The 144179-nt window shown below is 40.2% G+C and overlaps 1 protein-coding gene and 1 long non-coding RNA gene across 10 annotated transcripts; one reads left to right on the top strand and one right to left on the bottom strand.

The window, feature by feature from the left end:
• Positions 1-51548: 51548 nt before the first annotated feature.
• On the bottom strand, positions 51549-111644 carry pbx3b (pre-B-cell leukemia homeobox 3b). 9 transcript variants are annotated; one of them, XM_034872049.1, is made up of 11 exons: positions 110179-111644; positions 109456-109535; positions 64596-64837; positions 63405-63595; positions 62263-62398; positions 61196-61225; positions 56990-57155; positions 56294-56371; positions 55768-55880; positions 54856-54945; positions 51549-53286 (listed from the first exon to the last, which is right to left on the bottom strand). In XM_034872049.1, the coding sequence occupies exons 1-11, from the start codon at positions 110424-110426 to the stop codon at positions 53194-53196; spliced, it is 1467 nt and encodes a 488-aa protein (XP_034727940.1). In that variant the 5' UTR covers positions 110427-111644; the 3' UTR covers positions 51549-53193. The 9 variants fall into 9 exon arrangements, with proteins under 9 accessions (XP_034727940.1, XP_034727941.1, XP_034727942.1 ...); XM_034872050.1 differs by having other exon boundaries at positions 109456-109529; positions 110179-111643; XM_034872051.1 differs by lacking the exon at positions 61196-61225.
• On the top strand, positions 53597-56484 carry LOC117944900. The gene is made up of 2 exons (XR_004656685.1): positions 53597-53736; positions 56336-56484. It is a non-coding gene; the product is annotated as an uncharacterized LOC117944900 (long non-coding RNA).
• Positions 111645-144179: the final 32535 nt, after the last annotated feature.

The raw sequence follows: 144179 nt of genomic DNA, 5'->3' as shown, positions 1-144179 counted from the left end.
TAAAACGTTCAGTGCATCCACATGATACATCCTTCCATGCTGATGCATGCGCCCTGCACCCCTCCTCTTTTCTTCACTTGAATTTTGATGTCACCGCACAACGCAATCTTCTGAAAATAGCCATACTGAGAAACACAGAGAGAGTTGTGTGGAGCCCAAGACTAAATCATTTTTGTATCAACTCATTTGGCTTTGGCTTGAATGTAACAGGCATTCATTAATATAGAAAGTTAAACACAAAAGAATTAAGATCATTGTATGAAAAATGACACAAAACATTAAAAGGGTTGTCACTTTAAGTAAAAGTCCAAATACTACACTGCAAAAATACTGTGTCACAAGCGTTACTCAGCACTACTACTACTACTGTAACTCAAGATGGCCCTAATAGAAGCCAAACATGTCGCAGAGTTCAGGGAGGACCAACGTGGGAAAGATCTATTTCTTCCAGTTAAAACTTGATGTTACAAAACTGGCCTACTTGTTTAGCCAATAAGAAGACAAATGTATTGATACCAAACTTGACCAGACCCTTTTAACCCTGGAGGGGCTGCAGCTGTGTCAAAGCAAAAATAGGTCATTAGTTGTTGCATTTCAACATTTCATTAGATTTAGATAATTACTTTTTTCCATGAATTTATGTATTAAATTATTTCAAGTATGTGTGTGATTGATGTGGATGTGTTCTTGTATTTGAGAAGTTTTGTATTTTGCACTTGTTTGGCTTTTTCCTTTCCACTTTTCAAAAAGAAATTAAAAAAACACACAGACATATCTGTAGAAATAACTTCACAAACAATTGTGTTTTTCTTCAAGATTTTTTCTGTTTTAAGTTGAGACATGTGGCTAGGGTACTAGTTTTGTGTGTAGCCCTTCTAATATGCGTACAGTGTTTTCAAATCATTTTACAGATGATTGACTTGGACGGAAATAGAAATTCTCTATTCTAACCTCTGTAGCTCTGTGTCAATAAGGCCTAGAATCACACTGACAAAAAATTTAGAGTGTTAACTTCCCAATGACCTCAGGCACATCCCAGAGGGCAAAAGTATATGTGAGTTGTATCACTTTTTTTTGGGTAAAACATTTAGGCTAGAAAAGCATGTATTTTCAAGTGTCTCTTAAAAACGTCCAATACAGTTCTGTCAATCTGTAGTGTTTAATCACCTAATGATCTCAGCTGTACTTGTAGATCTATACGTTGTTGGGTAGTGTAATTCATAATGAAAAACATTATATTTCATGAACTATGTGTGTTTTGTTTCCAAACATCTAAATTTGTAAAGTAACTAAATCTGTCAGATGAATGTAGATGTACAATATTTCACTCTAAAATGTAGCGGAGTAGAAGTAGAAAGTAGCAGCATGAAAACCAAAGAATTTAAAAAAAGGTACAAGCCCCTCAAATTTGTACTTAAGTAGAGTGCTCGAGTAAATGCGCTTGGTTACGTTCCGTCGCTGGTGCTCTCTTTGTGATCGCATAGATTATTCTTAAATCTTTCTCTCATCAAACCATGCAAAGACTGATGAGTGCAGTTGGTCAGTACAAAAGGGACACTTTTGTTTTGCATGTCTCCACATCCTTACCCAGAGTAAGTCTCAACTTGAACTCTCTTGGCATTGAAAAGACAGAAAGCATGCAGTTAATTATGGCTAATGAAAGCTTGTTTGAGCAGTAGGGGAGGGGTGTACATTAGGGGGGAGAGAGTCAAGCGGCTTGAACCAGAGGGTTCCACGCACAATTTGTTTGAACCTGGGTCCTCCTCACTCTCTGCATGCTAATTTACCTTGGGGCTGCACCGCCTGTTTTTAAATATCGTTAATTGACTTAAGAGCTCATCAACGTGCTTCGTCTTCATTAGGTTAATGAAAAGGCCCAGTGTTTATTTTTCGTAACAGATTGTGGCAATGACATAATCTAATCGGTTACTTCCACTTCCTGAAGGATTGAGTCCTTCTGATGTGAGCTGTTGGAGCCGTTCAGATGTTCTATGTTTGTGGGTGTCTGTCTCTGACAAAGCAGAGACGAGGGAGGAATTAGAATAAACACATTTAGCCCTTGGCATGAATCTATGTTGCCCTTCTCTAATCGACAGTGTGAACTAACAAGAACATAATGGTAGTTTTGATGTGTGGGTTGTCGGTGAAGGCTGGGTGAAAAAGAGCGGACAACCTCTGAAAATGGGAAGATTGCAGATTTGTCTCTGTAATCCTAATGGGTTGAAATAAATCAACCATGGTGCGATGTCCATGACCCCATCTCCTGAACCTAAGGGGCCTTGTAGGATTCTGAACAGAAAAAACAAAATATTTCCTGCACTTCTATGGGCGAGTATGCACTCTAGCACTTTTGGGTGCAATAAAATGAGAATAAAACTGGTATAAATATTCATTTTCAGATTCTAGACAACTCATCTAAGAGCCTCTCTTCATGCTTGTGCTCTATGAATTTCAACATTATTACCAGACCAGAACATTGATAAGCAATTATTCTGCAAAGTTTAATTTGTATATCTGTGAAAGGCAACATAGAATCCCTAAAATTTTCATAAAATCAAACCCCATTTTTAAGACAATCTTTTTTAGCATCGTCAATCATTGTGTTTACTCTCACTAATTAGGACTCTACTGTATATAGTGGTAATGTCGGAGTCCAACAGTACCCTGCTGGATTAAAATTGCCTACCTGAGGACAAGGGATTGACATATGCATCCTGCTTCACTGCTGGTAAAGAAGAAGAAAGAGAAGAAGAACAAGAAGAAGACTTTTTATGATCCCTTAGGGGAAATTACATTTTTACACTCTGTTATTACACATTACACACAGGCCCAAAGTACACAAACACACGCACAAACAGGCCCTTATACATGTACCAACGGAGAGATTTCAGAGCGTTAGCTCATTGATATCAGCCTCACTGTTTACTGTTCAAGCTCCTGCAGCCGTATCAGAGCTATACAGCAGGAGTGAACATTTTCTACTGCTACTGAATATCAATTCCTGTGAGCATTAAAATTTAAAAAAAGAAAAAACCACATCAGTGACATATGTAACTACATTAAAAACTTGATGACATGAAAGATAATATCGTCACATTATTAGCATTTATCCCACTTCTGCCCTCTCTCTTTGTTATGACAAAGGATTTCAAGATTTGAATGCAATGATGTCATTTGACCATTGACTCCCTTCACGCATCACTGGGATACACATAGTGTCAGCAACCCGTAAATGGTGAACTCTGGCTGCTGCAAACATCAAAAGCCTCTGAGCTGCTGTAACACTTAGGCAAAGCGTGCTGATCCTCCTCCTGAGGACAGTATCATTTGAGGCCATCTCTAGTGGTGTGGCCCATAAAGAGTGACATGGTGGTAAAATGAATCACTCCCTCGACCCAGGACCCCCCATGCTCCCCACCCCTCGGCCCCCTACTCCCTACTGTCTGGCCCATGTGGCCATCAGAGGGCTGCAAAAGCTCATCAGTGAGAACTTGGGAATCCTCCCAGGAGCTGTTCTGGGGTCAGCTCAGCCTTGCCACGCCATAAACAGCTCCCCATCTCAGTCAGGTTCATCACTAACTGTTTCCCTCCGCACTTTTGCTCACTGTCCATCCTTGCACTCTCTTTCCATTGCGCCCAATAGCAGACGTTCCCAATAAATCATTTGACCCCTCCTCTTGCCTCTTGTCTAGGAGCCCCTGTCTGTCCCCGACTTGGCCTGAGATGATGCGTTCTGCTGAAGTCACTTAAATAAAAAGATCGCAGGGGGAGACATAATGTGTTAAAGTTATAAGATGGTCTCGGGCAGGTCACGGCCCCTTTCCCTGCTCCAGTGCTCCTGTGGAGGCTCTTTGAGTTAATGGGCTGTGGTCAGTGCATTGGTGAGCCATAAAAGCTGCCCTCTGAAACTACAGCCCTATTCAGAACAGGGGATCCTCCAAAAGCCACTAACTGGCCCATCTAGATAACAGCACATCCAGCACTATTTCCACAGTGCATCTGACACTCCAGCACCTGTAAATCTCTTGTATTTATCATCTCCTCTTGTACCTCTCCCCCCTGACTGCCATCCTTACAAAACTGTCCTTCAGCGTCAGAGGTTGACTGAATTTTACTGTTTTGTCCACTGAAAATACAGAGACATGTATTTCTTTCCCAGCACTTTTTCGGACGTGTCCAAATGTGCTTGTTGTGATTTGACCTGGCTCCAAGCCAAGCATAGTACCCTTTTCCATTTCAATCTTACACTGATAAAAAAAGTCACAGTGTGTATTAATTCATTAAAATGGAAGTATTAAGATTGGAAAGCTCTAACAAATGATCCCGTTGCGTTTCTACAGCAGGTTATTTTTGTGATGGCTAGTGTGACTTCACTCGGCTGTGCAGGACGGCCGAGCGGAGGGAGTGACCGTTAATGAATGTAGCTTAGGGGATTAATGAGAAGAAGCACAGGACGTGTCACGGAGAAGTGTTCTGGCATCAAGACGACGACACCCCCCATCCTCTTCTCCACTCACAGTGATTACATGTGAGCCCCTGTCATGTGCTATAAGTGGTTTTATGAAATTGTATTAAATGCCATTGTTTATGCCTCACTTTTCACTTCCACATTGGTCTTTTTTTTTGGTGGCTCGCCTTATCACGCTTCATTTAAGTCTCACTTTAGGTTTCCTCATCAAGGCGTTAGCATGTTAAGTCAAATTAACCAATTTTTCCTCATGGCACATTTGCAAAACTTCACATTTTTTTTAGCTCATTGAATCCTTTTGCTTGTGAATGATTCATTTGTATGGTTCTCTATCAGTAGTAACAGCAGAGAATAACTAGCTCCGGTAAGCCATTTGCTGAAGCAGGTGGATTTACCACGGCGAAAAGCTTTAGCACTAATAAGTTTTCTGCTCATTTAAGCCTTCCAAACAACCCAATGAGCTTTAGAGCAAAGAGAAAATGAGAAATAACACCAATATTTCTCAATGTGTGGTTGAAGAAAGCCCCCGTGGCGGGCTAATGAAGAAAAGTCCAATGCGGACCCAAATCAAACAAACATTTAAAGCTTCACTCCATCACAGGTCTGACCAATTACTGTTTAATCTTACATCAGAAAATCATTGATCAAAATGCACTTTTTGTGCTAAATGTCTAAATGCAATCTATAAAAAAAGCAAAAAAACTGGTAAAAATGCTTTAAATTCCAATAATGGTTTGTACATATTACATCTTTCTTTGAAATATTTACCTTAGTGATGAAATACATCTGATGAATCCAATCTAATTCATCAATAAAAAAAGTACTGTAAAGCAATTGATGTAGTGATGTGGTGATTAACCAACAGCAGACTTTCACCCATCTTCTGTGGATTTCCACAGCTCTATGGAGCATTACACCAAAGCATCTTTCAGTTTATTGTTTGTATTGTCTAGCACGCAACAGCAAAAAAAATCGAATACCGTTATGCTACTGGGCTAGCAGCAACCGACAGACAACTAACGTTAGCAAGTAGCTGGAGAACATAGTGTAGCATTAGGAACATTAAGCATGTAAAAAGTCAAATAGTTTCCTCATTAGTTGGAGAAAAAAGCTCAAAGGAGAGTGAATATTGGACTTACATTTGAAACGTGGCCTGAAAAATAGTCTTGCATTGCCAGACCTTCCTCTACAGAGCTGCGGCGGAGGGTCTGGCTAGGCCACACAGCATTCCTGAATGGGAGAGAAGCATGCTGTGGTTTTTTAGCATTTCTTTAAACCAATCAAAATCAGTCTTGGGTAGTGCTGAGCGCCGAGCAGATCAACGGTGCCAATGCAAAATAGCCTTGGTGTAAGTTTGTAGTTTAGTTTAATAGTTTTGTAGTAACATGTTCATTCCAAAGTTATTTTTGACATGCAATAGAAAACGTAGATTAGACAGATAGTCTAGATAAGGATTTACTTTGCAGAGATCTGAGGAGTAGGTAACCATAGTCCTCATAAATTCACTGGAGTTTAAAATCTCAACACAAAGAAAGCGGAAAGTAATGGACCGAAAGAAGGATATAGGCAGAATTTCTGGTGGCAACGAAGTAAACCTGGAAGTGGAACATTAACACAACTCTAATTGAACGCTAACGTTGACCCGTAACTGTACGTAACTGTTAACCGTAACAAGTTCTCCATGTCATCTTAAAAGTTTCCATGTACTTAACAGCCGCACATCTGATTGACTGTGTGCAACGGCAACAAAAATGTATATTTATTGAACTCAATCAGTTTTTACCAACAGAAGAGTAGCACTCAATATCTTCCCCTATTTGTGAAACATATAGCAAATACAGAGAGAGAGAGAGAGAGAGAGCAGCAGAGCAGACAGACGGGCTGCCTCCCCCCAGCATGCCTATAATAACCTCCTGGTGTTGGAGCAGACTCTCTGAGAGATATCCTTGAGCCTCACCTCCATCTCTCTAACAGGTCACGCCGAGATCCAGGAGATAGTGAGCTATAGTTAAGGTCCAGATCTGCTATCTAGACTTGAATGATGGAGGAAACCATGTGGCGACATGTTTATTGTCACCCAGATGGTCCACAATGCAGTGGCTCTGCGAGCCACATCCGTCCCTAATATAATTCATAGGGTGGCACCATTGTGGGGTTGACTGATAAGGCCTTCACTTTGCCCTGCACTGGTCACTTGTCTCAAGGAGACTCCAAAGAAACTTCACTCTGTACAAATGGTGGCCAAAGTATCCAATCCCACCAAGGGTTGCACTCTGGTGCTAAAACTCGTAGTGAGGTTACCAGGCTGAGAAAGGCCATTTATAATAGGAGAATTCTCTCTGTACCATTTGGCTCCTCGGACATATTCTTATTTACAGAGAAAAAGCAATTCTGTGTGACAAAACAGTGCAGGAAATGTAGAGTAGATGAGAGAGACTAGAATAACTCAAGCCCACCCAGAGTGGGACTCAAAGGCAGTCGTGGCTGTTCACACTAAATTAGGCCCCCAGAGTCTTTCGCCTTGGCATGTCAGAACATTTTGGCACCTTCAACTTAAAGAATTTCTCTCCGCAGTAAAAAGCTGAGAAAATGTTATTCTTACAAACTATTAAATTGCAGTGCTTTTTGGTGACACTTTGATAGCGAAGGACACCACCAAACACTCATTTCAGAAGGGAAGGTTAAATGGAACCAAATGCACAGAAGAGAGCAGCCTGGTCACTGATGAGTAAGATCATCAGCTCGGTGCTGCTGTGATTTCTCAAATGTGTTTCCCATCAACCCATCGTGGTTCAGAGTCTCCCCAGACATTTTCTCTGACAAGGAAAATGTGTATAACTGCATAAAGATATTTTTAAAATATGGTCACCATTATCATAATTCTGTGACATGAGTCATATATGTATTATTTCCCATTGTTTGTGGTCTCAGACCAACAAGCACTAAAAACACAATTGTCAATTCATAGCAAATTATAGATTTTTTCCGCTTCTCAACATAAAAGATGATGAGAACAAATAGTGTGTAGTTTTTGCCGAGCAATGTTTTCATAATCACATGACATTTTTACATTTTTAACTTACATTACAGTGTAATTATTTAGATATGTGACTATTATTAAATACGATGTACTCAAATTATCATTGTAGGTTCAGCTATAGGTTTCTCCTAGCTTAAGAGTATGTATCCTCTAGTATTCTGTAAGTATACTGTATCTTCAGTGCAGTATAAGGTAGAGGCATATGCATGGCTCAGGTAAACAGACATTGTGTGTATGTATCCATGAAGCCCTTCACAGCCATCTCACATATTTTACCTGATAAATATTATTAAGTTGTTATCACCCTTTCTCCCCTTCAGCTTTCACCTTTTTATTGTTTCCAAGCTATTGCAATGTTGACAAAACACACTAAACACAGCAGCAAAACATACTAAATGACCGGAAAAAATAAAAACACCTGTTATGATGCAACCGAGTGCAATACAGAAGTCCTGCAATGAATACTTCCCTACTTGTTTGTGTATTGACTCAACTCTGTGGTACAATCTGAGGCAATATTTTGTGATGGTTTTACTTCGTTGGAATGTTACTAATACTTTTTTAAACTTAATTTACACAGATGGAGGGACAAAAAGATCAATTACATCTCCGCCGCCAGAGGTTAAGAAAGGTAAGCCAAACTTTACCAATGTTGAGCTTGGTGTAAAACATGAAATTCGAGGTTCACTTGCAAATCAATAACTTGTGACTCCATACTTGACTAATTTAGTTTGTTGTGAAAAAAATGTAGTGTTAATAGGAGCTTGCAACTAGTTGACCTTTTAGTCTGCAGAGCAAAAAGTGTTGCTTAGAATTGAAATCCAGGTATTTTAATGAGAGAGTATGAAAGGAGTATGTAAACAAACTAATAGGTAACAGTATTTTATGAAAGGTCACTGTTGCCAAACACAACAGAAACTGCCACCCTTGTCTTTACATGCAGTGCAAGTGTAAATACAAAGAGCCAGAGGACGATACAAATGCATTTACACAAACACAAACTGTGTTCATGCACTAAAAAATTCTATAGGCATTCATAAGTGAATGTCCAATCTACATCATCAGCCGGGGCTTATTTTTCAGCAGGACCAATAGCTGGAGTTGTGCCTATCGAAGCAGCATCTTTATTCGGATGGAAAATGAATCCTCAAGGAACATGGCCAGGCGCTTTATTGTGTATGCAGTGTGTGGCCAGGTTCAAATTGGCAATCAATTATCCAATTAAGACTGACAGAAATGCACATCAGGAATTCCAGCCCATCAGTCCAAGCTTCTGATTGGAACACGATTAGAGAGACTTAATTAAACCCTAGGTGCTGGGTGTTTAAACATCATTTGTGCTGCGTCGGAGGGCTCGGAAAATACAAATCTGGTTTCTGGATTCCCCACTTTTATCCTAAATACAAAACAGAAAGAAAAAATATGTGAGAAAACGTCCCTTTGACTCCATGCCACATGTGACCATGTTCTTTATTCAAAGAGGTGCAAGACGCATGGAATTGTAAAATTAAAATACATGCCCTTGGGAAGATCAGAAGAAAGAGGTAAATATTTGTGAAAATTGCATGGTACAATGCAATAACAATAGCGACCATGATATTGTGCCACATTAGTCTTAAAAGCATTCCCACGGTTTAGCAGGCTCTGAATAATTCAAGGACATAGCAGACCATGGAGAGCCGTATAAGTGGGATGTGTAGAATGAAATGCAGCTTGCTTCTTAGATTCTAAGGGGTATTTTCTTACTTGCCCAACCTCTCCTCGTAGATGGTTGTTTAGTGCCTGTATCGATTTCTGAGCTGTTCCTTCCTCCTATGTCAGACAGTGTGAAATGGAAGCCACTGCATTTTAATATTGGGTTGTTAATTAATCATTTTTCCTGATAGCAAAGCTCAGCTCTGTCCCTGTAGGAGAACACCTTATCACAGCAAATAGGATTCAAAGGGAGAGGAGCAGTATAATCCACAGCTAATTGGATGAAATGGCTGTGCTCTCTCCCTCCTTCCAGGGGCTAGCGTCCACGCAGCCCCCTCCACAGGGATCTCGGAGCCACCAAAGAGGTTATTACAGATTGTCCTGAGGGAGCATTAATACCTTAGCCCTTGTTCAGACATGCAAATAATCTAATTCAAGGTCTAGCTAATTAACAACTTAGCTACAGTAAAGATAAAGAGGCTCAATAATAAGCCCTAGCTTTTTGTAGGAGGGCATCGCACCACCTACCTCAGATAGACCAATGTCTCAAAAACAGGAGGCCCACTTAGAAATTAGCAAACAACCTTGTGTTGTAATGAAGACGAGGGCTTTGCGCAAAATGTAGAAGAATTACCATGAGAGGCTGATGTGAAACTTGTCACTTATTAGGGACTGTATGGAAATTATTAAGGGAGGGGAGTATCCTTTTTTTTTTTTTTAGGAGAGTAGGGGAGGGTATGTCAGTGATTGAATGGTATCTCTCCAGCGAGCACGTCATTTGTCACTATCTTTTAGCAGCGTCCACCTCCACTTTGTTCTGCATCTTACTAACTGGAGGCAGTAACATGAAATGTGTCAAAAAACATAAGGAGGATCCATCATTGTGTGTGCCATAATTTGGCAACTGCTACTGATACTTTTGTGAAAGAAAATTCCAATTGGAGTATACAATCTTTATTAAAGATATTGTTTAAGCATTTTTGCTTTATTTGATAGCTCCATCTTGGAGGGAGACAGAGGGGAAGAATTGCAACAAAGGGCTCTGGGGTTGAACCCCCAGCCACTGCAGCAAGGACTTAGGGTGCAACCGCTCTACCAGTATAGCTACCAGAGTGCCCAGGAGTACACAGTCCTATATTCCTTGTGCACTTTTATCAGTGTTATCAATGCAAAATGAGTTAAACAAATGAGTCGGGTTGGCTCAGTAGCTCAGGATTGGGAACCAAAGGGTTGCTGGTTCAAGTCCACATGTGCATGCCAGTTCACCTCCTGTGCACTGCCAGGTCCTCTTGAGCAAGGCATTGCACCCCCCCTAACTGCTGGCAGCACTGACATCTCTACATTTGTGCTTGAATGGGTCCTGAGCATGTGTGTGTTTCAGGCCTGTGTGACTCTAACAAAACAAGTAGTAAGTGTAGAGTCTAAGGAGTAATTTCCCCACTGGGGATCAGTAAACAGTATAAAACATACTGTATGTTATTCATACAGGTATTTTCTTATTAAAAATAAAGGAATTGCTTTTTAAAAGTGAGTGTAGCACAATGTTTAACCAAACCCCTCCCCACCCCAATAACGTTTGTACGGTCACTAACAACACAGAAAGAAGTCCAGTAAGACAATAACAGAAGTATAAAGAGACTGTGGTCCACCGAAAAACGCTCCCATAGGTCGTTTGTACAAACAGTATGATCTAGATTTACATTCATAGTGACGTTGCCAATTTTTGGCCATAGTAATTGTGACGGGAGGAAAGTATGAGAGCGCCACATTTCCACACAAGGAGGCAGGTTGGCTGGTGGATGGTTTATACACTCTCACCCAGGAGAGCAAGGGTTTGACTCGAATTGGCGAAACGGTTTTTATTCAACTTTATTTACGTCACATTCAGCGTCACAACGTTAAAGAATGTGCCATTTTTACATTCAAAACCACAACCCCACACACGATTGAAAAACGCTCCTGTGGGTCGCATCAACAGTTAGGGACAAATGACCCATATCGTCATATGGTTTGCAGGACTTGTTTGACTGAAAACCTGCTGACGTTTTATAGAATTGACAAAGAAAGTATCTTTTCTTTCAAAATTACTCCTCTAATATATTTGTACACGTATATTTATGCACATGTCCTTCATGTTTATTGAACACATGCTTAAGTTGTGTATGACCCTTGGCTGTTAACCCCTCGGATTCATGTGCTCACAATATGTAAAGTGTGATGTTTTCAGTGAGTGATCAGATGGATATGTCAACATTTTTTTGACACTTAGCATGCTTAAGTCTAATAAGAGTTTCTCCTTGAGTGCTCATGCAGCACAGTATGGGCACTTATTTGAATAGCCTCTGTAGGCTGCTGTCTCATAATAAGCAGCAGAAAAATGGAACATGTTTTAAGGCATCTCTGGCTTTTCCAGGGTAAAATGTTAATCCAGCTTTAGCAAGGTTACATGGTCAAGGTTGCCAAATTACCAACAAGCACTAATCACCCCTGCCCGGGAGCGAGTCTGGCTCAGAAGCAGACACTGTGAAACGTTGCTCGCAGCCCCCGCTGGAATGCTTCACCACACTCACCACCACACTGCCTTTCCTGTGTGTGAAATTGTGATTTACAACTTCAATTTACATCTGCCAATACCAAATAACTTTTCCTTTAAATACATGAAGTTTCTGCTCCATAGGGTCTGTGTTCTCCCGCTGAGGTTGTTTAAAACACGACGTACGTGTAAATCAGACTTAAACAAACATAAAGATCGCTGACCTATGGAATTACAACATGACCGTCAAGAGAGGATCAGCATCGATTAAGACTGAAAGAGTTCAGATTGGCATATTTGCACATATAAACTTTGTTTAGATTCTTTTTAAATTGACCATGAAAAATTATAAAAATGTGCTCAACCAGAATAAGATGATTGACATTTTAAGAAAGAAAAAACAATCTTCCAATTGATTTACTACTGTCTTTGAAAGGTTCAAGATAGAGCAGTATTTTGCTACCTACCATAGTTTTTGAGTTTTGGACATGTGAACATGCATGCATGTGTGTGTGTGTGCTTGTGTGCATGTGTGCATGTGCAACTCTAAGTTGTTCCCCTCTCATCAGTTGGATAACCATACGGAAGGTATTATAATGACCACTTATGTTCACCCTCTAGCGGTGTTCCTAATGACTGATGAGGTTTGTAATTTGTTCAATATGTTGTTAAGTAACAATAAAAAGGCAAACCTTGCCTTCCCTTTTCCCTGTGAAACTAAAAGGCTGGTGATTTCTATATTTTTATCTTCAACAAATGACAATTAAAGACCAAAACCAACACATTTTTAATTCAGTATCTAATAATAATTTATATACTGTAAGTATTGCTTCTGTAGCCTAAGCTTGATATATATTAATCCTGAGCTCATTTGTTGCAAAGAAAGTATTAGAAACAGTTCAATGAGCCAATGAAGGAACTGTCTTTTTTTTTTAGTTAATCCTGCCTTACTGACACGTGTTAAAAACATTCCCCTACAAATTCACTATTTACTCCTGTTTGAGTCATTTCTGCTAAACACTACAGTACCCAGCTGTTTAAAGGAAAGCAGATAACCTTTTATTAAAATGAACTTTTGAAGCTTTACTTCTTCATTAGGAACCAATGAGCTTGGTGCTAGGTTGGCACTAATACATTAATGGTTTTGGTCACCGTTAACCTTTAAAAACCTGAATTTCAACAAGACGTACTGCCTTGGTGATATCTTCTTGTCTTCAATGTTGATATACATTTCATTTAAAGTACAACTTATCCTTCAGACACAGACAATATTCTACTTTAGGATGAATCATTCACAAGTTGAAGGATCTGACAGGATTACATTTCAATAGAATTGTAGGTGGTTTGAAAAATTCAAATTGCTTGAATGATTAATTGATTGAAGGATTGAAAGTATAAGAGCACCAAATTCCATTTAAAAAGGCAGGTTGGTGGGTGGGTCAAACAAACTGTCATTTTGAAATTAATTGTTTCAATTTTATGTACAGTACCCAGAGAACGCAAAAGTACTCACTTTCCGTACTCAAGTAGAAGATAATTGTGTTAAAAAATACTCGGGTAAAAGTTAAAGCACTCATTTAACTTCTTTACTCAAGTAAAAGTAACAAAGTAGGGGCTTGGAAATTTACTTAAAGTTTAAAAGTAAAAGTAACCTTGCGAATGACAAAGCTCCCTGGACCTGACCAGTGTTACCAGAGAGCATGCTGAGAAACTACAGTGGACATGGAAAAAAGGCTCTTTAGTCTTTATTCTTTTTATGCAATTGTCTACATTTTAAATGGCTTTCTGCCAATAGGCCTAAAACACAACATAGCTTGTTTATTGGGACAGAGACTGGGACTCCAGGTTAATAAGATTCTCACCGAGCAGCAAGATATGAATTCAAGTGGGATTTTGTGAGAAGTCTGTGTATATTCCCATCCAATTAGATTCAATCTGTTATTGATGACGCAAAAATAATAACTAACTACAGTGAAATCATTTTAAACTTAGTGAGGACTAGATTGGGACTGGATTTAAAGCTGATTCTGGTTTCCAACTTGGCCCAGGTGTGTCAATCAAGCAACAGTACAAACATGGGCATGGGTAGCTCTGCTATAGATGTGTGTTTGGGTGGTAATAAAAGAAATAAATAACATTGCACATACACAATGCATAGGAATCATACATTCTAGTATATAATAACAATAAACCCACTATTAATTACCTTATTTTAATGAGCAGGATGTTCAACAATCGCCATTATATCGAATCAATAGCCAGGTCCAACTTAGCTAACAGGTGAAGAACACAAACAAGCTGAGTTTTAAATTTGCCAGAACTACAGACCATTACAACAACAGGCTTAAATGAACTGACAACCTCAATTATGTGACTTACAGTTCTCAAAGACGCACACAATCTCAACTAATTATCCACCGGAGAGCTAGTTTCTTTTTCTTTCTCTCACTTTTTTCTCCGTGTGGCGTGCGTACCCGCTCGCGATGTGAGGCGCTTCACCGTGCAATTCTGCGACATGCATTCACAATCACACCTGATAGACAACTTTTAGTACAAAACTAAAGTAACGAGACAATTTTGTAAAATGTGAGGAGTAGAAAGTACCGATATTGGTGGTAAAATGTAAGGAGTAAAAGTAAAAAGTCGCCAAAAAAATAAAAATAGTAAAGTAAAGTAAAAATATCTGAAAAATCTACATGAGTAGATCTCTGACAGTACCTTAGTCCACGACCCAATGACGTTTGTGACTTAGCGTTACTAATTTTACACCAATCTCTGATGTTTTACCAAAATTCACTGTTGCCTAACTTTACGAGTTTTGAGAAGGCTGACTACATGTTTAATAATCGTGCACATTACTTTAAGTCAAATGGTCACATGATAACTGCCACATAATTAATTTGCCACAGTGCCACCATAAATAGGCTATGTTTTACTTTGGGAGTCTTTGGAAATCAACCTGTGATGTCACTTAGGTATGATGATGTTGTGATTTACAGACAAGACAATATACATAACATGCACATAGAGTGCAAAATGTGCTTAGTAGTTTGTCTATTAGTTCCTCTTATTAAAAAGTATTATTACAAAGGGTTAATGAAAGTATAACATAAAATATGGTATAAGAAGTGTAAGAGTCCAATCACTCTTTTTAATAGCTTTGTAGCAGCCAGAAAATCAAGTATTCATGAAGATTGAGGAAGATGATCCAGTGAACTTCAATTTAATTGGTGCAAATTAAAACAATCCATCTTTGCAGCTGTCTGTCTATCTGCTATCACCACTTCATTGCTCGTCTTGCACCTTGATTACAATTATCTTTTAATAGTAATACTTGTCAGCAATTTCTCTCCCTTCTGATTTCATCCTGGCCAAACACAGTGTTGTTCCACTCATATTATTCATGTTTTAGTGAAATGCGGAGTAGGCCTCCACCGGGCAGACGCAAGATGTATTGACACCATCACCTCGTATCTGCTGGGTGCTATGACATATGGCAAACTGTCTCTCTGCAGCATAGGCTGCAATCCTTCCCGCATTCATGGAAAAAGAGCATGTTTGCATGCCCGGGGTTTGGTCCCTGTAGACTACGCTCAGACTGAAGCACACCAATGGATTACAAAATAAATGCATGTGCGGACACTATTTTTTGCAGTGTCCAATAATGGTTCCAGGCAATTAGACCGAAAGATGACACTCTGACTTTTAATTTGGGACAAAGTGATCTCTCTCGCTCCTCTTTCATCCTCCCCTGCCTCTCACCTGAAATGCTGTGCTAAGGTCTTTCCAAAGATACATAGCTGTAGTCCTATTTTATCATAAAATGGGATCTTGCCATTTCCTTGCAGTGACTGGAAGTTGAAATGCTTGTCTTAAGTGACTTAAGATTTCATAGATGACACCGGCGGTGGTGCTTTGGGAATGAAAGGCATCAATAGCTGTTGAGCTAAGCAGAACATAACGTATTTGCAATATTCAAGCAAAACACCAACTGAAAACACCAATACTGTGAGGTGGTGAGAACAAAAGCTCTTTTGTATTCTGTGTAGGCTACTTACTCTATGAAATTAAACCATGTTCTAACTTTTGGAAAACAAATACACTGCATTAGTTTGTAACTTCCAAGTGAGGCCAAAGCGTTTGTCAGAGCAGTCTTTATCAGAAAGAAAATTATATTTTGTCTAAATCTCCCTTCCAAAGCATCAGCAGCAGACTCATTGTTGTAGCAATAAAAATGTATCAAAGTCAAGAGTTTCAGCGTTTGAAATTGCTGGACATTACAGCAAATGAGCCATGCATGGGCAATAATCAACAGAGAGATAGAGGAAAAACAGAGCAAATATTCATACTTCATAACACTTCATATCACGATATGTGATCAATGGGAGAAAAACTTTTGCTCTCTAGTATTTTACTGCCAATAATTATTCACTTACCAAGCAATATAGATCCATCATGCTCTTACAATTCCTTATAGACTTAACAATTAAAAAAGGTACTTTCAGAAGGTAAAATAGATGAAAAATTAAATTAGAAATATTATTACTATATTTTTATGAATGTTAGTGTTGACATCACTTGAAAAAGAAAAAGAAAAAAATATCTGTTGGTGCTTAAGGGAATTGTTCAGCCATTTCCACTGTGCCCCAAATAAACTTGGATGTTCTCCATCCATCAGGTGACTACATGGAGAGCTGACCTGTCATAAATTCACTCTGTGGGGATGATGACAGGGCCGGAGCCAATCTTCATGAAAGAATAAAAAAATGGCACTAGATTCCCATCCCCCTACTCCCTGAGCCCCCTTCCAACCCCAACTCACCCTTAACCCTCAGTACTGGAGAACCCTCACTCCCTATCTTCCTGCCTATCTCTCTCTCTCTACACTTACCAGGTTTTCTCTCTCTCTCTCTCTCTCTCTCACCCCCTTTTCTCTCCATGGGTAAGCAGGTAATCATGAGCTGTCACAGAAAGGTGACCCATTAATGTGATGGATACGGTGTGAAAAACAAATGGTGTGAAACGTGTGGATTGCTGTCCTTACTGCACCTTGGCCTTTTGTTCTGTCATATCAATATCCACACAGGGCCTCATTACACCGCTGCACTACACAATGAGCGGAGCGCCAGGGTCAAGACTGCGCCACGCTCCCTTTGACTGGCTCCGACTGGGCTTTTCAGCTCAACCTCACCCCAGAGGACTCCCAGGTAAACAGGAATAGGGGCCGCTCTGGAGCCAAAGACAGCAAACATCATCCCAGGCTAAATAAGCAACCCCCCCTCCCCCCACCATGAGGGCCCCTGACTCTGACGCCCATACATCCAGGATGTCCGAAGACAATCCGGACAATAATTACATGAAGAAATAATTGAATTTCAGTTGATGCATCAACTGATATTTTGGTCCACTTCAGGTTTATTTTCAATGTTTAGTCTTGGCAGCCTGGACATAACTAACATGTCAAAAAAGTCAACCGTCTACAAGGTCAAACACGTCTATTTATTGAACAATTTTCTTGGTGTCGATGTTTCACATATTTTCTTTATTTCTTTCTGCAAACTTCCAGGTTCCCTGGCTATAGATCACATTTTTCCCAGACAATGGCAGGTCACATAGCTATAATTGAAACTCTACATTGCCAGACTGTGTGAACAGCAGCAAAATACTCAATAAGTTGGACTTATATGAATGGGTATGGACTCCTAAATTGCTTCTGGCATACTGTAAGATGGGCACTTAGATTTTCAAAGAGCCATACTGCCAGTCAAGGTCAGTAGGGGAGTCAGTGAGGAACTACTGTATCACAGTACTGGCCTAACCCTGCACTGTCCATTACACTTCCACACTGGCTTCCCAAGCACTTATTAAAGATCGAGGCTGATTCCACTGCCAGGACCTGTGATCCACAAAGTAACAGAAAATCAACAATTGAGAAATATTATAGATTACAATCAAGTGATTTTATGTAGAGGATATAGACTTATGGGCTCCAGATTACTGTGTCTAAATCTTCAGAGTTTCTCTGTGGGCTTCAAATGCACTGTAAGGGGGGCAGTTTTGACAACTGATGATCCATATACATGCTTAAATTAAACAAAAATGAGAAAAAAAGAATTCTAATGGCGTGAGCTGTGAAAAGGCTTTGGTTCCTTGTAGTCAGTTATACAGTGGAGGAGAAATGCACTGCAGTGGTCTCCACAGCCGGTACAAGAGATGTTGATACACCTCTGTGTTCCCCTTGTGGTCTATAGTGGTGGTCTAGTGGACACCTCCAATGAAACGCTGGAGACTCTATTAAGGACAGTGGTTACGGGCCACAGACTAATCTACTATGACAAACTGGAGGTGTCCTGTTATTTCCAGACCCGTTGATGAATTGAGGGCTGGAGTCCCCCATGCTGTCATGTCAGAGCGGAGCTGAAACAGATTGAGAATGAGCTGACAGTAGATTGATGTTGCAGGCTTCTTCCCTCTCTTCTAAAACACACAGAATCAGTCCATTAGCCCTCCTACCATTTGCCTATCATTTTACACAGGCAGCTGCCCCCACATTCAAATCTGAGACTCACCTGGGGACAGAACCAACTTTGTACTGTACAGCAGACCAGTGAAGTCTAAAGCTTCCCTAGTTTGGTGTTTTTCCACATTTTACAAGCATTTCTTAAAGAATAGTTACATTATTTTAATTTAAAATTATGTTTTTGCAGCCTATACTGTATTTGTGATCATTTGTTAGCTAGGTTTTCCACAGAAAAAAATACCCTCTGCTCAATGGGAGACAAGCTTTCATTACAGATTTATTGTTACATTTGTTAGAACACATGAAGAAGAATTGAGCGGTTGTTTGTGTAGCACTGGATGCCAGAATGGCGCCCTACACAATAAAAGAAGACAAGAAAGGACTGAAATCTACAGAAATTTGAACTTTAAAGGAATTGTTGGACGTTTTGCTAAAATTTAGATGAAGAAGATTGAAACCACTCTGTCTATTTAATATGAATCTACCGCCAGCAGCTTTGGCTTTAGCTTTGTTTAGGGAGTTACTGGGACTAGCCAGGACATTGTGGTGCATAACCCCCTGTAAAACTGCAACATGACGTTTTTAAACTTGTTTTTGTAGAAATTAAGCAAACATGTTACATTGGTACAGTGGGGAAATGATGCAAATTGGTTGGTTTTGTTACCTCTGGACAGAGCTAGCCTAGCTGTTTGCCCCAACAAGTCTTCCAAAACCACACAATCATGTAGGTCCATCATTCCTACCCTTTAATACAACCTATAGAAATGTTTCATTAGTTGACTGTGTTTCCTAAAATACAGACGCTTGGCCAGTGCAAACAATGCACATGTGATACAAAAAGCAGCCTTTGGCGTGTGTGTAGACTGCATTAGGTAGAACAGCAGCTATGTGGCACTTGAAGATAACTGTAGCGAGTAGTAGGAAAGACTAGAATTTCCTTGTTGCAAGTAGGCTAGTTCGAAAGCCCAAAATCCCAAGTAGGAAAGATGGTTGGAGTGGTGGATGGGTCCGTGTCTCGTGCTTCACTTTTCCGGAACCCAACTGTCTTGTTCTTGTCTTGTTCTTCTTATTTTAAACCCAAAAGTCCCTTTCGTGCCACGGTAATGCCCCACAATCTTTTTGTTGACCTAACTGCGTTAAAAATGACGCCAATAGTCCTAAACAAGCGTGTTTAAATGAAACGCGTTTAGACACGACACTAAAGGAGACATTTAGCGTTAATAACAACGCCAAAGGCACCTGATCAAGCATCCGTATTTTAACTATTCGGATTGAAAATGTGTTGCAAAAAGCAAACAAAACTTAATTAGCCGTATCTAATTGAAGATAGCATTGATACTTTGAAGTTGCTAAGAATTAAAACCATCAAAGTCTACCATTTGTCATTTCCTGTAATGCTTAACAATGTCATTCAATTCAAAATCCTTCAATTCAAATTATGTATGCATGCTACACTTTCGAATAGGTTTCATTTAGTTAACTGTTTGCTGTACTACCATTAAGCGCTCAATGTTGAAAAATGTTAGGAGGCTATAATTCTGAATTATTTACAGTGATAATAGAGGGACTCTTCAGCCAGAGGTTAACTATGGTTACCTTTAATGGAGGAATGAAGACATTCCCCCCCCCTTCTCACCCCTTCTCACCCCCTCTCTCCCTGCGATGACCGCATCCCAACTGTAATGTACCTGTGTGTGTGAAGGACATCCCGACCGGCAGGGCTATCACAGACACAATCTCACAGCACTTTAATAACTTTGAGAGCGGTCAGCACCCTGCGCTTTAATAACACTCCCTGTCAGCTCACCCCACACTGCGCAAAATTGTCTCGTTGGAATTCTTTATGGTGGACGCCAAAGAACTCGGGTGATGGGGATGGAATATTGCCACGATCAAGCCACTTCTACTTCTAAATGGCTTTCCAAGAGTATGTTTTCATCTTTGGCCCAAAACAAACGGGAGAGAAGACAGGCACTTGCTTTATGATGCAGCAATAAGCTTTTCAAATCAGCACTGTCACTACTGAAAAAAAGAATGTAGGCGTTGAGCTCCGCTTAAGTTCACTCACTCATATGATAAAATTGTCAGAGCATGGCATAGCTGTTGAATGCACACAGAGACACACTGCAGTATATTCCTACAGAAAGCTGCCATCAATAGTATTAATTGATAGATTAAACCTTCCTTAAGCGGCTGTAACAGAAGTGTCTCTTCTGAACTATAATTGGGATGTTATGCTATTTACACCTTATTTGCACCTATCTACCTACCTAAATTGACAAACATAAATGGATGAGTGACATATATATGTTTTCACATTGTTGGACTCCCCAATGATGTTGCAAGCATGGCTGGTAAAAGCTGGAGTATTCTAGATGCAGTTACATTGCGTGAGTTCCAGATATCAAAGTTTAACTGTTTCCCTCTTGCTGCCATTTGGAGCTGCCGACATGCAGCGTGGCCTGGTGTAGCTTCAGTTCTTGTCATTATGCAAATATTTGATTATCTGTAAAGGGAGATCACAGCAAGTAGCTTCACAAATGCAGCGTGTTTATCTCTAGTACACATATTAAAGGAAAATTCAAGCTGAGCATGTGAAGTGTAAATCACCCTGTGCTGCACACCGTGTGCAGTAGCTGTGTTTCAGAGCTAATGATGGGCTTGGGCTGTGTTTTTGTCATGCGTTTGAGATTATAGCTTCCTCCTGCAGCAGTGGGGATGCGTTCCTGGTCATCACTGCCTGCTACCACTGATTAACATAATCAGCCAACATTAGTTATTCATGTGATGTGCAGAAGCGCTTGGGGGTCAAATCTTTGCCCTGTCTAATAACCTATGTTAAATATTAAAGAAGTACATGGGCTGCCTGATTTACATGCCTCTCATCCTGCCCTTAGATGCGGATGTAGTGGGAAAAAAATCCCTCTAGGCCTATGGTCCATTACTTGGACCAAGAATAAATATATAGTGTGCTGAAAAGGAATCGGTTTGAAGATCTGAGAATATGCTGTTGTAAGATTACAATGCACAACAACTGTATCCCATTCAAGATCATGTGCAAGAGCTTCTATTCATGTTAAGTTGTTATGTGGTCATCTCACACAAAAAAGCCGGTGGTAGATATAATTTCTCTACACAATTCCTCTGTATGTTTGTGCGTATAGCACAGATGCTTTTTCCACTCAGCTTCATCTGACTGTCTGACAAAAAAGGACCCCACTGGGCATGGATGAACTGACTTGCTGCATCTTTATGCCTCACACTTCTTGATTAAAAGCAATGAGCAGAGAGAGGCTAGCCAAGCGTTGAGCTGCCTGCGTCGGGTGAGCCGCGCTCTGGGTGGAGGGGGAGACCCTATGGGCTGCAGAGAAGGAGGCCGGCTATGAACCCTGAGGAAGTCATTAGGAGACCAGTGACCTCACTGGTGCAGAGCTCAAAAAGCTGCCCACTGGCATGATGTCATACTTCACATGTCAACCTTCATCACAGCCACACAGTGAAGGGTCCAAAACTAGAAGAACTAGCATAATTAACTCTATTTGACACAAACCAGTGGCCTCACTAATAACTTTAAGCAGATGATACCTGTGGTACTGAGGCAGAATCAATATCGGAGTGTAAAGTATATACATTTACTAAGGGTGTATGCATACAATACATATGCTGTTCTCTAGCACAACAACACACACATATGGGTGATAAACAAAAACTCTGCGAATATCTCTTCTACAAACAGGATTACTAAAAAGAATACATGCCCATTTTCCTAGGGTCACATTGAAAGGCTCTTACATACCTGCTCGTCTTTATTTCAGGAACTCAGCCGTTCTCTGTGGGAGTTATAAAAGTCCCCTGCCCTACAAAATAAATACAAACACAGCCACAGTAGCAGGTGGATCTGAATTCCAGATTTGGACTTTAATGGCAACTTGCACTTTGGAAGTGAATGGATGCGCAATTTATCACCCACATTCCTTCACCTTGTTGGACCAGGAGGACCAAGCATGTAGACTAATGAACTGCAAACTCTCCTCTAGGCTTCCCTGTGTAATGATGGAACTACTCAGGATTTTCTTTCTTTGTTCTTTGTTCTTTTAATTTGGTCCTCAAGAAAATAACAGTCCTCCTTGGCCCTGCTCATTACTGCTTAGCTGGCTTTGATGACCATTAGGAAATGAAATAACTTTGCTTAGTTTGCTTTGCTTGAACATAACTTCAGTTATCACAAGCTGCTCTCACATAAAGGAATGGTGTGATGGGCTATTTACACGGCCACTCGATTGCAAATAGAATCATTGTTTGGCGCAGAGCAATGAATACCAGATTTAAATTAAAACATAAAAAAACTTAATTGTGCATTTCCCTTTTGTGGGCAGAACCCAGGCTGCGGTATGTGACTTCGCAAGTGAGTTATGCTAGGTTGAGCCCTGACATGGTTACAGTAGTTTTTAGCCCATTGGATGTAACTAATGGCCACCCACAGTGGGGGAAGGGAACCACACCATGTTCCTTTTCACCATGAAGTTTTGTACTTTTTACTCCACTACATTCATCTAAGATTTTTGCTCACATAGCACACAAAGTTTATAAAATAAGACGTTTTATAATAAATTAAACTACCCAACAATATGTAGGCCTCCAAGTACAGCTGAAATGATTAGCCGATTAAACACAGAACTGTTTTGATAATTTCCAGTTTCTAAAATGTGAGGAGTTTTCTTCAGTGAGTAAAATTTACAGAGGATACTGACATACTTTTACCTTTAACATTTTCAATGCATAACCTTTACTTGTAACAGTGTATTTTTACTGCATGGTATTAGAACTTTTACTTAAGTAAAAGATCTGAATACTTCTTCAACTACTGACCATGATGCTGTGGTTGTCATGAGAACTGCATCTGTCAGTTTGTCAGTCAGTCAGTCCGTCTAACTTCATCACATGATCCCACAGACAATTTTCACTAAGCAGCATGATGTTGTATCATTGTAAAAATGAACAGCTCTCATAAATAATCCTTGCTGCAAAAGGATCTTCTATCTGACATCACAGAATAGTGAAACTCATTTTGCCTCGACTGTAGGGATACATCAACGTATTGTGGAGTTTAATGGCTTACATCAATCAGTACAAGTGTACACATTGTAAAGGGAACAATTCACCATCTTTTTTAGATGATATCTTCTTATCAATACATTTTGGTTGTTACATCTAAAGTATTCACTGTGGATCCACAGAAATGGGTCAGATAAAGCTTTATAGTCTGAAAAGTCTTTTATTTGCTTGAATGTTATAGAACTTTGTCAAATAAATCATAACAGCACCATCCTGTACCAAGTCAAACCTTGAATTCTGTAAATCTATACAACTCTAATCTTTTGCAACAAAAAAATTCTTGACCGTATTGAAGTGAGCAGAGGTGTGTTTCATTGCTTCGGAATTCAACTTTTTGTCTGCAAAAAAAAAATTTCATTCATTTAAATTCACATAGTCAAACTAGTGCTGCTCAATACCTCTGTTTACAAACACACTTACTATTTAAAGCCAGGGAGGAAGTTTGAGTTCATTGGATTCCACACAGTGACACAGCACTGAATCTGCTCTTGTCAATATGCTGTATGTGTTGAAATGTGTCCTGTGCAGTGCTAAGGGAACGCGGCACGCAAGCATGAAGTCTCATGGTGCTCGTACACCATCGATTCTCTCACTCCAAACACAAATGTGATGGCAAGCCCGACGTATTTGGCAGAGACCAATGTCCAGTGGTTACTGGATGAATGGGCCACAATATTGCACTGAGTGAGCGCTCTCCCACATCGAGGCTGGACTGCTGTTTAAATCAAGCGGGCGGTCACACTTGATGTGTACATCACCACTGAGGCATGGTGAGCAATGAGACGCCTGTACAAGGCCCCTGCTGGCCCATTGCAGGGCTGGACTGCCGAGGCCCCTGGGCTGCCTAATCAAATCTGAAACCATCACATTCACTACGCTCTCAGGCAAGGATGCATACATGCAAAAACAAAAAGACTACATCACCAATCATACCCCTCCCCCACTGCTCTTAAATACTACCAATATTATGGCAATACAAAGGAATATGTAAGTAATAGAAGTATAGCATTTCATTTCTTTCTACTGGTTTCCCATCAGGAAGTAGCTTTGTGGTTTAGAGGTCTGCTGGTCGATCCAACCAGCGCAAAAGTGATGCTCAGTACAGTATCTGTATCATCAACCATGCTCAGCTGATAACTACAAACTCTAACTTTCCAGACCTATGAAATTGATGTGTTTATTTAGCGTGTCCAAGCCAAGGCAGAGCAGTAATAGCCTTGTCTAGGGGGCGAAGATGGAATCCCGTCGCTTTACCATCGATGTAGGATAATGGTTTCCTTTGATGGAGATTTGGGCCATCTCAACATAATTAGGCAAGCGTGAACAATGATCTCCATAAAGTGCAGAGTACTAATTAAAACAGTTCAGCTTTACAGCATTTCAAACATGACAATAAAAATAACAAGAGGACCCAAATGGATTGCACACTGTGCCAATAGTTCCAAGGAAAACACTGGATCAGATATTAAAAGGGCATTGAATTCGCTCTAATGGAAGTTTGGCTGCCAGTGAAATTAGATAATTATACAAAGATATACGTGTAATAAATGAATCACTTATCAGTATTTTCCATTTGTCTCTGTTTTGCTCTGAAATGGAAACAAATTGCAATGTTCCATCACAAACATGAATACAAAAATGGCTGAATTCATCAAGTTCTGAGTCTGTTTTGTATAATGATCAAATACTAGTTACTATGAATGCAAAGTGTATATACCATGTTTGAGCATTGTGTTTTCTTCACTGCTTCAACCTTATTTTCTCTCCCAACTAACATGTTTTATAAGTGTTGAGTTAAGCACCATTACACGGTAGCCTTCGAAGTATGTCCATTAAGACATCCATTAATGTTTGCTGTCTGAAAGCATTTAAAGCTCAGAAGATCAGAATAATAACCAAAACGTTTGCAATTGTTTGCGTGCGTTTGTGTATGATTCAAATAGCCCTTCTCTTGAGATGCGCATTGATTCCTAAATGAATGCAAGGCTAGAGAAAAATGGATTTCTTCCTTAAGATGTGACTTTATATCTCTTCTTTAAATCCCTGCAGCACGGTCTGCATTTGATTACACACTGAGATGGAGGAAATCGTTGCATCTTTATAAAATATTCATTGGAGTGGATGGGTGAGGCAAGGCTCTGTAGATGGTTGCTTCGTGATGAAGGAAATCTTTGGAAGTTCAAGTGGATAGAAACAGAATTTTGTGTCTGCTGTGTAAATCACATAAGTAGGTCAGACAGCTTAATGGCAAAACAGCTGAAAATCATTTTTTGTACCCCTCCTAAAAAGATGGTGCAAAGTATTTAATGAAGTGCTCTTTTTTTTAGTCCTTTAATAAATGCTGTGCATCTCGTTAATGAGCTGATCGAGTGATTTACTGTTGTGAGATTGCTTTTGTTACAGCATCTTTCATCCATTTTACGCTGACAAAAGATTGATTTAAGATATGATCATGATTAAATTACAGCTGGATCCTTTATTACCCACTTGGCAGTCTATGTTCTTTGTTGCCACTGTTTGTAGGAGCCTTCTTTATATCATTTGAATCTAAGCCCTCCTGCAGTGGTCACACATTTACGGTTAAAAAAAACTATCTCTTGGTATATCTCTTACAAAAATGTGATCTTTGAGTCCTCCACTAGCAATCAATTTAGTCTGTACAATGTGCAAAAATGCACAAACAAATACATCACCAAATTGGTCTCAATGCAGATTGTTGATCAGATTGGCAGATACAATGAATGGTGAGTAATGAGGCCTTAAAACACAAATGCTAAGGCAATTAGCATGTGTCCTCTCAGGAGTGCATGCTGTTAGTTTTTTGGCAAGGATATGTATGCAGGTACAGTATATCTCTGATATATTGAAGATATGAAAGTTGCAACAGGAAATTGTTGCTGACCTGACACAGTTTCTGTTAAAAAGAGCTCATTCAAAATGTGTATTAGAAAGATATTCTTAGTCCCAACAACAAGTACACATTAATACAGTGTGACCACACGTACACTACCAATTAAACGTTTGGGGTCACTTAAAATATTTCCACTCTATTAGAGACAGATTACCAGCTGATCTGAGTGGGTGGCTGATCTTTAATGCAATATCTACATTGCCCATCATCAGCAAATGTTCATCCAGTGTTCCAAATTTACATTATGTCTACAAATCTGATATAATTTAAAAAAAAACTAACTGTGAAAACATTGGAGAACCCTTTTGCAATTATGTAAGCACATAATTGCAAAATGAATCTGAAGACTGCTGCCTTGCTTAAAAAAAGACAAATGCAACTGATATCAGCTGGTGTTCTGTCTATAATAGAGCACAATGGAAATTTGACCCCAACCTTTTGACCGGTGGTGCATGTCTCCTACCTTTAGATAACTAGGTAAAAATCCATGCAATTTTCAAAGCAAAATGTGACAAAAATTGTTCCTTACTTTTCTTAGTTGAACTTAACCAGTTGAATGTATGTGTGTCAATTACAAACTGCATAAAGAAAAAAAAAGACTCACACAGAAGACACAGGTGCAATATTTAGTGTAAACTAGTCCTTTGCAGATAATACAAATTCTGTGTGGGTACTGTACATTTTAAGTGTGAAAAATGCCTTTTCAGAAAGCCAGAAGGTGTCACTGTTCATGCAACACTTCCACACTTAATCCTTGAAAGTTGAAATCAACCCGCTCATACAGTTCATAAAGACATGCATGTGCATGAATCACATTTAAACATATAGTTTAGAACATCACATGGGATGTTTTCTTACACTATTTCAACGTCAATCAATTGCCTATTATCTTGAAACAAACAGAATTACAGCTCGACAACTGTAATTGTCCAAATGGATACATTATGTTTAAAAAAAATAGTTTTTGGGGCTCTATTGTTTTTAGTAAGCTACTAAAATGTAATGTACTAACACTATGACATACTTATCAATCTGTAAGTGTTAACATTCCTAAATCAGTTTTAGAAGTTAGATGTAAACCAACAACTAGAAAAAATGCAGAGAAAGTGTAGACAGAGCAGAAAAGACAGACACAGCACATGCATTCACACACACACACACACACACACACACACACACACACACACACACACACACACAGATTGAGTGGAGGGACTTGTCAAAGGAATAATACCCCTTGCTTGGTATCTTCAAAACTGACTGGATGACAAACATGTCTGTCAGCGCTGTGCCAATATAGTTTAGGGCCTCTCGTGATGGGGCACACACCCGATGACAGAAGCAGGTCATTTCCGCTCCCTGGCATCATAAATCCACCGTCTGGCCCTTGTCCGGCTGCTGATGCTGCAGAACACCACACACGGTGGACCTGTCGTGGCACCGTGAGCTACTGCGCTGTCCCCATGGCACAAAGAAACACACACACAAACACACACACACACACACACACACACAGACTTCAAACACTCTTTACATAGGAGTAGTTGTGGCCAGCAAAGCATCCCATGTGTTGTTGTCCAGTATAGCAAATCAGGGGAGTGAAACAGATCTATCTATCTATCTATCTATCTTTCTATATATCTCTTCGTTCTTTTTGTTACATCTAACAAAGCATCATTTAGGATTTTGTTCTACCTTGTCAGGTAAGAAAGCAAAGCTGCCATGCTGCGGTTCACTTGTCTTTTGTGCAGAGCCTGACACCTCATATTCCTGTCTGCAGTAAAAACTGCCCTTAATATACAGTAGCAAATGGCAAAAATACAGTGCGAGCACGTCAGGTGGGGGATGAAGGATACTGCACGTAATATATTCATGTTTGCTTAAATCAGGCTCAAGGTTAAAACAACACCTATTTCTCTTGGCGTCACATCTCTTTGGCAGAACACAGAGTTTGAATGTGCCAAACATGACACCTCCACTCACTAATACAAGAGAAAATAAAGGATGAATGATAAATAAATCTGCATTTTCACAACCCTCCGCTATTTACCTCAGCCTCATGTTCTTTATCCTCTCCAAGGCAGAAATGCAAATAGGTCATTGAGCTTCATCCCTCTTTTGCCCTAACATGCAATGACAGTCTTTAAATTTCAGTTTGAAGCCTTTCCCCTAAGAAAGAAAAGCAATATAAGAAACTCTCCCATTTAGCATGAAAAGGTACCTACGTTAGGCTAGGGATCAAAATATATGCGTTAGGGAAGCCGTGTCCGCTTTCAGGAAGCCATGGCCGGGGTTGTGTGGAATGCTAAATGCCATACATCCTCAAGGTTATCTCTGGAGACAGAGCCCTTTTGGAATCTGCCTCTGCTTTATTTTCTTGAATGCATGCATCAAGCCAGCAGAACGGAAAAAAGATGAAGGTGACTCCTGGAACAAGTCAAACGCTCTCGCTCCTTGCATGCTGCCTGGTGGTTGTAGGATGTACACTTTGCTGTGTTGAATGAATGAATGAAGGGTTATAAGTTTGCGGGTCAACACCAGCCAGTGCGCACTCTCTCTCTGTGCAGTGTGTGCTTCTGTCTGTGGACTGGGATTAGGCAGAGGTACGGTAAGCCAGGGGCTAATACAAAGCACTTAAATGTGAAAAGTGTCATTTCCATCCCCAAGTCCCTGAATATTGAAATTAGGTCATCAGTGCAGCAGAGGCCAATTTTCATCCTCATATATCATGGCTGCCCCTGCACCCAAGGTCTCATTACACCATACATGGTCAATAAGCCATTAACATGCAGCAGACAATGTGTAATGTTCAAACAAAGACAATGTGTCTACTGTACAGTAACAGTAGTGAGTCAGTGTTTGTGCCATGCTATAATTCAGGGTAGAACAGAAGCATTTTACAACAATGGAGAAAGACAAATAACGGTCATCACTTGGAGTATTTTGGATTGTTTTGATGCTCGTTGTAGTTCGGAAAGTAAAGGGAGACGCTTTTGTATGCAGAGTCCTTTTTTCCAGCATTAGTTTACCAGTGTGATATTCATTTGTTGGAAGCTGTGCTGCATAAACAAACAGCGCCCAAGGCTACCACTGGCTGGTTAAACAACCACAGGCTGTTTTCTCTTTTCTCCACCATAGCACATTGTAAATTCCTTGTTGGACCACAACGTGCTCTGCTATGTTTATTTGACAAACAGCCTCCATGTACTGACAATTCCACATTATAATATTTACATCTTGCACCTTATGTATGTTTTATGTTCAGGGTTTGATTAATTAATACAAGAATGTGACCAGATTGTAGAACTGCTTTTGTAAGAATTGACTGGTTTGCACAATACAGCGTCTCTAAGTTGTAATGATATAAACGTTCCTTTGTTTGTCGCCATCCTACATTTCCCTGCAACAATGTGAAAGGCATCAACATTCTTCCGACAAACCTTAGGCAGATTGAGGCCCCCTGCCACTGTAACAAATGGGCCAAATCATTGTCACTACCCATGTTTCTTTCTGCTTTAACGTGGTTACACGACTGTGCTGGGACATTTATGGACTGCCTGATCCACTGCTGGCAGATTAAAATAAAATCAAGCCAAACCGGTTTAAACCTCTTCTGTGACGAGTCTTCCCAGCCTAGTGTACACCAAAAAACAAACATTTTATTAACAATAAAACATTGCTTTATTTTATTTTCTCCCTCTGATTCAATCTATTTTCCTCAACATTTCTTCCACGACTACCTTCTTCCTGCTTGTGAAAATGGGGTTTGTATTGATGAGCTGGGCCCAATATTGATTTCCCATCATTCCTGGTGTGGACATTTTCTGGTCTATTATACTACAGTCGCAGCATATTCCCCTAGCAGCCGTAAAGTGGATATATGGACAACCTGACCTTGGCAATATGGAGATAATGAAATATCCTTAATGACCCTTCCTGAAAGATTTTACAGGCTGGACTATAGACTGCCAACCCATGTACAATAATAGTTAGCGGAGGAGGATTTTAGAGGCCCAACTAAATCTACAGCTTACTACCCACATATTCTGAGGACTGTTAACTTGTCTATTTTACTAGGTTAATGTAACCATTAAGGGGTCACAGTTATATGATCGCAGCTAATATCAAACACCAGTTTAGATTTAAGGGCAGTGTCAGCTATTGCTCTCTGACTCACACCATCAACAGAGCCAAGTCACCTATGAATACAAACCAGTACTGTTTGTTCACGTCACATTATTTGACATTGGTAGCAAATCCACAATAGTTACGTTTGAGTGATAAAGATTTTAATAAAACAAAATGCATACTTTATTTCAACATTTGCTAGTTAGCTGTTATAGGCTGTTATAAACATACTTAATAAATTATTTTTTAACTTATAATGTTTATTAATGTAATGTAATTTTACAAAAAAAACATAACATATCTATAATCACACAGTGGGCTATATAATGATTGTAACATTATATGTGTAAGCACTATATAAAAAATTAATACATGATTGTAACACAGTGTAATAAAGTTGAAAACAGATATAGGACATTCAAGCAATTTAAAAATGTCTTTATTAATAACTATAAGAACCATGGAGCACTCATGACTGGTGTGTAAACAGTAAATGTATAAACAAACACTGAAGAAAGAAAAATCGTTCTCAAAGTTTGCTTTTTATGGAAGCTATACTTAATAGTTCAGATTATGCATTTGTGACATTCTGAGTCCGTCATTAACATGAATTGTATTTCATTTTACTGTAAGTCCTCTTTTCAAGATAATGAATGGTTAACAAGTGTGTGTATACCACATTAATACAGTGTTTCCGCTTTGTACAAGGAACCCCGGCGGCCCCCCACTACAGGATTAGCCCCCCCCGCCCAACTGCTTCAAATTGTCAATGTCATAAATGAACACGCTTTTACGGAGCTGTCCGCACCACTGAAGACAAAACGAACAGTCTTAGGTCTGCCCTCTTTCCACTTTGAGGGTGGGCAACTGACAGAATATCACTCATTCGCGATGCCATGACAACCAAATAAACAACAGCATGAGTACCACACGAGTTGCTACCATAGACTGTTGCTACAAACTAGGTTGCTTCAGAGCTTTGTATTACAGCACCCACACCATCGGCCGGCAGCCGTAATCCGTGCGCATTTTTCAGTGAGACATGCAACAGATCTAATGTCCATAATGTATAAATGCGCTTCACTAATGACAGCAATAACAAATGAATATTATTACTTACTGTTATTGGTGAATATACTAAAATACACTTGCACCAGGAAATGTTTTCATCACTGCATAGTTCTTTACAAGAGGAACCTTCATGCTGAGCAAAAAGAAAAAACATGTTTTGTATCAACTTCAATGTAGTGCACACTTCTGACAAGTACTTTATACATTTTATAAGCATGTTCAGTATTAATAAGGCAAACAGAATACATAATTTTTAATTATAGGTCGCCTTTTAATGGTAATAATAGTTGTAGTAAAAATTGTCTTACCACCTCATTACTAAGTATCTATTAATGCATGTGTCCGTTTGAATTGAGTTTTTTTTTATATGTTGTTGTTGTCTCTATCAACAGATATAGTCCTAGCTTTTTTTAAAGTGCTTCATCAGCATTTTTAAGGTGGCTGGCTACATGTGCAAAACCTTTGGCTTAAAATGGGTTATAATGAATAATATATATGTATTTATACGGACATATATTCTTATATAATCTTATATTCTTATATATTCACATATTCTTTACACTTATACCAACTTCACACTATGTAACAAAGCACTTATTAACTTGTACACATGTACAGCAGGTGTCAAGCTGTTTATAATGAAGATATTTGATTACAACTATGTTACACTGTGTCAGGCATGTCTTGACTGTATCAGTTATTAATGCTTCATAGGGGAGTTATAATTATAAGAAATTAACACTTAGAAATGCAACATTGTGCATTATGTGTTTAGGTGTGTTAAAAAAACATTTTTAAATTCTTTAGAAAGACTTTATAAGTACAAAGTTTAAATTAAGTGTAATATTTTGTCTAAAACTGCAGCCAGTGAGGAACGAATGTCTGAACTCTAGTAGTTCTGCAGGAGGTATTTAGGTGTCAGACTTGGTTAGACGTCAGCAGGTGAAAAAGGGAGATCATTATTCACATGTCATGCTGACAGTTGTTTCAGAGATTCGCGCCGATAGCAGCTGATAATCATCCCCAGAGCGAAGCAACAATGAACTTGCCCTACCACTCCACAGTCTTCAGAACACTTCAAACATGCTCCACTTCAAACACAAAAGCAGCCATCTCCTTTGATGTCATTGTCAAAAAATGAGTTTTGTTCCGTCATATTTAAACTCCACCCCCTCTGCTGAAACCTAGACGGAGACGTGCGAGAAACAGATTTTGAACATGAAAAGAGCAGCTGTGTTGTCTGATACAGCCCTCTATCCTCGGGCTGCCATACTTCTCCCCTTGCCTCACCAGAATAGGAAACACAGTTAGAGCTGCACGCACATTACCGCAATGTATTACCTTTACAAAGCTTTATACATGGAGCCCATTAAATGTAAACAATGTTTAAAGAATATATGGAAGAGAATACATGTGTATTAGTAATTCACTCCCATGTTACGCTAAGCCATGAAGTTCATGAAATTTCAGTACCAATGTGGAGTATTTCAGTTCCAGTGTACAGCTCCTTTGTAGAGCTCCTTTACCAAACAGGACCTGGGTGCAGAGACAGCTGGCTGAGACTGTCTGCTCCTGATGAAATCTCACTACAGACACGGCTGCTTCATAATGACTATAATCACAGCAGATAAGCAACTAGTGCATGGCAAGAAGGGTGAAAATCAGAGGGTGAAAGAAAGAGAAGGAGAGAAAAAGTAATTGAATCTTTTGGAGGCACATTCAGATGAAAGCCATTGGCTGTGTGGAAGATGCTTTTCACTGAATGACATTTAGATTACAGAGGTGCCCTGTTCACCATCACGGTCAATACCTCCTTCCTCACAATAGCACTCTCTGCTCTCGGAATAAAGAAGGTGTTTCAGAACTGATGCGGATTTCAGGGGGATACAGAGTTTATTGTGTGAATATGCTCGGGATTTAGGAAGGAAACACGTGTACTGCATCAAAATGCGTTATCATTTCTACAGTAGTTTATCTGTTTTTTATTGCATTGGATGATCATCGTCATTATCACTGTTGTCACGATGCACACTCTTGTTACATTCACACGTAAGGATATTCAGTTCTTGCTGCTGTGTGCGTCCATTTGAAATATTCATTGAACCGCCTTATCAAAATATAACCCACGGCGACTTTCTCCCCAGCACCCCCACCCGCTTTTATCCTTTCTATCTCCTGTATTGACACAGACCAGCATATTCCTAATATTAGAGGGATCACATATTGCCCCGGTGACACACTTCAAATGTATCTCAGATTAATGATATATCACGGCAAGGGATCTACAAAAACCATTAGTAAGCCTGACACTTTGACATCAGATTTTAAAAAATTTCCAAGTAATCTTTTTGATTTATGAAAGTGTGTCCAGGTTCATCGGGAGTGATTCCAGATTTATCACATCCTGGTTAGAATTATTAATGATTTTCAATTTGTAAATCTGATGCTGCCACGTTCGGAGGAGCTGCGTGGAATCACCAACGGCTCATATCGGAGTCCGAGCTTTGCTCCTGAAGCATGATTACTTTATCAAAATATTGCTACCTATGACTTACATTTCACTTATTTTCCACTCCTGCACAGCCTTTCCCCGTTGCCTTCATTTCTTACACGTACGAGTGCCACACACATTTTTCAAAAAACGGTGTCTAAACACCAGAGCAGCCACAGCTTATGTCGTTGCTTGGCTAATCTTCTGAAGTTAGACATTGCGCTATTAGTTCCGACTTCCTGACACATGCATTTTTAAGGACCTACTGTGTCAACATGTCAAATGGATGTGGCACACAGACAGCTGTACATTGCAATCTTTCTCACTGTTGATGAGAAGCACAGCCGAGATCATCATCACTTTCCAAAGATAGCCAGCTATGTGTTGATGTCAACGTTTGCTGTGATGTCATGTCAATGCATCAGTTCAACTTTACTTCTACTTCCACAGTGACTAGAATCCATTCTGCGTGAGGGGTCCTTTGTGTGGCATATGCCCAATCAGACGTGAGTAAGACTGGCACTTTGCTAGTAAGCACTATGACCACATAACAAGATGTATATGGGTGTGACACCTTTTGCTGAAACTTGCTTTTCCCATTGAAGCCATGCAGAGAAAAACGGGGCTTGTTTTGTGGCAGCACCTCAGTAATTACTTTAAATGCTCTACTCCATAAATAATTACAGGATGACAAATTTGCCAACGTTTTGTGCTGGTTGCTGTTCTTGTTTTTACGTGTTTATGGCGCATCTCGCTTCAAAAGGAATCGATGGATGTGTGAAACTGTTGATAACCCTCTTCAGTCCCCGTCCCGTTCTCAGATAAATACAGCCCGTCACCACATCCATGATTTATTGCTGATAGTGCCATCAAGAATGTGTTAGTAATACAGCTCTTTACTTATTCAGAAGACTTGACTGCATTGTTACCTCCACTAAATAGCCTACCTCAAAAACTGTGGCAATATCAATACTTATAAACTATGTAAAATGAAGAAATAGCTTTCAAAATCCCTTTGGGAAAATGTGTTAATTCATGTTTGTGTTGGATGAAGAGAACAGTACCAATCAGTCCACTGAATATAGGGAAACAGCCATTTTAGCATAGCTTAGCACATAACTGGAAAAAGGAAATAGCCAGCTCTGTCCAAAGGTAAACGTGAAGGTTGTGGGTGAAAGAGCAAAACCTCCAGAAAACACAGCCCCCAGCCAAATGATAGCTTTTAACTATCGTAAAAAAATCATCATTTTAGTTTTGGTGCTGGTAATCAGTAAGCTTTAAGGTACTGCTCGGTGGATATGTTACCTTTGGACAAAGCCAAGCTACCTGTTTACTCCGGTAAGTCTGAACTAAGCTAAGCTAAGTTTACCTAATCAGTTGCTCGCTCCAGATGTTTAGCATACAGATAGATTTGAGAGTGGTATCAATCTTCTCATCTACATTAAGCCAACTATCATCAAGAAATGTATTTCTTTATGATATATGTAACATGTGCATCTTGATTTCATTATGAAAGGGTAACTTTCACAAACAGGAGAAGCCTTTTGACTTTAAATAAGAACAATGCAGTTCATTTTCAGTACAAAGGCTGTTTCTTCCCTTGCAATGACAGTTTTCTTTTTCAGCATCATATTAGCAATCTGAAGCTAATTTGTTAGGCGTGTACCAAATTTGAACTCTGTAGGGGACAATTATCTTGTTTTTCATAAAGAGTTTCCTCAAATTATTATTATTCAGTTTTTTCACATTTCATGGTGGCTCTTTTGTCTAGGATTTAGTTAATTTAATACTGAGGCAGAGAAAACAGATTACATATTTTACAGAGCACTACCCATGTTTGCACTTTAACTCTATTGCAATGTGCAAAATCTCACAAAGCATTTATTACATTATGGGGAAAATGGTTTCCGGGGCAATAAAACAAATTCAGTGTTGCATGTATCTGCTTTCATTTGTTGAATTATTGTTTTACATTATTTGGGAATAGTTCATTGTTTGCTCATTTTTTACAACAAATTCACCTGCATACGTGCATGCTTTATTTCACAACTAGATAATGCAAAACAGCACCCATGTGAAATGAGAGGACAAAGACATTTAACCTGGCAGCAAGTAAATGGCAGATTATCTTCCTTGTTTCCCTGATTGTGAAACGCAACCAGCAGGCCGGCAGGCAGTGTTGGGACTAATACAAAGAATCTTGTGTACTTCTGGGCTGTAAGTGAATTTGGTCCAACTTCAACGCGCAACACGCTGGGCTTTCTGTGGTAGCACAGTAGCAGAGGAATACATGCCAGGTTGTCTGTTTACTAGTTAGCACCCTCGTGTTCCTCACATGCAGACATTTCAGTGTTTCAGTGCCATTTAAAAGCATGTCAATTGTGTTTGTAGATTGCGGAGGAAGACGGGTCACAATGTAGTCATAAGTAATATTTATATATTCTCCTGTAACACTTCCGTGATGGTAATAAAACAGTTTAAGAAAAGTTGTGTTTTACTAACCATGTTCTCACGTGAGTGTTTCACAAAGCCTACTTAATAGTGCCTTGTCACCTTCGTTTGCGGAGCTGTGGAGGCAGATCTGGCAACACGTGACGTTACACGCAACACTCAAGCTTCTGCATACGAAAGTCGCCAGACTACACCATTTTGAAAACATAGCTGTACTGAGAGATACAGTGAGAGTTTTGTGGAGCTGTATCGCCTCATTTGGCAATGGCTTCAATGTAACACACATTCTTTAATATAAAATAGTTTCACACTATAGCTTTAGGGGAGTATTTCGGAAATGTGTTTATTCCCTTTCTTGCTGAGAGTTACAAGAGAAGATTGATACCACTCTCCTGAGAGGAAGTGGTCCTACTGCACACTGTTCCTTTAAGAAGGCATCTTATTGCATATTTTAGGTTGTAGTGTTGAGTAACTCCTTGGTTTCCTCCTCTCCACAGGTCACGAGTCTGGCTGTCGTCCTAGAAAGCACACTATCATTCCAAGCAAACATAAACAATGTGACTTGGTCTGCATATTTCCATTTACGCAACACTAACCGCTTCTGTTCATCTCTCACATCTGATAGCACAGCCGTTCTTGTTTATAACCTGGTGGCATCACGCATTGAGTACTGTAATTCCCTTCTCTATGGTCTTCCCTGCAAATCCATACACAAACTTCAACTGATTCAGAACTCTGCTGCTCGCATCGTTACCAGAACCCCTTCGATTAATCATATCACTCCCGTTCTTCAGCAGCGTCATTGGCACCCGGTTAAATACCGCATTGATTATAAGATCCTGCTTGTCACCTTTAAGACCATTCACAACCTCACTCCTCTCTACCTTAATGATCTCGTTCACATCAACACACCCACCAGTACTCTCAGGTCTTCCACTTCCATACACCTCACTCAACCCTCCACCCGTTTGACCACCTTTGGGCTAAGAGCATTTAGTTGCTCAGTCCCCTAAATTTGGACCTTCCTTCCACCAACTGTCTTTCCAGTTTCAAAACTAACCTTCAAACACACCTTTTTAAACTGGCTTTTTCTCTTTGATTTCTGTATATATGTTCAGATCAATTGCTGGTTTGATTCTTTGCTTTGTAAATATGCCATGTGCCTTTCATGAACAATTTTTATGTTGTTTTAACTTAGTGCATTGTTTTTCTTGAGTGCTTTGAAAGGCACCTATGAATAACATGTATTATTATTAATATTATTATTATTATTATTATTATTATTATTATTTATATATACCTCAGGGAACACACACATATAATAGGTATTTAGTTAGGCTTAATCCAATTTTTACCACTTATAAATACTCAATATCAAAGCTATTGTCATACTTATTATGTAATTTGAAAATGAAGGCGAGTAGAGCATTTATATATGGTGTCTTGAGGTCAACTACACTCAGAAAAGTTGAAGTGTTACCAATCAGAGCGAATGGGTTTTCTGGTTAATTGGTTCCTTTTATTCTTGTTTTGTTTGCAGTCGTTTGCCATTGATGAGTCAGTGTGATACAGTGTTTATTGTTTTTTGGTAAAGAGCCCAGGGGAATCTGTGTGTTGCTTTGGAAGTCATTAATGAGATAGAGGGGTTGCAGCAAAAGAATTTCAAGTGAAATGACGGCTGACTCCCTGCTATCACACATCTACATTTTTCTCTCTGCTTCTGATTTTTGTTTTTCCTCTTAATGTTGTCCTGGAGTGCAGAGTATTTTTTTTAATGTATTACTTCCAAACATTGTTTTTACTTTTTTTGGATTCCATAGGACTCTTGTGTTAATATTTCTGTATGTTCAGCATTGACTGTGTCCTGGGCTGGACTGGACTGGGGTAAGAAATCAACACTGGACTTGTGAGACCTAGACCAGCCTACCACAATCGGACGGATACCAACCGTCCTTGCAGTCCCCTTCAACCCATGAACATTTGAGCAGGGTTCAAAATTAGGACCATAGCCAAATGCTGGTAAAATATGTAAGGGGTTGGTAGATTTGCTTGACTCACCAGACAAAAAAAAGTTAACATTTTAACATTCACTAACCATTTAGATGGTGGACAAAAGATTGATGCTGAACCCTTCAGACCAGCCCCTAAAACTCTCACTTAGCTGAGTGGTAGGCTAAGTAAGAGAGTATGATTCACTGAGCCAAAAAGGCTGCCTGGCTCTTGATGGCAAGATGGCTAAAGGCTGAGGGTGGAGACTGGCTGTCATCAAGATGCCTTTTATAACGTTAGTTAACAAGTGATAAGTCTGTAAGTTAAGTTGAAGCTGCATTTACAAAGTATGTAGCTAACCTTTGTGTTATTGTTAAATGTTGATAGATCAGAAAGCTGTAGTATCATGTTTGTAAGTGCCTTAGCTTGTTAACACATAATTATCATTAGCTTGCTAAAACCTAACCTGTTCTCTCTGGTAGACAAGGGTTTTAAAATCATCGTTTGACATGCTTTTCTTGTGTTTTAGCTAGCCAACAGCACTTTGTGGAGTTATTTTAGCCGCCGGTGTAGGCAAGATCTAATTGTGCTCTTTCTATGGTTCGATGGAAGTGGGCCACATTAGGATGTGATTGGCCAGTGTTCAGATGAGATACAAACCCGTGGGCCAGTCATGTGATCTCTCTCTTTTCTGCGGGCTGATCGGTCAAAGACCTGAGTGCAGCCCGTTCAGCCTACACAAATAGACCGGCCCACAAATATCCTGAGACTCACGATGGCCAATCCATCCCTGACTGTGTCAGTTCTTTGTGCAGAATGCAAAAGGGGGGATTTTACCATGCCTTCTCATCCCCTTCCCATTATGTGTGTTTGACTGGGGCGTATGGCTGGTAAACCTCAAAAGCTGCCCACAGAAAAGGCCATAATATGAGTTACTTTGTTTCATTGTGAGATTGAAATGATCTAGACACGTTTAAGAGAATGTGTACCTGCTCAATATGACCATGGCTAAAGGAGAGTCTGAATCATAACTTACACCAAAATCTATGTATTTTCTGCAGTTAAAAACGTTGCCAATCCCACTTCTTAAGAGCATTTTCAGCCCTTATTCAATTTTACTTTGTGAGCATCAAAGTAGCATTTAATTTTAATTTGTGTTGTAAAAGCCAGATGCTCAGAGAAGAAACAGAGACAGGTGGATTTCTCCTGGGGGATGAAAATGGTGAAGGGAAACGTGTTGTCACCTTCAAAATCCTGCTTTGAAATGGGGTTTTAAAGCCAAAACGGCATCGTCATCTTACATTTTGGACAGTGTGGAATTCTGCCTATAGTGGTGTGTCATGTACAGTCTTTCCACTGTGACTTCACACTTCCTGAAATAATGCATATGACGGGAGAGTGTACGACAAGTATACTTGCAAGGACAATTTTACATTTTGGCTCAGAGGCAAACAAGAGTTTTGTGGGTATTTAAGGTGGAATCAGAGTGTGAAAATTGTCTCTCCCTCTCTCCCTGCCAGTCTGTGCAACCCTGACAGGTTTTGACAAAGGGAGCTGCGAGCTAACAGACTTGACAACAAGTGCCTGCGACAACCATACAAATTAAGGATGACTTATGATGAAGTATTGTGGTCTGAGAGGCAAGACAGAAAGTACTAGGACTTAATTTGTGTCAGACTAGCAATGATGGTAATGAATTCCTGCGGTTGGGTTGGAGTCGGTGCCAAGGTCCCTGAAATTCATGCAGTGAAGATCCTGCGTGTAGATTCCAAACACACAGTGCAAGCAGTTATTGTATTAAATGTATTCCTCTTGCTCTTTTATGTGAATCATTTCTTCGATTTTACGTCGTTGTCAATTTTGTGAATACTGTGCCATTTTTGGTCAAAGCTCTGACCACGATTTTCAAGTTCATCTTGTGCAATAAGGTTCTCCAGCTTACAGAGGCTGATCATTTTATCCATACAGTAAATGACCTTTTATTGAGAATGCCAATAGGAGGATCTGGTTACCTATGTTGAGGGAGAGGGAGGAACTTAATTGCTCCCAGTGAGTGCAGTCTGAGGACTTGATTAGACCTTCAACCACTTCTCATGTTTTTCATTTGTGTGGTGACGACCTTCCTCCTGACTGAAATCAGCCCGGGCTCATTCCATGTCCACTGCTCTCTGGAGATTCATGCTCCAGTGACTCCCACTGGCTGCTGGAAGGAGGAAGAAGAAAAAAATCTGTTAAAAGCATAGAGTTCATTATATCCATTCTGGGGGGAAAGGGTATTTTATTATTTATCTTGTGACCAGCAGTCGGTTCTGTGTAACACTGATTCAATCTAAGAGCTTAAATTACCTAAACTCTTTTCCTAATTTGGTACAGCTTCAAAAAAAAAAAAATATTTAGATTTTATTTTTTTTAACAAAATGAGTTTTTCAGTTTGAAATAAACATATTTAATCAAGCAATCAGTTTGACCAAATATGTGTGGCACTTCAAAGCACCACATTCTAAATCTTGACAATTTGTCAATTTTGATTTTAACACCAAACCACAATTGAATTTGCATATTTCACCCTAATGATATGGTAAAACGTGTTGATGGCACAAAGAGCTGTCTTCTATTGAACTGGTTCTGCTATTCTTTTTATTAGATCAAGGAACTACAGCTACATAAAAAAGAGAGACAGAGAGAGAGAGAGAGAGAGAGAGAAAAAAAAGTGAGATAGAGAAAGCGGGAGAGAGAGAGAAAGAAAGAGAAAAAGAAAGAAAAAACGGAAATCACAATTATAGCGCTCAACTGACCCACCTGCCATTAGCAAGATGAATTAGCTCGGTCCATGCTAGTGACAACAGCTACAGAGGGAAAATGATCCTGGTGCCTCATAGACCTGAGCTCCCAGACACCACCAGGAAGCAGACAGGGGCCGCCAGGACCCCAGAGACACAGGGAAGGAGGGAGAGAGAGAGAGAGAGAGAGAGAGAGAGAGAGAGAGAGAGAGAGAGAGAGAGAGAGAGAGAGAGAGAGAGGAATAAACAAGATAAACACATTTACTAAGGCTGCGATTGTGTCGATGAGCGATCGGGGTTTTACTTCTCGTGCAGTAAAATAAATTATTCAGCACAGTAGTGCAGATTGTGGCCCAGATCAACATAGTAGCCACGCCGGTTACACTGCCTTCTTGAAACACATTGAAGCTTAATGCAGAGAAATGTGAAAAGTCTCAAGGGATTTTCGATGAATGCAAATGTACATGGTGTTGTTAGAATGCTACCTGGTTTAACAGTAATCCTACAGTTTTTTGTTTTTCTGGTTTGATCATGATTGTGTCAGTCATTAAGTCAAATGGCTTCAGTTTTGCTATTGTTCATAAGAATACTTTTCGTATCTCTACTGTATGTATGGAAGCTTCGTGAAAACAGCCTGACAACACTCTTTACAGTTGTTGTCTGTGGCTATAAACGACGTTTAATCTGAGCTTGTGTGATGACCCTTGTCTAATGTGGTACTCTGAGGGCTAATGCACAGGGAAATGCTTACTGAGTAAAAAAGATACATATAACATGTACAATTCATGAAAACATTTGTACACATCATATTTATGGTGCTACAGTGGCCGATGCCCTGTGAAAATCAACATGATTGTCTTAAATGGGCTAATCACAAATTTTCTGATTACACATTGTGCATTGAGAAAACATTAGCTACATGCATTGGGTTAAAGCATACACTTTTTAGTCACAAAAACATGGTTTAGGCATGGGCAAAGGTCATTTCTTTAAAGACCAGAGTGCCAATCTCACAAAGACTAACACCCTGAATATGCAGGGAGTTTATAATTGCAACGTCTTGTCTATGATCAGTTTACAAGTTATTTCTCTTACAATATGAGGGATTGTTATGGGTCCCAAATGGGCTCTTAGGAGTGTGGTGGAGGATGCTGCCCAAGGGTTGTCTTTTTTGCACATCCCTAGATTAAAGTGAAGAAACGTCATCACTGGAGATCTGTTGCAATAAACCCAAAATATCCACGTAAATGCGAGCTCACTTTAACACGTTTGCTCTTCATTATCTCAAATGGTCAATATTTGTGATCTCATCAGGTTTGATGGCCAGGGGTGGTGGAATGACTGATGGCATGTAAATTATGACATCATGCCAGTGGGCATCTTCTTTTAGCGCTGCACCAGTGAGGTCACTGTTCTCCTAATGGCTTCCTCAGGGTTCAGAGCCGGCCTCCTTCTCTCCTCTCCCCATTCACCCGGTGCATGGCCCTCCACACACCCACTAATTGTTCCTAATCTCTAGCTGTGAAAAAAAGCAAGATCTATACAGTTATGAGGGAATAAAATGTTACATTTCTCATATTTTACACCACATGAGTGAATTTAATACATTTGACATGTATGCTTTTAGTTTTTAACTATGTAATGGCATGCATTCTGGTGACTTATGTAAGATTAAATTTCCCATTCAAATCCCTTTGAGAGACGTGATAGCGTATGCCAGCCAAAATTGCTTGACAAATACATCCTCAATATAACTGCCTTAAATATGTATGTATACATTTATGAAGGAATAGAATTTTAAATGTTCCACATTTCCCACCACATGAGTGAATTTCCAAACATTGACAAGAATGCCTTTATTACGTTCTAGTAACTATGTAACTATGTGATGGCATGCATCCTGGTAACTTATTTCGGATTAAATGTCCCATTCATGTCCCTGTGAGAGACGTGATGGTGTGTGCTAGCCAAAATTGTGGTTGCTGGACAAATATGTCCTCAGTATAACCGCCTCACATCTGTATTTGTTCTGCTCTGAATCATAGGTGGCCCAAAGCTGTCTTGATAAATAGCTACTCCAGGCAAGTATGGTGTATGCTCTCTGACACTATAGGTCACATAACCTTGTTGTCGGGACTAAGACTAATGCAATGTGAAGTGTCAAGTTATTATACTGAAACTAGACTGCGAAGCGGAACCTGAGCCACTGTGGTGATAGCAAGTAGGTGAAACAAGGCAAGGTGAATGTAAAAAGGTCATAAAAGGAGGAGATACTGAGCAAATGAGAGGGTATGGCGGGGAAAATATTCGACACTAAGTGGGTCTTGTTGGTAGTGAAAAGGGGCACTGAGGTTCTTGGTAGCCGACGTAAATCATAATTGGCTGCTCCGAGCAGAAGCGATGCAAAACACATTGCTGACTTGGTAGTCGCACATGATGCGAGGAAGGGAATGTGTTTGTTTATTTCAGGAGAACTAAATAATGCAGTAATAATCCTCCTCACCATGTCTCCTGAGCAAATGCCTCAGCACCTGTCAAGAATTTGCAGTTTGTTGTCTATTGAGAGAGTTGCAAGAAGAAAACATGTTATTATTACAAAGCCAAGTAAACTAAAGTAATTGTCTGCAGATGGCGAAAACAAGCCACAGCTGTTAATACAGTGTGAAACATAAGATATGAAATATAAATGCAGCAGCGAGGGACTGAGAACAAACTGCATCAGACCAAAAGCTAATGACTTGCCATTACACAATGTAGCCTATAGCCACATTACACTAGATAGTGCATAGAGGAGGGAAAATGTGTTGCAAAAATTAGTTGTCATTTCAAGTAATTACCAGAATCAAAGCAGCTTGCTTTCAGGTTTGGATTGATTTCAGTTAAAATTTAAATGAAGCTTTGTTTTCTTGCTGAGAGAAATAAATAGGATTATTGTCACAACTAGGTCCGCTAAAAGTATAAATACTGGAAACATGGGAAACAGCCAGCCTAAAAACAATACCTCTATCAGCACCTCTAAAGCTCACATGTAACATAAAAGTGTAAAGGTGATCAGGGAAGTTTCTGCTGGTTACCTGGCAAATTAAACAGCCAAGAAACCAACGAATAAAAATCACAACTTATTTTTTTGGACATAGCCAAGCTGTCTTTCCCTCTGTTTACAGTCTTTATGCCAAACTTAGCTGACTGGCTGCTGGTTGTAGCCTGGTGTTTAGCAGGCAGGACTTTATACAATACAGAGGCATCTCCCTATGCTGTAAGCTATGATCTGTGCTGCTGGAAATAAGCACTGAGATGATAGTTTCGGTCCATAGTGTGCTCATTTCAGAGTCTAGTTGCGATAAAACAAATGACTGCTCTCTGCAGACTCTTAGAAATGCAAACCTATTGCTGAAACAACCGCTGTGTTGCAGCAGCAAACAATGATAAAGGCAAACAATAAGGTTCATCCAGTTTATAAACCTCAAATGCAACTTTGACTGTACAGCTCAAAACTCCTCTGAATGCTCAAAGAAGCTTTTGATAATCTTTCAAGCATGTTGTCATCCTTCTTTTAATCAGCCCACCTCCGGCATTAAAAAATGCAGCAAAGGATATTTTACAGGCCGTTTTTATGTTTTGGTGGAAGAAAAAAACATCAGAGCCATGAAGTCACAAACATCTTGTCACTTTAGATAGACTTGTCACTTTATAGATTTTTTTCAAAGCATGTACATGAATTTAGTCTGTTGTCTGGTGTACTTATTCAATGACCCATGTGCCAAATCTTGGATTACAATTTGATTTAGCTGCTTTATCTTCTTTTTAGAAGATGACAACAGGATCATTTGTTTTTGAATGTCAGGATGTACATCCAAGCAAAGACAGGGAGACAGAGAGAGAAAGAAAACATGAAACAAAAGCCCGGGTGGTGTTTGAACACAGCACATTGAATTTACATGTTATACTTTAGATCTTTAAGCTAGACAGTAGAAGCCAAAATTCCCAAAACACCTACTTCCAATTGTACTTATTATTATCTTTTACGGTTCAAGCCCCCTCAACCCACAGATATCTGTGTGTCCCACTCTTATGCCGTCAACACATCATTCTCGAAGCAACAAGATCATTTTTCATGCCATATACGCTGCCCAATCAACTTTAGGGTGTTCCCTTGACTCAGCACTCGTTTTACCATGCCCTGCCAACCTAATCACATTTTTCCGTCACCCTTAAAAGTTATGCAATTGTCCATGGGCATGCCCTGCCAACTTTTAGCTGACATACAATATTTTAATACCCAAAATTCACAGTTAATACCCACAGCCTTCCTGAAATGTTGTCCTTGACTTTTCTTTACAAAACCCTGTACAAGACATTTAGAGCCTTGTGAGTGCATTAGGTAGCATTGGTACAGTTAGTCATGGCTTATATTTTCAAGAACTAATACACACAACTAAGACACAACCAATGATGTATTATGTAACAGTATACACTTTTTAATTCATGAGGCCATGAAGATGAAAAGGAAATGGCTCCATGTCATGAAATATACAATAAAGGTCCTTTACAGTTTTATTGTAAACAATCTTAACATATATTTCCAATGTGTCATGGTTGCGAGTGTTCCGTTTCCTGTTTTATTTTGAAGTCTGTCTTTTCTTTCTAGTCTTGTCTGATATTACTTCCTGTCTTGTGTTTTCCCGCCTTTTTTGATTGTTCTGCCGATCCCTGATGTGTTTCACCTGTTCTCCAGCCCAAGTCTCCCTTGTCCCTTGTTTCCTCATTACCATGTGTATTTAATCTCTGTGTTTTCTTTGTGCCTCCGGGTTTACTTTGTTCTGTGTACTGCATGATTTGCTCTTCTGAGGTGTCAGGTATTACTCTGACTTTTTTTGTTTTTTTTTAGTGGTGTGCTGTGTGTGCCTGCTCATTCCTGGCTTCCTCTCTTCCAGGCCTGCATGCTTTTGGGACTTCTTTTATTTAATAAACATTAAACTCTGCATGTTGGGTCCAAGCCTTATCTATCCCTGACACAATGTTTCTCACCAGAATGCATTGTGTGCATGCTTAAGAGCTAACAAATGCATTTCCTTCCTCATGAAACATTTGCATAGCCGAATTTTGAAATATTAAAAATTGGCCACTGTTAACATCCACATTTGCCATCTTACAGACTTCTTCTCATTATCGGTTTTGTCAGTGCATCGTTCCTCTTGTTGCTATCGATCAGATGTGAAGAGCGCCACCCGTGTGTTTGATTGTGTCCATGTGCATCACCATGTGTGCGCACCACACAAATAACATTGGGACCCATTCACACAAACACTGCTCCACAGCACTTCTAGTGGTCAAAAACTCCACATGGTACCTTTCAAATGACAGCATTTTCAGCATGATTTCCTTGTAAAAATTAATACAACTTAATACAACATCTAATTTAGTTACTTTTAAAATCAAGTAATCTGTAAAGTAACAAAGTAACTGTTTAAAGGAGGAATCAGTGATCACTAATGAGATTACTATTTCAAAGTAACTGTGGCAACACTGATCTTGTGCAGATACACTGCATAAAAATTAAACTTCACCCATACGTTCACTCAAAATAGCGCCAAAATATTTCTTTGCATTTAAATAATAACCAGCATTTTTTCATGGAAAAAATTGCGGGTGGTGAGTAATTATTGTGCTTATTGAATTTCCAAATATGATATCTAGTTATTGAAAGATAAAAAAGTATATATATTTGCTCCAGTCACAGCCCGATGGAAACATTAGTCTTTGGGTGTAACTGGCACATGAACCACCGTTTAACGAATGTTTTCAGGTTGCTGGGTGCCATATTCTGTCATATTATGTCAATGCATGCTATCCCTGCCTCTTAAACACATCCTCTGTATTGTTTGTTAATTCATAGAAATGTCACATGTATTAACATATTTCTTTCTTAAACACCAACCAACTTTAATCAAAAGCAGATGCTGCACCTCTATAGATCAAATGAATTTAAGTGCTGTCACAACAACCAGTTTTATATTACTGTGCTTGAAGCTTTAGTGGCTTTATATGAAACTGTGCTCCAAGCTGGAGGTTACATCTATCATCTGCATCAGTGACATGCACCTGCTTTGTAAGGTGTGCACTTCAGTGAATGATGATCCCCTCGGCTCAGTAATGAAGTCTTTGTGACGGCAAATTAGAGTGCTCCAAATTTTAAATAAACGCAGCTATTGATATAATAATGTTACATGATATAATAATCCAATTCGCATCGTGCAATGTGTGCATGTGAGAGAGACAGACAAGCACAGGTTCTGTTTTTTATGCTGTTTTCTGTTTTTTCAGTGACTTAGTGACAGTATATTTGAGCAGCACAAAGGCATCCCTTGCTCGCTGACACGCGTCTGCTAAGAGGTAAGGCAAACATCTGTCTCCTGTCACAAGCCTTCACGTGCTTGCTTTTGTCCAACAAGCTCTGATAAGCCACCATCAGTTCAGGGATGAGGCTGTGGGTGATCGTAAAGCAATCTTCCAGCACCAAAATGGTCGATTGGGCTGCAAATGAAATTGAAAATGAACTTCTCAAAGATGTAAAGAGAGGTAGGATCAAATGTTAATTAACTCCTACTGTTTTAAGCTCAAAGGCCACTCAGGACTCATCTCGTAATAGACGCCATGAAGGCAGTCTGTGGTCCATTATGCTCCTGCTGAGTAAATCAAACTACTGTACACTACTCTCATGGCTTTATGGGCATCTCATGAAGCAAGCTCTAACAAAGCAAAATCATTATGCAAAGGGAATATTCCAGAGGAAATGAAATAGGGAGTTAACCAAGTCATGGAAAAGTCATTTCAATTATGCTTTTCCAGTTTTGCATATACTTTTAACCTAGCCCTGTTCTAGAAACAGGGTGTCCTGCACAAATGTATCTGTGTAACGTCTTGACAAAGCAACTAAAGTGCTTTATTTCTATCCACGATTTGAATTTTTGAACATTTCAGCATCAGCAGCACACGTTGATGGCAGTATTGTCACCATTGACTCTCATTCAGATGGGCTAAGTAAGAAAAATTCAAAGGTGCAGACAACCAATTAAAAAGGTATTTTTAAATTATTTTCACTGTTGCGTCACTCATAGTTGATCAAGCACAGTTATATTCAAAGTTGTTCTTTCTAAGTAATTTAATATTTAGGTAACACTTTACTTTACGCAAGTGGATATACCAGTTTAACTCCCACACTGTAAGTGGAGGCTGGTGTGTTAACAGATGGATAATGATAATACACTAAAACAGTAATAATATGTAATATGTCTCAGGAGAAAATACAATTGATAAAACCTAAAAATTACATCATATCTGCATACATATATATCTGCATGCGTGTGTTAACACACATACAAAGTTGAATTGTGTTTATAAATGATACATAGGGGGAATATAATTAAAATGTTTTCCTACCTAAACTAAATCTTGTCACTTCAAGTATCAGCCATGCAGTTTTTCTCATGCAGTATGAATGTGTTATTTTTGCCTATTCTAAAACTGTGTATTCTAAAAACTGTGTGTTAGAATATTTTTGCATACTAGGGTCAATAAACAGTCTTGGAATTGCATATGTTGGGTATGGCTGGAAAGCTGACACTCTTTTGGATTCATTGAGCCCAATTCTATTCATGCGTGATGCTGTTAGTCCCCAAAGAGGCCCATTCAATGTAGTGAGACTCTGTCACCGTGTAAAGTGACCTGTTGTGACATCGAGGGGATACCAGCCTCATGGGACTTAGAACCCAAGGTATCCAGAGGATGTAGGGCTTTACTGTGTTGCAATCAGATCAGCCCAGATTATTATGGGTTGGATTAATATGTAGCAGATATGTCAGCTAAATATCCATTTTGTGAACTCTACTCCAGCACAGTATAACAAAAGTAGGTTTCAAGATTCGTAATGCTGTTTTGTGCTAAAGTCCTACCCTACCTAGCTTAATTAACTTAAAAATCATCCTCAACATTTGTTGTATTGTGGTTTTGAATGATGAAGACAGCTGGAAAACAATTAAATACATAATATGGGATGTAAGGTCTACAATTTGATTTGTTTCCTTGTTTCACGTTTTCCAAAAATTATGTACAGATTTTTAGACCTTCTATTTTCAAACGGTTTGACAAGTAGTGGAAAAAGCTTCCGTAAAAGGAAGAAAAAGTCTCCCATGGGGAAGCATGCCCCCAGACCCCCTAGGTTTGGGCTGAGCCCCAAATGTTTACAACATGTGGCTCCGCCCCTGGCATCTGGCTCTTAAAATCTCTGTCTTCTGGTGTTCAAGTGTTTAGACTGTTGAATTAGCCTGATCATGTTTAGTATTTATATTAAGAAACTACATCAAATGAATCAGCTATGTCAGCTTCCACAATAACCTGCTTTCTGTAATATTCCCCACAATTTGTAATGAATTGAGATGTGTTGTCCCAAATCTTTGGTCAATGATAAAAGCTATAACTGCATTTTGTCTTGAACGAGACTTAGACTAAGTGATATCATTCTGAGATCACTAAGGCTTTTAGAAATTAGGAATGATTCACTGAGTGAAAAACAAAGTAGTTGCAGACAAAAATGCTGTTTTAAGGGCTGTGTGCTGTGTGTGTGTGTGTGTGTGTGTGTGTGTATACCACTGTAAAGTCACATTTGACAATGAAAAATACACATGTGCCAGCTTATGAATTTCAATTTGAACCTCCTACCAATTAAATTTAGCGACAGTGTGAGGCAATTACAGCTTTTAACATTTTAATATAAACAATCTCATCATTGAAACACAGTATAACATGGTTCTGTGAACAATGCACTATAAGCTATAAATCAAACCGTGAAAGAACATTACATTTTAAAGTTAATCTAATATGAACTCCACCTTAATAATATAAATGATATCTTTCTCTAATTTAATTGGCACCAGCTATGTGGATATTGCTAATATCATTCTGGATTTCCATATTTAATGATGCATGCTTTTCATGGTGAATTTTACTTAGAAAATGTCGTCTTTAATGAACCTTAGAACAATCTCTAATAGGCATAATCTCGGAAAATGTAACTTCTTTATTTAAAAGGTTCTGGGGCCAATTTCGCTGAGTGCAGTACTTAAAATCCAATAGTTGAAGTCTTGGGGAACCAAATGTATCTATTTGTAAAGGAAGAATGAGCAAATAGATTGTATTTCAAATGGCAGGGTACCGCAGTAGTGGACTCCATACTCTAAATGCTTTCATAATTCCTGTGAGAGGAAATAAGCATGTACATGCACAGTTTAGAACAGGAATGGCCTCAAACAGCATTAAAATGATCAAACTAGCTTGTGCAGATGCCCTAAATGTTAAATAAAACAACGTTGCAAAACCTCCCTCAATGAGAATTCAATCATTATTAATGAGCATAACGCATTAGTGGTATGCAAAGTAGTTTAAAACCTCTTTTTTGATTGACCTCAAAGGCATTACTCTTTACTTTTAAATTGCGATGAAAAAAATGCATGTGGACATGTGTGGCGTGCGTGTGTGGTATCAGGATAAAGATATGATTTCCAGAGAAAGGTGTTCAATGAAGTTCTGCACTGGTTCAGTGGACAAATATGCTCTCCGGGGAAACGTCTGTGCTTTGCGCTTGAATTAAACTCATGCTACGCTGTAACATCTCTTTTTGCCTGTCTATCTACACTCACATGTTGAAATCAAAACAAACACTATATGTGGACACACACACACACACTTATCATTCAGATTAGCTGTACATTGTGATTGTGATATTCTCTGTTTGCAGCTGTGTTTTAGCTTTATTTGTATCCCTAACTGAGAGACACAAACACTGGACACACTCACAGGAGGGAAGACAGGAATGAAGAAGTCTGCTGAGAAAATGAGAATAAATGGATGTCAATCTCCATGTGGAATTGGTAGCCAATGATCCATTAAGGCAGCCTTTCCACAACAGACGGACAAAACAGCCTGAATTAGAAGTGCCTGACATTTCAGTTAATTGCGCTAACCATGTCAGCTCCACAGTAGCTACAAACCAGTTTAAGTCTTAACCTTCTATTTATCGCATGAAACAGGAGCAAAAGGCCTCGTGCATGGCTTATATATGCCGGGATCACTACACGTAAATGATGAATACAGTAAATTATTTCAATATGAGAGGGAATTTCTATTTGATGAATGAATACAGGAAGCAAATGTAAATAAGACAACATGAAAATACATGATGTTTTATAACTGATGAGGGAAAAGAAGCAGCAGATGTACAGGCCTAAATGAATTGACAGTCTGTTTTCAAGAAAATTGCAAAGTCTCACTCACTGATTCAACAAAAAAAGCACAACTTGCTGTGTCATAAAAGCAAAAGGTTTATTCATGTTTGAAATCACACAACTACCACAAGGAAGACTTTTCAGTCCAGGGTGTAGTCTGGTTAGAAAGTAACACTAAACATCTTTAATACATTAGAATCACTGCCACAAATCATTTGTCATGACTTTTTTCTGTTTCAGAATCACATACAATAGAAAAAAGAGAAAAAAAGACGTTTTGAACCCTGTTGGACAGAGCTGGGAAATGTACAGTTCTGAATACTGAAACCTCTATGCATTACAGTTTTTATAGTGATTTTTTTTCTCTTTTTTTCTGCATAATTTAGTAACAAGATGAGCAACATTCAAAATGTTTTTTTTCTTTCTTCTTCTTCTTCTTCTTCAGTATTTACAACAGTTTCACTGTTTGATGTTAATTTATCAACAATGTTCATCGCATCCCCCCCACCCCCAACCCGTCGTAAAAGTCACAGACCAACAACTTCTTCTTCAACATCCCACCGCCCCACACCCCCTCCCCATCTCTTTTTCATGGTATTAATATTGTTATCATTTTCATTTTTTTATTTTTTGTCATTTTAAGTTGCGGTACAGCAACAGCATTTTATTAAAAGATTAAAATATACATTAGATTACATAGAGGATGAAGAGTTTACAGTGTTACAAGATGTCTTTAAAGTAACTAGAGGAAAACATTAAATAAGAGCAAAAGAAACTATGGTGATGATTTTGTTTAGAGGTAGTAAGTGAGCACTCTAAGCTACAGAAACTGGAAATTATTGTTTTTTTAATGAATTTTAATGAGGTAATAAAGCTGTGTTTTGATTGGTGGGATGTATAATTACTCTTAAGCTATATTATGTACAACTTTTCCTGTGTAACGGGGCCTGCTCCTGTGCGCCATGAAGGAATGATATACTGTGTATTATTTGTTGATAAGCAGTACAAAAAAAATGTTTACATATGTACATACTAAACATCAAATTATAAAATATGGAATGGTGTCATGTTATAGTCAAGCAATCAATTACACTTCTTTATGTTCCAGAGTTTGAAGCCATTTCCTTGTACTAATGTATACGGCTGTAAGGCAAAATAAATCTTGAAAGTAACTACAAAGCTGCCATTGAGCTGTCAACAGTAGCATTGTTAAGTTGCTGGACAAGATTGCAAGCACATTACAGTCAAAGAAACAGCTGCTTTAATCTATGTATTGTAAGAACTGAAAGAGAACCCAATTATCAAAATGGCAAGTGGTAAGTAAATCAAGAATCAAACAAATGGGCGCTTAAAATGTCACATTAAATGCGCAAGTGTCATCCAGTATTTTAAGTTTGGAGGAGCTAATTATCCTGAAAGTTTACCAAGTATCATCGGAAGGCTGTTTTCTGTTTGTGTGTGCTTACCCCTACGACAAACAAATAAGAGCATGGTGATCACATCGGATTTATGGAAACAGAAAGAAAAACACTGAACGACCAGGAGAACACTGGGTGCTAATGTATGAGGATGTGTTTGGCTTGGTGCGTGGGGGAACATGTTAAAGTACAGGGGGGAAAAACAATCTGTTGTGGGTTTTTTTATGTGTATCCTCTGTAGTTGGTCGGCCAGTGAAAATAGTCCTATGCCAAGCTTTGAGGAGAAGATGCATTAACAACGGATCAATTCGAGGTATCAGAGTGCACACTTCCGGGTCCTTCTGTCGGAGATATCACAGAAGACGGAGTCGCTGCATCTTGCCATCCCCCATTAGCCTGGTACACACAAAAAGGTTGAGATTACAATCACATACTCTGCAACATGAGCTTGGTACATTTTTATTCCCCCAAAATGTAACAAAACACAAAAAAAGGGGAAATGAGACTCATATAGATTCTGGTTGCACTAATGTGTCAGTTGATATCAACATGTTTATGCCGTGCAATTAGTCTTTGCATTACAGTGGCATCAGCATCTCGGAAATTTGTCTCCCGACCAATGGGAGCACCCCCTGAAATCGGTGTCTAAGCAGATTTCAGCAGCGGCGGACAGCTTGTCTCTACATATTCTCCTGTCAGTCAGGGAGAGGGAGGGCACGGGCTGGGTGAGGTGGGGGGAGCTGAGTGAAAGTGACAGGGCAGGGCCACTCCGAGAGACTTTGCTTTGCTCCAGGCATGATCTAGCCTTTACTGGATCCGTCTACGTCACCACCAACAAAGCTAAAGGTTAGTCTATGCTAATGTATCCTTGTGGAACTTTTAGCTTTGTTGCTACAATATAGGAGCTTTGCCACAAATTGACTTGATTCGAAAAATGTTCCGTTACTATACTTTGCTCCGATTCTCTGCTGTCACCGTCGCTCAGTGCTGCCGTTTTCCTATATGGATCATGCAAAGCGCATGGTGAGCCATTAGGCACAGGTCTACACTGTGCATGCAAGTGAGAAACCTTGTGAGAAAGTGAAAAAAAACACTTGATCCTGGTAGGAGCTGACATGTCTAAAGAGCTTATAGCAATAAGGCTTCAGCAAAGCCAACATGACACCAAAAGCATGGAATGCTGGCAACAGCCCCTCACTGTTTGTTTATATAAAATGTGTTCACTCTTTCTTTAGATAACTTTTGCTGCAGTAATGCAGCAGTGTGTTTTTGATGCTTAAGCTTTAAATAATATTAGACTGTGGCTGTGCGCGCGTTTTACACAACAGGCATATCAATATGAAGAGAGCAAAACCTGAGGTTGTGATATAGTGCAGTAAGAGGGAGAGAGTGAGAGAGAGAGCTGTCTGATACTAATTCTCTCTCCCTCCCTCTCTCTTCATCCTCTCTCATCAACAGAATTAATCTTTACCCTGATAGCTTCAGATTGTGCGCTGCTTTACAAAAAGGAGCCATATCAAACCTCATCAAGAAAGATGGAATTCATCGTCTGGGAAAGGGCTGTGGGCGATCACGTGTTCATATGTTATCATGGAGATAAGGCTATGGGAAATTATGTGAAGCATTTCGAAAAGAAAAAAAAATAGCTAAATGCAATAGATACCGTGCGACGTGCAAAAAAAAATCTCATTTTTGGTTTGAGTTAAACAAAATATTGAAAGCTGTTTAATAAAGTAAAGCTGGAGATTTTATTCCCCCCGCTGTGTAATGTGTTCTGTTAAACTTTTATTCATATCAGCTGACAAAGTGACACGATATTTCATCTGCTTTGGGGTAGCTAAAAACACATGGCATGTTATGTCTATCTGTATCTACAATAATGCAACCTAAGGTACACACTTCATTGCTTATACCATATTAAATATATGTTATACGCAGCACATAACCAATGAAAGCTCTACTCACATTTAAGCCGTGTGGACTATACATTGTGTTCCCCCCAAGAGCATCATTGTATCCTGCCGTCTGATTGATAACATGGCGCAGGGTATCCACCTAAAGGGGGACAGACAAGGTGGACAAACTGGTCAACTCAGTGTCTCAAAGCAGGTCAACGCTAAGTGCAAACATGCTCAGTGAAGCAACAGATTCTGACTAGTGTGAAATCACAACTCCTGAGACAGCAAATGTGTAACACAGCTAATAGATTTCCTAATTAAACATCATACCGGTAGGCATACTGACATTACTAGCATGCTCAAATCTATGAAATCTTCTACAGCGGCTATAATAATGACAATAATGTTCAAAATTAGCTTTTATGTTTTACTTTAGTCATAAATAAGCATAGTTTTTTTTTTTTGCATGGTAGCAATTGTGTGTCAGTTGTGCAGCTGCATTAAACTCACAAAATGGAAGACATCAACAAACTAAAACAAGATGAGACAGGAAGACAGCAATATATAGAAATACAGAAAGAAAGGGGGAGGGGAACACAGTACCAAAAACCCAATACCAACCCAAGAGTTCAAGTCAAAGCCAAATGCATTTGCACAATTTTTAAAACTTGAGATGTTTGAAATAGGGACCAGTAAATTGCTTCGCGGCATTATTGCAGTGGGGTGGGATTATATTTTGGCTGCCAAAATATTCCATCCAAAGCGAAATAGTCAGTAAACACTTCGGTCAATTGGAGGTTACAGGTGGCCTCGCTGTGGTAATTTAAACTGCTTCCTAGCATGAGCAGCGTGTTTTTTCCTTTTGTCTTTTTTGCTTTAACGTGCTTCAGACTGCACTGTGGATGGCTCAGTACACAGGCAAGACAAGGACAGCTCTCTGCGCTGGTAGTCAGGAACTGTCCCTGATTGTTGATCCTACCTGTGACTGTACATTGGCTCCGACTTGTGCCCCTTGGTAAGAATCCCCATTCAGACTCTGCATGCTCAAGAACATGTCCCCAGAGTTTGGGAGGTTAAAAGAACCTGAAGAACCTGGAAAGGGAGGATGTAAGTAGCTGAATACATGAGAAGGCTATAAAGGGAAAGCACACACACACATACACACAAACACACACACACGTGTCTGCATACACAGAACCACAACTCAAGCAGACAAAAACACAGGAGAAAGACTCCCATAAAGCAGGCGACTACAAGGGTGAAGAAAAACAGAAGAGGACGATATGCAGAAAGACTGAAGGGGATTTTACTTTTAGTACAAATGCAGTAGACACAAATGAAATGAAAATCACACGACACAAGGAGGAGGGGAGGCTGGCTCTATATGTGGTTGGTCGCTTAAGCTCCCAATTGTTCCACATCACCTACTTCCAATCTAATGTTGGCAGGGAGGTATCACATGGTAAATGACAAGGACAATAAGAAGCTTATGAAAAGACCAGTACCAGTAAACATGTTGGTTAAAAGAGTGTTTTTGCTCTCTGCAGAATCCAGCTGAAACTCCTCATCTTTCATCTGGAATCCTGGGTGCAAGAAAAAGGGACCACTTCATAAGCTTACCACATCCCGACGCAGGTCAACCTAGTCCAAACTCAGCATCACATTACTCATTAAACCGGACTAAACATGCCTTCCATTTAGGCTTTGCACTGTATATGACTCTTATTCAATATGAACTATATATATATATTGCAATTTTGATATAATACTAGTACTGTAGGTAAAAATGCTCCCAGCAATTATCTGTCATTTTTTTTAGCGAATAAAAATAAATAAAAAAATAAAGCGCTACCATGCAGTGGGACTACATACCATTACATTACAAATGACAGGAAGTTGACAGAAAGTCAAGGGAAAACAAATCCCACTGGCATCCAATCTGAATTTTTTTGCCAAAAATACATGTGTTCTCGGTTCACAAGTCAGGAACGCTCTCTTTATGCATGAGTTTGCTTGGCATCAACTGTCTTATAGACAGGAGACACTGTGATCCCCAAGCTGGGAGCAGAGTCTGTCACTCTCGCCTGTGTGAATGGTGCATGAGAGAGTGAGGCAGGTAGGCAGCGGGTTAAGAGCTGAGGTAGAGGGCAGGTCTTTTTTCTTTTATTTCATTTCTTTTGTCTATTTGCAGGAGTGCCTACCGGAGTTAGGTGTGGTAGGAGAGTTGGCCTGGCTGTTCTGCACTGCAGCGGCTGCAGCGTGTGCTGCATTTACAGCGGTCTTGGCGGCATACAGGTTGGCTTCTTCCTGAAACTTGCCGATATTTTTCTTGTACCGGATCCTTTTGTTGCCAAACCAGTTGGATACCTGTGTGGTAGAGCATAAGGAGGAGGAGCAGAGGAGTCAGACGTCAAGCAGCCACAGCACCGTGCACTGAGCAGTGTGATTGTTTCAAGATGTCATGTGTGGGTCCATCAAGTACCCAATTCCCAGCCCCTGCAGTAAAGTCCGCCGGGTACACAAGCTAATTAAGCCATAATCAGGAACCACTTGTGTCTTCTCATGGATGGGAGCTTGACATGCTCTTGGATCTGTCTCCTGACAAAACTAAAACACAAGGGGCTCCTATTGCACACATAAGTCAATGCATTATGTATATATTTCTTAAATCAGGCCTGATATGATACAAGTCCTAACATTTCCCTCAGTGAAATATACATATATCTTCACATTTTACCCTCTAAAGCGCACTGATTCCAGATCAGTGACTCTAGGTGATTGACACCTTATGTAAATACAATTATAATTAGTTAATATTAGTGATTTAAAACGGGCAGGGGAATGTAAGGCAGCATTTCATATTTCACATGAACAGAAAAAGGAAAAAAAATCATTTTATACCTCTGATAAATATTTGACTAAAAATCCTATTAAAGCATGCATACCACCTGAACAGTAATATAATAAACAGTTGGCCTTAATTAACAGCTGGCCTTGGTAGCCGTGCTTTAGTTTGAAAGAAACAAAACATAAACACAGCAATAAACACTTGTGTGTGTGTGTTTGTGTGTGTGTGTGTGTGTGTGTGTGTGTGTGTGTGTGTGTGTGAGAGAGAGATAGAGAGAGAGAGAGAGAGAGAGAGAGAGAGAGAGAGAGAGAGAGAGAGAGAGAGAGAGAGAGAGAGCACACACATGCATGCTCAGTGATTCGGGAAGCAACTTTTGTTTGTAATTATCAAAAACAAGAGTTGGAGGGTAAAGACCTGCAGACATGTGAAGCAGTAAACACAGATTATCGGGGTAGTCAGTGTTAATTGATGTGTTGGGAGAAAAAAAAGAAGAAATATTTTACCAAACGGAAATTGAACTCTAAAGGCTGAGGGAAACTGGGTAGATTCCGATTCAGAACAGTTGGAAAAGCTAATTTAGTTGACTTGAAATTATGACATCCAAATTCAGTCAGACGCTCAAAAGTTGTATGAGGGGTGAACCTTACGTGTGAATGCTGCGTAATAACAGTGGAATAATAATGATATGAAGCTTGTTTTTAATGGTTCTATAAATTAGAGTGTCTTGTCGCTGCGCTTCTGCCCCCTTCTCAGGCCCTGCAGCCCACGGCAGGACCAGCCAAAGAGCAGCTGCCCCTAATGACGCTTTATTTAATTTCCACCCATGTGCTTAAATTTTAATATCCCCAGCAGCCCGCCAAGGCTGTTGCGTAAAAAAACTGACTGGATTTGCAGGACATGAGATCATTTCTATCCTGCACGTCTCTGTGCTCTAAATCTTTAATATCTAGGCAATTAAAATTAATGACCATTCAGGCGAGGCCCACTGTTGGCAGGGTTTCCTTGACATCAATTGTTTGATGGGTTTACCTAGAGGTTAAACTAACAAGCAAGGTTTAATTGGAAGCAATGAAAGCCTTGGCCATCATCCTTTTTACTTAACCTGCTTATGGTGGATTGTGGAGTCGAAAACGAGGCAATATTCTCGCTGTTTCAGACAGCTCACAAAGTGAGCACAAACCCCTCGAAATCAGAGAAAATGTTTTCTTAAGCCCATCAGTCTGTTTAATTTCACAAAATGTTCATGCAAACAGTGTATTACACAGAACTACATTTATTAAAATGTCAGTTGGAGTGTTTGCACATGAAGACATATTTATACCATTAAGTCTGAAAGCTAACAGTGGTAGATAGACACTGGTTGTTTTTTTCCTTTTCTCCAAATAGGGCAGTGATGCATGTTAATTCTAGCGTTTTATATTAAAATGTGACTATTTCATAAGTTAGGAAAAGTTGAAAGATAAACTTGAATTACTTTAATCTGCTTTTCTTCTTTATGATAAAGTGTGTCATGACCGTATTCTGCCACTATACGGTGTTACAAGCACGGACAGAGTCAGCAAGCATTGGCATCAAATCCTCTGGACGTGACACAGCACCCTGCTCCACTCTGTACATGCACATTTCTCTCTTGCTCACTGAACTCTGGCTCTAGTGATCCTCGGGTTCAACTAAATATTGAAAAAAAGCACGGCACTGTAAGGTTTGGAGCACAACCCAATCTACAGAACTAATTCCCTTTTATCTTGTGGCAGGCCATGCATTCAATTGACTCCTATGTGTGGTGAGAGCCAGGTTGTGAGATTGAATTACCTGACATCAGCAGCCTCAAAGGCAGCGATTGTGTAATGACCATGCGGATTCCTCGCAAGAGAACGATACCGTTGCCTTCATTGCTGCCCACTAGAGAGGCCATGGAGCTGCGGTTAATAATCATAACTATTTCACCCTATTTCAGGTGAATACTCCTCGCTGGTCAATGTAAGGCAATGCATGATCTGTCTATGATCTCAATATATCTGAGAATAAAATGCCCTAAGCCTTAAATACAAATGCAAAAGGTGGTCTCAATAGCTGTACTATCATCAATTATACAGGTTGCATTAATAATGAACAAGAGCTCAAGTCTTAGCTTCTCTGAATTCACTACAATATGAAATATTGAAAAGTGTCACTCAGATGAAAAATGTAAGCAATGCAAATGATTCTGAACAGCAGTCTGCCTAAAATGTCAAACATTTGGCACACATTAAATCAATAATGGCCTCCGTAAACCCTTACACAAACCACATGCAATCGCATGTCTTCATTCAGGAGCCCAGCCCAGTGATAGAGGGAAGGAATCCTGCCACTTGGGTAAGTGTAACAATGGCAATAGCTTACTGTACTTTTAGGGCTCAGTATGTACTAAAATCAGACACATTGACATAGTTTGTTTCTGTTCAAGGTTATCACTGCAGCTTTTAGAATGAACTGTAACACTGTCATTGAGGTGCAGGGATCGCCTGAGGTAATGAGGCTTCACTCTCAGGGAAGATGATTGCGCATCACTCGCATTTTAAATGACCCCTGCTTAAATGATGTGGGGTGTTTCGTCAGCAATGATGTATTGAACCTAGCTGCGGACCAATATTGGTCTTCCATTTACGACGAATGGTTTTTCTTAATGAACTGCTTGTGTAATCAACAAAGCCCGCAAAAAGTATTTTGTGGGTGCTTGAAAAATGACTCCGCTGAGCCCTCAGAGTGGCCACAGCAAGCGGTTTTGCAACTCTGAAAGGCCGGGGCACGGTGAGGGATAACACACTTACGGCGCACCCGGCATCATGTCGAGCCCCCGACTTTGTTACTCACTTAAAATGAGCCAAAGCACTAAGAATAAGTCAATAAGAATGTCTGCAGTGGCCTCCGCTGGTCGAGGAGTTTGCCACTAATGGGGCCTGAGATGAGTTCAAGTGAATTTTTAAAAGCCCTCTAATTTCTGCATAGACTGATTTGTTCTCATGGGAACTGGAACGGTGACCTTTTTTTTGTGCGGCACTCAGAAAGCAGAGTGGAGCTCCATTTGTGAGGGTTGTTGGCCATTTCTTTAACCGCTATAAAGCACACAGCAAGCACAGGGTGAGTGAGGGGGGCTAAAACTGATTTCAGAGCTCAGTTTCAAGATTCAAAAGACCAAACAATTATTTGACGCTCTACGACAAACAAAAGTAAATAAATAATGTATTAAACAATAGCCAAAAAGGTAAGAAATTCATGTGACACATTTGTACACACATAATATGGTGATAATATGGGTAGAGTTCATAAAAAATATGAATCAATCAAAAATAGTCTGTTCTTGTGTGACGTAAAGGTGGGATGTAAATGCTCATTATCCACTCTTTTTTTTATTCTAATAAAAATAATTCAAACTTGAAATACTGTTCATTTCATGATAGCATTAGCATTGATCCAGTGGTGTGAAGGAGGGAGGTTCTGTGCAGTGGAAAATTGTGAAGCTATTACATACATGAACAAAAAAAATGAAAACAGTGGATCAGGAGAAGTTATGACATACCTGTGACACTGTGATGGTGCTTCCCACCCCCTGAAGGCAAAAAAGAATGGGCTTTTACAGTATCTGACTCTTCATGACTACACTCAATATACCCCTCAACACCCCCTCCCAACACAGAAAAAAACACTGCAGATTATTGTATAGATGCATGTTTCTGTGATATAGTGTCTCATGAGGACAACCATAGAACAATAGAGTATAAAAAAATGTAGTCACAATCACAGCAGAAAAAGAGAGCACAGGATAATAATACTGTGGGGGGGGGGATATATTGCCTTCAGGTTTATATATAAAGTGGGGAAATTATATTTCAATATTTAATCTTAATTATATCATAATTATGAATCATATCTGTGCTCACCCAGAGCCTGGTTCTGTCTGAGGTTTTTGGCTACTACTGTAAAGGAAGTTTTTTCTCGCCAGTGTTGCACCCAATGCTTGCTCAATGTTTGTTCACTGGGGTGGGGGGGGGGGGGTGAGGATTTGTTGGGTCTTTGTATATTATAGAGTGGGGTCTAGAGTCTATCTGTAAAGGGTCTTGAGATAACTTCTTCTGTGATATGACACTATAAGTAAAATTGAATTCAATTCAATATAGCTGAGAATTAGCAGAGCCCTGTGAGGTTGCTTGAACAGCAAACATACAAATAAATAGCCAGTATCATGTTGAAGCAAAAGACTTTTACTGCTTTTGTTAAAGTAATGGATGATGCCATTTGTCTTCCCAGCTTATGACCTTAGCAACTGACCAGGCAACAGAGAGAGAGCACACATGGTAGATGGGAATGAAGGGGGAAAATGGCAGGGGACCCAGCGTTGGGGCGGCTAAGTAAGGACAGCATAGTGCTTTTGATTGAGGCCAAGATGATATAGGCCTCCCCTCCCTGTGGCCCTGCTCTGACTGACTGGGACCAGCCTTGACTGAAGCATCATTAGGCAGCCACAATGTCAAGGTTAGCTAAAGACATTGTGTCTTGGCGGTGTGACCTACGGTAACCATCCCTCTCGACTTTAGCCTTTTCCCTCCCTGATTACCCACCAGCTACTGTTAAGTGAGCACTACCCACCTGGGAAACTGTGATGCTGCACTTCTTAGCCAGCTCCTCTTTTGCCTCCTCGCTTGGATACGGGTTGCTGAGGTGCGAGTAGAAATATTCGTTCAAGATTTCAGTCGCCTGCTTGCTGAAGTTTCTCCTTTTCCGCCTGAATAGGGAGCACAACCAGAGAAAGGCAGAGCGAGCCTATTAGCAGGACCGGGCATTAACTTATCCATTTGGATCGCACAAATTGCACAATCAATCTCACACATAAATGGGGAAAATAATGAGGAATGGGCTCAAAGGGCCCTCAGGAGCAGAATATGGTGTCCTGCTCCAAGACACACAGAAAAAGAACAGACTCCCACCAATAAAGTCACAAGCACAACCACACATGAACAAACAATCACAGTCACAAAACACATACAATGTTTAATTTGGTCTGTTGGTCTCCCATCTCCAGTCCAAGCGTGTAATGTGTATAGTTTAGTGCAGCGGATGGGTGGGCTTTGTGATGGAGCGCAAAGCCCAGTCGGAGTGCATCTCGGTACATCATAGAAATCACGGCATGCACAGTTGAGCATTGTTCCTGAAGTGCCACAGCCCCGGGGACCTTGAGTAGAAACAAGCAAACTCTAACTAGATCTGGGTCCCCTTCCCTCCCAAGGGCACTACTTATCGTGTTGGTGAGCATTTGCTTATTTTGCCTTGTTTACTGTGCTTGACACAGGCAACGGACATAGCAAAATGTGCTTCCACTTGGCTTGTTAGGCCTCCGCAGAGCACCACAGTGCACCACACTGTTAGTGATTAGAGTAATCCACAACACCTGCTGATGACCTCCCCCTCCATCCATTACACATGACTTGGTCTCCACTTCATTTTGTCTTAACTGTTCTCAGGTGCGGGGGCCTTGATTATCTTGAAAATGGATAATGCATGGAACATGGACATCATTAAAATCATGCATCTCTGCAGTGCTCATACTGTGTGCTTTGCCAGAAAAAAAAGTGAGATGAAAAACCAATGTCCGACCTGCACACAGTCTAAAACATGACCTCGCCCACTGAATTGGTTGAAATAGGTCATACGGAAGCAACACAAGTTTCTAGATATCAAACACACGCACAAACATATATAAAGTATCTGAATACACTGCACGATCCACTGACCTGGCATCAAGGAATCTGGAGCGCAGGATCATGACAGCCTCACAGGTGCTCTGTTTCAGTTGCATCTGGATGGAGCTGAATTTACGGTGGATGATTCCCACCATGCGCTCAATCTCTTTGGGAGAGATGGGCCGCGTGCGAGACTGTTCCCTCAGCAGGTTCATCACATGGGTGGTGAATTCGTTGCATGCCTGCCAAGTGACAAAGAGACAAAAAGTGTAGGCGATGTGAGTTCTGCAAATGTCCCAAGTCACAGCAGTGAACTTAGAAAAGCTCTTTGACTGAGACTCTAAAGTTTTGTACATTTTTCATATTGGAAAAAAATGAGTTCATTACACGCAAGATTTTTCTGTTAAAAGCTTAAATGGAGTGCAATGTTTGTACATTACGTTGATGACATAATAGGTGAAGTCATCTTTGAATATAAATGCAGATTTGCAATTTGGCTTGGCCCTAATGCAGAGCGAATTTAAACAGCTTTTCGTTAAACCAGTAGTTCATACATGATTAATTAGAATAACTCATTTACGTAGTGCACACTTTAGCTCATTACTCTGAGTAAAATTCGTTAAGTATTTACATTTAGATAATTAAAACCTGGAAACACCCTTAAGAAAGATGCATTTACTCCAGGCGAAGTGTTGTGTGCCCCCGCGTACCCACCTCCTCTCTCAGAGAGCCCGGAGTAAATTAGTCTAATTTACCTCACTGGCTTGCTGAGGCATCACTGTTACACCTTCTATTTTCACCCATAATGCCTGTGTTAAATGGCAGGCTCAAAGTGCTAGGTGAAGAAGCTGATCATACTCTCATTTAACACAGATGACTAAGGCTCTCCTTTGGATCTTTTTAATCAGCTTCATCACACTGAATAATACTGGAATTGTTTTTCCCCAAGCTGATAAGACATTCTCCCCTATCATACATATTCTCCACATATTTCTTGCTAATGCTGTCGAAAAGCTGTTCTGGATGTTCTGAAGCAATTAAATACACCTCAATAGGTCAACACTGAAAATTGAAATAGCTGGTAGACACACATGGTTATCTAAACCTTTTGATGGTGAAAAAAGAACTAAATTGATGATATTCTGCTTTTTTCTTGGATTTGAGGAAGAGGAGAAGTGGTATTTCAGGCAACAAGAAATAAACAGACTTCTGGAGCTGTTCAAGGGAGGATCTTAACCTCACCTGTTCGTATTTCTCCAGCTCCGTATGGTAGATCTGTCTGATCTGGGTGAGTTTGGCTCTGTAGTCAGAATGTTCGATGGAGTTGTCGGCCGCTCCGCCAGAGGCCGCAGCTGCAGCCGCGGCTGCAGCGGATCCGCCGCCTTTCTCTGGTCCCGCCACGCCTTCTGCCAGCAGCATGTTGTCTAAACGCATGAGCTGGGGGTCTGGGGGGTCCTCCTCCTGGGCACCACGGATGCTGAGACCTGCAACAACACAAAGCACAGGAACAAAGGACTGAGCTAATGCTTTCCAGGGACAGTAAAACTTGAACAAATAATGCTAATAATGAATTCTCAGATCAACCAGATCAAATATGCCTCCTATGTTGTGAAGAGTGTGATTTCCTTATGTATTAAAACACTCAATCCACAGAGAAATGCACACAGCCCATATTCAGAATGAACTGGGTGCCTCCTGTGTATGTGCTGTGTTTCTGTCGCCCATGTCTATGCCTGTTCTCTTTTATTTACACACTGCGCTGCACACTGTGTGTACGGGAAGGCTGACATGACAGCAACATCCATAAACTGACAAATGCTCAATGGTGAAGTGGCACTTCTACTCTGCGAAAGGATGCTAAACAGAAAACTATACCTCTAGTGAGTGTCTCTGTCTTTGACACAGTGAATACTGGGAACTCCAAAAAAATGTAACCTCATTTTTATTTGCTTATAAGGTTTGAATCTTGTATTATTTTACTATCCTGATTTTGCAATATTCTAAGAAGTCATAAAAATGTGCTGGTGGAGTAAAAATCTACATACGGCGAAATGAGTGCAGAGTCAATTTATGTAAAGTGCTCATTCATGAATTCTGCTTTGGCTCTCAGACCCTGCTGTTTATTTCCTCTGGTTTTCTGTCTCGCCGGTCTGTCAGCGAGTCGTAATCACCCAGCAGATAGCGTACATGCACACCTTGATGCATTGGCAATGCAACCCCAATGCCAGGCTTTACAGAGAATAAACAAACAAAAGAACACTGCTGGAGCAATCCACTCTAATAAGTGGATACAAATGTAGCTCAATGGGCAGTAAATACTGAGTGGCTACTCGAACATTATGATTACCAGAGATGTTTCAATTCAATAATCCCTTCCGCAATTCAGGGATTTTCAACAGCTCATTACAGCTTCATTAAGATATGGCCAGCAACTGGATTCTAAATAAGAAGATTAGTGGCTCTATTGTGTCAGCCAGTAGGCATGCAATCAGAGAAGCCCCTTTACCACGCTTTGACCGACTGACCCTGCACACCACCCCCTGGACGAAATACTACAGAGAAAACCTTTTTCTTCTTTCTGTCTTCCTTATAAATACATTCTTGAGTAAAACAAATTAAGAAATGCACTATATTGTAGCCCCTTCCCTGATGCTTGGTGTTTTGTTCGACTGCAGTGCCGCTGAAAAAACAAATTTGCCTCTATTTATGGATCGGCTGGCTTTGGGTCTTTGAGGTGTAATGGTGTGAGAGGAGTGGATGAATGTGGCTATTTGTGTTGGAGACATTGAGATGCTGGACAAGGCTCTATCAGGCTTGCAGAGCCAAGCCAAGCCATCCATGTGGACAATATGCCGCTGCTCCACTAACCCTCATCCACATCACACTGCATCTGCGCAACTCCACCCAAAGCTCTCGTTCTGGACAGGCTCGGCTGTTTTTATTCCAGTTTGTGCAGCATGAAAACAAAATGGCACATGATTCAAATGTTGACTGACCAGCCTGCATGGCTACATATCTCAACATGCTCTAATAGCTGGTGGTTTGTCTGCCACTACAGCTCATATTTTCCTAATTCAGTATTTACTCCCACTCTCTGATTCAGCTCAAGCTCAGTGGGCTGCACTTTGTGCTGCGGGTGGTGGTAAGTAGGTAGGTATGTTTTTCATGTCAGGTATATTAAATATAACTCTGGGACGCAGCGTACATTTCCACACCAAACCCAGTTGTCACTTTCACTCCACTCACTCTATATCCAGGGAAAAGCAGCTGAGGGGATTTACAGGGCTTTCCAGCTAAATGGGCATAAATCACTGGTTTCTTTCAAGCTAAATAATCACAGGCCATAAAGAGCTACTAGTCTCTTTCCATATATTACCTCAAAGTTCCTGTGTGCAATAATGTGGTCATTCAAGGCAAAGGAAAACAGAGTGAGACATTAGAAAGTGACATGTAATCCTGTTAGTCCACTGACATGCCAAGTGGCTGTGACATTTTTATCATACGTGTCCATTTCTATTTGGGAAATCAGCAGGATAAAAATGATTACTGTGCGGCCCCTAGTAGCAGACGGCCCTGCAGTAGTCCACCAGGGTGTATTTGTGCCACAGCAGCTATGGCTGGCCATTCATAACACACATGTTGGCAGGGATGATGCGTCCGTCTCATATACTAAAGAATTAGAAAAATAAGAAAACATAGCTTACAGAAAAAAAGAAGATGAAAAAAAGGTGCAATATATCTCTGTCTCGCTGTGCACCTTTGTTGGTGGAGCTAAAGATTGCGGATTCACTGTCTAAGCTCGGCATCATCACACGACTTTCACAAAATAGGCTTGAGCAAGATAATATCTTTAATTTGCTGTGTGGTTGACAAATCTGTATAGTAACTTTGCAAAGCCACAGTCACATCCTAGCACTGCCAATGCTGCTTGCCTGCTCAAATCTTTATCCTGTTTTTGTCTGATGATATGGGTATTAAAACAAGTTTGGGCACCCGAGTCGAGCTTTAATCCACCTCCACAGTCAAAGTGGGATTAATTTCAGTGCGAAAGGGAAAGTACGGGAGTCGTGTCACCTTGGTAAAGCCTGCGAGCAGTTGGAACTTAAGAATGAAAAATCTATACATGGTCTGGTTATTTCAAATAACTCTGATGATGCCGGCTCACTTCATTACGTGAACGAATTTAATGATGTAGAAGAACGAGAGAGAGAAAAAAAAATCTGAAATTGTTAAAATAACGCAACATGTCCATAATTTGCCTCATTTGTCATTCAACAATACAGGTGGAGCGGGTGGGACAAAAAGGCACTTGCCTATATGATTGTTCCTCATTTCTCCTCTGTGGCTGAGACAAAAGGAGACACTGTGATTAATCCATCCCTATCAGTCAGGGGCGGCTCCTCTTTTCATTTTTTACAGGTTTCACCGTCAGTATCAGATCCGAGGAAGTAACAAATTTGACACATAAAGACAACACAGCCCTTTTCCCCTCATATACTCTCCCCTGTTCTCTGTTTATAATCATTTCCGGTTCTGGGCTGTTGTCTCGTACATCATTCCCTGCTTGAAGCCCTGACAGTGATCTGAGCACTGCCTCGGGCCGCTCTCCTTTTCCTCCCACCTCTTTTTCCCCCCTGTGCCCTCTTTTATTCTGTGGGCTTAGCTGACCTTTGGCCCGCTGCTTGTTTACTCTCATCACTGAAGTGTGAGCAGGAGAGCCATAAAGGCAGAGCCCTGCTGGGTTAATGTGGCCTGCTGAAGAGGGAAGGATCGGCTCTGGGCTTCTCCACTTCATTCTGCTGCACTGAATGCACTGTCAGATGCCAGACCATACATAAGAATAGCAGTGCATCGTGCAGATAACGCCAGAGATTTGACTTTTGGGCGTATTTTTTGTCACTGAAATTTCACAATGCTTTTCTGTGACATTTTCAAATGTTGCGGCTTCAGAATCTGGTCCTGTCTGTTTACCCGGGTTTGACGATACGCACCGTGTCGCTGTTACTTCCGCCGATGCTTCCAAAAAACATCCTGTTCATCACAAGTAACCCTGATCTCCTGCAGCCCCCCTCTCCTCACCGGCGCTCCCAGTGAAAAGATCCGGCCACGTATATCGACACGCTGTTCGTCTAATTGCATTGATCGGCAAAGGTCTTCCAAAGCTAACTAATCGAAACAGAATTTATTTTCTGTCAATATTTGCAAAGGTCATCTCTCTTAAATCCGCAGAGTAGACGGTGTGAGCAGGGAGGCGGCTCAGAGGAGGAGGGGGAGGGGGAGGAGAACCGTGGCATCTAGCCTGTTACTGAGGCTCGTCCAAGGTGAGCTTTAACTCTAGCTTGGCACTCAGGATCCAAGGCTTCTAATCCACCGTGTTATTAAAACCCTCTGCCAAAGCAGCACACTAGAGACTACAGAGGGCTTAGAGTATCCATTTCACAAAGAGGCCAGTGTCACTGCAGCCGCGTTCCACGTCTCCTTTGACTTCATATCATCTCTTTTGTCGTGGCGCCTGGATCAGTGACTTTCAGCTCCAGGAGCGGGGGGAGCTGGATCAAATTACCATTGGAAATCTTTTGTTCTGACAAATGAAACATAAGCATCCTTTTTCATTGCTGTTCTTAAAGGCTTTTTTAAGCTTGGCCTACATCCACATGGCACAAAAGAATCTGAGAGAATGCCTGCGGGCTCTCTCTCCAGCATGTACAGTAATTAACATGCCATTAACACATTAATACACATTAACTATTCCCAACGTTAATGGCGGAGTAATTACCATACCTGATACCACACTGTGGGGAAGCAAAAGCACATTTGCCACTTTGAGTTTCACTTTCTTTGTTGAGTGAGCTGAAGAGAATCATTTGGGGAAGGTGGCTCATTGAATGCAGTGTTTGCTTTTGCAAATATCTACGCATTTTTACGCAACATAGAGCAGTGCTTTCACACACGTAATGTTGCTGTTCTGAATTCACTACAAACACGCCTGAAAGGAAGAATGTTGTCTTTGAAAGGATTGGCTCCAGGGGTGAGGCTGAAAAACTGGAGGGGACACAGGTGATTAAATGCAGAGTAAATGGCAACAGGGAATGGGCCCTAAACTGGGGAATCCCTGTCTAGAATGATGATGTATTTCCTCCCAGTGCAGTGAGTGATAAGCTAATCAGCCGCGCTGACAGTGAAGTGTTACAGCCCCTCAGTGCTAGGTCAAGACTTCTCCCATCACACACCACCAGCACACACTAAACAGACAGCAGCATGGAGGTGGTGCTGGTGCAGAGTGGCTCTGGTCAGGAAAGAAGATCTCTGTCAGTTCAGGTAGCCTTTGTCTCTTGTCGATGATGATGATGATAATTCCCCCCCCCCCACACACACACACACACACACACACACACCCTTTTTCCTGTGACGTGGGGGGGGGGCTTGTCACTCTCAACCCACTCACCCAAGACATGCTAGGAATGGGGTTGAGTGAAGGGGGTGGGAAAAAGACAACCTAAACAAACATCTTGAAGACATTTTGCCAAGCACACCAAAATTAATCACTGTCCCATGGTGGCACTGACATTTGTGGGAAGTGACACACAACATGAGACTAGAGGGAGAGGATGAAAGGAGAGCGAGGGAGCGAGGGAGGATAGGAGGGCTGGGTAAACAAGAGCCAACGTCACTCGCTGTGCTCGTGTGGGTGTGTGTGCGTGTGTGATGTGTTTATATGTGTGACATGTGAGTTTCCGCTTTGTTTCCTGCCCTCTAAGACTCAATGTGGGCAAATGGCCAAGTGCTGTAGTGATGGCTGACCAGGCCTGGCGGTGGCGGCCGCACGCAGCGGTCGGGGAGACTGGCCAAACGAGTGGACAGGACCTCCGCTACAGATCAGCACACTGACTGACCCTACAGGACACATACAGCATGGGGCTCCAACATAGGGCTCACATGGTTCACATGCTCTGCTAGTCACAGAATGAGCCGCAATCACGGTGGAGTGAAATCTAAGATGAAAATATACTCAGTGGAATAGTCAAAGAATATTTTAATATAAGTGCCGTATGTAGACGTGGACCGCCTGAGACAGTTATTCTGTCTCGTGATTCAATATTTCACTTGATACCCCTATATTGTGTTAGCGTGTTTTGCTTATTTCTTTTTTTTCTGTTTCATTTTATATTTCATGTACTGATGGTCTTTAGCTGCTAGCCTCAATTTGCTGCAAAGGTAGGCTGATTTGTTATTCAGACCGCAAGCAAATAATGCAAATGTGGCACTGAAAGCCACTTATGAAATACCCAAAGGCAACTAATCACTCCTCCTCTCGTTCCAGCCTTTCTGCAGCCTCCTAATTAGAAGATGGAGATTGCATGAAACCAGGTCACACAGCAGGTCTTGTACACACCGATAACCAGGCAAACACGCAGGCAAAACTTCATCCAGACACTAAGCCAAGCATGCATTATTTTAAAGGCTAGAGGTGGAAAAAATAATGTTAGTCACGTTATTAAGCCCATATATTTCACTGTATGCGCCCCCAAAAAAAAGGATTTAGACTTGAAGCACTTTGTGTTATGCACTTGTGTGTTTCTCTGTGCGTGTGTGTGTGTGTTTGTGCGTGTGCATACACTCATGTCTGCATGCATGCGTGTAAAGGCTACATGGCTACATGCACGCATAAACAAAGAAACGGCATTGGTAGCATACAGCGAACCATGATCCACTGCCAGAGAGATTATTCTTTGCAGTGGCATTTCTGCAAGAGAGTTGACAGTCCATCATTTAGATTTTGCAGTGTATCCACGAAAAGGCTGCATTGCCTGAAGCAGAAGGAGCTGCTATTTCCTTCAGTGTCTTTTATAGAAGAAAATTCAGCTCCAAATTGTAAAGGCAGAGTCCTTTGCTAGCTGCGCTAGCGTGTAAGGACTCTGCTACGAGGCAACTGAGGTTATACCAAGACTGCTCTTGACGTGTGGATTCTCTAGGCATCTCTTGGTGAAGACTGCTGAAGCTCACAAAAACACATCCACCTCCAGTGTCGCTTAGTTTGCACGCACCTGGACAAGAGTGCTCTTACTGCAAGAATCCTGAGCCTGATGTCGCAGGTTACTGCTAGGTCTGCACAGTGCAGTGCAAGGACTGCTGTGCAGATCAGGTCGGGGATAAACAACAGCTTGTGACAGAAGCAGGCCAAAGAGGATGTTGAGACATGCAGAGACTTAACAGGCAGCCGGCCTGCCATCCACTCTTTTTCAGCTCTCCTTAGACTCAACACATCACATTGGATCCATCGCAAAGTGTCTCTCAAAGAAACATGGGCATGAATAGAGTCTTGCATTACCATTAGAAAAGAGGGAAATAATTGCAAAGTTTTCAAAGTGACTGAATGACCGCTGGGAGTATAAATCTACCTCATTTTATTTGACCATTGTTTCATTGTACACCTATAGATGACTCTCCAACCATGTTTGTGTTGTACGATACTCCGGCGAACAATGTAGCAAAAAAAGGTTATTTGGTGCTAATTATTCCCAGCATGTACTTTTACACACCATTTAATGAGTTAGACTGGAGGCGTGGCCATGGGCTGTGACTTGCTCGCCCAGTTATCCAAGATGAACAGTGCAATCTCCCTCACGTCACCCCTGTCATGTGCACCAAGTCCCCCTCCACATCCAATTCCCTGCTAGGGCTTCACTGGAGCAGAGACGAGGCGCCACTGAAGCAACACAACAACTCCCGTAGCGTCTCCGCACACCGGCGAGGGAGGGGCGGGCGGGCGTAGGGGGATGGGGGGTAGAGCTGGGAGCTCACCCTCATAATTACAATAATTAACAGTTGCAGATTTAATTGGAAGGGAAGGCATTAACAGGAGGAACATTGTGGTGGCGCGTGCAGAGGGAGCCTTCGCTGCGAGGAGCTATTGTCTTCTCTCTACATAATGGTGCCTTGGCTGCGGTTGGCGAGTGCTGACACGACACAACACATCACAGCCGAGCTGCGGGTTCAGACGGTGGGGCTTGTCAGGACTCAGACTGAAGGCAGATAATTAGGTGCCAGGTTAATGAGAGCACAGGCTCTTGATAGCATTTGGTTACTGTATGTGAACAATTAATGACTTTATTTTTGTGTTTTATTGCCCACTTGAGTGGAAAACATAATACATTATTCACCTCAGGCCTGTGTGTGTGTGTGTGTGTGTGTGTGTGTGTGTGTGTCTGTGTGTGTGTGTATATATGTACAGTATGTGTGTGTGTGTGTGTGTATGGTGTTCGATGGAGTATTAGTAACTCTGGCTAAATAATCAGTTCCATTCAAAACAATGCAGTTTTAGAGTTGGCAGAATGAATTCTCCGTTCAGTCCTGGCTACCGTGCAGTCTGACCTTTTCACAGTGTATTGCCTCGTGTCAAGCAAACATTGAAGTTGCAGGCGCAGGACAACGTAGCCACACAAAAATAAAAATAAAAAAACACACCAGAACAAAGTACCCAAACCCTGTGGCCATAAGTGTTCAGTTAATTCAGCGTATCACATTTCATAATGTATTTGCAAAATTCCATAGCCCCCTCCCTTCCACCCGCCTCAAGAAAAGCCCTGCTTTTATTCGAGAGGATTTATTGGCAATGAATCCACTGAGAGGTCTTCAGACATCCTCTTCTTTAGCCCAACCACTCGACGCCTCCTATTTTGGAGTTAGTTGTTCTCTTGCCTGTGGTGGCCAATTAGAGTGCTATAAGATAAATGGGTACCCACAACTTTGATGTCCATCTTTTTAATAAGCTTTGGTTAAGATGACATCTGTGTGAAAGAGTTCAATATCTTCACAGTGGGAGAGAAAAGAGGTTTATTCTAAAATGAAATATCATCTAAATACTGCAGGAGGTTTATGCTCGGTGTGTGTGTATGTGTGTGAGTGTGTGTGTGTGGGGGGGGTGGGGGGGGTGTGGGGTTGGTTGTGGCTTTGGTGCTGGCATTCATTATCTTCCACTGCAGTTGTGCAGATTAGTCAGCGAAAGATGATTTTTAGAGCCTTCTTGAATCTATGCGTTTACACAACTGGATCAGTTCCCCCTTAAACTGATCTTTTTCAGTATTCGAACATGTTTGCTAGTTTTTTTTTTAATGCACTTTTTAAAATAGAGAAAGCCATTTTATTAGCCTGAATACAAAAACTTGCACAAGCACAAATGATTCAGAGTTGGGAAAATAAAGCTGGAATAGAAGTAAAGTACAGTGTAACAATATCTAAAATGGTGGGATAATAAAATGGTGCATGAGTGTGTATGAATGCAAGGGAGAAAGGGAGGTGGAAAGGGAGAATATATCTAACCTAGCCTGCGGACGTGCTCCTTTATACGTGTGTGTAACTCAGTCAGGAATAATGTAAATGTCTGGAGAGTCTTAAGACTGAGCAGGCCCGTATAAAAGCACCCTGTTTCAGGCTAGTAAAACAAGTCAATAAATACAGCGGAGAAGCCGGTGCTGTCTGCTGCACTCTCCTGAATGAAAACAGAGGTGAACTGCTTATTTTCAGTCTGGCACCAGAGGTTGACAGCGGCATAATGGGCGCTCATACATTCTGACTATCACTCGTCACAAGCTATATCTGTCAACATTACACTCAAGTGCATTTTTGATGTAAAACAAGCGTTCCCTGGGCAGAGTATTTATGACTGGATGTGGTCAGCTCCTAAACAAACTCCACGCTTCTTGCAGCAGCGACTGACAACATTCTGAGGTTTTTTAAAACTTCTCTTACTCCCACTCAATTCATCAGTTTGTCTTTTGTTGTTGATTCTCACGGACAGAACAAACACTGAGCCCCGCCAGGCCCGCCACTTACTGTATGAAAAGGTAGATCCTTTTCCTGCCTGTGCTCCAAATGGGAAGCCCATGACACACAGACTCACACACAAAATGGAAACGCCATTAGGTAGGCAAACACTTCGCTGCGATAACTGGTAACTGATTACAGTGGGAAAGCGCTGCTGTGGTTCCGCTTCTTTTTTTTTTTACACTGTGTCAACACTTTGGGAAAGCAAATATTTCAGTGACTACCCTTGCTGCGCTTTAATCCATATGGCGCATTCTGTTTGTCACTCCCCGAATGGGCTTTTTTCAGAATAGTAAGAACTACTCTTGTAAAAGCAGTGGCTCACCTGCTCCGTGCTACACAATGAATGCACAGAGGTCACACACCGTATCACACTGGGGCCAGCGTCAATCCTTTATTAAATGACCTAGCTATCTCTTTTTTTCTGTCAAACACCGATACGCAGGTTATCTTTTTCATTTATGTAGCGGATTTCCAAGGGGATTATGCATTAAAGATTACGGATGTGTATAACTAACACCTCAGCACAATAAAATGCAATACCTCAGACAGCATGGCTGATGTGTGTAAGGCAAAAGGAGGTGCCATAAAACAAATCTTCAGCAGCCAGAAGCAGACAGGGTTTATTCTCCTCAGACAATACAAGCTGTGACTATACAGAGTGTTTCAGCCCCAAAATACTGTGGTAAGCAATACAAATCCCTTGGACAAAATGAAATGTATTAAACATGTGGATTTCATAAATCTCCCTTTCCTCGGTCTGGGTCAGAGGTATATTCACTGTAGAGCTCAGCAGGCACTTTTCCCTCAGCATTGTTACTCGGAGTCGCAAGTGCTCCGAGTGGTTTCAAAATGAATGTCAGCAAAAGCTGTGTATGGCCAACAGCAGATCCTCACAGTAAAACGGTTTGAATCACTTACCGCTGCTACTTTATAAGAGTATTACAGTGGTGTGGGGATTTTAAAGTCTGCTTTGGAAATTTTACAGCAGGAATAGTGAACTATAAAATCTGCGTTGTACATTTAAATAAATGATCCAAACAGTTGTGTGTAGTTCTCCAGGTTCACTCTGTACAGGGCAGATAGTATCAAAAAATAAGAGCCATTCGGATCTGAGCACAACACTGTTGAACCCCCAACTGGGATGCCTTTAACCTTGAGTAGCATAGCAAAGGTAAAGGCAGCCTTGGGCTATGGGGGGACTGGCTACTACAACTCCCAGTGCCATGCTGTTCCACAGTGGGAGCCCAACATAGCCAGATTGCCAGATAGGCCAGCAGAGGTGCATGGGGCTACAGAGTGGAGCAGGAGCAGATCATTCATCTGCTGCACCGTTCATTTAAGTTGCTCCGTTATTTATTTGTTTTGTTGTCCACAACCATTTTTTTTTTTTCGGTCACCTGGCTGAGGCTAAAAAGGCCACGGCGCGTTTCACCTCGTGGGTGTGCTTGCATCTGCCGGGCGGCTCGTTTGCGGCGACATCCCCGCTAATTATTCTGCCGGCGTGATGGATAATCTCTGATCATTAAAGATCAGAAGAGCTAAGAAAAGATTGGGAGTAATTATCATTGCTCTGTGGTTCCCGCTAATAAGCGAAAGGGGCTTTGGAAAAAAGCAGCAAGTAGCATGGAGACACAATTAAATGCTCTGTCTTTTAAATACTTCACCAACAGGCTGTGTTATTTTGATCCACTTCAAACTTTAAAGCTAGTAAACAAAGTATGAATGATGTATGAATGTTATACATAGCTCTGCCTTGTGAACTGCGGGGGGGGGGGGCTTGGAGAAAAGATGAATAAAGATGAAAGATGAATTAGTGTGTGGAAGGATATTCTTTCCCTCAAGCTCATGTTAGGACTGAGGCAAAACAAAGAATGAAGCCTACAACCTATGAGTCACTTCAACCCCATTCTATAATTCAATAATTTTCGTGACAGCTGACTATTACTTCATCATCGCATAAAGACAGATTTAAAAGTTGTCAAATTAAATATTAAAGAGGGACTGCAGGCAGCGGTGATCTTTGAAAGGAATAACACAGATTGGAGATGAAATGAGGCTACCTATATGCATATTTCATGCCATAGGGTACGAATGCATATATTTTCCTCTGGGCCACCTACTTTGTAATAAAGAAGCGAGTGTATAGATGTGGTAATGCAGCCCAGCGGAAATGATATGAAAGAGAAATTGGTTTACATAATGATGTCAAAAGGAATATGGCTCTGCATGGTCATGCGGAATAAAGATAAGATTCTTCTTTCTCCGTGAGTGAATATTTCGTTAATGGTTTCTTCATTTCCTTAAAGAATAAAGAAGTCAGGCTTTGAATGAACCTTGAATGAGGTTTCTATTGAATGAAGTGAACATTTATCTTTCAATAGCGGAAGAGATCTGTTGAAAACACCCACGTGTGGAGCAGAATACTGAATGTAAAAGCTTTGTCATCTGTTGAAATAAAGGGAAAGTGACAAGTGACAGTTAACGCTATCACATTCTCAGCCAAAAGGAAGGTTTGAAGAGGAGAACAAAGTGGTGAAAAAAATGTGACGCAAAGAGGGTTAAATCTCTATGAAGAACAGAGGCGAGGGTGCATTTCACAAAGTCGGCATCGATTGGCGTAAACAATGACTGAGCAATACACACATAAAAGCATCCTTCCAACAAAGACTTGCATGTAGAATCCATATATCATATCTCACAAACTCATACTGATTTCTCTAGCCTGTTGAATTAGCTGCAGTGACCCTTTTTTATTAACACTGCCCCCCCTAGTATAGATACACCCCAGTGTCCATACACACTTACTCATGCAATAAGCATCATTGTCACAGAGGCTTCCTTTCCAAATGGTTCAGCCTCCACCATCTGCAGGCGTTCCCAGACACACCGCTTTGAGTCTGCCATAATGATGCATGACTAAGTACAGTTAAAGTGTTGCAGTCTGTTGGCAAAAAGCAGTCAAGCACTTTGCTATAGTGTCACTACGGATAAACCATACGGCTGAAGGTTGACGACGGATAAAAGGCAGTGACAGGCCTGGTGATGTGACTCTCTGTGTGTGTGTCTGTGTGTGTGTATATGTGTGTGTATGTGTGTGTGTGTGTGTGTTTGTCTGTGTGTTCTTGTTTAACTATATTTGTGGGGTCCAAAAACTGGGAGTGCAGTATACTTGTGTGGTCCCAACAGCTTTGAAGGGCTGTTTGAGAGTTAAGACTTGGTTTTAGGATTAGGGTTAGAATTAGGTTATGGTTAGGGTCAGTGTAATGGTTAAGGTTAGGCATTTAGTTGTCATAGTAAGGTTAGGGTAAGGGGCTAGGGAATCCATTATGTCAATGACTGGTCCTCACAAAGATAGTGCCATGCAAAGCGTGTGTGTGTGTATGTGTGTGTGTGTGCGTGTGTGCGTGTGTGTGTGTGTTTTACGTATGTCCTAGTGTGGATTAAAATGCGTATGAAAGGTTAGAAAACCATGGCACAGCAGATTTGTTAGTGTACTTAACCAGGATGTGAAATGGGGTTGGACACAGTGAAATGAAATGTTGTGCTGCTGTTAGAAACTGGGACATGTTTTAAAAGTTATTCCGTCTTTCAAAAAGCAGGTTTTCTCCCTCTACTGCTGTGCTATTAGGGGGGATTCATCGACTCATGGATCGCAGATATAGTTTTTCACACACGTTGCTGAAAATTCTTGTTAGCCAGCACGTTATGAAATCTTCAAACACGTTTTTCTTTTCTTAGAATCTGCCTTCTGAAAAGCCTCTTATGTTTGGAATCTTAATGGAGCGCATTAAGCAGAGTGTGTGTTCTCTCGGTTAGGCCAGCTCTAGCAGGGCACTATTTATTTGACCTTGCACATCCAACTCCTTTGGTTAAATTCAGCAATAACCCTCCCGCTAAGCTCTAACCCAGTCTCTCTCCTCATTTCACTGTCTCCTCCACTACTCTTTGGGGTAGGTATTCAGTGTACAGTGAATACAGAGAAGACAAAGAACTCTCCATTATACTGTACTCTGTTCGCCAAAGTCTGAAGTGTCAAAACGCTCTGCAGACTTTGCTGCTGCATTGTCGAGTTCACCGCTGCAGCCGCTTTCATTTAAATGATCTCGAATGCTATTTTATGAAGAACACATTTTAAAGAGAAATTCTCATTTCTGCCTCTGCGTCTGTCACAAACCCTTTTCTCTCCCATCTCCTCCCTGCTCCCTCCCGCCTCACCCGTAGACTGCATAATTGATGCAAATACTGTCACATGTGTCAGGAGTGGAGGCTCTCCTAGTTTACTTCTGTGCTACACTTTATCGGAGAACATTAAGTGGAGAAAGCAGCCTCATGCCACGGGTGGAAAATCAGCTTGTCAGTGGTCTCATTCACGCAGCCATTGCTGCGGGATTGTTTCATCAAGGTGATTGAGAACAAAAAGTGCGGCGGCAAATTCCAGCTTATGTTCAAGGAGGCCTGCCACATACATTATTTATATTTGTTGCCCACCCAGGGTCTCTCCAGCCCTTGGAATACATCATTCCCTAATTCTCAAATCTTTCTTCAGATTTCCTCCTATTTGCGCTACATCCTTTCCACATCAACCACGTCAAACCATTAGGCTTGTACAGCACACGTTTTGTGTGTGTGTGTGTGTGCGTGTGACATAGACCTGAAATTATAGATAGCTGCTTTCAAGAAGTGCTAGGGTCTGATGGGAAAGCTGTAATGGCTGTAGAGTGACTGGAGTGCAGTCGGAGACAGAAACAGGATTTCATTTACAACAACGATACAGGAGGAATTATGTAAAATGGTAACATTCCATGCCATTTAATGAGCCATATTCACTAATGTCTGAGTCTATGGTCTGGCGGTAATAAAACGCAGCGCCTGCCATAGCTTGTCTGCTACACTGTTTCTGTCTATTTTCAGCTCCTGTATGAAACAATGGTGCATAACAGAACAGGCAGACATTTGCAGTTCTTTACAGAGAAAAGACAGAGTAAAGGCGCTTGTCTGCTACCCCCCCCCAGCCCCCCCCCCCAACCCCGCCTCCTCCTCCTTCCTCCCTCCTACCTCCTCCCTCTCCCATGCCCTCCCTGTCCTTTTTTTCAGGCCCTAGTCTGTGCTACAGATTAAGTGACTTGATCCTGCAACCATCTGAAGAATTCAGCTCCACAAAGGGGTCAGGCGAAGGCCAGGGGATAGCCTTACAGGTCCTCCTCCATTAGAAGATCTACAGAGGTGTCGTCAGCAGGGCCCTGCAGGCAACAAAGACGCCTCAAAAGGAGCAGATTGCCAATTGATGTTTATCTCCAGGCTCATTATTAAAACACTCACAGGCTTACGTGTATACTTGGACATCCCATCTCGGAAATTAATGGGAAAAATTGATTAGCTTTGCATGGGCCGTGCACATGTCACACATGATGAGTTGTATTCTTGGACTGTTAAATGGCTGCATCTACGCTCCGAGTAGAATCTTCACAGTTTTTTTTGTTTTTTTTTTCGCAAAACAAGTTCTCGCTTGTGAACTGCGCCAAGTAAAGCTGCAAATGCTGACTGTTACTTTGTTCGGGTGTCTTTTGATATAGACAAACAAATAAAAAATAATAAAAAATACTCCATATTTCCCAGCATTCACAAAGAATATCTGGGGCTCCTCGAAAAAACATTTCAACTGTAATAAGCATTCTCCGCGAGAGTCTAAAGCATTGCAGAGGGCTGCTTTGAAGCTCATACTGTGTTGACTCTTCATATATAGACAGTGCTTGGAAAGCCTGAGCGCCATATCACTGTAACCTCTCAGTGCTTCAGCATTAATAATTAATTGCCAGTGTGAGTAAACACCACTGTAGATAGAAGAATGCCCATAACAGCACACACTCGGCTGCTCCCACTTAAAGCTGTACGCTCAACACATTTAGACTCATCTCCAGATCCATGCTAATGCTGCGCGTAAACTGCATTCTGTCACATTTATCACGGACAAAACAAAACAAATCTAGCAGTTTCTAAATTAAACCAAAAGTTTACTTTGCTGAATTTTGTTAAAAAACCTCCATACTGGGGTTGCATCGGTGGCTCATCTGGTAGAGCATGCGCCCTTATTCAAAGGCTCAGTCATAGCATAGTCAGCTGCCGCAGGTTTGGTTCTGACCTGCGGCCCTTTGCTGCATGTTATTCCCCCTTCCCTCTCCCTTTTCATGTCTACTTAATACAGGACAGGTGTTTCAAACAGGTGGCTCCATCTTTCTTTCTGCAGACTTCCATGGAGGCTATGTACAGTCCGCCCTGATCAGGAGGAGATTCGGAGGCGTTGCTGTTGCGCAGTTACCCTTTAGCTTACAGGCAACATGCTGTGAGTTTAGGGCTAACACAACCTCATTTATATTACTTATAGTGAGGAATGTATGTGCAGGGCCTGTACAAAATGCTGACCTTGTCACTGTTAGCGAGGAGCCTTGCTGGTGTTCAGGTGCTGTAATATCCAAGCGCTCGCTGGTTTCTTGCTTGTGTTATACATAAAGGAGGAGCTAAGGGCCTCTGAGTGCGACAGCAGAGCCGTTGCTTATTGAATTGCTGAGGAACATAACATGGCCATTGAGCTCTGATTAAAAGATTTCATTACATATACACTATGAGTGCATAGCATAGCAAAAGGCCATATCTGGTTGTGAAGAAATGCAATTTATAAAATAATGCAAACTGCAAACACTAATCAATTTACTTATGGTTGTGTTTGCATCACCAATGAGCCTCGCTATAGTATTTGGTGGTGTAATATGAGCGGCTGTTCAGATTTCAGGAGCAAGGAGAGCGTCTTTTATCTTACTATAGATCCTCATTATTTGTAATAGCACTTGCGAAGGCTAAAGAGTAGAGCAGAGCATGTTCTCTTTATTCTGCAGTCACTGACAGACATGGCCAAGCACTACGGGTTAATGTAATATCACAGTTGGATGCCTCCTCAACTCACTTACGTTCCCTGTTAGCTTAAAAAGTCCTTTGGTGGGAAAAAAAAGAAAGATGGAAAGAGAAAGTATGCAATGCATGAAAGGAGGTGACGATTGTGGGAACTGATAATGGCGGAGGGAACCACAAAAGTCTGTGAGTTATTTTAAAACTAATCTTTCACAGGGCCCCATAAGAGAATATGTGTGATCGATTAAAATCACATCACATTTAAATGTTTTCAATCAAGCAACACATTTGTTATAATGTTATAAAATAACGTCGCGCGAAAACAAAAGGCTTAGAAAATTCACATCTGTGATCTCCATAGTCCCACTTTGTCATGGAGAAACGTTAGTCTAAGAATAGAAAAATGGACTGTAAAAAGTCCATGGTTCATCTACTGAGACTGGCATATCAATTAGGATTGTGAATAAGAGTGTAATTGAAAGCAACAGGAGCAGAAAGAAGCGGAAATTCATCAAGGCAAGCATGGAAAAGCACAAATGAGTTCCGAGCGAGACACAGAGAGCCTCGTCCCTATTCTTCTGCTCCGTCTTTGCCTAGAACAGATCCACCTAATCTCTCCCGCCATTACCCAAACAATGAAATCAGCAACCAAACAACTCTGCCGGCTGTAGTTTCCTTTAATAATTCTAAGCAGGCTAATTGTTTTATTAGAGGTACAAATAGATATTTCTTGGAGTGTCCCTCCTTCCAGCCACAGCAGATTCATAAACTCTGTGTTAAGAGCTCATTGGGTGCTAAAGTCTGCAGCCTCAGGGGCCCCAATAAGTGGTAAATCTAGTTTTATAAAAGTAAGAAAAAAGGAGAACCGTGTGTAGCATTCACCAATTACTGTTAGCTCATCAGTCACAAGCCGTTGAAGTGGTTCACTACTTCTTAGTATGTAATCTGGAGCAAACAAGGAAATTTAAGCGCCGGCGAGGTCATAGGTTACACTGCTGGGACATTTATTGTTGGGTTTTATTGGGTGTATTGGTGCTCTGTGCCTGTGATTGCTTTCCAACCCTGGCTTACCACTGAAAGGTTCACTGGTCAGCAGCATCTGTGTCTTCCTATACTCTTATCTCTGCTGGCAAGCAAGGCCTGCCACACAATCCTGCACCACAGCTCCACTGTCACTAAATGGCACGTTCTCTCAGCCCCGGTCCTCCCTTTTCCTAGGCACGGGCTTCTCCAGCTGCAGCCTAATTTCCTGTGACTTGCCTAATTACTGTAATTAAGGATTAATTGCCATTAATTATTCACACATAAGCTCATCGCAAATCATGGGGTAAATGTCTTATGAAAGCTGCCATACAAGCCATGTATAAACACACTAGGATGCTCCAGGCGGCTGAATCGATCACTCAGCCCTCCAGCAAATCTCCACGCCACACTTAGAAAAACAACGATAACTCTCCCCCAAAATCAACAGCCTATCCAGGTGATGGAGGAATCAATTCACATGCTTTATTTGTCTCAGCTGCATTGCGTTGCTTCAAATAGTGCTTCCAGGATCTCTAAGACATGAAGCAGACAGAGAAAAATGTCTATGGAAAGTGCTGTGAAGTTTTGACAAAACATGGTGTAATGTCTCAAAAACACAAGATAATGGCAAGGGAAAAGGAAAAGTAAAGGCTAATTCCATTTTAATCCACTCCTGTAGTCTTATCCTTACAGTTAGCAGCGTACAAATCCATTCAATCTGCAATCACAGCAGAGTGGTGATGGACATGAAACTCTGGGAGAATTTGTCGTGATTTCCTGAAAACTGGTACGGAATCTATTCACAAGGCACTTTGTTTTTTATTGTTTCTCTAAATTCTGGGAAGTCCACTTAAAGCTGAGTGATTGATTTTGGGTCAGGGACAAACATGTCATTAACCCCTGCTCAGAGAGGCTTTTATCTCTTCGAAAAAAGTGGCCGCTGATGTCTGAATCTGGGACCTTCTGGCTTTTAGGTGGGAGAACTAACTCAGACACAGCGTAGGCAAATATTTACCCTTGCCAATACTCTCCCAAGCATTTTTTAGGGAAATAGTTTTTAAGGCTTCCGCATCATAAAATCATAATAATGGCCATAATGTAAATCTGCTGAGTATGAAATGTCTTCCAGGGGCTCGCATGCAAACAGTGTTTAAAAAATGAGACATTTTTACAAGGCTTTAAATCAGCACTGGAGCCATGTGTTGATAGAGAGAGAGAAAAAAAGAAGAAGTAAACTGGAGCTTCACCCCACGTCTGCAAGACCTCACAGTAACGCCATGCACAAACTCCGTTATAATATACAAGACTGACAATTATTTTCTGAATCCTGGTGGGGTCTCTGGAAGCTGCTGCCTCAGCAGAGACTTTGGGCACCACATAACTGCTACTCCATGTCTTATCTTTTTACAAACACAGGCCACTGAGTGAGAGGCGGATGGGATGAGAGGGGACTAATTGTCGGACCAAAGGCAGATGTGGCAGATTAATGCGAGAAACACCTTCATTTTGGGCGCATACGTTTTGTGCGTCTGATTTAAACAGTTATGGTAATGGACCTTCTGGCAGCTCTTTAATGCTCTACACTCTCTTGTAAACAGCCTCTTTGCAAATCCATCATTGAGCCATCCTGCTAACAAAAGAAAAACAACTCCAGGCTGCACAAGAAGAGGGGAACAGATCACACCATTCCACATGAAGACAAGGGGATAACAAGACTTCAGACATGCAGAGGCAGCTTGAGCCAATGCTGGCAGAATTTCTCCTGATCAGCATTATTGCAGCCAGAGTTTAATTTATAGAGCTGAGCCAGTCTGGTTTTATGTGTTTGTTAGATTAATGTGCAGAGCCATGCTTTTTTTTTTTTTTTTTTTTTATATAGTCTTTGATCAAGTTCAGTTTATTGGGATAAACCTGAGGTTCAAGCGGGGTCTGTGATTCCATTTCACTTTCTCCAGCTGTGATTGAGTTTCCTGCCCTTTCCTTATAATTAAACACAAGTTTAAACTGTCAAACCTGTCCTTCAATTATGACGATTCTTATTTTGAACCAACTTCTATGCCTTTTGACTTCGCGACATTGCCTGTAAATCAGCATGTGTTAATTGTTACCTTATGAGCAGCACAGTGCTGTGATAAATGCTACTTTTCAGTAGACACAAGAGAAGTGCCTGATTGCGCTGTGGTGTTAATGTGGAAACGTGTTGTACCGTCAAACGTGTCACCGCGCTGTGTGAGCTACAAGACCCCACAGCCTGTGCAACTTTCTGTGGACCCTGCTGCCCCCACACATTTCACACTCCCACCTCCCTCTGCGTGTCACCTCCCAGTACGCACATGCATCATCGTGTCATTGATGCCTAATTGATACTTCCCTATTTATTGTCACCTTCCCTCTCTTGTCAGCTTACTTGGTTCATCCGTGTCGCTTTGCATTTATGGACTCCCGGCTGCCTTGATCTCGGTAATTAGAGTTTATGTGCTAATTGGTGTAAATACAAAGATGGGAGTTGCAGGGGAACACTTCACACTGCAGCTATAAATTGTGGCTCTCATAAGTGTGGGTTGTAGTGCTGAGGGGATAGAAGTGTCTCTGGGAAACTGATATTTCTATCACCAGCTCTTGTCCTTCTTTACACATTTAAAGCGCAGTACATCTTGGGAAATATTTGGACAGCTTAAGACATCCATGCATGGTCTGGCTTTAAAAGTCTCATTTACTGTCAAATGTTACACATACTATTTCAAGACTAAGTTGTCAACCTAATTGCCAAAACACGGAAGGTGTTTTCATAATGGATTAAATAGTAAAAGGTTATATGGTTCTACATTTTTATCGGAACTTTAACTATTAACATTCAAACAGAGTAATAATCAATCAAACATATGCAGTATGTATTTATATATATATATATATATATATATATATATATATATATATATATATATATATATATATATATATATATATATATACACACACATCATGTTGGTAAGGTTACTACTAAAATGTAATTTTAGTGTAACTATTTAAATTACTTTATCAAATGAATGTAATTTATTATATTTCATTCCTTTTTGATTACTTTTCTAAATTTTTAACAAATGTTTTCAACTGTTAACCACTTTCAAATGTTTAGACATGGAAGTCTTAACCCTACAGCCGTACTCAACACTGACTCCTGTCAAATTCCTTTTAAAATCCTTCATCACGTGAATTAAGATTAAAATAATTTCATTTTTCAAAAACCGCCAGAGGTTGGTTATGTTGGAACAGTTTTTTTTTTTATTAACAGCACTGAAACACGTCTTTATCCCTAGTCATTGTGGCAACTCTTGACAGCTTGAGAGGCATGAAGAACCAATCAAAAGCATCAGAATAGCATGAAACTACACGAAAGGGCTTTGGCTGGAAATGCAAAAAGAAGACATTGTGCACATGAAAAACATGCAAAGCAACAAAATTAAGATTATTCAACATATAGCCTAGCTTTTTACAGTAAAAATTTTCAATTGTAACCCCAAATGTCATCATTTAATTAAACTTTTTTTTCTCCCATTTTAACAGATTACAGATTGCCTTTTTGTAATTCAATTATGTGAAGCTGTTACCTGTAAGTAGTTACTCCCCGACAACATATATAAAAAAATCTGTAGCATACAATTACTCATAAAAGACTGCAACCCCTAGAATTATACCAGAAACATGGTGACTTGAGTTCGTGTACTTTTGTTTACTGTTTTCAGAATATGAACATGATGGTTTGCCTCTTTTGTGTATATTTTACAGTTACTTTGCAGCAAACCCCAGTCTCCAGAATCCCCCATTTGGATGCAATAAAAATGTAAATGTATTTGTAGCATTGCTGAGAGGAGAACCTGAATTTAAGATAACAACAACTGGGTGATGCTTTTGGGTGTAAATAATGAGATTAGGGCATGGTGAGAACTGGCAACAGGAACTGAAAATAACAGCTCCTTCTTCAACAATAATAATAATAGTAATACAAATATTTTTTATATTTATAGCATAAAACCAAGAATGAGTAATTACGTCACGTCTAGGGCTCTTAGCACTGCATGTTTAATGTGATGTTGATCAGATGGAGTACAGTAGCTGCTCAAAAAAAAATACCAGTGAAATTTAAAAAAAGTATGATTAGATCCCTTGACGAGGTCAAACCATAAAAATAAAAATAAAAGTCTGTGTGATTCTGCCCTTTACCGTATATGTTTCTTAAGCCATCTGCTTCAAAATGCTCAATTTAACCAAAATATAATATGCAGATATCAAATAGCGAACTTTAGCACTGATTAAAATCGCAGTTAAACCATGTGCTTTTCACATGCAAACACACAGATGTAGGATCCTTTCCCCCTCTTTTCATTTTCAACTTGGTTCTTTTTAAACTCTGTGTTGTCAGCAGATGTCCTTCTAACGGAGACAAAGAAAATGAGAGGGGGCTGGATATCATCAGCATAGAAATGAGCTTCCTCTTAATGCCCCTTCTCAGGCACAGCCACAGCGCTGCTCCAGCCACTGCACTACCTTTTCAACTTGCAAATGACAGTGTCACCAAATGCTATCCTTCCATCAATCAAGTCGAGGGGGTCATGAATATACAAAAGGCAAAGCAGAGACTGGCTGCCTCCCGCAGCTCTACTTGGCCCAATTATACAGGCTCGGCTTTCTCCTGTGAGCTTCCACTTTTTGTTTCAGTCTAAAGGGTACAGTCCTAGGCAGCCCCAGGCTTAATCAAGGTAGGTCACGCATACTGGACCTCTCAAGTGGACTGCAAATGCAAGTTAAATGTGGACACCAAATGTCATATTCCTTTTACATCATTACTGCTGGGGGGCAAAGACAGCAGGGGTCAGTTCGGCACCCCTTTTTTTAGTGCACACTCTGCCACATCCCATGTACTGAAGTCCTCCCCTTTACCCAAACACAAGACCAGACCAGGAGGCCGCTGCAGCCCCCTCCCTCTCCCCGCTCTGCGACAGCCTGCTTGTCCCTTTCTACCCCAGCTGTCAGATCATAGTAGTGAATTAGCATTCTAACGGATACGCCTCAACCCGCGGATGAATTAGCACACAGGAGTAACTAATGACCTCCCCGCTGAAAGTGGGCCTTGTAGTCCATGGCCCAGCTGATCAATACTACAGCATCGCCTCACCCTTACCCTCTCTTTTCCCTTTTTTAGTATTCACTGAAACCCTTTCACATCCTTAGAAAATATATGAAAGACATTAAAAACATTAAACCAAATTATCATAGAAGCCCCTTTTATACTCATTCCATAAAAATTAAGAAGCTTGAAACGCATCAATACACCTTATTGGGGACAGCTGAACACAAAGTGCGTCGGTCAATAACGTCTCATTGTTACGTATTCATTGTGATTGAGAATGTAAACAATGCAAATCTATGTGTTAATGTAAGTAATGTTACCTGATAGCATCAATCACTGAATACAGCGATTGTGTTCTTGCTCTGCGTTGACAAAGTGTTTCGCGAGAGCTGACTAATCAATCATCTCATTAAACGGATGATTCTAATTGTTTTTGATGAGTGTGGCACTGATGCAAAGGTTAGAACCATTTTGTTATATTGGAAGCCTGTTCATGGAATTGATGCGTCATAAATTTGTCACATAAAAGTGTGACACTGATGAAGAGAGCTAGACTTTCTCACCACAACACTTAAGAGTGACTTATTTCTGAATAAACTAAACATACAATTTTCTGCAAAGACAGACAAGCCAATGACACTATGTACTGTAAAAACAAGAAAAAAGTTGCTGTCACTTTTGTTTACCAGAATTTAAGACCTTCAGAAAACACAATTGTCCAGGCTCGAAATAGATGCGACAAGCAGTTTTGAACAAGCTTTGATCAGCTTTTTTGATGTGTTAATGTGTCAGCTGAGTTGCAGCAATCAAGCCACAATAAGTCTCAGAGGAGTGTAAGAAAGCAGAGGGTTAATAAGGGCCTACGGCTGAGAAAATAAATTACTCTAAATATGTAAGTGGACGTTGGAATGAGCCCCGGTAAGAGCAGAGTGGGTTTTGGTAAACCAACAGTCTGTCTGCCGTAATTTATAGACAGCTATGATAAATACTGTTTGTCCATGACAGTCACATGAAATAATAAACCATGGATAGCGATAAACATTAGTAAATCCTGACACTATTGATTTATAATGTCTAACAGTGATATCAAACCAAACAACTGACAGAAACAATGCCAGGGCTTTAGGAGCAGTTTGTCAACTATTAATTCTGTCAAAGGGGGTTTCACTCTAAGCCGAGAGAGCTTGTCTTGCAGTTGTCAATCCCATTGCTGGAAACGACTGCAGCACGTCCGCGGGTAACAGCCCTAGGCACTGCTCCGTTAGCCCTAATTACCCCCATCCCTGCTTTGGCAACGACAAGACCAGCCTCTATTTAAAATGCATGTTAATTATGCAAATTATTAATTGGGCTGGTGCTTGAGGATTTGTGTTTATGCCCGGATTAGAGTTAATAACTGTATCAAGCTACGTTTTAAGACTGACCTATGACAAGTAATACTGAGGTGCTGAAAGGGATATTTTCCAATACATTACCCTTTCCTCCCTTCCAAGTCCATTCACCAATTACAGCAGGCTGAACAAATGACATACAGATTATCCTACATCGCAACAAGAACCCTACAGTTTGGATCTACACCGTGCACTGTATAACATCACAGTGCTGTGCCACAGTGCTATGTTAAACAATCTTGTAAAAGCACACATTCGCACACAAAAGGCAGACCCTTAAACACATGCACACATACCCGGGCACATAAACAGTTGAGGGTCTTATTTCACGGCAAACCAGGGCTAGCTGTCAGGCTAATTGCACACACCTGTGATGGGGACCACACATGCTCTGTCACCACCTGCCATGGAGAAGAGTCAACAACAATCTGTATTCTGGCCATCCAGTTATCATCAAATTCAAGTAGATATCATTAGAGAGCCAAATATCAGTTACAGTCATAAAACATACACAGTGGTTAGAGTTGTTTGTTGAGATTTCACAAGTTAATAAGTGAGTACACACAGCAATTGTTCTTGAGTTGTGGAATAGTTGCAACATGTTTCTCTAATGTATACTTATATATGCATATGTACTGTATATACCCCATGTAGTGGTGGTCATTGAAGATTTGCCTCAGCTCTACAAAGTCCTCCATATCATGCCTGAGCTTGCCAAACCTTTGGGAGCTCGGGGAGTGCTCGCTCAATAGGGTTAAGCTTGAGGTTGTGTGTCGACAGTCATGCATGAACGCGGAGCTGCTACACAATACCCAAGAGGTATGAAAAGAAGTATCAACTGCCAAAACCTTGGCATTGGAAGACCAGATAAACACTACATTTATCAATGTGTTCTCTCATTTTTGAGGTTGTTTCAGTTCTTTACATGTCAAGCCATTTCACACTGATTTGAAGGTCGGTACGTGTAAAAATTACCTTGTACTGTTGTCAGTTCCAATTTTAGCAGTAACCCTTTTGTATTGACATTTTGCTGAGAGTATAACAAGGTTAGCTAGATGTGTTATGCCTAAAATGTGCCCCTATCCCTAAAAGATAACGTTAGCTTACTAAAACAGATAACTTTGCTTACTAAAACAGATAGCCTATTTAAACTGCTTGCTTACTAAAAATAAAACTCAATCATCTCACTTCAATCCTCTCTGTTAAAAACTTCTGCATAACTGTTGTTCTGAATCATTTTTCATAAAATCTGATGCACTTTATTAAACAATAAACAGAACGCAGATGATGCCGGCCCCAGTGTCAGCCAGTCAGCAGTCTTTCTACTTCCTGCCACGACTGAAATGGTTAAGGGCGCATTAAGCTATTTTGCTCAATGGCCCTTGACCAATATGAAGAAGTACTGAGATAGCACGTTCTGATTTATGCCCTGTGAAGACATTATGAATGCATGCAAACACATGCATGAACACCAACACAGAGTCACTGAAAAATAAAAATAGATAGATAGATAGATAGATAGATAGATAGATAGATAGATAGATAGATAGATAGATAGATAGATAGATAGATAGATAGATGGATAGATAGATAGATAGATAGATGGATAGAAAACATAATCTGTGAGATAATAATGTAACAATCCTGATATAGGATAACAATAGAATTGCAAATGGACTTTCCATTTGTTTTCAACACAACCTTTTGTGTGTTGGATCTAAATTATAGCTTGATTAAAGTATAAAAGGGTGCTACAGTAAATCCTGTTTGAATGTTTGCTGCAGTCCCTCTAAAATGGGAAATATTGATCAGTATGATTTCCCTGGATACTAGGGAGCTGTAGAGGAAGAGTGAGAGACGTTATTTAAGGGACATGGAGCCCATGTCGAGAAAAAAAAGAAAAAGAAAAAAAATGAAAATGTGAAACTATGTTCCATGCCTTGAAACATGGCTTAGTCTGAGTGGCCTTTGATGGTAAGGTGAAAAGGTACTTCATCATTGTCTGCATGGGAACCAGAGGGTGGTTGTCTTGTGTTGATTTTACATTATTAATTTGGGGCACACAAGGTCATTGGGGCCTATAGTCATGAGAACCAGTTGTTATCTTAACACAGCTGTCGGGCTGAATCTGCATTGACTGATTATGCCATTGATTGGTAACACTGTGAGAAGGGAGCCTTTAGGATACTGCTCTGAATTCAAAGCCTTTGCAATGCAGTGATTGCATTTGGGTACAGAAAACATCCCCTCAAAACAGGCCTTATTATTTGTATTATACAGCCTCTGCTGTGTCAACCAGCACTGTAGCTTCATAAGTATTGTAAATGCATGTCTCAGACACCTTCAATCTGCTGTAAGCAAATCAAATGTAAATGTCAAATTGTTGCAAACATATGCTAATGCAGGAAAAAACTCATGTGTGAGGGGAAGGAGGGGGAAACTAAATAGAAAATAAACATTACAAAAACTGTGAAATCTTAAACAAAGGGGGTTGAATCCGCAGCAGCTGGCATAGAATGAACTCTTCTGGAGAGGGAATGCCAGTCTCAGATTGCCCCGAGCATCGATTTGGAGCCAAGGCAGTAAACAGCTTTTATCAGCAATAATGATGGCATAATCCCAGCTAAAGAGGAAAGTAGCATATGGTGCAAAGCTTACAACTGCAATCCCAACAAAGTAGGGGGGATTTTCATCACTTTGTCCACTTGAAAGACACTCTGCCAATTCATTTTTCCCCTCCTTTCAAGGATCACAATCTACATAGTAAAAATTAACATAACAGATACAACAAATACAGACATTTTTCTCATCCGTTGACTCTAGGCCAGTATGATTCATGGAACTCCAGAATGTAAAATTGTACTGCAAACACTATAATGATATGTACACATTAAAGCACACATAGGCTTTGCAAAGGAATGACTATTGCCCTAGAAGCTACCAAGGAATCACTTTGATTCCACATGTATATATAAAGAATGGTTGTAGAACGTCATCCCACAGCAGCACATTGATAATTATTTTCAAACAGTGCATATAGCTACCACCTATGTTAAAGTCAAACAATCTTTGCTGCAACATCTTTATTTCAGTTGTCAGTTTTATCCACCTTCATTAAACTTATCAAGTCTTACTTTTGATGAGACAACCAAGGCAACAAGACAGCTCTTTTCCAGGAAGAGTGCAACGCTGCCAAGTAGCACTCTAGACTGGCTTCAACCTCTGTCATTGATTTTCCTCCAAGCTGTGACCATTCATTGTTTGTGACATTCTCCTGTCGGCTCTTTAACACCCTTCAACCAAATCAATTTCATATTTTTGTCAATGCCTTGCAACTGGATGAGCCAGATGGGAAGGGACGTCGCATGATTTAGGATGTCGATTTTCTGGCAACAGTTTGTTTTCACAAGACTTAGAAAGCTGGCACGATGGGTTTATTTAAAGACATATAAGACAAATAAGTTGGCGTGCATTGTTGCAGAGCTGAAACAATTCATCATTTATGAATTAGTTGATCAAAAAAAGATCAAAAGGCAGGTATTTAATAGTTGATGAGCATTCAGGTCATTTTTTAAGCTTGTATACTATGACAATGTTCTGCTCTTCTTTTGTTATATGTTCTACTTACCTGAATATTTCTGGAGTTTGGATGGCTACACTACTTTATATAAATGGATGATGAAAAAAATGTATTAGTTGTAGAATTGTATCATTGTCTCTAATGTCTTCAATCATCACAGCTCAGAGGAAAAGTTGATGATCAGCAAAGTATTGATATCAGCTATTTGTTATCTCTTCCCATGCCTGTTGTGTCAGCATGGGCCAAGGATGAACCCATTCAATTTTATAGTGGATCCAAATCATGGGGTGGACACACAAATTAAATTAAGTTTTACTTTTGTTAACATTGCGGGAGAGATCATGGCCTTGACATATGTCTTCACTTTCTGAGTTCAATTCTAGTTATATTTGAATACATTCATTCTTATTTTCCAACTGCAAACAACAACAGTTTGACAGAAAAACCTGATAGTTGCATCATCTAGCCAACACAAGGAACTGGCAAGTTATCTGTCAGAAAATGGTATTATTGATGATGTTGCTATTGGTGTTGAGTGTTTTTTGTAGCAGTAATAGTCATGGACATGTCAAAAGGAAGCCAAACAGCAAACCACTTCCTTCCTCAACTCTAACAAATGACTAAATTTATTCTTTGCTTCTTCATAAGCATTGCAGACCATCTGGCTTTGCCCTCTATTATCCTCCCAATATCACACACTAACAATGACAACAATAATAGCTCCACTGACCTTGACTTCCCGTCTGGACTCTAAGAATAATATTTGGTAGCATTATTAAGTGCAACAATAATGAGATGAATATTCCCCATTTAGTGTAGACAGCTTCAGGACAAATTCTAAAGGGAGAGCTGCCTGCTGCAGCTACATGCTGGTCACTCTTAGTTGTCAAGGCTGATTTATTGCCTCCTAGCTGTTCAATTTCACATTTTGTCCTCGTCATATCCCCGACTCATGATCATTCTGCACTGACCCTTGTAGGGCAGGCAGGGAATATTGATAAAACAATTATCTGCTTGCCGTTCATTTGATTTTCCATTTCAATTACGGATTAGAGGAGGCAAAAAGAAAAGATTGCAGCATTGATTTTTTTCTTTTCTTCCTACCTTAGAACAGGAAGGAGGCAGGCTTTGACGGGATGCTTTGGTGACATGGAATAGAGGCAGGGGAAGCGTACATGAGCTTCAGGCGCTATGCCTCTCTTTTGCTGTTGCTTTTCTTTATGGACCATTTCTGAATTAAGTGTGACTTGCATGGCCGACTAATAGTATTTTAAAATGTGCATGGACAACTCTGCCCCCCTTTTTATGTTATCCTAGATACATGCATCTAATTTGGCTGAAGGTTATATGACTGATAATTGATTTTGCCTATTCAAATGTGATGAGTGCAATTTTCTGCTTTTCTCCATGGGGGACTAGCATTTGTACATTGCTGCTGACCTGAGGTAAACACTGTATGTGCCTTGCACTCTGGAGGCCAAAGGACCCAAAGGTCATAGCAGTTTGTCAGCGACACCATTCCACTCTCTCCCCCTTTCTGATGGTCTGCCACAGTCTATTTGTCACTCTTAAATGACAACAGAGTGGCATCATACTTGTTTTTCCTGCAGCACTGACACAATGCTCCACCACCTCTACATTGTGCAATATTGTGTTCCACTGTGATGGAAAGCATAGTGTGGGACCGATATATTCACTTATGAGACAACCGCCACTGTAAGAGATAAAAAAAATAAACCAAACAAAGAAAATACAGTACAAGATTCAATTGGGGGAAAGTGCAACTTAAATGCTGAGTTTCTTCAGATCAAGCCATGTCAAATGAATCCATTACCACATAAAGTAAATAGATTCTTCTGTGAATGATTTGGAACATTGGTAATGGGTAGGGACCTAATGGGAATCCTGGTAAAATAGCCTTTGGGGAGCCTGGGAAAATCTGCCACAGTGAAGTGGCCGGCTCTTGGCCAAAACCCTGTGTAGGGGGGAAGGGGAGGGTGACCGAGGGGGGCGTAGACTTCTCAGGGATGACAGAAAGAAAGAGAGGGAGACAGACAGAGAAGGGCAAGAGAGAGAGAGAGAGCAAACTCCCAAGGAATCCCCACCCATGGATAAGGTTTAAGTTTCACTGATGAGCATAATCGTGAAAAAAAAAAATGCTTAATACTTTGAAAGGGCTGACAATAATGCTATTGCTGTCCAGTGATCCAGCGCGGTCACAGGCAGCAGCAGCAGCAAGGCCCAGTGCTGTACTACTTCCTACACTGCAGTCCGCTTCGGCGAACACAGCGGCTCCCAGGGGATTTCACATGGCTGACCTTAAATAAGTTTGGCTTTGATCAAAGTTTATCCCGATCATTCTGCTTGCTACAGATCAGGGGATCAGGGAGATGAGACCCGTGCTAGGAGGTCCGGGGAAAGACTTCTTTCCAAAGCCCAAGTGCACCCTTCCAACACCGGATTATGGCGGCCAATTAAGGTAATGAACTGGCTAACGTAACAGTGCATAATGATCCTTTTTTTCCTTGTTCTCTAAGGCACCTCTTGTCGTCTCTCTGACACATCTTTCTCAGCATCACTGAGAAACCGCTCTGTGTCCTATTTTGTGTCCTGCTGGTTGGTGTTCCCCAATACAGGAAATGCTATCACAGGTTATTCAGGACAAAAGAAAACTGCCGATAGGCATGTCTGTGACTAAAACGGACAGTGATCAGGTGTACCCATAGAACAGTGAAGCTCTTGCTCGTGGTTTAGGCAGCAGGGAGACGCCAGAGAAATGAGCTTGGTTGAAGAAGTAGAGAGCACCTGTGTGGACATGCTCATGTGCATTAGCCTGCACTGTTGTACATACTAGTGAGCGTCCAGGCCTTGCGTCTATCTGTGTGACAGCGATAGCCTGTATACCAGTTCCCACAATCATCCTCCCACCCCATCAGTGCACAACTTGTCTGCCTGCTCCCTTTTCATTTGAACACATTTTCTAGCCAAAAATTTCACTTCAATCTCACCTCATCTCTCCATACTACATTAACCCCTGGCAATTGCCTTCCAAATGACCCCATTAAGCTGTAATTGCCTCAGCAGGCCTGCTCCCTCGCTTGTAATTCTGTGCAGCGAACCCACCAGACGTTCCCCCGGCATTGTTTCATGTTCTGGCTCCCATCAGCCAGTTCAGACGCTGACCCCCCCCCCTTCTCCCACCCTCCCTTTTACTCCCCACCTCCTCTCTGCCATGGCCGGAGCTGTTGGTGCTCGCCACTAGCAGTGCCACTGGCAGACTCTCCTCGTCTCCACAGTGAGCTCACACAGGAGGCGCCATGCCCTCACTTCCTCCCCAACAGCTACTGTCAATTACACAAGCACATTCACTCGCTACAAGAGGCCCTAAACAAAATAAACCTCAACCTAGCTTTTTATTATGTCATTCCCCTGCCTTTATTTCATAAATAAAGCCCGTGCACAGTGCTCTCATCTGTGTGACTCATGATGAATACTCGCAACAAAACAAGATATTTGCCATTCGGAATTTCTCCTTGCGTGTCAATTACAGAATTAATTGTGGCACACAGTGGGGCTCGAATGTTTGGGCACCTCGGGTAAAAATGTATATTAATGTGCATAAAGAAGCCAAGAAAAGATGGAAAATTTCCAAAAGGCATCAAATGACAGATTAGACATTTGTGTAATATGTCACAAAAAGTTAGATTTTGTTTCCATCATTTACACTTTCAAAGTAACAGAAAACAAAAAAATAGCGTTTGCAAAAGTGCGGGCACCCTGCAGAGTTTATAGCATGCACCGCCCCCTTTGGAAAGCGGAGAAATGATGGATCCGTCATGGATTGTTCTCAATCATCGTCTGGAAAGACCAGGTGATGTCAATCTTAAGGTTTTAAATGTCCAGACTCATCTGACCTTGCTCCAACAATCAGCACCATGGCTTCTTCTAAGCACTTGTCTAGAAAACTGAAACTGAAAATAGTTGATGCTCACAAAGCAGGAGAAGGCTATAAGAAGATAGCAAAGTTGCCAATATCCTCTGTTCGGAATGTAATTAAGAACTGGCCGTCATCATGAACAGTGGAAGTTAAAGCAAGATCTGGAAGACCAAGAAAAATATCAGACAGAACAGCTCGCAGGACTGTGAGAAAAGCAAGTCAAAATCCACGTTTGACTGCATGATCCATCCAGAAAGACCTGGCAGACACTGGAGTTGTGGTACACCATTCCACTCTAAAGAGATACTCGTACATATATGGTCTTCATGGAAGTCATCAGACAAAAACCTATTCTAGGTTCTCACCACAAAAATCAATGTTTAAAGTTTTTAAATGAACATATAGACAAGCCTGATGCATTGTGGAAGTTCTGTGGACCGATAAGGTCAAAGCAGACAATTTTTTAGTTTTCTGTTATTTTGAAAGCGTAAATGATGGAAATAAAAAACAATTGTGACATATTATAGGAATGTCTAATCTGTCATTTGATGCCTTTTGGAGATTTTTCCATCTTTTCTTGGCTTCTTTGTGCACACTAATAAAATGTTTTACCTGGTGTGCCCAAACTTTCAGGCCCACTGTAATATTTGTATGTTAAACCATCATTCCTCTCTTCAGTTGTCATTGGGATGCTGTTGGGTTACAGGGAGTACAGTCGGCGATGACACCCGCCGTGGCACCTCCCAGCACAACTTCACCTTTTCTGTTCCCACTGGAGAGCTTATGTCAAAACTGCTCAACTTTTGACGAAGGCCTCCGCGGATAACTAACACACAAATGCGGATAGGTGGAGAAAGCGATCCTGACAGTGATGTATTGCAACTAGTTGCAGGTGTCAAAAAAGAAGATGCTCCGCCAGCCACTGGCGTGCATGCGCTGTAAATATGCATGCATGCACATGTCTGTGGCCCTGTGTGTTCTTTTTTTTTCTGAATGTCCCTCATGGTGTGTGTGGGTGTGTGCACTTGCAGACATTTGATGTGTGTGGGTGTGTGTGCATGTGTGATTGTTTATTATGCCTTTAAGCCTTTACATGTGACCTGCTATTGGGGGGACTCGTACTAATAATCCATTCAACACACCCTCCATCTCAAGCAGCACATCCTCCCGGCCGCCCATAACAGATTGGTTAGCTCATAAAGGCTCTCCGCTGCCACAGATTCACACACTGCCTCAGTCTGCTTGTCACCCTGAGGTAAAATCACACCATCTTCTAACATATATATTTTATAAATTCAGAAAAACTATTTAGGAATGTGGAACAACATATCAACAAAAATACAGTTAAATCGATTTTCTTTTCTTTTTTACTGCAATTTGAAACGTGGTTTCTAAATCAATTCTAAGGCTGAGATACACAAGCTTTCTCGGAACACGCCAACCTTCAAAAATGCTTTAGATCATTCTGTACTCTCATTGCCCGTTTATTTAAATTCATCTTTTTCCCTAAGCAAACGTTCCCAGGAATATCAAGGTGTTTTTGTTGCAAAGCTCTAACTGATCCAGGGGGATTTGCTTCCAACAGCCTGTCTCTCCCTTGCCTTTCAACACAAAACTCTGCGCTCCAATCAAAATGAACCACCAGGGACAACCCCCCCACCCCCCCCCACCGGAACCCCCACCCCCCTATCCTCCCCCCTGAGCAACGCCTGCTCCGAGTACTGTGATAGCAGCCTCTCTGCCATTGATCGCGGAGTTTAGCATAGAGCACGCATGCCACCGTTAGCAGAAAAACAAAGACCTCTCTCCTTTTAACAGTGGCGCACGCCATTAATGCAGCTAACGTCTTCTGTTTTCCTCTGCCCTGAAGAATGAATGAAAGAAAGCAGATAGCAATTAAAAAGGTTAACTAGGGTCCACGTCGAGTCACAACTCATCTTTTTCACACAAATCTTTTTACCTCATAAACAGATTGATATCTTTTGTTGGGGGGGGGAGGGGGGTGGGGAGCACATTCACTTGCCACAAGTGATAAAAACACGCATTCGTGTCTTACTTATAATTGGGTTCCACGTTGCAAATCTAATTGTAGACACTGAATTCAAAAAGGAAGCACAGTGTTATTGATCCACCTAACACAGACCAGGAGGACCTCATGAATTAGGAATGAGATAAATCCCCATTAACCCCAGAGAACCCAGCTTGTGGTCGACCACTGACACACCGCACTGCTCTGTTTTCTTAATAATATCGGGATAATTCTTCCTGGCAAGGTATAAATATAACTGTTCAATGAATAAAGCGTGTGTCTGTTTATTTAATCAAGGGCTGATTTACTTGTGACAGAGAATAAATTCTTCTACTTTCTGTGAGCCTCTATAAAATTGCCATCATTTTTAATTAATTCTTAATTAAAATATATTACACCACAGCTTCTACCCATCTCTCTTGATATTCTAACATAATCAATTCAGAACCATTTACATATCATTAATTAAAAGCTTTCCTCTCTCATCCTTAAAATCATAATGAGGGCCGATTCCTCATTAGTAACCTATAAGGGAGAAAATAACAATACAGTAGAGAATGGATGGCGCATTCCACAGTGAGTCCTTTGTATCGGAGTTTCTGAAAAAGCTTATTTTTTTTGGTTGATGCTTCTCAATTAGATTTAAGAATTACTCAGTCAATTTTGTAGACTCAATGAAAATAAGTGAAGCAACACAGCCTCCCCGAGTATTTATTTGTGCCTCTGTGCTGCTTTCAAAAGTGAAACAAAGTCAATCAGTGTCATCAGTCGTATCAAATAATAATAATAAATAAATAATACACTTGTGAACTATGATGCTGGACTAGAATAAAAAAAAGTCCTAACCTTGGACTTTGTTTACAATGAGGGGGGAGGGGTGGATACATGGCAGTTTGAGTAATAAACCATTCTACATGAATATAAAAGCCAGTTCAGTACTTGTTGATATGCCATCGGACTATATAATTCAATTTCAGTGTACACTTTAAGTGCACCTATGCATACGACGGCCTAAGATCATTTATTACCCGGACTCTAAGAAAAGCCAACACATGCGTCCTATCTTTCCATCTTGAGCTCTCTCTTAAAGAAGAGTAATAATATCAAGTAATGATAGGTATTGTTATGCCGAGGATCAGGCAGATCCTGATTTTTATCGCCTGTCTCTCACAGGTGCTGCGGCGTTACTTGTCAGGACTGCATGTCTGGGTCTTCCACATGTCAGATAAAAATCGCTGCACTTGGTGTTTCGGCAGCCTGACAGCAATTTATTTGAATGTTTTGTCACACTGGTGTTGGTGCATTTTGTGTGGGCTGCTGCTCGCCAGAATAGCAACGGCTCGTAGCTTACTGACACTTGAGCATGCACACACACACACCAAGACTAGCACAAAATCACGGATTCATAGTGCATGTGCTGCATGTCTACTCTGGATAATTAAAACCTGTGTATGTAACAGAAATAAAAACTGAGTGTTGGTAAACTGAATGTGTTCATTATTATTTAACACCCAATACAGCAGGTGACACTACATTGTTAGCACACTTGAAAATATACATTTTCATTTACACCTCCATGACCACACACACACAGTACCCTATATGCGCCTCACATTTAATGTCACACTAGCCAGTAAACAGGCTATTACAAAATATAGTATACATTTATATGTACCCCTACTTATTTTTTTTCTGCTTTTCTATCTAACATCAAAATAAACAACACAGTGGATTCCAAGCGTGTTAAACTTGCAATCTTGTGATTCTATGAGATGACATGGAATATTGAGTAAGTTAATGAAATCCTCTCAAAGACAGGAACTCTATTTTTACACCATGATAATGAAAGTACGACACAGTTATAATTTACATCCCACGCTTAATTGCATAGGAAAAGTAAAATGGGAGAGGTCTGAGAGGAGATTAAATGTGTGTGTGTGTGTGCGTGCGTACGTGCATGCGTGTGTGTGCGCCCGCCCTCTCCACTCAAGAAGAGTGAACGTTAAAAGAGCTTCCTGTGCATCTAAACAACGGGGTTGTATCTTTTAGCATCATGGGACGTATTACAGATTAGGTGATGAAATATGCTATTTTTCTGCTACCAGGCCCTTTGACAAATTGAGTACAATCCAAAATCTCCATAAATCACTATTAAAGACAAGTATATCATCACCAGCGCATATATCTTCCCTCAGCCTGACCCGCAGACTAATGAGAAAAGGCCCAGACTATCTTGTCTGATTAATTAATTCAAAATGTCGGCTGTTATTCAAATGTGAGGCCGGTGTTATTTGAATAACACTTGACAGCGACGCCTGAAGAAATAATTTCGGGTTTGCGAGGCTGCTGCAGCATTACTGATGATAGCTCGTGGAAATGTTAGAAGCCGAGGAGTATTTTTTCCCTCTTCGCCATTCCTCTTGCTCTCCCTCCCTCTCACCTTCTCAGTCATGATAGCTCCAAGAAGTATTTCATTACTTCAACCAACCCCCCCCTCCCCCTTCACAATTATGTCTGTTACTGCTTTTTTTCCACTGTCTGTCCTTTCTCTGTGTTTGTATTCCCTCCCACAGCCAGCCCAGATCTACAGGGCAGCGCTTTGGCTCTGCAAGAGACATGCTGGCAAAGACGAAGGTCATGGTTTTTACAACTGCAGCTCCCCAATGCTGTCAGCCCGAGCTGCCAAAGTGACACACTCTGTTTGGCTTTCCCACGTTCATAGAGATCCACAGCACTTTGTCTTTATCAAGGAGCACGCCACACACACACACACACACAAACACACACACACAACATCTAATCAGCCACAGAGCTGCATTTCCTGTCAATGTGTAACAAACTGATCACACGTACAGACATGATCACAAAATATTGCAACAGACAGAAGTGGAAATTTTGGAAAAGAAATCCTACTTGGCGGTGCTTTTTATCTTTCTTTTTTTTCATTTATAAACCCAGTGGATTGGGGGGGGCGGTTGGGAAAAAAGGCACTGGAGAAAGAAAACCGTGAACGTACGTGCTAGGGCCTAAGGGCAGTGCACACCCCTCTATCGCTTCCCTCATCAAGCATGGATTCTAATCAGGGCTGGGGAGATATAAGACGCTCAGTCATTAAATAAATTAACTTTGCCACTCCATGCTCTCCTTCAGCACCCCGTGAGAGGCCCGCCGTGCTCTGCATACTTACAGAGGCTCCGGGCATCACGCACACCTCACCTTCACGCCACAGCCAAGCAGGCCTGCTATCCTATACACACATACGTGCACACACACACACACACACACACACACACACACACAAACACACACACACACCACCATACACACACACTCACACACACACACACACACACACACACACACACAGGTTAAGAACTAATCTTGAATATTTAGAGAAGGAGAGAAACCACACCTCCTGTCTCTCAACAACTTATGTTTACAATCACATGAAAAGCTTTTTACATAATTGCATTAAAAGACCAAAAACCTCTGGGACATCTGCTGCAAAGAATGCAGGTATGTCCCAGAATTTTGCAGGCACACATCAAAGTGTGGCAAGAGTGATACATAATCTCTGAAGACCAATGCTGATTCACAGGGTCGGTGAGACAGCGTAGACACAAGTTTTTTATTTTACGGGGGGCGGTTTCAGATCCGTGCAGTGTGCTGCCATTCATCAAGAAAGGAAGCAAGTGCAGTGACGAACAGTAAGAGAGCTCAGTGTCGGCTCGGATCACTGACACAAACAATCAAAGCTGACACAGTCTCCGTATAGCACCTGCCACTCTGGCAACACAAATAGATCAATATGAGGGGAACTCATTCCCGCTTTAAAACTCATATCCTTGCACTCACATCATCTTCCAGATGTAAAGAAAAAAAAATTTTAATAAATAAGTGAATGCGTAATACATATCAATCACTCACACAGAGGAAATGCTTATTTGAGGAGCCAACGTGAGGCAAACACGCCGTGTCAGCAGAACGTCCGTTGTCAAAACTTGCCATTTGAATTTTCAACCGCATAGTGCGGAGACAAATGCCCTTTGAAAAATCCCTCACATTGCAATTTATATAATTTTAATGCACACTTTAATTCTCCATTTCTACGAGAGGAAGTACCTAGGAGGTTGGGAACACATTAGAAAAAAGTACGAAATAAAGGGAAGGGTCTGGGGATGTCACTAGCAGACACAATTAAATATTCATGTGTCTCCTCCTAGGACACAACAGATACAGATCATTATCAGGGCAACGGCACACCACCATTTTGTTCACACGTTTTGGCCCTGGATCAATGTGTGTTCATAAGATTCCACATGAAAAGAAGACACCGTCAGATATTAACTCCGGTATTACAATTAGAACTGCTTCTTCATGGGTAGAAATTATCCCTTCAAATGATCCTGTGTGAGTTATGAAGAATGCATCTGTAATTATCAGTGTGATTTCCAGGCTATTAATTATTACAGTTGAAATTGTGAGCAGTGTGGGAATGACACACAGGTATGCGTCTCTGTAAGCCACGTGCCATGGGACAATACACCGGCTAACCAATGTTAGTGTATCCTTCCAAAATTCATTACAAACGCTCGGCCCTTTCCTGTCTCCTGCTTGACAAAAAAGAAAGCAAGAGAAGAATAGCAGTAATGTACTCTGGATGACCTCCACATTCTAAAGAGAGGAGAAACCTTTTTTCTTTTTTTCTTTTCCATCAAAGAGGAGCAAAAAGGAGAGACAGCATTCCCCTCCTCGCCGTCATTAATCATAGCTTCCTGGGAGCAAGCGCATATTAATTTCTGTCATCCCAAACATCATTTGGTATTGTTATGCCACGGCTTAGTCCTCATTCACCAGCAGACGCCGGCCATTCCTCCTGGTTTGAGGGAAGACAGGGCCTGTGTGGCTGTGTTTCAGAGCAAGAGGCCTTCATCCCTGGGGCTCTGACACCAATTAAGCCATTTCAACAAGAGACGAAAACAGGGCCCGTCGTTTCGTTGTAACATGAGCCAGCACCTAGCTGTTGGCCCCTCGCCATCTTTCCATTACTTCAGACACACAAAAATTGAACTTCAGGAACTTAAGAAAATAAAAAAGATGTTTGCGAATCTTACTTTATGGACAAAGTTACAAAAGGGAGGAAAATTCAGGTGTTTAGAACTGGAGCAGCAGTCCAGTTTTCCTGTCATTATCTCCGGTAACATGATTTAAAAGGATTCAAAAGACATATTTAAATTCACAAATGCAGTGTGATAGCATTTTGCCACAACTTATGGGAAAAATGCTTAGTGTGCAGTTCCCTTTATATCCTTCTTTTCCCCCTAGTTGCCTTTTGGCAGGCAGCAGAGTGGAGCTTGTCTTAGGGCTAAAGCAGAATAATGCAAGGTTTGTTATGAATTAAATATTAGAAATCTTAACACAGCAGCCAATAAGAATTATTTGCCTTATTAAAGCAGCAGAAGACGCTGATTAAAATTTCATTGCATTGCAGTCTTTTTCCCATTTCTCCCTTCAATATATCATTGTAATGCATGAAACATGTGGAACAATGGCATATGGAACAATGGGAAGAGGGGCTTCATTTTTAAGCTCGCAAATGGGGAAGAAAAGATGCCTTTTTTCTGCTTTTTGCAAAACAATCTTGTGTAAAGAAGAGAAAGGTGACAACTATGTATCATTCTGGCTTTTGTCAAGTAACAAGCACACACGCCTGCGGTGTCAAAATGTTACTATTGAGGTTTAAAATGTGTACATTTACAGATTTCTACCTCTAATTCCTTCATCACTTCATCTACAGAAGCCCATCACCTGTAGGAGAAACAGTTACACACACACACACACACACACACCAAAACTGTCTAAAATACAAGCATTTAACTGGCTACAAATGACTAAACAACAGTATATCCAACAAAAAGATTAAATACAGGAAAGGTTACTTGCCCCATAGCAAAGATCTTGACAAAAGCAGGATTGTTTTCAGTGTTCATGCACTCACAAATGATAGGTCATTTAGTTGTCCACATGTAATGTGTACAGAGTAAATGAACATCACAGTGTCTACTGTCCCATGAGGACAACTCTTCCCTGAAACACTAGAGCTAATGAAATAGGGACCTATAAATAGCAGAGTCATTACTGGGAGAGGACTTGCTTTGCACCAGTCTTTCACTCTAACCCTTTTTACACTAATAACCGGCTCCATGGCATTACATAGACTCGGCCATCGGCTGACACACTAATGTACATCGTGACACTGGAGACTCAGGGAAAAGTTCATGTTGGAAAAAAACAACAATCTGTGAGCAGTTTTTTTTTTTTTTTTTTTTTAGCTGTAAATAATTACAAGTTGAAGCGTAAAGCTGGATTACTTGCACCAGTAACTTATCAAACAAAATTACATTTTTGTATACGTTTGTTTCTCATAATCGAAAAAAGTTAATTTTATCTGTTGCAATTGTGTGTTTCTTCACAGGGTGATCTTTTTTTATTTTTTTCTGTATGAATCCAAATATGACTAATATATATATATAGAAGAAAACTGAAAATACTAAAATTAAAATATGTGTTTATATGTGCATTAACTTTTTTTAGAGCAATCAAAAATTCCAATTTGCAAACTTCTTAAAAATTAACATTTGTTTTAACTTTGTCAGGCAGATCAAAGGTCTTGTAATGTTTTGAATGCACCCGCAGTGATAGATGAGAAAAAATAAACTCACAAACTGGTGCCGACAAGTCCAGGATTGTTCACGTTTAATCTATTGCTACAAGGCGTCAGAGTTAAAACTAGCTTCTCCCTGTCTGCTTCAGGTTTACGTTTCCAAATTCAGCGACAGACAGATGCCTCACAAAGCAAAAAAGGGCCATGCAAAGAGTCTCCAACAGCCACGCTCATACTGCTGTATACTCATTTCAATCAATCCTTCCTTTTTGCATCCCAAGCAGCCTCTGCTGGCTGCCACCGCCTGAAGATAACTATTTCACCACCTCTGTCATGCCTAATTAACAACTCAGATGTACAATTCAGAAATTTCGCAATTAACCTACTAAAATATTGTTGGAGGATGCTAATTGTTATGCCAGTTGCCATAAAGACTCATTTGCATAACGTATGTGCAAAAAACAATTACGAGCTGTTGATCGCGCAGGAGCCCGCAGAAAATGCTCAGAGCTATAGAGGGGGGAGCGAGGGAGGCGTTTGCAAGATGGGTGCTTGTGTGGGCAGATGGAGGGACAGCACTGAATCACCGTACAAAAAAAATAAAAATAAAAAACCCAGATATGAAGAGCCGTGCGTGAAGACACCAGGCAGCACCGGTGCAGAGGCATCTATCTCCAAAGCACACGCGCACTCTCTCAATGAAACTGATGTGGATACTCTTGTTTTCTCTTTTTTTCCTCCCACTTTTGCTCTTTGTCTGGCTTTCCTTCTTTTCATCTTTGCTGATGGGGAAATGGAGGCTATTTGGGAGCTACTTAGATAATAGCCACATCTTCCCCGGTCCCCCTCGTGCTTTGGAGGAGGAAGCACTAGTGTCCCTGCCATTGAGCCAGTCAGGAACCCAGCTGTGTGCGAGCCATTCGGCACAACACTATCTAGTCACTGCAGCCGCATCACTGGGGCTTTCTGAGACAAAAAGCAGCCAAAGTCAATTGTCTCTCTTGCTGAATAGCTTTCTGTTCCCTGTCATGCATTTACTGGAGCTTTTTCAGCACCCAGGAAACCCACAAGGTAGAAAAATACACTCAAATAGAATCTATTTTTAAGTTCCCCGGCTTGTGAGAGGGATATTTTTTCAGCTGTAGCTGTTATAATAATTAATTCACAATAATCATAATAATACTTTTAATAGCGATAATAGCAACCCAATTGGAATGAGAGAGGTTGTTAACTTTGTCAGGCAACACTGGAATAAATGTTTCCTGTAGATTTCAGAAATGCTTACCTCCTAAGTCCTAACCCTATTTACTCCAGGTAATGCTTTTAGTCGGCCTTGCATGTGGTTAATTACAGACTCATCCTGACTGTATTTAATTAACGCAGTATTTTGGAGCAGAGCACATAATATGCAATGTGGACGAAGCGACAACGACGCACAAAAACACGTTTAGCGTTTCTCAGAAGCCAAATAAAACGTGTTCAACCAGAACGCCGACATCGGCTCAGACTGTGAGTGTAGTAACTTCATAATCCACTGCTTTAAACACTGGATCGGAGCATTTATCAGCCTGAATCAGCCACACATTCTTGCTCTTTTTCCCTCTTTCTCTCCCCTACCTCTACAGTACCCTGTGTTTCTGAACCTGATGTGTCAAAGGTCAGGAAAACAACAAGTCAATACGCAGCCAGAAGAAGCGCCATGCAGCTGAGAGAGCTGTGGAGAGGGCTAAGCCTCTCTGTGGCACTCCGTGATTTAGCCTGTAATAGTTTTCTGTAATCTCTTTCTATTGATTAAACCTCACATCAAAGAGGAGTCCTGCAACAGAACCTCTCTTTTTCCTGGTCAGAAATACCATATGGAGGTAATCTTTCACCTTTGTTATTCTTGCCGCTCCCGCTGCTGCTGCTGCTGCTGGGAGCCTCTCTTCCAAGCATGAGAGCAAGACAAGGGAGTAGCCAGCAGGATAAAACAAACCCCAGCACAGTGGAATAACTGCAAAACTCATCTGAAATTGCAGACAAATTTGTACTCAATGCATTCATTGTCTTGTCACTGCAGCCTGAAGGGAAAAAAGGTACATGAATGTATCCTTTGTCCTGAAACAGTCAGAAACATGAGAATAAAACATTTGAATAGCCATATTATGTACATGTTCCAAAATGGAAAAACATCACACACACTGAAGGACAAAGAGCCCCACTTTCTAACTGAATCTCACATTTAGCTTTATCTAAATGCAAAACCAAGAGAATTTGGGGGGGGGGGACCCTCCTCCTAAAAACACTCAATTTAGTGACAGGCAAATGACTTCATGCTGCCACTTAATCTCATTTCTTGCATAATGCTCTCTAATTAGCATATCAAAGTGAATTTATACTTCTAGGGCATTAGCAATGCAGAAATATGTTGCAGCTCCACAATAACAAGTTAGAAGAGTGCCCGAAACTTCCAAACACCCTTAAAAAAAACGCTTTTCAATAAAGCAACTTGCTATTGCTCGACTTCTTTATTGCCTCCACAAGAAAATCAAGAGCGTTCTCACCACTTTAATTTTGTCTAACCACCGATCGCACACAAATAATAGTTTAAACATAAACACTAAAACGCTTTGAAGCTGAACCCTGAACTTGATATTCATCTGTACACTGAGACAATACACGTCTGGATGTCATGATACATGCGCGCAGTAATTACCCCGATGATTCTAGGACCGCTTTGAAATGTATTATTGAATGTCACTTCCAGCCAACGGTGGATCCCATGGCTAAAAGGCATCAGCGGCCCCTGTGCCATGTGAACGGAGATGAAAGGGCCGACGAAGCCCCTGTGAACGATGCTACAGGAGCCAGTGAAAGGCTCACTGTGTGCTGGGGAAACAGGCCGGTCAGCAAGGCCACCGGACCAGCTGAGCTCTGTCAATGGCTAAGAGGGGGAGGCTGTGACTCTAAACCACAGGTTAACCATGCACACACACACACACACACACAAACACACACGCTTGTTCTCCCTCTCCTCCTCTGTCTCATCTCTTTCTCACACACACTCAATCCCGGGCACATACACTGGCTCACACGCATAGACGTACATATATTTTTGTCATTTTCATGCTACTTTGAGTGGCTTTTTTAAACTCGCAGAGCTTAACTCACAGCAGAAACATTCAAACCAGAGCCGTCGTACAAGTTTCGACAAACTAACTGATACAACATCTAGTTGACATGCACAGTAGTTGGAGCAGGATTTTTTTAGTGGGACTTACAGTAAGTAAGTAAAAAAAAAAAAAAAACACTTCTCAATTATTTTTCCTTCGTTCTACAGATCCAGCCATGCTTCTGCACTGGAAAACACTTTCACTTCAAGACAATGGTCGCATGCAAAATAAAAGCTGCTGTGATTTGCGATCTGCTGCCTCTGGCTTTTTTCGCTCTGTCTCTTTCATTGTCTAAACTCAACAGGCAGACACAAACACACATACACACACACACACACAGCTGTGTGGACCTGCCCCTGTGGACGCCACCTGTGTTAAAGAAGTTCATAAACTTTTATGATCTCTCCCGAGCCAATTTTCTCATAAACAGCACAAAGGTCACAAATCTGACAAGGCTTTAGGTTTGCTAAATTACACCAAACCCAACAGCGTTGTTTTTTTGTATACTCCAATTTTCTTTGACTGAGAAATACACATTGTACATGGAAAATACAAAGTGATGCAAATAATTTTGAATATTTGAAGCATGTGTTCAGCAGCACACAGGACACTAACATAAATATAACCCACAATAAACATGGTCATTAAAAAAACTGTTATCTCTAAAAATCAATTGTGTCTTCCTTTAAGAATTTAAAGGGATGCAGATTAAACAAATGACATTGGGGATAGTGTCAGCAATCTGTCTGTAAAAAAGGTGACTTAAAACAATTACTATAGCAAAGTTTCAGCTTTAGGAAGATTTATGAAGTTATAAGACATTTTAACATTTGCTTTAATTTCAACTTCCTCTCATATAAGTGTTCAAGTAGAAATGTGCAGATGTAATGCGTATTAAAAGCAACTGCCAAATGTTTTTTTAAATGTATTATATTTTCAATAATTTTCTCTCAAGCTGATTCTATCAGTTGCATTGAACAAGATTGAACTGCATACATTTGTAAGACAGGAGTCTGCATGCAATTGAAATGCAATTATTGATTGAGTGTAGTTGCCTTTGTTTTTGAAACCGGGGCAACTGTTGTCAGGTTATAAAGCATGAATGCACTGTGATCTCAGCTATGTAGAGCATATGCTACGGGATTTCCCCATCTTGCTCGGTGCTAGGGTAGTGCGGCTGAGAGCTGGAGCGCACTTTCTGTTCAAATGCAAGCAGCCAGTGCTGGAAAAGATACTGGAAAAAAATCTTCCCTCTACTATGACAACATAACTGTTTCTGTGTGACACAATGACATTAAAAAAAGAAGTAATTGATTAATTTGGCCAGAGTTCCCATCTAACCTGGATGCAGGCTCCCACCGGATCACTGGGAGGTAAGAATTTCTGGGTGCTATTGTATTGAGGCTGCACTGTTATATTTTCTCTGAGATCATATTCATGAAAAAAAATGTCATGACAAAGATCTTACCTGTCTTTTCTTTGATTTCACAGAGAACGCTGAAGAGTGCTGGTTTCATTCTGTGACAGTTCAGTCCATGTTTCCTGTTTCAGTATAAGACAAGATAAAATACTGAAATAAATTCACTGATGAATCACATGTTAGATATTAACAAGTAAATTCATTTTTTGAGGATGTTCAATTGAATTGGCACTATGGCATGCCTTGCAATGTTCCAACCCATACACGTTTCTTTAAAAGTTATCATTTGCTACTATGAAGTTAAAAACAATCAAAATAAAACTTTTGAATGAGTAAGACTATTCTCTAGAATATCATCCTCCATTTTACATATGTCCATGACAGGTAATTTATATAATGAGCCTGCTGACATTAATTACTTTTTTTTTTCTTCATTTCTGCAGATATAGGACTACAGGACATGTGTGCACACAAACTTTTTGAACAGCTCTCTCAGGTTCACTTTGGCACACAGGCAGTTTAAATAAAACGCTGTTGTTCCCTCAGTGACAACTTTCCTTCACGTGTTAAATCATTGCGAGGCAGTAAATAGCCTACAGCTCAGTGTATGATTCTCATTAGAGCCACTCCAGCCTATTGTTATGCATGGGGGAGTTAAGTTAAACGGGCCACATCTTAATAATGATGCATTCAGCGTTCTTTTTTTCTTTTCTTTTTTTTTTTGGAGGGGGGGTGGGTGGCGAAGTTAATAAAACATATAAATCAACCAACTTTGCTTGCGCCTCGTCCAGACTTTGATCAGTTATGGTCATTATTTGATGGAGAATGTCACCAATGTCTTGTTTTCTTCCGTCTCCGTCTGTCCCATCGTGTCCATGTGGAGGCGGCAGTGCCATGCCTCCCTGTACCGAGTGGCCAGCAAGACTGACACCGCCGATCGACTGCATGATCCGGGCTTGATCGTCCATAGTCGCCGCTAAAGAGTCTGTGCACTGAGCCACACAAATTGAAAAACTCATATACGAAATCGGTTATAGCATGTGCCGCAGACAAGAGGGATGCACGGCTGTGATTCTTCAGCGACACAGAGCACACACGTTTAAAAAAAAAAAAAGCCTAAGCAGTGATGTGAAATGTTTTTGCGTAAATCTTATGTCCAAGTTCTCGCTGTCCTGTCGCTTTTTTACGCGCGGTCCACAGTGCCAAAACGCGTGACTGTGTTTGTAGAAAAATGCATAAATCTTGCTGCTTCTTCTTAACACTTCTTTGTCAAAATTGAAGGTCCATCGTATCCCGCACGGATCCTCATGCCAATCTGTCTTTTCTCTGGGATTTGACGGGTGGTGTAGACAGAAACGCGCCTTGGTGATCTCTCATTTATTAGCGCTCTTCATGGGATTCCCGGCGCATTCCGTCTCCAAAATGTCCAAATCGTCCGAGTGAAGCACCGGCAACAAAAATATCCAATGTGCGTGTAAACAAATAAAAAAATCTTGCAGGTGTTGCCAACTATAAATGTGCAGAAATGGTTCCCGCGACTATATTTTTTAAAAGAAAGAAAAAATAAATACACTATCTGCAGCGTGAGATGTCCAAATGTGACTATAAAAAATATTAAATGTACAAAAAAAGTTGTGAGATTTCTGTTTGAAAAAATTAAAAAAAAAAAAAATCAACCACGAGAAGAAATTAATTAGGACACAGCGCTGTATATAAAGGCGATGCGCAAAAAATATCTTGCCCCTGCTGAAATTTATGAGCTCCAGCCTCTGCCTGTGTGTGTTTTATGTTGTTTGATGGCAGCGGTAGTGAGCGATTGACAGTGTGCCAATGCCACTCACTCAGTGCAGACGTGTCAGAGCAAGGAACAGGGGTAGAAAAAAAATAGAAAAAAATACAAAATACGAAATGAAAATGCACGCTCCGCCCTGCAGAGGAGGGGTCTATATTCTTGTCACTTCTCGCCTGAATACCGAAAAACAAAATGTTAAGAGCTAGTACTTAGGATGGTGATTATATTGATGAAAGCACGGCAGAGTCCCCTCTCTCTTTCTTGCAGCAGCGGCAGCTGGGTATCCTCGTTTCCTCACGCGTGCACGTGCAGCTATGTGCATATTCTCTACCAATAATAAAGATTTAGGCCTGCAACAACACAGGCAAATGCATAATGAGAGTTTTTATACAGTTTGATGTAGAACTGCATAGTCCCCTGTAAGCCTTGGTTCAAGCAAGGCGAGCAGTAGACATGTTTATATTATTGGAAAGTAAAGCGCATCGACCAATCGCAGGCGAGAATCACGAAGACTGACGAGCCGTGTGTCCTATTACTGGCAGATGCATGATGCTGAGAGCCCCACCCACTCCATCCCTCCATCTTCACACTGCTCGCACAAAAGGACGGGAACTTCTGATTGGTCGTTGCCACGAGTGACATTCATTGCACAAGCAGGCGGCGCTGCTCTGTACTCCTCCGCAGTTGCTATGGCAGCAGACAAGTTGTTGAGCTGGATGCAAGGCAGCAAATATAGTACTGTGCACCTCTACAATGAGCATCTAGATGGTGGATTTGATAAAGATGAAGAAATCAAAAATGCTTTGTCTTAAGTTTAGGGGTATTTGTATAATAACCAAACATGAAGAAAGAGTGTGGAGTTAAAGACAGGTTTGATGTTCCTGAACTGGAGTTTTATAGAATGATAGCATTTCTTTCAAGGGAGCGCTTGTGTAATACACAGTTTTGAACCGTGATGAACATAAAGTCAAAAAAATAAATAGACCTTAAGGTTAATTCTGCAGCTTAATTTACAGTACAGCATGCTCACATGTGATATACTACCGCAGCTAAAATAACATTTTTTGCATCCCAAAACTAGGCATCAGGGAATCAAGGAATGTGTTAAACCGCCTAAAATTCTACTTGAAGAAATGTACAGTGGTCAGCATTATCCCTGGCATATCTAGCCAAAGACTTTTCCTCTTTTTGTTTTTTTAATTTGAGTCTCATTCCTCTCTTTTTAAAGTTGCACACTAACGGGCAAAACAGAAGTCCACGACAAACTTCATGGACACTTCAGTGTTTCTGCAGTCACCGCTGGCAGAGAGCTCCTGTCAAATTCAAAAAATAATAAAATCTTGTCTGTAGTAGTTGGTAGTCTTGTTGGAAGTTTTGTATAGCCTGTTGATTACTGATGTGCATACAAATGGGTTTTCTTAGCACACGAGAGTGTAATGTTTTCCCTTTTAAAGGCACTATATAGCCTTTTTAACTTAAAAATTGTATTAATAAACATATCGTCAACAAAAAGAGAGGCCACTGGGCATTACTGGCAGTCTGTAACAGTCTGTGTGCTGTATATTTGCAATGGATGCCTATGGGTCAGCAAAAAACAAGAAGAAAAAAAAATACATTTTTGGTACAAAATTGAGATCAACACAAATGGAGCATAATCAAATTCATAGGATTGTGAAATTAGTCAAAATATCTAAAATAAGACTCTTGCAGGGTGACACTGAGATTAAGTGTAAGCATGCCTCATCTTCATGATAGAAAACTACTGGTTTTATGGAAAATTCCCACATGTCAGGACTTATGCTTTTAAGTATTCCAAGCTATACAGTGTTTTGACAGGGAGGTTACACTTTATATTATATACTGTATGATACCTTTACTCAAATAAATACTCAAATACTCAAAGAAATGTGGTTGATAAGGGAATACAACTTTCATTTAATTATATTAAGTGTACTCATTACAAAAATCTTAGTTCTTTAGAATACAGAGTTAAGTGTAGTCATTATAATACTGTCTCGTGCTCCTCTGAAACACAGTATGCTGTTCTTGGTCTGTACAAAGTAGATCATGGACCACCTGGATATGATTCATCTTCATGAGTCAGAACTGAGCGACTGGATTAATCTTCAGAAAAGCAAGCAACTTTTACTTAAACTTAGACACAGTGGGCCACTGCTTAAAATAACTGTTCATCTCTATTACTAGAAAGAGGAAGAAGACAGCTCCCTGTTGTTTGTCTTTTTTCTCAATTTGCGGTCCAGGAACTAGATGGGAATGAGTCAGAGATGTATAAAAAAATATGTTTGGAGGATCTATTGTTTTCATTTTATTTTTGTAATAGTCAGTAGTAAACTATAAAGAACTACAATAATTGTAGAACCTTTAATTTGATCTAGGATAGAATGAAAATATATTAAAAATGTATACTTTTTTAAATGTGAATCTCTGCATCAGTAGGATTAAGTTGGTCATATTGCCATCAAAAGACAACTTGATAACATAACCAACGTTGAACTACCTTAAAGTTTACATGTTTGCATGTGTCCAATATTAAAGTTGGAAATGTTAAACAAGAACACACATTGTCTTTAGCAGTCTGTGTGGTTCTGCTCATTCTTTTGACCTTGTAGTGTTGGAGCGACACACTCTTGAGTTAAGTGAACGAGAGTCCCAGGACTACTGCATTTATCATTGAAATACTGAGCTGTCAAGTCACACTACATACCTGTCAAGAGGGGCTCAAAGGTACAGCTCCGGCTCCTCTCCTCTGTTGCAGTGCATGATTCTTCATTGCATTGCATTGCAGGCCTGTTCACCGTTGTTTTCAGCCATATGTCAACATAATTCATTTCCGTATGTGACAGCCTACAATGAGACACCGTGGTGCTGCAAGCTCACGAAACCGTGTTTACATAAGCAAGAGGTTGTGCTATCCACTTTTTTTCTGTACATTTCATTTTTAAAAGTCATATTGTTATGAAAAAAAAATAAATAATAATACAAAATGTCCTGAAAAGGCTGCAGGTCAGCTTCTCCGAATAGAAACAATCATACACTGTATGTTAGGTTACATAAAATGACAATATTTTTACAATATAGCTAAGCGAGGTATAGGAATTAGTCCCAGTGAGTGTAGAGACAACACTTTGTCATCATGCTTCTCATTGTGACATCTGAAAAGACCCACAGGTGCTGTAGAAAGTGACTGTGTTGTCATATTTCATTTAGGCATCCTTCTGCAAAGCTGTAATTGCCTAATTAGCTTGTTAATTAGGAGATTAGCATTTACTGATAGAGTGGCTTGCTCTGTTGTGATGAGAGTAATACAGATTAAGTGAGAAGTTATGGGTGCATGATTTCACAATTTCACTGTCCACAAAGGGGTCACAAATCATTCAAAGATTTGTGGAAATGCTGCGTGTTTTACATCTGAAGATGATGTTCATCTTTTCTATGAGCTCCCACGTACCAGAATTGGTGTTGGAGATGTTGAAAGATCATTGGAGCCCGGTGATGACAGCCTGTCACGCGGCAGCAAGATTCCTCCTGGTTTGAGTGTTGCCTGTATGATCCCCTGTTGCTCGGGGAGATTGGAGGAAATGACCGAGCAGACGGTGCCAGAGACATTACTCACCCAATTATGAACAGTCTTTCATTTGGTTTGGATACTTTATTCTTATTTGTTTCCTGGTATTTGTCGCTGGTGTGCATGCGCTTTGTCTTCATTACAGTTGCATACGTGAAAGTAGAGAGGGGAAGCATGACTATTTGTTAACTGTGCTTCTTGGTTTTGTGTGGTAAACTAATATCCAAGGAATTGAGCATTTAATTTCAGAGCTGATATTCAAAGTATCAGTTGTTCATATTAAGTAAGCAATATATCCGATGTTGTGTATTTCAGACAGCGGCGGAAGATGCATCCAGATCCTTAGCACTGCCACAGAGTACAAACAAAGTCCTTCATTCAGGAGTATTATGAGCATATTGTACTTTAAGCAGGGGTGTAAATATAGGTCAGTGAGAGAGTGTGTGTGTGTGTGTGTGTGTGTGTGTGTGTGTGTGTGTGTGTGTGTGTGTGTGTGTGTGTTGGGGGGGGGGACTGAGTAGAGAGATTCATGGTTTTCATAGTATTCATTTTTTAATAGTCAGTAGCAATCTAATAAACTATCAAAAACAATTAATATGTATGTTAATGTTATTCAATGTCAAGTCTCTATTTGGTCATGTGACGAGACGATAAACACTTTCTAGTTTATGCGCAAAATCTCTCAAAACGGAGAAGCAGAGCATGTCTGCAAGCTGACTGAGCAGTCACGCCTTTCCAACATAAAAGCGGCAATAACTAGCGTGCACTGGGGCCCGTAATAATAGCATGCACTGGGGCCAGTCGTAATTACTGTACGCCACTGGATCAAGAAAAAGCTGACTTTTAATACATTATATACTGTTGTGTAGTTAATCTTCAGCAGCATGTTATGTCTCATGTGCTGATCATATGTTTTGTAAGTAAAACATTAACTGCAATGCAAGTAACTAGTAACTGGCCGTAAAATAAATTTGATGGAGTAAACGTATAAAACAGCACAAAATAAAACAATAGCATTTTAAACAGTGTGCTAGAATGGTTGACGCTTTAAATCCAACTCTTTGTCATGACAGTGTTGGCTGATAACCAGCGGTTGGCTTCCCTGTGTGGCCAGAGCGCACCGATGACAGAAAATGCGACACGAAGGTTTAGTGTCACATGGCGGATCTCGGCAGACCTCCAAGCTCCGTCCATGCGCTGGCGTCACAGAGAAAGCCAAACATTGTTCATCTGAACTCATTGCCCACACAGAGATGACACAGAGCTGGATTACAATATGCTAAGTATCCCTTTAAGTACTATACTTGACTTCATGGTCATTGTTAGATCACACAACAGTTGCGGCGTACAGTTGTGTGTGCTTAAAAGGTAGATAACACTTGTGTGTATGAAATATTGCATCTGCTAATGAGTGTAGTTAACTCCCCCTGTGGTTATGAAATCATTTTGAGTGTTAGTGTGGGAGGTAGACTAATACACTCTTAAGAATGTTAAATGCACAATTAGAGACTTGAGATATTGCCAAAATATTGATGGGACAGTAGTAAACTTAACCGCTGACTTTGTATTTTGTTGGTTTGGATCAGCTGAAAAAATATGAAGTGATAAACATCCAAAAGAAGAAGAATTCCTTCTCTAAATACAACCATCTAAATGTCCTTAATAAATACACTACACCTACTGCAACCTCAGTAAATAACTGCATACATGCAAAGCAAGATGTTGCTTAAAAAAACAGCTTTTTGACAAAGTTTTAATCCCAAGAGTGAAAAGTATCATGACTAAAGAATCAGTTTCTTTAGAAAGTCAAGACAGATGTGAGAGATCAGGAGCAGGCAGTAATCAGAGGGGGGGAGGTGAGAGGTACACAACTACACTGCTCAAGGCGATCAATCATACTATACTTGTCCTCCCTCGACTCTCTCGCTGTTACTGTCTCCACTGAATGCACTTCTCTCTTTGCTTAAAGTTATTACACAGACCATAAACCCAGAGAGGTGAGTGTCCTGCTAATGTGGCTACATGTAGTGGTTGCAGTAACCTTTAAGATTGGGCAGCGAGTGGTGGTGGCTTGGACACGGGCCATATATTGTGGTCAATATAAGAGACACGGATTGAATTGAGAAGGCAGTTTTAGGTCCTTACATTTTAATTGTCAACCAGGCTGTAGCTCAAATTGATTTTCAAAGGTGGAATAAAATCTGACCTTGATTGCAGTGCTTTTGTTGTTGTTTTTCAACATCATTTGGCAAATTTCTAAAGAATTATTGTGACAGAAAGCTCGGGGAAGGTGCTGGGTAAAGGGACAGTTTGATGTAAAAAATCTACAATTTGGTCATTCAAACCATAAATATTGACTCATGTTAAATTAAATAATTTAATGTTAATTTCTTTTTCATATTTTTGAAGTCAAAATTGAATACTAAGCTGAACTGTGTGCTCTTTCTGTGAATCCAAAGACTGCAGCGGGCCAACACAACATTGACTTTGGACTTTATCTCACTTATTTTATCTCCTTCATATATTTAATTGTAAAGATTTAAACATTAAATTTTACAACTTTTTTCTCCCTCCAACATCAATTTGTCTGGTAATGAAGAGAAAATCTCAGAAGAGGTCAGAGAGTAGCATGTCTAAATCACTGTGGCCAGACTGCCCTCAACTCAGCTTGAGTATTGACATTATGCCAGCTATGACACCATAACTCAGCCCACTGCGATGGTCATTTGATAAATGGTATCATAAATTGTTGACAAAACAATTTGTGATGTATTATGTTACCGATGGGTTGTACTGCTTATCAAATCAAGTAATCTGGCAGGGCTCTCCATTCATCAGCAAAATGCAAGCGCTCGCTGTAGATAGTGATGACTTTGTTGCTTTGTCGACATGCAATTCTAATGTAGTGTTGCAGGAAGCAGGGAGAGCAGCTAGCATCGGAGTTTCATTCATTCATTCATGCAGTATGAGCAGTATACTGTGCATTGAGTTGAAAATCTTTGGAGCGCGAAAGGAAAGTGGGGTGCAAACAAACATCACATTCTGGATAAAACTGTGATGAAACAACAGCAAAGTGAAAACCCTGTTGGGCTGAAAGCTGGGTTTTTAGTCAACACATTAGTGGGAGCTGTAATCCAGTGTGGGATATCCTTTTCCATCAGTCGTGTCACAAACTCTTAACATCGTATTTCTGTACATGCTGTTGGAATGCACGTCATTTGTAAAATTTACGTGCACCGCAGAAATAATTTAGGTTTAAGCCCTGTCTGCACAGGACTAGTAATACCTGGAGCTCCAGTAATTTGTAAAAATTGCAAAGGTCAAAGCTAATCTCATGCAAATCGGCCATGTATGTAATTTGTTAGGTAAAAAGTCCACCCTAAATTACCTACCATATTTCGACAAACACAAAAGTTGAGTGATAATATTAGTCCCGCCCAAATTTGCATCTCTGTGATTCGGGGTTGTATTGACTGCAATGTCAATTTTAAAGAAAAGCCTTGACGCCACGTGTGGGTGATAATGTTTATATATTTGAATGAAATACAGATTTTGCTTATCCCATGGGGTGTGAATTTCTAAATCACAAGAGGTCCTCTGCCAATACTAGACCCGCACGAATAGGGCTTTAGGACACATAACAGCTTGTTTAGGTTTAGGAAAATATCATGGCTTGGGTTCAAATAAGTAGTCTTGTTATGTAGTTTAAAACAAGGAAATGTTGTCTTTTGGTTTTACACAGGATATGAACAGCAGTCATCTGGGTAAAAGTTCTGTTTGTCCTGTGAAAGTCCTCCCTAATCGGATTTTGAGACAGGGAGTTTATTCTCAATTGACTTTCCATTGACATTGTTTTTGTTGTCCCGGCACATCCTTTTCACCCATTATTTGCCAACACCACACACACCGTGTTAAATATAGAGTCTGGGAGAACACAGAAAGCTCAGTAGAGTGGGTGCCCCAGTATAGAGGTTTACACCTTGACGCAGCAGTCCAGGGTTCGATTCCAACCTGTGTCCAGTTGTAGCATGTCATTCTACCCTCTCGCTCTCCCACTACATGTATGCACCTGTCCTTTCAATTAAAGGCTTAAAAATGCCCCCAAAACAATTTTAAAATAAAAAAAGATGGAGTCTGCGATTCAAACCTAATGCACTTTTTGCAAAATTCAGTGAATGCAGTCGGCTAGCTGTCCGTTCTGTGTGCGCAGACAAAAAAGAATCCTGTGGTGGAGTCACGTGATGGGCTGGACAGAGATTGTGGCTTAAGGTGTAGCTCCTGGCCCAAATTTGTCAAACAACTTCGATATTTTACCACTCTGTGCTCATTAGAGTTACTTGAAGCAGAGTGGCAAAATATAACAAATCCCAACACTGTGATATGGACGCCATTGCAGCGGCATTGCTGGAGAAACAGAAAAGCTACCTTGAACCACGTTTTTCTTAGATTCAACAAATGGCTGTCGACAATGACAACAAGCTAACTGCTATGCATGCTCAACTAGCATCTCTGACTGCAAGTCTTGTCTCTATCAGAGCTGAAGTGAACAACCTAACAACCACCATGGAAAGAAAGTATTCTTGACAGTCATTCACGAGAGCTGGAGGTGAAGCTAGCAGACATGGAGGACAGAAAGCGAAGACGCAGTATCCACATTGTCAGGCTGAAAGAGGGGCTAGAAGGTGCTAATGCTGTCCAGTATCTCTCACACTCGCTGCCTAAGTGGTTCCCGAATCTAGCAGATGTTCAGATAGAGATTATGAGAGCCCACCAAATTTACAGTGATAACCCAAAGAAGAACACCACTACTAACCGTACTTAGTTTTTTGTGCTTTATCCGGCAACACTGAAGATCAGAGACGGCGCCCAGTACAGAGCATTTGCCTCCGCCGGGGAGACTGAGGACTGATCTGAATGTGTCCTGATTTTTGTTGCACTGTTAATTGATATTTACAGATTATCAGCAGATTCACTACAATCGCTTACAAAGGACACATCTCACCCCCGTGAAAATGCATCACATGAAGCTCAAAGTACATTTCTTCATATGTTCTGGAAGTGCTCGCCTGTTGGTCAGTTCAGGAACAATATTGCATCCAAAATTTTCACCTTGAACAATGTTCAGTGTTGGGAATAACGTATTACAAAAGTAACACAATTACAGTAATGTCTTCCCTTTTGCTGTAACGCAGTAAAATGACGCATAACTAATTAAATGTCGGTAATATTATACTCGTTACAATCTCAGTAACGCGAGTTACAACGCATTTTAAGATAACATTTAGTGGTGTTTTGGTTTTTTAAGAATTCACTAACACCGCAAAACATTCTTCACAGGTAAAAAAAGCTGTGAGTATTATTTCCTGTTGCTGCAATCGATGGTTGAGATGACTGCAGAGACATACATTTGCAAGATCAATATTATTTTCAGGAGTTATGACGCTGCGTTGAAGCAAACTGTCCCGTCTCTGTTCCCGTGGTCGGAGCCAGATACGGAACAAACAACAACTGTGTCCCAACAGGTAACGGTACGTCAGCGGGGACAGCAGTGTCCGGGCTACTGACAGATAGAAACATGTCAGGAATTAATGCTGAGGCTTGCTACACATAATATCATTGCATTTTATCAGCCGCGGAGGGTAACTATGCCTGAAGTGGAATGGCTTTGAATGAAGACCGTGTCTTTGACTGTAACCATTTGTTCAATATGTTGCAGTTTTACAAATTAGAAAGTGAACAACTTAAGCTTGACGATGTTTTAATTGATGTTTTGCACCTAGCATCTCATGTTCATCTTAGTAAGCTAGCAAGAGTACACAACAGAAAACTTCTGTGTAGGCTGCTTGAAAATGAAAGCACATCCTTTGACGACTCGTAGTAAAACTAAATTCCTGTCAAACAAATAAGGTTATGTACCTTTTCACATATTAGCTGTAAATCAAGTACTACAAATAATGTAAATAGTGAGTTTTAATCACACTATAACTGACCATCTGTTTTAGACCACCTTAGTTTTAAACTAAACAACATGAATTTCTTTTTCAAGTGCTTTGAAGAAACATTTTACAACAAGGTTGTACTTCAATACAACTGCAAGGTACTGTACTTTTAATTGAGTATTTTTATTTTCTTCTACAGTTTTTATTGTCTATTTGTACAGCTTTAAGTTGCATATTCATGTACATTTTACAAATATTATGAACAATCTATGATGTATTAAAGTGGATAAAGAGGAGACTTTATTGATCGGGTACATGGTTCTTTTAACAGCTTGTGTGGTTGGAGCCTTAGCACAACATTTCTGACTCCTTGAAGGCAATTCAATTGTCTTTTCTTTTGTTTGCGTGTGTGATTGGTCCCTTGTCTTGTGTCTGTCTGTGTGTGTGTGTGTCTGGTTCTGCATGTGTTGTTTTGTCGCTCCCTCCCGTTTTTTCTCTCTGTGATTTTGTGGCCCTGGGATGCTTTCCTATGTCCCGGTGTGTTGTTTGTTATTGTTTGTGAATGTTATGTTCACATTTGTTTTGTGATTATAAAAAAAAATTGTATCACAAAAAAAATCCTCTGTTCATACACAGCTGGCTCTGTAAATGGGAAACCAACAGGTTCAAGCTAAACTTACATTCCATTCGAACTCGTGCACAGGATAAGGGAAAGGCCATGGATGTATAAAGAGAAAGACAATGGGAGCAAGAGGGATGGTAAATCACGTTCTGAAGGAGCACTCATAGGGGAGGTATATTTGTTTCGGTGTTAGGTTCAAATATCAACAATCTTTTTATAGAATCGCAGAGTCCACCTTTAAAGCTACAGAGTGTAGTTTCTGTCTCCTCCCACAAGGAATTTAAATTAATGACAACAATTCGGTTGGTGCATCCACGGGATAAGTCTTCCGTGATTGCGCTTCACCCCCACCCCTCCTTGACACAGTTGCTACGTAGCCAAGGAGGACACGGAGGATAAAAAAACAAAAACACGAGGACTCTTCAGATGAGGTAATTATCTTTACTCAAGTTTCTGCACGCAAACGATGCCGGACGACGCCAATTTCTAAACACACCCATATTGAGAATCATCGTCTCCAGAGCTGGAGTCTTAATTAGCTTTGTATCAACTCATTTGACAATGGCTTGAAAGTAATGGACTTCATTATTACAAAATAGTTAAGCACTAAAGCTTTTAGAGATCTTGGTCATATTATGTATTTCTGTGGTATCAGCTTGCATTCTTCCCATGTAACTCAAAATGTAGAACTATTTCTTCGAATTCAACCAATTTTATACATACGTCTAAAGGTAAAACACAATATGATGATTATGAGCTGTTTTAAAATTAACAGCCCTTGTTCCAGATTCTATAATATATGGTTACAATTTCCTTTTACAGTAATAATGTTTACTTCTTAATGTTTCCTTCTGACATGCTGACACACATGTCAGCAAGTAGTCAAGGCTTGTTTTTCCCCTTTCCAAACATTTCTCATCCTTTATTTCTCATGAAAACACCGCAGATAGAAAATAATCCCATTGTACCTAACAGCTCAACGGTGAGTTCATTATTGTTGGAATGCTGACAAGCAGTGTTGCGAATGTGACCGTACTCACCAATAGATGTCTTTTTTTTTTTTCTTAAGTGTCCTGGATGGAGAACTCAAAGATGAGAGAAAAGAAAACACAACAAAAAGCAAGAGAAAGATCAGGTGCATCACAGCAGTCAGCCTGGTTCGTGTAATCAGGAGCATTTTAATAAATGCAAAATTATTTATTTTTAGCTTCTATAAAGTCAAAGGATTACACTTTTTTATTGTCAGCTTTCTTCAAACATCTCCAGGTGAATATGTCTGTCTGTGTCCCGGTCGTCTCGTTAGCAAGGCACTCATGTGAAACATACAGAACAATATTTATGAAGCGTGCCACCGTACAGCCTTGTACTACAGCCAATGTTCAGTTGAAATATTTGATCTTAAAAGCCAACGCGCAATAGAAGCCTCACGCTCTTGATCAAAAAACAATCGTCGTGTCTTTTCATCATGCCGTTCTTTGCTGCAAGTCGCTTGTCCATCCTTCGCCTGACAGTGCCATTTCTGTTTGGCTGGCAGTGGGCAACCCCTAGGCTTCAAAGATACATTGAAGTTGTGCAAAACAATCTGTCAAGCATGGACACGAATGACTATAACAGTATCTGTCCACCACATCTCAACAAAACCTATTCATGAATGCGCCGTTTGTTGTCGACATGACGGAAAATGCTTGTTGTCATCAGAGGATTTTAGCACGGTGAAGCCCTCCAACACAACCACTGCTTCTTCCTTATCATTGTTTTAATGCGGTTTCTGGAGGAAAAAGGGATAAGATGACCCACTGGTTTGTGACATTTAGTATCCACTATCTCACCGTGGAGGCGATGGGATTTATGAAATGGGTCATACGCATGCACATGAGTCTTACTTAAGCCTCCTGTTAAAGCCACATGACCTTAAGAGAGAGGGAAACGTATCACTGGAAAATGCTAATGTGGTGCATTTGGTGCACATTAATTCTGTGCATGAATACGACACATATTTCACTTTAGGAAAAGTAAAAAATGGAGCTTACGAGTGATGCATTCTCTTCTCTATCTTAAACATTAAGGGGATTTGCTCTTTAGCAATTAGGACTACGTGTAATTTGTTAACTGGTGATGTCATCGTGGCTATAATTATTTTTCTTGTGAGAAAACGCGGATTCAGGAACATTGCTGTTTTGAGAGGTTTTCAGTGTGTCAGCGAGAGCATCTTAAAATTCAGTAACTATGTACTGTATGTCAGCCTGCTGGAAGGAAAAAGGAAATGTGACTGCTAGAAGAATTGTGTTCAGGTTTTCTTTTAACAGCACTGTTAGATATGCTTTGGATTTACATCAGCAGGAGCTGACACAATTTGTTTGAAAAGATGTGTTTCACATTTTATCTAAATTTTTATCTCTCTAAGTTGCAGCACTGATTTCTCTGGAAAGTGTACCTCACTAAGATCTCTAGGTTAATGCTTCTCAGGAGTCTTTACCTCTGGCCTTCTCGGCAGATCAGCGCAATTAGGCTTCTTACTTGTGAATTAAAACGGTTTGAAAAAGAAGAAGCCAGCTCTCAACATCTGACCGCGTGCCCTCAAAGAGGAAAATAACACAGGGTTCAAAGGTGTCATATTACAGGCATCGGATTTTAGTGCATTCCCAGCGGTGAATAATTTGACATGCGCCCCCCTGGGATTTTGACAGTTTTTCTTGCAAATATGCACACATATTGGTGTGCTCAAAGGGCCTTTCATTTTGCACTTATTTGTTGCCATGAACGCACCCTCGTCCCCTAGACATTACGTATTTGTTCCCAGTAACCTTTGAGGGAAGCATAATTGCTGCCAGTATTATGTTCACTGTGGACCTTTTTTCCCAGTAACCGTAATATGTTATTAAACGGAGGTCATGGAGAGGTGGTGGATGTTATATACAAAGCGCAGGACTTTGACACCAGTGACTGGGATTTTGCATTCTTAGTCCCACATGTGCAGCCCTTCTTCTTAAACGTATTTTCTCATAAACCTACTTGCATTCTCATTAACGCTGTTTTCTTCTTAGGCTATGTTTGTTATTGACGTGTCACAAAAACGTTAAACTTTTTTAAAGTTACTTAACAAATATGCTTATTTCAACCCAAATCGTGATCGTTTCCTAAAAATGGTCCAAGTAGTTGTGGTTTAATTCCCACGTTTAAGAGTGCAACAGATTCACAACGTGAACTGTCTGGTACGAGGACATTTTACAACAAACATAATTGGTAGAAAATAAGTTATCCTCAATATGTAAGATGAGAATGCAGTTTAGTTGTCTGGAAACATAATATTTTGGGAGAATGGGTTGGCATGTGACAAAAGCACTTTGGTCAAGGTTAGGAAAAGAAGGGTGTTAAGAAGTAACGTGTGATGTCTTGAACTTCAACTCACTGCTAACGGTTACATTTTTAACCATAGACCGATCTTTTCCTGACACCACAATTCCTGATGTTTTGGCCACCGTTCATGCTGTAAACTTGTTAGCAAACTGTTGCTTAGTTACACATCCTGCTGAGACAGAGCAGAGACAGAGGCCTGTTTCAAGCAATATTCACTTTCCTTTTAGCTATGTTTGGTATTTATTTACTCCTAAGGAAAATACCTGGCACTTGTTGTCATGTTTGCTAGCTGGTTGCTAACGTTGCCCGTGTATGGTTTGGTGCTAGCCAGGAAATGTAAAGTGGGATTTTATAGCCATTTGGATGAAAACAACTTCCAACAGTGGGTTTGTTACTATGAGTGACCCACAATGTGATTAATTGTTCATATACAAACATTGATTACAGACGCTTTGACAAAGGGCTGGGAGTGCCTTTACGTACCCTCAAATGAGATTTATCATGATTTATACTTGTGGATATGTATGTCTATACTGTATCTGACAAAGTTTTTTCAGTAGTTGTTCCGGCTTTTGGTCTTTGCTATCTTATCATACTTTATCTTAATTTTTTTATCTTATTTATTATTTCTACTATATGTCTTGTTTTTTCTGTATGTGTGAGTAAGGATGTGTGTTTGTCCTTGTAACTTGCTGCTTGTAACTTTACCAATTTTAAATGTCTATCTATCTATCAATCTTTCTGTCTATCTATCTATCTCTCTATCTATCGATCTATCTTTATCGCAGGAAAATTGATGAGTCACATTAACATTTTGCAACTTGGCAGATACATTCATTAAGAAAGTTTCTATACAGTATTATGTGAAATTAAACGTTCTTGAAGCAGCATTATGTTTATGTTTAATATGTGTTTATGCCGTTTTAAATTGTTGTAATATATGAATGATCAAGCATTGCTATTGGAGACCATAAAACCTTTTGGAATGGTTTAAAACAGAAAGTAACTCAGATTGTGCCTTTGAACACAACATTTGACCCATTGCTTTTCTTTGAAGATGAACAATTTTATCATCTTTGCCTAAGGAATTAAGGGAAAGAGGGGTAAGCGGTTGCAACGTTTCATTAGAAAAAGAGATTGATGAAGACAGCGTTAATAAGATTGACTTCAATTGCAATTAACCATGCTAACCATGTGTCTATTGATATTCTGGGAAAATAGTGCACATTGCAATTCAATGTATTGGGAGGCTGCTTTGGAGCTAAAGATGGAGGAATGTTTTTGTGTGAGGTGAGATAGCACAAACAGTTTGTGTTGATAGGGACAAGTTTTTGCCTTTGCATTGTACTGTGACATATCTTTCATTAAGGTTTAAGCATTAGATTAAACTAGATCCAGTATCCAATAGTAATTAGCTTGAGTATATCGGGAGGCCATTATTCACATTAAAGTAACCTTTTAATAGCTGAGCCTTTAACTCCACTGCAGGTAATGACTTTAAAGAGTGCTTATTAAAAGAGAAATGGTAATGAGCTTTAATAAAGCAGAACAACTTTGAAATGAAGAGCGCTTTTCAATAGAAAAGGATAGAGGGATTGGACCTGTGATTCCATTAACGAGACTAATGATTCTTTATCAGCCCTCTTATGTGTACATGGAGTTAACATTAACAGTGATTGAGGATGGGTTTCAATGAAAGGATGGGCCTTTTCATTGCCCTTTAAAGATCAGATAAGAGAAAAAGAACTTTAGTCATTTAAATCATTGAGAATTGATAACACAAGTCCTGCGACCTCAAAGTCAGTGAGCGGAGCCAAAATCTCCTTCAGCACTTACGGACTGTAACAATACAGTACATCCGTAATTATAAAATGAATCTGTCTCATTATGTGTGAAAATGAACCGAATGAATGGAAGTAGATTAAGCGATACGCAAGTCAAAACTTAGCTGAAAAAATGTGACTTATCAAATGTTTTTACCAATTTTTTATTTCATTTTACAGTGCTTTGAAATGTCAAGAACAGAGTGAAGGAAGCTTTAGCGTACGGAATCAAAAGCTTAGATTTGAATATATCATGCATTGTTTCCATAACAATAGACCTTCAGGTTTTCATATCATCACGGAGTCAAGACAGTGTGAGAGAAGCCAAATGGCAACAAGGTGGAGAAGACAAAGAATTAAAGAAATACAGGGACAGGGGGAATGGAAATAATTAAATCTATCTTTGGCGAGCAGCTGGAGCAGGACTCCAGCTGACAACAGCACCTGGGTGTGCAGCACAGGCTGCCGGGGGCTGCCGAAGGCTTCCCCCCCTATTCCCCTATTCCCACACCCCCTCCGATGCCCCTAACGGCCTCCAGCCCCTACCGGATCTCTGGCGGCTAACCCCAGCCACGTCTCCTTGTTTTCAGAAAGAGGCACCATCACTTTGACGATGGGAGACTAATTAAAGGCATGATTTGTGAAATGCCATCTTTTCCTTTAATTAATAAAAGCCATGAAACTCATCATTGAAAACACTTTTGTTGGTTTGCTGTGTATTCCTAACAGATTAAGGTACATTAAAGGAGTGGCGGGGTGATCAATTTCAAAACATGGCGCCCTGAAAAAAGGTTGGCAAACCTCTCAATAATTTTAAGGCCTGTCAAGCCGTTCGGCGTGTCAGCATCACCGCAACAATACAAACGACTCCCTCTCGCTATTAGTGACAACAACTTGCTCTGTGTTCGTACATCACTTCGCTTTCTTTAAACAGAAGCCAAACATACGTGTCTAAATGAGTGACTGTGCAGTTCTCAAACAAATGCTTCCCTTCTTCCATGTTCCCTCCTCATCTCAACATGTTTTAATTAGTCGTGAATAATGACTTCATTTGGAAGATAAACAACATGAGCTGTGCATGTCTGTTATTTGGTTGGCAGGGCTAAAGATGGGTGTTTTTCACCCTGTTTCACAGATCAGGGACAGACACACTTTGCATAGCTCACGAAGCTACTTAAAGGGGACGGTCAATGGTTTCGTAATCCTTTAGAACAATATAGAATTATAGAGTACTCTGCAAATAAAATTGTGTTTGTAGAAGGGATTCATTGAAACCCTGCTCAAGAAATCGCCACATCTGCACTGTCTTCAAGCCCAATACTTGATTAATGATAGTAAATCTTAGTTAATGGCTCTACGCCGTGACAAACACTAATCCTTTTAAAGTTGTTTCTGTCATTGAGTTGAGAATCTGCAAGATGTCAGCACAAGCACAGTTTGAAAGCAGCACCAAGTTTTTGGAGTTTTTTGTTGCATCAAGGTAAACGTTACAAAAAAAAAGAAGAAAAAAAAAGAGGCCAGTTCACATTGAAACATTTCATCACTTCAACATCCAAGATGGTTAAGTACAGTATACAGCACAGTGCAGTATTTCAGTTTTTGAATGTTTCTATTCAACCTGCCTTTACTAAAATCAAACGTTTTCCACCTTGAGATTCTTTTCTACATTTTGCCTGGGAATGTCTTCTTTATTAACCAGCAAAAAAGACTGCATTTTCTTCTGAAAGTTTCTTATTTCATCCTTATTTAATAAACGACTGTATACCACATGCAGAAGAAATTACACTTATGATCAATAAATATTTATTCAGAGGTTGTGGTGAGCAATGGGTGTAAACTCAGGTGTAATTTGGTTTCAGTCTATCAAGATTAATTTTGTCAGGAACATGATGAATGCAACGCGGGGCGATGCTCCAATGCATCAGTGTCGTTCCAGATGAGATTTTTCACGGGAGTTGAGAGTTTCTAAGATTAAGTGCAGTATTAGTCAATGTTTTTGGGATAAGACTTCACACTAATTTAGTGAAGAGCAACATCCTGCAGAGGAGGCTCCATTAGCAATGACAATGAACTACAGCTCGGGTGGGGAAATCTGATTAACACCGCTTGCAGGAATTGTGAAGTCGTTTCTCTGGTTGGGCGATAATTCCACATTTGCAGGAATACCAGCTCATAAAGTGCCTTTGTCCATGCCAAAGTCTCTCTTTACTGGAGTGTTGTTGTATTTCATGAGTCCCTACTGTGGCAAGTTTTGACAAGAAATGTATTGACATGTCAAGGGACTTCTGTACAGCAACATATCTAAGAAAAAACATATCAGAAGAGAGGTATTTGTTCATTAGTTAAAAAATATGTTGGATCTATTTTGTGAAGCAGTGTAATGCGCCAAAATACAAACAGAAGCAAGCAAATCTTTTCGGCTGTGTTTTAACTTTATTTGCAATGTAGGATAGACCTTTCACCACAAAATATATCTTCATTGTTCCCCTTTTTTCTCGAGGAAGTTTCTCTATTGAGATCAGATGTTCTGAATATATAACACTGACAAGCTGCTGTCAGCATTGATTTCCATTTCTCCCAGAAATATGGTGTTGAAATCCTCTCCAGGCAGATAAGTATCTTTACACATGACTGCCAGATTTGATTGCCTTCTGTAAAAAGGGGGCTGTATTGGAGTCACTCTCAATGCATGCCACAGTGCATTGTATTCTTCTTCTGTTATGCCATACTATGCCCCTCGCAGAGCCCTCATCTAAATAGGAATATTTCTTCCATGCTTGGCTGTTCTCAGAGGGATTGGTGTGCAGCAAGGCTGAGTGTGTTGGCTGTACAGTGTGTGTTTGTGTGTGGGGGTTAAGGAGAGGGGGGGGATCCACTCTCTCTGCTCACTCTAACGGAACAAGTGACCTTACCAAACTGGAGATGTCAGCTTGTATTGCTATAAGAAGTGTTTTTTTATGTACTGTGCACTTAGGATGTCTGTTTTATCTTAAGATATGAGAAGCCAAACCACGGATAAAGCTGTTATATGAATTGCAATGACTTATAGTTGGATGAGAGGTTTATTTCTTTGGTTTTTTTACTTGATTTGTGTCTCCGAAGGGGAATACAGGTAAAATCACAATGCCCTGATGTCCCAAAGTACATATTTACCAACAAAGGATGCTAATTTGAAAAAAATGTAAATACATTTTAAACATTGTACAGTCTTACTAGATGTAAAATGTGTATACGTTGTGATTGATCAGTGCTGGCATATAACTACATTTACCAAAACACTGTATTTTGAGGTAATTTATTTGATATTTAAATTTCTGCTACCTTCTACTCCAAAACACATCAGAGCACGTATTGAACATGTTTGCCCCACTACAAGTCTTTAAAGGCTTTAGTTACTTTGCAGAATAAAATTGCAGGAAAAATATATGTAACAGAATACAAAGCAGCATTTGATCCATCTCGAACAACTACAACTTTAAAATGCTACTTGCGTATTATTGCACCAGTAATAATAATCCAATAATATAATGTGAAATAGTTTGACAATTAGGGCAATTTTTCAGCCATATGAGTGCTGTTGAAAACCAATAATACTTACTCAATTTTTTCAATGCAGGCATTTTTATTTTTACAGTTAAATATTTTTACAGTGTGGTGTCCTACACTACAGGTGGTGTTGAAGTGTGGTGTCCTACAGGACTTCCTTTTTCCACTGACAGCTTTGGGAGTGAAGGCTACAACTGAACTGACTGTAACAAAAAAGACAATAGTTTTCCCAGTGACCGAATGCGACTTGGCCTTTGAAAGTAATTAGATCTCAGGAAATCTTTCTTTTGAAAAAACATAAATAGTCCCAGTAGCAATTAATTAGACGCCTTATAGATATTAAGGAGCATGCAGTTTGTCATTAGACAGAGATCTTGTTATTGTACCCTGCACCATGTGTAACACCTCTTCTTTTTCATGTTTGGGTCAATATGGCTGCCAAAGTTGAATTTATTGGGTCCTTTTTTACAGGTCTGTTAAGCTCAGTGGTCAAAGAAGTATTTAAATAGAAAAAGTACTAATACCATACTGAAAAAATACTCTGCTTAAAGTAAAAGTCCTGCATTGAAAATGTCAATTATAGTGCTCATATTATGCTCATTTTCAGTTTCATAATAACATTATATCAGAATAGGTTCACATGATTTCATTTTCCAAAACATCATATTTTTGTTGTACTGCTACTGCTGTACATTGCTGCAGCTCTTTTTTTCGGTGCCATGACATTTCTCCGACACTCCATTGGTCCGACCTTTTAATAACCCAAAAAATTCCCTTTGGTCTTACAGCCCACTAGTCCAACGTCTCTTTGTTTAAAAAAAAAACTAAACCCTCTGCTCCGACATAGCTAGACTTTTGTGGATCACCTCCCAAAATCTAAAACCTGAATCAACAATGAGAAGCAATATTACTTTTCTCTATCTTATTAACACATTGAAATGTTTATCAAGCCTAATCCACAGAATCTCTGCGCTGGTTTGCTTGCAGTTTAGTGTCCAAAATTCCCCGTGTACAGGTCCGATCCCCAGACCAATCGGCTAGTTTTGTTTTTTTTTCGAAACAAAGGGATGTCAGATTAGTGGGTTGTGGGACCAAAGGGACTTTTTCGGGTTGTTGAGTGGTTGGAACAATGGAACGTCAAAGAAATGGTTAGTCCCCCTCTTGTCACCCTGTGTTGAGCTCTCTCTTTTGCTGCTGAGTGAGGCATCTCACTTCTGTTCCATATTTGTTGGGAGTTGCACATGCGCATGTGCAATATAAGGATATAAGGACTACTAGCCAATGAGAAGCAGAGTATGAGGGGCATGTTAGCAGCAAGGTGAGCATTGTAATGTGTTACAAAGTGACAGACATTATTCACGGAAGTAAATGCTGGACTACAATAGAGCTGTTTTGAGAAGTTTGTGAACAGTGTTTTCTGTTGGAGATGGTAAGTCCCTTTGGGCTGGACTTTGGGCTTTTTCACTTTGTAAACCTAAAATTTGCAAAAAGACATATAACACAATAAAGGAAAGAGAAAAAGAAAATGCCCAAAAGCATACTATGAGCAGTTCAAGTAAAAGTATGTCAGTATCATCAGGAAAACAATAATACAATTAAAAGTAGACAATAACAAAAAATCCTCACATTTTAGAAACTGGAAATTATCTAAACTGTTCTTTGTTTATTCTGCTAATCATTTCAGCTTTTACATTACATTTTACATTGTTGGGTAGTTTAATTTACAAGGAAACCTAGCATTATTTAAACTACATGTGTTTTGTGTGCAAAAAAGTAACAAGTAACTATAGCTGTCAGATGAGTGCAGTTGAGTAAAAAGTACAATATTTCTCTCTGAAGTGTAGTGGAGTAGAAGTAGAAAGTTTCATGAAAAAAAAATCAAGTAAAGTACAAGTAACTCAACATTTGAATACAATACTTGAGTAAATATAGTTTGTTACATTCCACCACTGATTAGGCTGAATTTTCCTAACCATAGTTTTCATATTGAATGTTTTTTTTTTTTTCAATATAAAAGAATTAAATAAGAACAGACATTTCACGCCAATCTTAGGGAAGAAAATGGGAACAATTTGAGAGTTTGATAATGTGTTTAATGCTGAAAGCTATGCATATATTTAATATTGTGCGAACAGTGGTGAGTGTGGTGGTTACGTTGTGATGAGGGGCTCCAGGTTTGATGGTTGCTGCTTCACACAGTGCAATAATAAATTTGGGGCTATGGGGGTCTGACATTGTCTGCGCTCGGTATAATTAAGCGGTGCATTAGAAAGAGGGGCTGGAATAAAACATGAGTATGTAAATGCAGCCTGGAGCTGATGTTCTAGTGATTATTACAATGCAGATAAAGCATTTCTCACAACTGCCTGTGTGTACTGAAGCCTCCAAAAACATCTGGACCTTTTAATTGAAAAATTGCATGGCGTTTCGCTGTGCTGCTTTGTGCTAAGTGAAGTCAACAATTAAGACGAAAATGTAATTGATAAGAATTGCATTGCTTCATTATTTGGTGTTCCAGTCAGGAAAATTGATTTATCAATTATTTACAGGTCACAGAGCAGAGGCCATGCGTTTCCGTTCTCATTGCAGCGTCACCTTAAAACATACACTAGCACAGAGCTGAGAGCATCTCTAGAGTTCCACTCCGCCAAATCAATCATAACATGCATATTATGTTCACAACTAATGACTTTTTCTTTGCTGGTATTAGTGTACATGTTGATGTGGGATATATGGTTTGATTATAAATGTGAAAGCATGAAAGAAAGAAGCAACCCAAAATACAGGTGCAATACAGAGTGTACAGTTTGCAATATTAACGGTATTTATATGTATTACATGTTACAACATAAGATGGTAAAAGAGTAATTAATTCAAATCTAATGTGGACTTTTTTTAATTTATGGCAACAAGAGTGACATGATGAATATATTCAGTTTTCATAATGGCAGCGTTTACATCGATGTGAAAAATTATCATATGAATGCATTGGTCAGTTTCTAATTCATAAGCCAGACCTACGACTGGGCTTGAAATCTAAGGGCGTTTTCACACCTGTAGTTTCTTTTACTTTGGTCCAAATCAATTGATGATTTAGAAAACATGGAGTGATTTGCCCTCAGTTGGTTTGGTTTGATTTCACAACTGGAAAAATCCAAGCATACCAAATTGCATCATTACAAATCAGGTAAGAACGTCCAGCCCACTTATTGGTCAAATATGTCTGGGGCGGGAGCAAGAAAGTAAATACAGAAAGAAGGTCTTGTGTTCTGGTCTAGAGGCCAAACCAAATCATTTCATTAAAATTGTTATACATTGTTTCGATTTACTACATCTGTTCTGGCCACTGAGACCACGCTCTGCTCTGTTGGTGTCTGTCTCCAATTTTAGCGGTTTGTCTATGGAGATACGACTGACGGACAGCAAGCTTGACTGCAATCTATTTCTGTGATATAAACACTGCACGCTGCTACAGTTTGCTGCTCTGTTGCATTGCAGATTGCTCAACACACCTGACTACAGGAGTTTGACCTCTCCAGAGTTTGATTGACAGTGCCGACATCACCTATTCAAGCAGGTCTTGGTACGCTTGTTTGGTCCGTTTTTGGTGTGCATCAAAGTTCAATTTCTGCCCAAACTAACTGCACCAGCGGCGCAAACCAACTCTAGTTCGATTCAACCGAGCTAAAGGCTATTGGTGTGAAAACGCCTTAACTAAATCTAACTTGATCTGTCTTTGTCATAATCATTTGTCATAATTTGTCATAAACAAACTAATCAAACTGCTTCCCTTACTTTTATTTACTGCCATGTGGATGTTGAAACTGAATTAAGAGAGTTATTACTACAGTGCAAACCTGAGAGATGAATATAAAAGTTGTAATGAATGATTCAAAATCAAAAATCGTGTTTCATAAAATACTGTGTATATTCTGTATCAACTCCTCGCTAAAGCTATATTAGGAATGCAATGACTTCATCCATCAAATTTCAAATGCTGAAAATAAATAAGGCACAACGTTTGACAATTCACAAGTTCTTGCAGTTAGTGAATTTTAAGGAGTTTTAACGAATGCATCAACTCTAAAATGTTGTTTGTGGGTTCCATCCCTCATCTTCTGTTGTGAGGAACAGCACTAGATGGTTAGTAAAGGTATCATGAGACTATCATGGAAGCAGTCACTTGTAATTCTAGATATATCTGATTGTAGTCAACACTGACGATGTTTCACTTACGGGCCCGCTGGAAATTTCACGGCTGTCATTTTGACCGGATGTCCGTTACCTTCCAGTTTCTTGTGTTGCTATTTTAAATGATGAGGACTATGGTTAACTGTTCTTCAGATCTCTTCAGGGTAAATCCAGACAGCTAGCTAGAATATCTGTCCAATCTGAGTTTCTGTTGCATGACTAAAACAACTTTTGAACGGACATACGTTCCACCAAAACAAGTTCCTTCCAGAGGCTATTTTGCAGAGGTGTTGTTGCTTTCTCCCACGCCCAAGAACATTGTGATTGGTTGAAAGAAATGTCAATAAACCAAAGCATATTTTTCTACCATCCTGGAAAGCTGGGTGGACTTGCCAGACCCACCTTCGCAGCGCTGTGGAGGAAGGTCTGGCTATGCAAGACTAACCTGGATGTAACGTGATTTCTACAAATGTTCCAACAATTCATTGGGGAAAAAAACATTTGAAGCAACAACAACAAAAATCAAGACAATACTGATGAGCACATCTTTTTAACTGTTACACATAGCATGGCTCTTCTCTGTACCCACTGATGCTGAGAAGTCCACATTTGATCCAAGTGAGTCCGGTCTCTTTTTGATGCACGGCGAACATTCCTTCATCCTCCCTGTCTGAAGTCTCTAGATTAGTGGGCCTAGGGCAGAGGCTGTTCATCTGCCAATATGGCACCAGCCTGAGTGATGGGCATGTGGCAATGTCACTAATGATCACACCATAATGATTCGCTGACAGGGTAGGAGAGCAATAGATTGTCACTGGGGGTTGAGTTAAAGAGGGGGCCCTAATGATGTGCCTGCAAACACTGCTGCAGCACCTCCTATATCACTCCATCTCTTTACTACATACCACTCATCAGGTTCCTCTCCAACGGAGGGAGCCACTGTGTTGTGTTTCAATGCCATCTCGCGACGCACTGTAAACATCTGTCACCGGCGTATATATATTTCATGCTATTACCTTTTAGGCCTTGGGCTGCGAGCTGTATGCCTCAGGGTACTTGATTTCCGCCAGCATGAGCTTTCAGCTGAGGAAGGATCAAGTCGTAATCATGGTACTGCGTGCCGGTGTTTTAGCAGCGGGTGTCCTATATACCAACGTCCCAAGTGGTTCCAATTCTGTAGCACTCAGCAAAATGAAGAATTCCATATGACCTCTATTTTTATCAGATGCTCTGTTAGCCCTGTCTCCCTTTTTTCTGTATCTATTATAGTTACTGGAACTTGCCATGAGAATACATCTAAGAAGCTACAATGTACGCAATGTATATGTTCTGAATGTTTAGAAATAGAAACCATGAAAGCCTCATAGTTTCGTTTTTTACAGGATATGTTAATTCGAAGCAGAGGACTCAAATCACAATTTTCTTTAATAGTCTCTATAGTAGTCTCAAGAACACTTCTTGAAAGTCTCAGAAGCATTTGTACTTGGTCTTGTCTCGGTGTCAGATAAAGAGGACTTAGGATTTTATTTAAAGACCGGTCAAGACCACAATTCCACAAGGCATTTCTTATCATACACTTATGTATGTTACTTTTCACTAAGGCCAGGGCAACTCTTGCCCAAAGGAAGTGCCTGGATTGCAATGTATAGGAAATATTTCAAGTAAAGCAAATCTTTATAAAACACCCAAAACCCTTTCATGCTGTTGGCCGACCAACCAGATAAGCAAAGACATAACAGTATGTTACATTAATTTTGTTGTTTTTATTTGTCTATTAGTTATTTATTTTATTTATTAATCTTTGAAAATAAACACAACTGTTTCATTTTTATATAAAATGGTTTGTTTTTTTGAGGTAAAAACATTTTGACCATAATAAGAAATGTGTAGGCTCATAATTTAAACAGTGTAGCCAGTATAAATATTTTTGGTTGTTAGTGCCCAAAAAAAGTAAGGAATTAAAAATAAAATTTCACATGGGACCATTGTAGTCTTAACAACATGTACACATGTATACTTTTAACCATGTTTATTTTTAAGCACATAGATGTGTAATCTGCACATATCCATCCCACTCCCACGGAAAGCCGTGCGGTTTAAGACATAAGTGCCTCGCATGATCTTAACTCACGGCAACATTTTCAAACAGCAGCAGCACTAGAGAACACTTTAACCCCATCAGTGCATTTAATTATGGTTGGACCTGATTCAATGCTCATCCTCTCAATATTATTTTATCTCATTTAAGGGGAAAAATGAAAGGTGGCGAGAGATGAAAAAAGCGGCAAGTACTTTCGTAATTTAAGAGAGTGTTAATGAGTTGGTGCTAACCTTTCTCAGTTATCCATCATCTGGTAATGGAGGCAAGGATCCCTTTTCCAATCTGCTTCATTAAAAACTTCTATTAAATCTAAATATGACGCCACGTACCGCTGAAATTAATAGAGTTTCTGAATGTCTAATTCATCCTCATGGTGCTAAAATCCTCCTTGAAAGTTTTAACCGCATTGATTTTATATGAATATTATTTAGGAAGAAAGAGGTCCCTAAAAGCGTGTCTGAACAATAAAATGCTCAACCAGAATTACTTGAGACTGAAGTTGCATCATTAGCATTACATTCATCAAAGCTGCTGTATATTATGTACAGTGGATTGTTTGGAACAGTTGATGCCTGCAACTTTATGGTTGGGGGTAGGGGGGGACAAATATAAGTAAATTTGGAACTCCTGTTTGAATGGACTAATGGTCTCAGGTGACAGGGACACAGCATTCCTCTTTAAGGCTACAAATCTGTTTAAGTGCAAAGTTTATGGGGCATTTATGGCATCACAGGTTATAGTATTTACCATATCTTTATGAGTTTGAATACAACACTTGACCCACTGTACACATCTCTATCATCTCTCTCTCTCATCATAGTTTGTTTCTTCTTTACACTAACGTCACATGAATCTAAAAAATCTGAATTCAATGGGAAATCAAACAAACAAAACATATTCTAATAATGTTTCAGAAGAGGACTTTTGTTGTTGTTGTAGTTTGTTTTATATTTTATTCCTTTTAAAATGGCAACAGTTTATAACTTCTTAATCAGTCATTTTAAATGTAGAAGTAAACATAGCAATACAAAAATACTCCATTATAAGTAAACGTCCAACATTCAAAGATATCCAAAGTTTCTGTAAATATATAGATGCATTATCAGCAATCAATTGAAATATCTCAATATAGGAGAGTACTGTGCAGTACTGGTTCCACCAATGCAACAAACAAATGCAGAAAATTTACTCATAACTTCTATACTTAAGAAGAAAAAAAATGTTAATTGTGAATTGTCAACTGTTTCACAAGTCATTTGGGCTCAAAGAGCGTGCAAAGTTTTTTGAAGTGCCGATCACTTTTCCTTGTCTTGAAGTGTTATAGGGGAGAAGGAGGCGAATTTAGAGCAGGAAAGGAGATAAAGAAGAAGAGAAAATGTTGAATGGCACTTTGTGTATTAAAACTCTCCTTCAATAAAATATGTTGTTAGTGCTATTTTTTTTAATAAAGTTGATTTAGCCTAGCTCCAGCTACCATAAATGCATCACATTTTGACATGATTTCCATCTCAGATATAGAAAAAGTGACTTAAATCTTGCGAACAGTCAGGTCTCAGTAGTATTTCAATTAACACACTCTTCAGAAAACCTGCACTCAGCAGTGTTATTTGAATCACCAGTCAGCATTCCAATATCCCTGCCTGTGAGAACGCATGCGTAAAAGATGTATCCTCTTCGTAATCTACATTTACTCAAAATAGATCACAAGCACATTATTCTTATTACGAGTTAGAGAAGTCAACCAACTCCTGGAATCTTTCAAGGAGCAATAATAATCTTTGTTGTGGGCAGTTTTCCCTCTTATGCAAAATCGTATTTCCATTAACCCATTTCCAGCAATTTTCTTCAAATGGTTGTTGGCTTGAAAAGGGCCTGGTTATATCTCTAAACCAGATGTGTGCAGTTGCTGTGTCAATCCACTACCCCCAAAGTCCTCTTGGACGATATGGAAAAGTGCAGGAGGGCAAATGGTGAAGTCAGAGATTCCCCCCTCCCTTTCTCATCATAAATCATGCTTGGCAGCACAGAATAAGCTACTTCTAGAGACATCGCTACTGGCACTATACCCATTGCCATTCATCACCTCCGAGGAACTACAAAAAGCTACACACAAAAAGAAATCACCACAAGCTACCCATGTAACCTCTGGACCAACACCACCAACATTAGCAAAAGTGCATTCCTCTCCTGAAGACAAGGCAATGTTTGCCACCTGTACAATCATTTCTTGTTATTGCCAGTGTGGCCTTTTGGAGAATTTAAACAGACCTAATTGCTCTTTATTTTCTTGCAGGGATGGATATAATCTAAGGCATTTGAGAGGGACAATGTGACTTTTCTCACGCGGATGGATTTGTCAAGTGAGAAGTTGAGCACTTTTTTCTGTAAGAATAGTTTATTTAGGTCATTTTAACTTTAAATCCTGACTATAAAAAATCTGCCTATAAAATCAAATCCCAAAGCGTATGTTAGTCTGAATGGTTTTATGCATCACTTCCATTATTTTTTCCAGTAACCTTTTCTAAAAACCAAGATAGCAAATTCGGAGGCATTTGATGAACTTTCATTGTACTTTTGCTCTGGTTTGCACGCAGTGCAATACAGAACATACCAGCATGCTAGAAATGATGTCCCAGACTCCCTCTACATGAACTAACCTTTAGCCTGCACCGTAAAATAACTGCTTTTTCATTTCCCTCCAAGGGATCTGACGGGCATGGCAGTAATGGCGCTGATGAATGCCAGAATAAACAGACGGTGGGAGACAAGACAAAGACGAAGATGAATGTGTCTGAAAGGTAGCATTCTTGGCAGTTCTGAATTCAGTGAAAAACCTGGAATTCTATTTTGGAATTAATCCGTTTGCGAAAAAAAAGATTTCAAATGTTTGTCCAGACAAACATGCACTTTCACGTGCTTAAATGTTGGCCGTGGACCACAAAAAATTAGCCAAACTGGTCATGGATGGACAAAGCTCTCTCTCTCTCTCTCTCTCTCTCTCTCTCTCTCTCTCTCTCTCTCTCTCTCTCTCTCTCTCCCATATCTCTCTATCTCTTTCTTTGACCATGTGTTTTTGTTCATTATCGTTGGTTCTCCTACCAACTTCAGAATGACCCAGCTTTGGCCACGATGGAGGTGGAGGTTTATGTTCAAAAAGGCATCCATTTGTCCCACTATGTACATTTTTGTAGCGTTGGAATCATTGTTTGGGATACAATAATTCTGTTTGTAATGGATTAATCATCATTAGAACAGTTCAACTTATACAGTTAACTCAAAAGCACTGAAATTGACTTAGATTCCCTCACTGCTTTCAGCTATAGGCCTCCATCTCCACACCATCCTGATACTCTGCATCATACAGTGCCTGTCTATTTATATAGCTCAATACTGTTTATTATTATTATTGTAGATTAATATCAATCTAGTGCTGAGTTAAGCGCTTGTTAGGTTTGCACCATCGCTTTATTTATTACCCATGTTCATTTATATGAGTGCACATTTCACACAAAAATTTGTACATTTGCTCTCATTAAGAGGTATCAACAGATTGGTTTTACTTACTTCAAGTTGTGATTTGTTTTTTAACAAATAATTTAGAAACTTGATTATTATCAGTTACTTGAGGGTCCCCATTAGATTCACAGCATGTCCGAGCAGTATATAGACTCTTACATCAAATCGATGATAAAACGATAAATTTAAGCAGATTTGAAGAAAATAAACGTGTGTGTTTACTTCTCAACCTTTGAAACTCATGATCACTCACAACTACGAATCCATACCTTGTGCATTAACTAAAATTGATGATTGAAGGCAGTATGATACAGCTGTGATCATATGTAACGATAGGCTGTGATTCAACAAATGAAAACATTATTGCGCAGGCTAGATTGTCGTCCCTTGTAAAGTACCACCCAACAAAATCTTAACTTATTATCCACATATTGAATTTCTGCCGGAGCTTTTAGCCACATCTGCATCTCTTTGTTCAGTTGTCATGAGAGTGAAGAACTCTTTAATAAATCTAATTATGATATGCACTTAAACATTGATTATAAACAAACACAATTCATTTATCCATTAATTAAACATGACTTTTGCTTTTCAGGAAGAGTTATATTTATTGAATAATTCTTTAATTAACACTTGAAAACCTCTTTATGCACATTTAATCCCTGTTGAGTACAATAGTTGATGTTGTTGTAATGATAATATAGTGTATGATCTCAGAGGTTTGGTCATTGGAACAGATTGTCCCTACACATACACAATCCCCCACTATCCCGCCTTAAGGGGCAGCTGTATTGGTTGCCATAATGTCTTTTCCCAACATCCCTTGCATGTCCTCCAGCCCCCAAGGGAGAAACAACCAAAATGCTAATTCACAGACAGGAAGTGGAGTGTAGCATATAGTGTCACAGTACCAGACTACAGGTGATTGTTTCTGTTTTATTTCACTGATAGGACACTCTGAACACAGTGACAGCTTAGCTGTATTGTATCTTAATAAAGTTCTCATAAATCAGAGCTGAGTAGACGGCTGGGGCAAATTTACATCCATCATTGTTGGGACTTGTAAACAAATATTGATTAAGATGAGCACTCTGACTTTGAGCTGTTGTTAATGTTTGGATGTATTGCATCAGTGTTGTTGTTTAAAGGAATAGTTAAACATGTTAAACACTAGACGGGGTGAACCCCGCCCACTACCGGCGATTTGCTGCAGCTCGGTCTGGAAACCTGCATGTTTAATTCTCCTGCTTCAGTTCACAATTTTGCGGGAACCAATCGCAGACTGGCTTATCTACCTGGCGCGCTATTGGCGGGTTTAACACGACAACGACAGAGAAGCGACCAAGCAGTTTCTTGTTTACGTTCAACATAGCGGCCACCAAATGACACCAAAGCGCAGCAACACTTTGGTGCCGCTTTTGCTTCTACGTCACCCGGATTGTTGGTCTGATTGGTTGAAGTACTTTCCAATTGCGTACAGAGTTATTTGAACAATGCGGTCGGTCACGCCTCTTTTGCAGTGAAAATACAGAGCAGACTCCACAGACCAACGCTCCATCTCAAATCTATTGAGCTTGGACTGGTCTGGTGAAAGCCAGACTAGGGAAACACGCTTATATATGCTCTTGATGTGCTATGAAAAAGTCTGAAACATGAGGCAGAAATTATTTACTTTGTGTTATACTTTTTTTGGCCACAGTAGAGAAATGTGCAGATTATTCATGAATGTTTCCTTAAAATCGTCCTTCACGTGTCTTCCTGGGTTAATTCACCTGTAGCTCATAGAACCAAAAAAAAATCAGAGTCCTCCCAGATACCTGACCTTACCGAGGACTTCCACTTTAATTTGCATTAAAAATGTGAAATATAGATGGATGAAAAATGTTCTTGGATTGGTTTCTGCAGAGCAATATGAAAATTTACAGTTGGCATTAATATTAATGCATCATTATCAGCTGTCTGATTTCATAAATAAGTACAGCAGTGTCAGGTCTGGTGTAGATCACTTGGATAGGGCACACTTTGCAAAACCACACTTTGGGAATTTAATTGGGAAAATTGCAAATCAGGTAGTCAGCCGTATAACTCATTGTCACATTTAATCAATAAACTTTGTAAATCAACTCATTTAATTTATAAATGATCGTATATAGATCAGGCAACCAATTAAACAATTAGCATACATTTAGCAATTAATTAATTCGCACATTAATCACGTCATTCAGATTTTAAGCCAGCAAATTTGGGAGCAGACGTGCAGGCTGGCGTTGGAGCAGTACATCATGCCTGGGGAGTGCAGATTGTGACACAGCTAGATTTACTGTGCTAAAAATCAATGCAATTAGGAGAGAGGCTGGAAGCTGGCCTGGGGTCCAGCATGGTCTTTAGGACATGTTTGACACACACACACACACACACACACACAGACATACTGTACTTCAAAACGTTCACTTTTTTTATTTAGGACAAACAAGGGCATCATTAGCAGCAGTACTACTGAATACCAATAAGTACTCAGCCAAATATCTGCCAAGCACTGCTTAAAGGTGCAGTGTGTGTTATTTTTAAACATCAATATGTCATTGTCAAATTAATTGTGACACCTCTGTATAATTACCACAAACAAATGAGACAATGATCCAGATAATTGGTTGCCCCTGTCTCGCACCATCTTTATTGATGTTAGCGCTCATCAAAATTAAGACCACATTCCTCATAAACCCCTTTGTGTACCTTACTTCTGCTCCGGTTCAGCTTACATGTTGCCATCAGCGTTTTACTCCGTCTAGTGTCTGTGATCAAGAGGAAGTTTACCTCTATCTCTGTCCATCTCCGTCTCCTGTCCCACTTTTTTCGGGGGAAAACACTCTCAAAAATACATATATGCATCTTTGCCTGGCCATGAGCAAACAGCACATTACTTGAGTTCTAATATATATCCTTTTACCTAGTAAAAACAAACTAGCACTTGTGTGTTTTGGGTGTTGTGAGCTCTCTGGCTTGCTCATAATGCAATCTTTCCCGTACCTGGTGTTAAGTACTTAATACATAAAAACCTTCAATACAGTGAGAGAGCATGTTTAAAAACAAACTTGAGATTTCAATTGAAATGAATGAGTTTATATACTCTCATTCTGTTAATGGCTTTTAATTGATTGTGTGTCACAAGGAAGGCTGTGTTAAGATGCTTTACTTTGGTCACCAAATTTTTGGGGCATGAGGCCAGTGCTTGAAAAACAAGACTGTTCCTGCATAGTTCAATTCATGAATGCCAAAGGCAATTCATGCCAATTTTTTGCACATGCTTATGTCATGGCTGGCTACTTTTTATTGTATTTTAATAAAGAAGGAAAGCAGTGGAACTTTAAGTTAGGACAAATCTAAAAAATCCTATCATAATTGTCATTTATCTTTTTTTACATCACGATAAACATTGTATTGTGGACTTTTTATTGTGATTTTTTTGTACTTTTCATTTTTGGTATCGTTACATCCCTACTAAAAATGCATTATGTTGTGGTGGCATGTATCGGCGCCATGGAAACAATGCAATTAGGATGCTTTGTCATGGTGCACAAACGGGTTCAAGACATCCCTGTCTCAAAATCTGCATTGGGAGGAGGACGAAGAGGTGGCTGTTAAATGCAGGACTTTTAAAAAGGAGTCCGCTGTTTTTAAGTCCACGTTGACAAATTTTTAACGCACAGTTGAAATACAAAAAATTTACTTAATTTGCGCATATATTTTTATCTAAAACATCATCTTTTCCTAAACCTAACTGTAATTAGTAATGTTTGTTGCATTAGCCTAAATTGTTTCTATGGTAGTGGCATCTAACAAGACATGCCAGTAAAATGTAATACTGTGTTATACCGAAAAGGTCATGGGCATTTCATGTATTTCTATGTATTTTCTAACTGAAAACAGCTGCCTTCTGTGCCTGAAAGTTATGTCAACGAGAGCTGTTAGAGTCAACCTAAATGGTAAAGTTGCGGGTTTGTTACTACAAGTGTTCCCTCTCACATTACACACAATGCACTTTATCCATCATTATTTTAAAGAATGCATTAGCATTAGCATTACCAACGAACCATGTCTTTAAACAAGACTTTGAGAGCATTCCTGAGCAGCAGCCTCAGCTCCGCTTTGCAGCAGAGCAAAAGGTGAGTTCAGGTTTGAGATGTTGTGGAAAGCTGCCCTCAGACACAGGATGCGGCGGGGTTGAAGAACTGTCCAGGCCTTGGGTTGCTGATTGTCTCATCTGTCTTGGCTAAGTCAGCAGGATGTGACAGCCGCCCT

This window comes from Etheostoma cragini, chromosome 5, assembly GCF_013103735.1.
Source record: "Etheostoma cragini isolate CJK2018 chromosome 5, CSU_Ecrag_1.0, whole genome shotgun sequence".
NCBI classification, from domain to species: domain Eukaryota; kingdom Metazoa; phylum Chordata; class Actinopteri; order Perciformes; family Percidae; genus Etheostoma; species Etheostoma cragini.
This window is presented reverse-complemented; position numbering and strand designations above follow the sequence as displayed.

Coding starts and splice junctions, on each gene's coding strand:
- pbx3b (XM_034872049.1), bottom strand. CDS start 110,426: ATGAGTTTTTCAATTTGTGTGGCTCAGTGCACAGACTCTTTAGCGGCG. Junction 109,536..110,178: donor CTGGACGAGGCGCAAGCAAA/GTTGGTTGATTT, acceptor TGTCTTATACTG/AAACAGGAAACATGGACTGA. Junction 55,881..56,293: donor TTTAACCAACATGTTTACTG/GTACTGGTCTTT, acceptor CTCCCTTTCCAG/GTTCTTCAGGTTCTTTTAAC.